The sequence below is a fragment of the Panicum hallii genome, chromosome 4 (assembly GCF_002211085.1).
Source record: "Panicum hallii strain FIL2 chromosome 4, PHallii_v3.1, whole genome shotgun sequence".
Classification (NCBI taxonomy): domain Eukaryota; kingdom Viridiplantae; phylum Streptophyta; class Magnoliopsida; order Poales; family Poaceae; genus Panicum; species Panicum hallii.
Window position 1 is genome coordinate 51,433,586 of NC_038045.1, and position 138,697 is coordinate 51,572,282.

The 138,697-nt window shown below is 49.6% G+C and overlaps 14 protein-coding genes and 3 long non-coding RNA genes across 22 annotated transcripts; 6 read left to right on the forward strand and 11 right to left on the reverse strand.

Moving 5' to 3' along the window:
- Positions 1-5,057: 5,057 nt before the first annotated feature.
- Positions 5,058-8,090, reverse strand: LOC112888740 (NAC domain-containing protein 43-like). The gene is made up of 3 exons (XM_025955053.1): positions 7,635-8,090; positions 7,166-7,476; positions 5,058-5,967 (listed from the first exon to the last, which is right to left on the reverse strand). Exons 1-3 carry the CDS (start codon positions 7,804-7,806, stop codon positions 5,242-5,244), a joined length of 1,209 nt encoding a protein of 402 aa, XP_025810838.1. The 5' UTR covers positions 7,807-8,090; the 3' UTR covers positions 5,058-5,241.
- A 29,634-nt stretch (positions 8,091-37,724) lies between these two features.
- Positions 37,725-39,562, reverse strand: LOC112888739 (protein GPR107). Its single transcript, XM_025955051.1, has one exon. It carries the CDS (start codon positions 39,408-39,410, stop codon positions 38,031-38,033), a length of 1,380 nt encoding a protein of 459 aa, XP_025810836.1. The 5' UTR covers positions 39,411-39,562; the 3' UTR covers positions 37,725-38,030.
- Positions 39,563-40,972: 1,410 nt separating this feature from the next.
- Positions 40,973-41,865, reverse strand: LOC112888743. The gene has a single exon (XM_025955056.1). It carries the CDS (start codon positions 41,719-41,721, stop codon positions 41,194-41,196), a length of 528 nt encoding a protein of 175 aa, XP_025810841.1. The 5' UTR covers positions 41,722-41,865; the 3' UTR covers positions 40,973-41,193.
- A 64-nt stretch (positions 41,866-41,929) lies between these two features.
- Positions 41,930-43,167, reverse strand: LOC112888741 (magnesium protoporphyrin IX methyltransferase, chloroplastic). Its single transcript, XM_025955054.1, has one exon. The coding sequence runs from the start codon at positions 43,082-43,084 to the stop codon at positions 42,095-42,097; it is 990 nt and encodes a 329-aa protein (XP_025810839.1). The 5' UTR covers positions 43,085-43,167; the 3' UTR covers positions 41,930-42,094.
- A 1,758-nt stretch (positions 43,168-44,925) lies between these two features.
- Positions 44,926-49,531, reverse strand: LOC112888738 (probable lysophospholipase BODYGUARD 3). The gene is made up of 3 exons (XM_025955050.1): positions 48,276-49,531; positions 47,762-47,967; positions 44,926-45,774 (listed from the first exon to the last, which is right to left on the reverse strand). The coding sequence occupies exons 1-3, from the start codon at positions 49,230-49,232 to the stop codon at positions 45,447-45,449; spliced, it is 1,491 nt and encodes a 496-aa protein (XP_025810835.1). The 5' UTR covers positions 49,233-49,531; the 3' UTR covers positions 44,926-45,446.
- Positions 49,532-57,992: 8,461 nt separating this feature from the next.
- Positions 57,993-60,130, reverse strand: LOC112888742. The gene is made up of 7 exons (XM_025955055.1): positions 59,944-60,130; positions 59,737-59,826; positions 59,494-59,648; positions 58,956-59,076; positions 58,741-58,860; positions 58,590-58,660; positions 57,993-58,513 (listed from the first exon to the last, which is right to left on the reverse strand). The coding sequence occupies exons 1-7, from the start codon at positions 60,055-60,057 to the stop codon at positions 58,273-58,275; spliced, it is 912 nt and encodes a 303-aa protein (XP_025810840.1). The 5' UTR covers positions 60,058-60,130; the 3' UTR covers positions 57,993-58,272.
- A 5,776-nt stretch (positions 60,131-65,906) lies between these two features.
- Positions 65,907-68,906, forward strand: LOC112888779 (arginine decarboxylase 1). Its single transcript, XM_025955104.1, has one exon. The coding sequence runs from the start codon at positions 66,537-66,539 to the stop codon at positions 68,631-68,633; it is 2,097 nt and encodes a 698-aa protein (XP_025810889.1). The 5' UTR covers positions 65,907-66,536; the 3' UTR covers positions 68,634-68,906.
- Positions 68,907-70,389: 1,483 nt separating this feature from the next.
- On the forward strand, positions 70,390-73,123 carry LOC112888782. Its single transcript, XR_003227927.1, has 4 exons — positions 70,390-70,527; positions 70,638-70,736; positions 70,820-70,959; positions 71,058-73,123. It is a non-coding gene; the product is annotated as an uncharacterized LOC112888782 (long non-coding RNA).
- Positions 73,124-81,375: 8,252 nt separating this feature from the next.
- LOC112890992 (indole-3-glycerol phosphate synthase, chloroplastic-like) lies at positions 81,376-85,708 on the forward strand. 2 transcript variants are annotated; one of them, XM_025957885.1, is made up of 10 exons: positions 81,376-81,714; positions 81,970-82,194; positions 82,814-82,990; positions 83,075-83,149; positions 83,233-83,277; positions 83,367-83,531; positions 83,959-84,037; positions 84,196-84,275; positions 84,970-85,038; positions 85,387-85,708. In XM_025957885.1, exons 1-10 carry the CDS (start codon positions 81,574-81,576, stop codon positions 85,468-85,470), a joined length of 1,140 nt encoding a protein of 379 aa, XP_025813670.1. In that variant the 5' UTR covers positions 81,376-81,573; the 3' UTR covers positions 85,471-85,708. The 2 variants fall into 2 exon arrangements, with proteins under 2 accessions (XP_025813670.1, XP_025813671.1); XM_025957886.1 differs by having other exon boundaries at positions 81,997-82,194.
- Positions 85,709-87,672: 1,964 nt separating this feature from the next.
- On the forward strand, positions 87,673-91,250 carry LOC112889907. Of its 3 annotated transcripts, none has more exons than XR_003228223.1 (5): positions 87,673-88,138; positions 88,226-88,799; positions 88,917-88,998; positions 89,250-90,730; positions 90,863-91,250. It is a non-coding gene; the product is annotated as an uncharacterized LOC112889907 (long non-coding RNA). The 3 variants fall into 3 exon arrangements; XR_003228224.1 differs by having other exon boundaries at positions 88,226-88,362; XR_003228222.1 differs by having other exon boundaries at positions 88,226-88,998.
- Positions 91,251-94,612: 3,362 nt separating this feature from the next.
- On the reverse strand, positions 94,613-95,189 carry LOC112888671. The gene is made up of 3 exons (XR_003227898.1): positions 94,928-95,189; positions 94,786-94,851; positions 94,613-94,677 (listed from the first exon to the last, which is right to left on the reverse strand). It is a non-coding gene; the product is annotated as an uncharacterized LOC112888671 (long non-coding RNA).
- A 5,535-nt stretch (positions 95,190-100,724) lies between these two features.
- LOC112890647 lies at positions 100,725-103,502 on the reverse strand. The gene is made up of 2 exons (XM_025957499.1): positions 101,346-103,502; positions 100,725-100,963 (listed from the first exon to the last, which is right to left on the reverse strand). The coding sequence occupies exons 1-2, from the start codon at positions 103,411-103,413 to the stop codon at positions 100,725-100,727; spliced, it is 2,307 nt and encodes a 768-aa protein (XP_025813284.1). The 5' UTR covers positions 103,414-103,502.
- Positions 103,503-104,829: 1,327 nt separating this feature from the next.
- LOC112890648 lies at positions 104,830-105,747 on the forward strand. The gene has a single exon (XM_025957501.1). It carries the CDS (start codon positions 104,830-104,832, stop codon positions 105,745-105,747), a length of 918 nt encoding a protein of 305 aa, XP_025813286.1.
- Positions 105,748-117,007: 11,260 nt separating this feature from the next.
- Positions 117,008-117,983, forward strand: LOC112889220 (peptidyl-prolyl cis-trans isomerase CYP18-1). The gene is made up of 3 exons (XM_025955736.1): positions 117,008-117,128; positions 117,221-117,457; positions 117,528-117,983. The coding sequence occupies exons 1-3, from the start codon at positions 117,126-117,128 to the stop codon at positions 117,768-117,770; spliced, it is 483 nt and encodes a 160-aa protein (XP_025811521.1). The 5' UTR covers positions 117,008-117,125; the 3' UTR covers positions 117,771-117,983.
- Positions 117,984-118,197: 214 nt separating this feature from the next.
- On the reverse strand, positions 118,198-123,130 carry LOC112889221 (barley B recombinant-like protein D). 3 transcript variants are annotated; one of them, XM_025955739.1, is made up of 3 exons: positions 123,112-123,130; positions 120,605-120,728; positions 118,198-119,518 (listed from the first exon to the last, which is right to left on the reverse strand). In XM_025955739.1, the coding sequence occupies exons 2-3, from the start codon at positions 120,671-120,673 to the stop codon at positions 118,601-118,603; spliced, it is 987 nt and encodes a 328-aa protein (XP_025811524.1). In that variant the 5' UTR covers positions 120,674-120,728; positions 123,112-123,130; the 3' UTR covers positions 118,198-118,600. The 3 variants fall into 3 exon arrangements, with proteins under 3 accessions (XP_025811524.1, XP_025811522.1, XP_025811523.1); XM_025955737.1 differs by lacking the exon at positions 123,112-123,130 and adding an exon at positions 122,463-122,745; XM_025955738.1 differs by lacking the exon at positions 123,112-123,130 and having other exon boundaries at positions 120,605-122,424.
- A 515-nt stretch (positions 123,131-123,645) lies between these two features.
- LOC112889222 (histone H1-like) lies at positions 123,646-124,893 on the reverse strand. The gene is made up of 2 exons (XM_025955740.1): positions 124,541-124,893; positions 123,646-124,430 (listed from the first exon to the last, which is right to left on the reverse strand). Exons 1-2 carry the CDS (start codon positions 124,814-124,816, stop codon positions 123,969-123,971), a joined length of 738 nt encoding a protein of 245 aa, XP_025811525.1. The 5' UTR covers positions 124,817-124,893; the 3' UTR covers positions 123,646-123,968.
- A 1,320-nt stretch (positions 124,894-126,213) lies between these two features.
- On the reverse strand, positions 126,214-127,095 carry LOC112889223 (histone H3.3). Its single transcript, XM_025955741.1, has 2 exons — positions 126,932-127,095; positions 126,214-126,813 (listed from the first exon to the last, which is right to left on the reverse strand). The coding sequence occupies exons 1-2, from the start codon at positions 127,001-127,003 to the stop codon at positions 126,475-126,477; spliced, it is 411 nt and encodes a 136-aa protein (XP_025811526.1). The 5' UTR covers positions 127,004-127,095; the 3' UTR covers positions 126,214-126,474.
- Positions 127,096-138,697: the final 11,602 nt, after the last annotated feature.

Consider the following 138,697-nt stretch of genomic DNA (forward strand, 5'->3'; position numbering starts at 1 on the left):
TGGTTGCATGGGAGACAGCTTGTCAACTGAAGAGACAGGGTGGACTCGGCATCAGGAACCTGGCGTTGCAAAACAAGTGTCTTCTCCTCAAGACGCTACACAAGCTCCACAACCCGGCGGGCTCGGCTTGGGCAAGCTGGGTCAGAACTCAGAAGCAACGTGAACATGGTGACCATGCATGGAGACATCGAGGGTGCCCACTGGTCTGACCTCGAGGAACTACTCCCCCTTTACAGGGCAGTGACTGAGCGAAATTGGCAATGGCCAGTCGACCAACTTCTGGGAGGACAAATGGCTACACCATGGGCGGATGAAAGATCGCTTCCCGCTACTCTACAGCCATGCTGTCAGTACCGAAGCATCAGTGAAGCATCAGTGGCAGATATCCTGGCCGACGGGGTGCGCGGGCACCTAGTGCCACGACTGACTACGGCAGCCCGGACGGAGCTGACGGAAGTCCAAGAAATTCTTCAGAGCGTCGTGCTGACAGAAGAAGACGACCGCCGCACCTGCCCCCTCTCAACCGATAGGCAGTCATTGCAATCTGGCCCAATATATCATTCAGCTGATGATACGCATTCTTGGAGACCCCCCTGTTGCTTTCTACAGTTTCGTGTGGGAGAACCGAGCTCCGCCGCGAATCCAAGGGCCTGTTTAGATCGCGTGTAAACGCAAAAACGTGTAAACGCAAAATGGCGGTTGTAAATGCAAAAAAGCCGTAAACGCAAAAAAACCGTAAACGCAAAATTTTCGAAGGAATCTTGCCAATTTGAAGTACTAAATGAAGTCTATTTACAAAACTTTTTGCATGGATGGGCTGTAAATCGCGAGACGAATCTAATAAGCCTACTTAATCCATATTTTGCAACAGTGATGCTACAGTAACCATCCGCTAATTATTGCTTAATCATGGATTAATTAGCATCATTAGATTCATCTCGCGATTTACAGTCCATCTGTGCAAAAAGTTTTGTAAATAGACTTCATTTAGTACTTCAAATTGTCAAGATTCCGTCGCAAAAAAATTTTACGTTTACAGGGTCCAAATGCCAAAAAAAATGCGCCGATCCGTTTAGATGCGTAAAGACAAAAACGCTGTAAACGCAAAAAAAATTTGCCTTTACACGTGAGGAACTAAACAGGCCCCAATTCTTCGGCTGGCTGCTGGTGCAAGAAAGGCTGCAATGCCGAGACAATCTTCACAAGAAAGGAGTCGTGGATGACCCGGTCTGTGAACTCTGTAAGATTGCTCCGGAAACCTGCACGCATCTACTGCTCGACTGCCCCTTCGCTCACCAAATTTGGACCCGTCTTGGATACATCACAGACAGATGCGCCGCGAGCAGGATCTGGGAACTGAGGCGTTCGCCGGCCGTGCCTGCAAAACACTCTGAATGCATGGTGCTACTGGTTTGTTGGCATATCTGCAAGCACAGGAACGAAGTTATTTTCCAGCAACTGCCTCCCTCAACTTCTCGTATGAGGGCGTGTTTAGATCGGCAGTGTGTAAACGCAAAAAAAAATTTTAAAGAAATCTTACCAATTTGAAGTACTAAATGAAGTCTATTTATAAAAATTTTTGCATGGATGGGTTGTAAATCGCGAGACGAATCTAATGATGCTAATTAATCCATGATTAAGCAATAATTAGCGGATGGTTACTGTAGCATCACTGTTGCAAAACATGGATTAAGTAGGCTCATTAGATTCGTCTCGCGATTTACAGTCCATCCATGCAAAAAGTTTTATAAATAAACTTCATTTAGTATTTCAAATTAGTAAGATTCCTTTAGCATCTTTGCGTTTACGGTTTTTTTGCGTTTTTACGCCGGGAACTAAACAGAGAACATGCGAACTTGTGGAAGTTCCGCCTGAAAATAGCTGATCGCCCCATCGCCGAGGCCTGGTGTCAAGCTCTGTGCTCAATGTAATACACCACTAGCACCCCCATGGAAAAAAATCATTCGGGTAAGTTTTTTGTTCAATGCTGAACTTGTAAGTTGTAAGCTTTGGCTCGAACATAGCCTTTATCAATGAATTCGGGTAGGGGATTCTCTCCCCTCCCGTTGACCGTCAAAAAAAATCATCTCAACCAATCGATGACACAGTATTTAGCATGCATTTTTGCTGTCCTTGACTGCAGCAGGGAGAAATAGGTAAAGCAGGCAAGCAAGCTTTCATCGTCCTTTCATCAATCATTGAGCTGCTGGACCTGACCAGAGTGTGTAATCGTCAGGAACACACTTGGTCCTGCTTGATTCCGCGAACAATAATGCAAGTACGTTTTTCACGTGAGATGGGTTATTTTAGAACATAATTCATTGTCATTTTTGGTAACTGAAACCGATCAACGCCCTCCCGTTATCTCGTCGCTTTCGAATCTATATAACGTGCTACATGGAACAAGGAACAGATCACCATGTATACTGTTGCGTAAACAAAAGGTTACGATGCTGTTTTTCGCTTATTCTTTGCTCTTTCTCATTTGGTCTTATCATGCTGTTACCTACAGTAAACTTGGCCCATTCTTGGACTTTTGTGCATTCATTCTTCTCCGCCGAAGGAGTGATTATGCTTATGCATGTGTTCTAACATGAAATTAGTAGCTACATGCATGTTTATCTGATGCGCTGCCCTCACAAAAGGTCTTGTCTAAACTTCAATCGCAACAAGCATGTCATGTGCAATGGTATTTGCCTCTTTGGTTCCTTGCGCAAACAATTTGCCTATTTGGCTATTTGCACAGCAATGGCCGGATTCTGAAGGTGCAGCAGTATTAGATACTGTAAGACAACATTAGTTGGTCATCAGTAGGGCTGCAAGTAGTGTCTATACAGCGCCACAACCTTTTGAAGCGATGCATGTATCTATTCATCAAAATGGGATAAGTCGATCAAGTGCCTTTCTTCATGGAAATCATCATGTTGTTAAGTCAGAATCATATAGACCACAAGAAATAGCTGGGTCTTAAATCAAGCAGCAGCGCCGACAGAGTTGCAGCATGCAAACTGAAGTTCAAGCAAGACTTTCCCATGGTTATATATATATATATATATATATATATATATATATATATATATATATATATATATATATATATATATATATATTATCTACAAGTATAGGGGGAAAAGGTCTACTTCTTATTCCCAGAAATTATTGAACTTTTTTTACTTTGTTTCATAATGTAACCAGTTTACTTATTCTTTTCTCCAAAAGACACGTGCACTACTATCAGAAGATTCGATATATATAACTTGTTTTTATTTAGAAGAGTTGGTATAATTCTAAAACTTAAGATGGCAATACATATATATAAATAAAGAAGATATTTGAAACCACCGGTAGTAAGTACTACCTTCGTTCCAAATTTTAATTTGTTTGATTTTTCTGACCACAAGTTTGACCACTCGTCTTATTCAAAAATTTGTGCAAACATAGTCAAATTTAAGTCAATCTTGAAGAACTTTTATTAATAAAGCAAGCCACAACAAAAGAAGTGATATTTTGCATAAATTTTTAAATAAGACAAGTGGTCAAACTTGAGGTTAAAAAAGTTAAATGAATTATAATTTGGAACGGAGGGAGTAACCAGTGTGTTCTCACGTTACATTTTTTTTTGGTAGGTACATGTCACTCTTTTATCTGCACTTTTGAATGAATACTCTAGCCAGTACATGCACGGCAAAGACTGGCGTTTGCTTTGCTCGTTAGGGTTCTCCATCCTCGGTGAAATTAATGGTCGTCACTGTCCCGTATCCATCCATCTACCGCCACCATGCATGGTCGCCGCCGCTGTCACCAAATTCTCCCATGCATGCACGCTGACATGACACCGTGCAGTAATTTTGTTTCGGACTGAAACACAAAACTTTTTTTTTTACTCCACAGGCCGGTCCATCTGTGCATGGGCGGTGCGTGGCACACGTGACAGGCCCTTATCAAATTTTAAAAATTCTCTCGATAGCTAGCTATCATGGAGCAGTAACAAATAAAAAGCTAGGGCAAAAAGGTGTGGAGAAGAAACAAAACCCCGGATCGCGCGAGATTTTAACGCCACGGATTGACGGCGACAAAAGGCGATAAAAGTAGTCGTCCATGTGGCAAACGACGCTGCTGTCGAAACAACATCTAGTATCTGCAACAATATTTCAACAAGCCTAAAGCAACGCTGCTTGGTGGTGCTCTTCCTTCGCATCGATCTCCTTTTTGCGCCGGCTCGCTCGCTCGCTCGCTCCAAAACTCTCTATAAAACAGCTGGAGGGGCCAAAGGAACCCGCCTTTTCCCAACTATTTTCCCCTTGTCATGACACACGAGAGACAACGATTTTCATCAAATTATTTTTTGCCAAGCACAGTACTAACCAAGACGCGCATATGCATACATACTCACCGCTATGAAAATACCTACGCAACCCTACGTACCTCTAGACCTTGAAATTAATAAAGCCTTACTGTCGACGAGCACGTCCCCTACCACTTAAAAGAATAATATGATAAATATTCTGAAAAATATGAGCACTCATGTCGAGTCATGGAATTGAACCCACATGAGCCTCATTATCGACAAGCATGATGCCGCCTACCACTTAAAAGATTAACATCGATTAAATCCTAAAGCAGAAAAATACGAGCATTCGGGTGGATAGGTTCCACAGTGTGGAACATTACCAGCTGCGCTCAGCTCCCTCCATCCAAATGATTAACACACTGGAAAAAGTATTCTTATTTTTGTAATTAAAAAAGATGACGACCACACAGTTATTATTAACGTAGTGCAACACGCCAACACACACGAGCTAGCACTAGAAAGGAAATGATGTCACACCTCACTGCACTAGAAAACATAAAGCAGTTTAATTATAATAGTAGAAATTAAGCTATAGGTACAAATGATAGATAATAGTACATGTGTTCTCCTAGCTCTACCACTCTGTCCTTTTGTTGATGTCTTTTAGTTTCTCCTTGGTTTTCTATGAGCTCACAGATCGATGATCACCACACCTCGATCGAGCTCGATCACTTGGAGACACGAGCAACATCATCAGCATCAGCTCTGTCTCCCTAGAAATTATTCATTCACGTACGTGTACAGTGTACTGTGTACACACGTGCGTGCGAGCGTGCGATACGGCGGCCATGCACGGGAGCACGCACGAGCTAGCACACGCGAGGAGATGGAGTTAGTGGCGCGGCAATGCATGGATAGAAGCTGTGTTGTGTCTGGGCTGTCGATAGCTACTACACGTTGTTCATCGTCAAGTCCGCGTGCAACGACGACGACACCGACCGCGCAAGGCTCCACAGGTCGCCGTCGCCGGCGACGGTCGCGTGCGCGGCGGAGGAGAAGGCCGCGGCGGCGGCGGTGCTGCTGGGATCATCGAAGAAGGCGGCCATGCTCTTGGAGGCGTCGGAGAGGCCGTTGAGCTCGTACGCGGCCAGCCGGTCCAGCGTGTCCCAGTCGGCGATCCCCGACGCGTCGGCGGCGCCGTACTCGCCAGGGCTCGGGAGCAGGCCGCCGCCGCCGGCGTGCTCGAGGGGCGGGAGCTTCATGAACTTCCCGTAGAGGCTGCTGCCGTGGCACGCCGCCGTAGTTGTTGCGGCCAGGTGGTGGTGGTGGTGGTGGTGATCCAGCAGCGCGGGCTTGGTGTCCTGGTGGTGCTTGTTGCTGCTGCAGGGCCTGCCGCCCATGTACTGGAGGATGTGGTCGAGCGCGTCGTCGCTGGCGGAGTGGTGGAGCATCTGCGCCTTGGCGTGGTCGCTGACCGTCACCGACGAGCAGTTGCTCGGGCTGCCCTCCATGGGCGCCGCCATCTTGGAGGCCGCCGCGTGGCCGCCTGTCGCCGAGGCGGCGCCGCCGCCGCCGCTGCTCTGGCCGTGGTGCAGGAGGTTCTTCTTCTTGAACACCCTGCAGATCACCCACCCCTCCTGCTCCTGCGTCGCTTGGTCTCCCGCCGCGCCGCGGATCTGCACGTTGGTTCATGAGCAAACATGTATGATATGAGACCAATAATTCTCATGACAAAAAAATGGTTAAGACAAATCAAGTGGTTACAAGTAGTATTAACTGTCTAGCTGCTAGATTAATCTAGTATGTCTGCCATGAAGGTGCATGCATGGTAAGTTTTCCTCATAGGGTTAAAGGTAAGTTCTTCCGAAGCATCCAAAGCTGGTCGGTCAGTGCAGCCCCATTTCTGCAAAAAGGGGAGCTGAGTGAGCTGCTCCCACTGGTACCAGACCACCTAAGCAGCTAGCCTAGAATCACATGCAAGATTATTGCCATGATCAGGGAGCCAGCTCAAAAGCTGCCCCTCACTCAGTTGACCTCCGGAAAAGGCTACGGATAGAACAGACTCGCTTGTCCTACGCCCGTGTCGACGCGTGCGTAAGTCCACCACCACTCTCCCGTACATCGATCCTCGCTAGTCGCCACTGGAGACCATGCATGAACCCATGTGTACTATGTTCATGTCTACCTACTCCGATCCCAAAGTCTCCTACACATGATTGGTACTCTGGTAGTAGCAGCTTGTACTTGTCCGTTTGTTAGAGCAGCTGCAGCCTGCAGCAGCTACAGCATTCCATTTCTGTGCCGTACGTGTCCCTGGTTGGGGTGGTACGGCGGCCGTGTTTGGTTGGCTCGCCGGCTGGCCGCATGGGGGTAGGGCGGCCGGGCCGGTGTCTGATCTTGCTGGTGGCGCGCGGAGATTGTGTGGCCGGCCGGCCCGCCTCGACCCCAAGGCGCCCGCGGCCAACCACCCCCAGGCCGAGGCCAGCCTAGCTTGGTAGCTGCTGGCTGCTGCAGCGAGAGAGCGCGAGGCGAGCTAATCGATCGAATGGCTGGGCGTTCCTTGAAGAGCACTGAACCTAGCTACCCACCACACAGCCTTGGTCGTCCCTGCTTGCTTTGATGACAGCGAGGGGGCGAAAGCGCCACTCCCTCCCACTCGCGAAACATGCCCCATTTCCAACAACCTATGAGCTAATAGGTCGCCAGCCATGGATGGATCGAGACAGAGACCTCCTCCCTCCTCCTAATCAAATGATTCATTCGGTCACCCACGACGCGTACGAGAAGAAGATGAGAGTCTTCGTCGTCGTCGTCACTTGAACAGTTGCATGCAGGTACGTGTGTACGTACGAGTATGTGTGTATTTGTACGTACAGCGGAGGAGGGCGGCTGCGAGGGGTAGTAGGGGTCGTCGCCGCCGGCGGCGGGGTGGGCGTCGTCGAGGCGGTACTCGTGCATGATCCAGTCGGACTTCTGGCCGTGCGGGGCGCGGCCCTTGTAGAAGACGAGCGTCTTGCGCATGCCGATGCGGCGGGCGGAGGTGTAGATGGCCTTGTCGCGGCCGGTGGCCTTCCAGAACCCGGCCGCCGTGGCGCGGTTCGTGCGCGTGCCCGTCGGGTACTTCTTGTCCTTGTGGCTGAAGAAGTACCAGTCGTTCTGGGGGCCCGACCCGATGCGGCACTTCTCTGCAAGTACACATGCGGCGGCGGCCATGACGGCCAGTCAGAGTCAGTCCGACCATAGCAGCAGCTAGCATTGCTGCTCATCATCTCACTGGGAGGAGGAGGAGGAGGAAGAAGAAGAAGAATGCTCGCTCGCTCGAACAACTGATGAACTAACGCACCTTGGATGTCCCATGGCTCGAGCTTGTTGAGGTCGACGTCGCGGATGACATCGAGGTCGATGCGCTCCGAGGCCACCTTCTTCTTGAGGTAGTAGGTGAGCAGCTCCTCCTCCGTGGGGTGGAACCGGAACCCCGGCGGCACCACGGACTGCCCGTTCACCGAGATGCTCATGATGATCACTAGTGCAAGTTAACTAGCTAAGCTGCTAGTGTGCGAGCTAGCTGCAACGGCCAATAATCTATCTAGCAGGAGCAAGGAGTAGTGTATAATCAGATGTATGACTCTTCAGATGTCGACCACCATTGAGAAGGATCGGATCGGAGAAGAAAGCAAGCAGCAGCTAGGCAAAGGGAATTGATCGAGGCCGGCCGGTGATGGGGTACAAGGAAGCGAGCTACAATGAAGGTGGTTATATATAGCTCCTGACACCGGCTAGTGGGATTAGTTTCGCCAGGCTAGGGAAGTGCCACCAACCATGAGAGAGAGGGCAGCCAAAGCTGTGCGTGGACCCCGGTCGCCGGGCGCCCGGGCCGGGGAGGAGAAGAAACGGGCCCTGGGAGGAGAGAGAGAGAGAGAGAGAGAGAGAGAGAGAGAGAGGGGTCGTCACCGCAACCGGCTGGCAGCAGGGAGCGGGGAAAGGCGAGCGGCCGCCATCGGCAGCCGCGACGCGCGACCTTAAAAATCTCCGGGAAAAGCACGGTCGGCCCGGCGTGCGGAACCGCCTTGGCGTCACGCCGGCTGGCCGGGGTAAAATCGGAGTGGCATGTCGGGCATGGCCAGCATAACCACCGCGGCAGCAACCACCGCTGCTGCGGAGCAACAACAACAATAACAGCAACGGCAACAGCAACGGAAAAGGATAGGTGATGCTAGCTGCTGTGAGCTCTTTTCTTTTCTTCTCCTCTTTTCCAGATGGCCTGTTCAGGATGATGTTTCAACTTTCAAGCCAGGTTGATTTTTTTTAGTAGTGACGAGTGATGAATAATGAAATATTAAAACGGGTTTTGGTTGCGCTCGTTGCTGTTGAAGAAGAAGAAGAAAAGGCTATAAGGTTATAATAAAGATATTTAAACTAGTTTTGGTTGCACTTGATGGACAGAAACATTGCGAGTACTAGGCTAGTATTGGAGAAGCCAGCAAGCAAAGCCAGTAGCTTTTTGACATGTTCAGGAAAACGATAAACAAATGACCTGACGAGCATGTTTTTTAAAACTTAATTTGTTGTTGTTGCAGTTCAGTTGTTGTGTTCAATACTTAATAATTTTTCTGTGCAAATTTGTCTCCCCTCTTCTTTCCCTGCAGATGAGCGAAGAGATAGAGCACAAGGGAGATGGATAGATGGGGACTGCAGCCAGCAATCAATACAGAGAAATAATTATCTTTGACAGTAATTGACCATGTTAGTCATCACATGAGAACAACAGCTGCTGACTTTTACTTTCAATTATTATCTAGTTAATAAACACCAATTAATGGTAATGAAAGAATCCTTGCACTGACTTTACATGCATAGTTTTTATTTGTAAAAAGTTGTTGGTTTATTGCTTTGTGGAAAATGGGAGTGAAGTACTACTTGTGATAATTGGAACACGTGTGCTAATTTAGGCTTCAATTAGCTAGAGAGCCTAGCTGTTTAATGATGGATTGAATCCTCATGGCAATGCTTCCATGCTGACCTATTATGTACGTCAAGATACATAATATATATCTCAAAACCAACACCAGCTAGTAATCTATATATAAAAAGATGGGTTGAGCAATTTTTTTGACAAATTGGTTTGGCTGCCCGTTCGTGCATTTATATTTCTTAGATATGACCAGTACTTTGATTGGTTTTCTTAAATGTTATGTCGTCATTGAAAGTGTCTTAAGGCAATTCCAACCCGCTGACTAGGATAATTTTTAGCATCAATCTCACTAAATGAGCTGCCACGTAGACAAACATGGCAAGAAATTTATGAAGAGAGAGAAGAAATGAGTTTCATCATTATGAAATTGGATATATATACCGTTTCCAAGACTATTAAATCTGTGAAACTAGCATTGGTACTAGAGGGTCTCATTTCATCCAACTTCATCCAATCCCATATATCACAATTAAAGGATATGGCTCGTCTATTAAATCGTGAAATGAAATTGTGAATTGTAGGACTTGTTTCATTCATCAACATAAATTTCTTTAATTAGACGACATATCACTCTTGGAAACCGTGAAGTGAAACTCCCCATTAGAAATAGCCTCTTGCAAGAAACTATGTCTACGCAAGAACCAAGAAAGGAAAAGGGGATAGAGTCATGAAAGGAGAGAGAAGATAGGATATTAGATGATAATTTATTTTGAAGAAATTATATATTGAGAATATAGTTTCTACATGCGGTGCCTACATGATATAGCAAGTATAGAAACTACATATAGCAAGTATAGAAATTATGTATTTGGATGCTGATTTCTCTTTTTTGTTTCTACCTGCACAAATTTTTGTTCAAGCTCAAATTTTATATGCACATAGATGATTGCGTCCCCAACAATCCATATTTTTGTTATAATTTTAGATGCACCGGTTTAGATGCTATCATATTTGGTAACACGATAACACCTAGAAGGTTGGAAACACAGGATAGGTTCTCGGATTGTTCTAATAGTCATGCTCAGACGATGTACGGTAGTAATACTCAATTTCTTGTATTATCGAAATGGATGCTTGTTGGAATTCCACTATAAAATTATTAGGCAAATTGTTATCCTACCAATGATGCCCTTTAAATTCTTATCTTGTAGGGTGCCCCATAGGATTTAGCGTTCATGGACAACTAACTAAAGGCTCCTTAATTATATATAGTCGCCAGGTAGAGCATTAACAATTACCTAAAAAACCATTAGGTAACTAGTTGTTCGTGTATGCGCAAATGATTGCTAGATAGATGTTGTAGGCGCCCTAATTTGATCATGTCACACTTGATGCATGCCTTGTTATATGATTATATCCTTCATTTTCCTTCCACAAAACCTGCTGGATTTAGGTTGGAAACTTCTCTACTTTGGAATTTTAAGCTTGGAACCTTTCTTTTTTTTAATGAGAAACACATGCTGGGTGGTTTGAAACTTTTATGCTAGTTAGTTTAGTGTCAAAGTTTTATATAAAGACTAACATGAGGAAGGCAGTACAGAAAATTAAAGATAATAAGGAGAGATAAGGGAGACCGGCGTGCGTGGCAGTGTTCCGGCCGTGTTCCCAGTCGTGAAACCTAGGTCAGGATATCGACCTCGATGTGTTGTTGAGTGCCGATCGAGCACACGGCCGCACCCATGCATGCGCGTACGTCTGCGGCATCGATCGATCCCCTAGCTACATGCTGACAAGCGACGGGAACGACCGATCCCCGCTGCTGGCACCACCCGACCGGGCGGGCCCGGCCGCCAGCAAGCGCGCGGTCGCCGTCCCGCGTCGGATCCCCCCACCGCGCCCGTGCACGCCGCCCCTCTTCTCCTCCTCCTCCGACGATCCCTCGGGCGGTCGCTTTCGCCTTTCGCGCGCCATATCCCGTCCGCCCGTCGCTTTCCGGCGAGATCGCGCGGATCAAACAGTTGCCCGCGCTCGCAAGTCGTCGCCGCTCGCAACCAGCTGGACCGGACGACGTCGTGCGCCCTCGCCCGCGTCGGCATGGCGGCACGATGGATCCCGACGAGGTTGTTGCTGCTAGCTAATAAGCTCGGCTGGCGGGCGGGCGGGCGGCTTCCGCGAGAAGCTCGGGGTCTCCGCTGTGCCGAGCGGGCGAGGTGATCTCTGATCTCATCCCCCGACGTGTTAGTTTGGAGGCGCGTCGATTTCGCGGCCGGCCTCGATCGGGGCTAGCTCGCCGCCGCTTGTCTGATCTGACCACACCGTCGATGGATCACGAAACCACATTACCCTGCCTGCTGCTGAGCGCTCGCCGTCCGAGCTCTCTCGCTCGATCGGTTTCTGTTTCGGGGATGCTCGCACCAACTTCTTCTGCATCACCGGTTCCAATAAGGAACGAGTCGCTCTGAGTCTGACCAATTGATGGCATCTTTATTTTTTTTGTTCCAGGCCAGAGAACGAGTAGCACCAGCAGCACAGTGTCGTGTCGTGGGGGCCCAGCAGGCAGGCAGCCAGCCAGCCAGCCAGCCCTAGCAGCTGCTAGGACGACACTGTACTACGCGGCTCTTGACGATCCGGTTGGGGTTGTACGGGCGATGGGTCGAGCTGTGTCGACCCGGCGATGTGGCCGGCCGCGGGCCTCACAAGCTGCAACGGGCCCTGCGCCACCGAGATCGATGGATGGATGGATCTCTGATGTGAATCTCGATCCAACGAACGCCTTGACCGGTTTCGCTGACACGGCCAATAAACAACACAACATTCAGTCTCGCGATCCGGAATCCCTGAAGGCGATGGGGAGCCAACGGCGAGATGGACGCGCACATTTAGTTTAATTACTTTCTCGTCCAAGTCCAAGTTGATAGATTTTACTTTGTTTATCTGGGACGTGTTGAGTGATCGTACGTGACTAGTAGTAGTTGCGTTTTTTTCACAGCTGGTAGCTGTCGATGAATCGAGCGAGTAAAAGCCTGGATGAGAGATGACAGACAGGTGGAGGTAACCGGCCGGGCGATTACGGGGTAGCTGGATAGGTTTTGCTAGGGTAGTTTAATATGATTCATCAGCCTGTGGAGGACCTGACGGGGCTTTTTTAATTTTCTTTTTCCCAGAAAGGTGAGGATTCGATGATTCGACCCATGATCGCCTCGGCTACCGGCCGGTGGATCCGATCGACGGGTTGACGCGGCCGGAAAGTTACGCTTTCCCCCAGTATTTTACTCGGCGGTTAGAGTTGCATCCGTCCATCCATTCATCGATCGCGTCTCTAGTCGGCACGTACAGTACGTAGACGGCGTCGCCATCCATGAACACGCCCACCACGCACTGGTAGCGCACCTAATACTCCGTTCAGTGCTGTGAATAAGCTAGGTTAAGAGCTCCTTTTCTGTATATAATCACAGTGCATACACAGACTCTGTTAATCGGGAAAACTCAATGACCCTCATAGGGCCATGGTGATCTATTTATATAGATATGATATTGTACAAAAATAGGAGTCCTAGCTCCAACCGTCAGGGACTTAGAGATAAACATGGGAGGCACAGCTCCCGTATCCTATGAATATCCCTAACCAACTGTAGGAGATAGAGTTTGTATCTAACACCCGCCCTCAATCTGGACGCCATTCAACCAAGTTCAGATTGCTTCGTAGAAATGTGAAGGCCGGAGCTGGGAGTGCTTTAGTCATGATATCTGCCAACTGGTCCTTGGAGGAAATAATTCGAACATCAAGCTGCTTCATGGCAATGCGTTCACGGACAAAGTGATAATCAACCTCCACATGCTTCATGCGCCGATGGAAGATAGGATTTGCAGTAAGATACGTGGCACCAATGTTGTCACACCAAAGACTTGGAGGTTTATGCAAAGAAATCCCAAGTTCACGAAGCAGCACTTGAATCCAGATGATCTCCGCGGTTGCATCATCAAGGGCTTTGTACTCCGCTTCTCTACTAGAACGTGAGACGGTAGCTTGTTTCCGAGCACTCCAGGCAATAAGATTACCACCAAAGAATATGGTATACCCTCCTGTGCTTAGCCGGTCATCCATATTACCAGCCCAGTCAGCGTCTGAAAAAGCACCGAGAAACATGGGGCCAGACTCGGTGAACCGAAGACCAAGATGTATAGTCTGCTGAAGGTAACGTAAAATTCGCTTAACCGCACTCCAATGGGCCGTAGTCGGAGCAGACATGTATTGGCACACCTTATTAACGGAGAAGGAAATATCATAGCGCGTCAACGACAAATACTGGAGAGCACCGACTATACTCCGATATTTGGTAGCATCATCTCGCGATAAACATTCACCTTCATTATGACCAAGCTTGTCAACCGGAAGCATGGGGTAGGAACACCACTCGCAGAGAGCATATTTGTGCGTTCCAAGAGGTCATGAATATACTTTGGCTGCATAAGAGTGAGGCCGTCAGAATCACGGCGTACCTCAATTTCCAAGAAGTAGCTCAGGGGCCCCAAATCTTTAACTGCAAATTCAGACCTTAGCTGTCCAAGCAACCGATCAGTGGCAGCAGTAGAGGAGCTGATGATTATGATGTCGTCAACATATATAAGAAAATAAATCTGAAGGCCAGCCTTATTGAAAAGGTAGAGCGAAATGTCAGCCTTAGATGCCAAGAACCCCAATTGGACCAATTTGGTGCTGAGACGAGCAAACCACGCTCTAGGGGCCTGCTTTAATCCGTAAAGCAATTTGTCAAGCTTGCAAATACGATCCGGATAAACAGAATCCTCAAAACCAGGAGGCTGCTTCATGTAGACCTCTTCATCAAGAAAGCCGTGCAAGAATGCGTTTTGGATATCAATTTGGCGGATCACCCATCCTCGTGAGACAGCCAGAGACAACAGAAGACGTATGGTAGTAGGCTTAACCACAGGACTGAACGTGGCATCATAATCAATGCCATACTGTTGTTTAAATCCCTTCGCAACCAGATGGGCCTTGTAACGATCAACAGAACCATCCGGCTTTTGCTTAATTTTGAAGACCCACTTACAGTCGATTATATTGAGGCTCGGTCGAGAAGGAACAAGATGCCACGTCTTATTTCTCAGCAGAGCATCAAATTCATCAGACATAGCTTGGCGCCATAAAGGATTTTGAAGTGCAATCTTGTGAGAAGTGGGTTCTTGAGGAGATGAACGTACCACTGAGTATGTTACTGTACCATCTTTCCGCTTCTTTGGTTGTCGTATATTGTGGCGCAGGCGAGTGCCATATGGATGAGCAGGCACTGTAACATCCGCCGTTGGCTTAGTACCAAGAGAGGCTGGTGCAAGAGCCGGGGTAGATGAAGCAACAGCGCGATCATTAGCCGTAGGAGGCACGGAGAGTGGTGGTGCCAAATCAAAGGACGCCACGTTTGACGCCGATCCTGACAGCCCCAAATCATCAGGCGGGAGCGTGGCACCGGAAGACACCAAGGCGGGCACAAAGGTGATCGGACCGGCCCCAGCAATGATTGGCACGGTAGGCAAGACAGATTCGCTCGGCAGGGTACCTGCAGATGGCTCCACGGAGTTCGAGGGAGATTGCACCTGAACTGCTGCACGCAGGGGGTTAGAAGACACAGGAGTACACATACGATCAAAGTTCAAATTAACATTGCTGTTGTCCAAATGCAAACTATGCAGAGATGATGCAGGATTTGTAGAATCTCGGTAAAAAGGGAAGACATGTTCATCAAAGACAACATCCCTAGATACATATACACGGCTAGAGGATTGATCAAGACACTTGTACCCTTTATGCAAGGAACTGTAGCCAAGAAAAACACACTCTATAGAGCGGAAAGCGAGTTTATTTTTGTTATAAGCTCGCAAATGAGGCCAACAAGCACAGCCGAACACACGTAGCAAGGAGTAATTGGGTTTAGTGTGAAAAAGACGCTCAAGAGGACTGGAATTATCAATGACCCTTGTAGGCATGCGATTTATAAGATATGTGGCATTAAGGAAAGCATCATCCCAAAACTTAAGAGGAACATGAGCATGGGCTAAGAGAGCAAGACCAGTCTCAACTATGTGGCGGTGCTTGCGTTTGGCAGATTCGTTCTGTTGATGTGTGTGTGGACAAGAAACATGATAAGTAATACTAAGGGTACTAAAGAAGGTATTGTGCATTTTTCTATATTCCCCTCCCCAATCAGATTGAACATGCTTTATAGTAGTATCAAGGAGACGCTCAACATGAGTTTTAAATTGCATAAAAATATGTGGTGCCTCAGATCGATCATGCATCAAATATATCCAGGAGAACTTAGAAAAGTCATCAATAAAACTGATATAATATTTGTATCCACCAACTGAAGTAGGCGCAGGGCCCCACACATCATAAAAAATAAGATCCAAAGGGGATGAAGAATGATGGACTGAAGAACTATATGGTAATTGATGACTTTTAGCAAGCTGACAAGCATCACAAATAGAGGGAGTCGGATCCCTAGAGCATGGAAGTTTATTCAAAACCAAAATAGATCTCACTACTTGAGGGGAGGGGTGTCCGAGCCAAGCATGCCATTGCGAGGAACTAATGGTACGAGTAGCAAGAGCACGCTTGAGGGGAGGAACATCCGTCGCCTTGATAGGATAAAGCCCCGATTCACATCGTCCTTCCAGCAGACTTCTCCTCGACTGGCGATCCTTAATAGAAAAATACCAAGGATGATATTCAAAAAACACATCATTATCTCTAGAAAATTTATGAACAGAAAGAAGATTCTTGGCAATTTGAGGAACAAGCAACACTTTACGTAATGCAAGAGGACGTGCAGCAGTATGAATTGAACAATGACCAGTATGTGTGACGCCCTGAAAATTCACTTAATAAAATCGTGCGCTAGAGTGATTCGTAAAAACGGTTCAACATCAAAACCCTAAACCGAACCGAAGTACTGATCCGTTCCGCATCGCCCACCCACGCGCGACCGTCCGCCGAGATTTACGCAGACGCGACTCCCCTCTTTTTCTTCCTCTCCTCGCGCGAATACCGCGCGCATGGCCGACCGGCCGCGACCGCTACCGCAATTAGCGCCGGCACTTCTCGTGTCGCGCACGAATCCCCGCACGCGCGTGGCCGCGGTCGCCGCCGCGGCCGGCGCCGACGCATCTCTCCCCTCTCTCTCTCCTTTCTTTTCCCCCTTCCATTTCTTTTCTCCCTTTTCTCTTTCTCTTTCTCCCTTTTTCTTTTCTTTTTCCTTTTTCTCCCTTTCTTTCCCTTCTCTCTTTTCCCTCTCCCTCTTCCCTTCCCGGTCTCCTCTGCCGCTCGCCCGCGCACCGCCCAGGCCGAGCGCCGCGCTGGCCCGGCCGTGCTGCCGCGTGCCCACCCCGCGTGCTCCGCGTGCCCGCGTACCGCGCTGACCGCCTCACCGCGCCACCCGTCGCCGCACGCCCGCCCGGGCCCGCGCCTCGCCGCGCCGCCCGCGCGCGCAAGGGCGCGTGCCGCGCCGCCCGTCGCTGGCGCCCTGCCCGACCGCGCGCACGCCGTCCCCTCCTGGCCGCTGTGGCCGCACAGCGCCCCGCCCTCGGTGCCCTCGCCGTTCGACGACGAACACAAGCCGCCGGGGCACCATTAATGGCGCCCCGTGCAGCCGCCGGCCGCCACCCTCCCCCGGGGGCCCCCTTCTCCGCCGCCCTCTCCCTATAAAACCCCCCACCACCGCGCAGCCGCCTCCCCACGGCCTCCACCGCCACCTGCAGCTCCTCCCCAAGCCCACAGAGCCGCCGCCACCATAGCCTCCCCTGCCGCCCGCCGCCCACCGTGGGGGCATCCCCTCGCTCCACCTCGGCCCGAGGTAAGGCCGGGGATGGGTTCCCCGCGCCCCCCTCCCGCTTTTCCCTCACTCCCGGGCCGCCGCCGTGCCCCGGCCGGCCGGGTCAGGCCACCGCCGGCGCCCCCTATCCATCCTCTGTTTCTGTCACGGGGGAGGAGAGGAGGAAGAAACCATTTTGCCCAAAACCCCCTGCTGTTTTCTGTTTTCCAAAGAAACCCCCCCTCTAAGAGTACCCTTATCCGTTCCCGTTTTACAAATGAAACCTCGTCTGTCTTGTATTCCAATTCAAACCCTCCAATGCATACATCTAGATATACTTGACAACCTTTTAGCATGCCTAGAATATTTTTAAGATTCGCAAATAGATCCCTACTCTTTCCCGATATTTACGAACAAGCCCTCGAACCCCCGTTTGAGCCCGGAAACCACCGTTAGCGCGTCATTTTATGTGCGAAACGACCTCCGATTGACCCGAAACTTTACCACACCCTTTCTAGTATAGTTTTAGCCATGCCATTAAGATACCACCTAGAGATACCACCCCTAACTCCGTAACTAAATTATTTCCGATTCAAGCCTATCGGTAAAAGCTTTTAATTCTTTCGCTTGATTGGGTGTCTGTTTGTTTGCGTCATAGGACACGGAGTGAACGACGAGGTTCCCGACCGCGACCAAGCAACTGAGGACCAGTACTGCGACCCCGAACCCGAAGGACAGTACGTCGATCAGGACTTCCCGCAAGGGTTTGACGATGGCAAGTTCAATTCCGCCCTTTGATGCATATTTCTGTCCTAGTTTTTATAAACACGACCCAATGGCCTGTTTTACAAAATTGCATTGTTTTGCGTGCTGGAAACCTGGTAGGATAGCCACCCTTGTTTGAAATAACCATACCTTGACTGCCTGATTTATAAAGAAAATGCGTATGTGTGGGAAGGGATAAAATGTGGTTTTGAAAAGCGAGTTAGATGAGATGGATGGCATTTCTGTGTGAATTGCCGTTGGTGTGCTCGTACCTGTGTGGTTGAGCGTGGATGGGAGATATCCATCTTGTCGCCCTTAAGGACCGAGTTGATGTGACATCTCACCTAGCTTCTCATAGTGCGAACCACTTGACTGTTGTATGGGCAACGGCTTGGCCTAACCCCACTAGTTAGTCTGATGGCCATCAGGAGAGCTGGGAGCAACGGGTGATCAAGGAGACGGGATAAGCTCTGTGTGACTTATGCCCCGGTTAAACCTCGGTGTTAGGTCGAATGACCCCTTGATAGATCCCGTGATGGCTAGTCAGGTCTAGCTACGGTGGGTAAGGGCTTCAATGGGATCTGCACCGGCACTAAGGTGTTCGTGCTGTGGTACCCCACCTGTGGGTAAAGTTGCACACCTCTGCAGAGTTAGAAATCTATTCGAATAGCCGTGCCCACGGTACTGGGCAAGTTACGGTGTGGTCACATAACTAGTGTTTCTCTCTGGGAAGGGTTGAACTGGTGTGAGTTGTTGGAAAAGTATCCGGCAATGGTGCTGAGTGCTACGACGGACGGGGAGTCCGGTAGCGGCTTGAAACTTGGATCCGTAAGGATCGGCATTGTGCGTTCTTAAGACATTTACAAACTTGTTTAGAAAAATGCTTTTAGAACAAACCCTTGCATTCAATAGTGTTTCCGCAAAAGAACCGTAACTGTATCCTTGGATTATCCTGTGCATTTAATTCTTTTATAACCCCCCCGTGGGTGTGATTGGACTTGCTGAGTACGTTTGTACTCACCCCGTTCTTACTCTACAGTGGAGGATCCCGACTACATCCCCGAGAACGACGAGTAGGGTTCCGTCCTGCACCCAGTCTTGCCTGTGGGTGAGGTCACCGTTGGAGCTCCGCATGGCGCAAGACTCTGATGATCCTTTGTTCGTAGCTAGTGTAGTTGTGTGGGTTCTGGTTGTAATCCTCGCGATAGTGGCGCTTCACTGCCCATTACCGCGTAGAGTTGTACGGTGATGTACCATCTGATGTAATAAAAGTGTTATCAGCCTCCTGGGACTGATAAAGTGACACTTTTAAGTCTTCCCTGATGGGGGGGGGGGGCGCTTCAGGTGGTATCAGAGCCGTAGACTGGCCGTAGGACGTGACCCTAGGAGCGAGACCCCTTTCAGACCCTAAGACTTGTTCTAGCTTAGATATCTTTTTGCACGCACACTTACCCCTGGCTTTTACCCTGTTCCAGATGGCTGACAACGGATGGGTCAACGGAGTCTGTTACGCAGAGCCTGGCCTTCCTAAGTTATTGTTGCTCAGCCTGGAACGCGTTGGGGTCATGGAAACACCGGAGTACGCCTACCGAGAATACATCTCCGGTGGCACCCTTCGGTGCGACACGATGATCTTTGTGGAAAGAAGCCCCCGCTACCCTGAGGTGGACCCTTGGTTCATCTCCACAAAGGGCTTCCGATTCCCCGACACCTACCGAAAGGCCGCCCGTAAAGCTCTACGCCGACTGCGCGTGCTCTATAGGCACCACCTCCAGCGGACCCCTATGGGATTTTTCCCACCCGCTGAAAGAAGTGGACGCACTTGGATTGCCCGGATGAGGGGACTTGGACGAGAAGAAGAAGATTTAGAAGATGCGGTCTCCCACCTATCCATCTACCTTACTGGCTTGGATGCACTTTGCCGCGAACAGTCGGCGCAACTGAAGAAGCTAATCCATGGGGTTGAAAAATTAACCCAGGAGCTGGAGGAACAACGGACAAGAGCCGCAAACGCCGAGTATTCCTTAGCCGCCCTCCAAGCCCAGATGCAAGAATACGAGAACCGCAACGGGATAGGTGGATGGATCGAAGAAGAAGAAGAAGAACCCATGGAGACCCATTGGGACAAGGGTACCCAGACCGAAAACGAGATGGATCGGTTCCTTCCGATAAAGAAGCGCTCTATCAGGACCGAGGAGGAATCCCCATGATAGGATTAGCACCCCTAGCAAAAACCCTACCACGTATCCATGAAAACTGTACCACCCTTGTTGTAATAATAAATATCATCTACTCGCTTTTGCACCTGTACCATGTTGTTTACCCTACCTCTGTTTCAGATGGCTGAGGAAGGATGGACCCAGGGCGATTGCCAAACTGCACCTGGATTCCCCAGCCTCTTGATCAACGCCCTGGAAGACCTTGGCGTTACGGAGCGCCCAAGGTACTACAGCCGAGAGTACGAGCACCATGGTACCCTCCGCTGCAGGGTGATCCTGGTCATCGCCAGGAGCAACCGCTACCCCGACATCCAGCCCTGGCGGGCGACCGCCACAGGGTTTAGGCACCAAGACACCTACCTCTTGGCCATCAGAAAAGCACTCCGTTACTTGTGCCGGATTTTTGAAGAACACCTCGCCCCTACACCAGCGAAGTTCTTCCCGCCGGCCATCAGAACCCCAGTCTGGGAAGCACGCATGAGGAACCTGGAGCGACGTCGCCACGAAGAAGGCCCCCTGTACCAAGTAGCGACTTACCTAGCCGCCCTGGACCAACTCTTTGACGAGCAAGCCAACCTTCTGAGGGAGCAGACTCACCGAGCCGAGCAAGCAGAGCTCGCGGTAAGGATACAACAGATCCGAGCCGCCCATGCCGAGGCGAGAGCCGCAGCCGCGGTCAGTAGCGAAGCTGTCGCCCAGGAAAGCCTTAGACAGGCCCGAGACCGGCGTATGCAAGATTGGACCCAAAGTGGAACACCAGTCCCGGCGATAGGGGAAGACCACGTCTTACTCGGGACGCCCGTCATAGGGTGGGGATCACTCTTCGGGAGCGCACGAGCCCCACCCGAGAACCCGGAAAGCTCTGCTGCCGCCGACGAAGGGGATGCTGCGATACAACCCCTGACCGATGGGAACCCAGAAGACGGCGAACGAGAACCTCTCACCCTATCCGCCCCGGAAGAAGACGCACCACGCAAGTAGAATGGTCGACGCCGTCCCAGTGATGCCCCGCCTTTCTGTTTAAGACGTGCCCTTTTGCAAGACCCTGGCCGAGTAGCACGAGACTTAGTCGTACCCCTAAAGTTGTACCCTCCCTGCTTAATAAAATAGTTGGTGCTTGTTGCTTGTGATGTCGTGTGCTGATGAGTTGTGTACTGCTTAATTATATAGATATCGGCAGAAGGTAGATTCTGCCCTATATATATATATACGAATTAAGCAACTTAAACATCACGTAACCGTAACCCCAATTTACCCAATCAACAGGTGACTCCCCGGAACATCGCGAGGGCCTCCCGTGGCCGGAACCCCGTAGCCGCTAGTGTCGGAGCACAACCCGTTGAACAAGATCTTCCCCAAGAAGAGCAAGAAGTAAGCCAGAACCGAAGGGGAAGTCAAGAAGGGGAACAACTACCGCCACCTCCACCCCTCGGAGACCTGGCGCAGATCATCCACAACCAAACTCTCATACTGGAAACCCTGGCGAATGCCCTCATTAACCGGCAGCCACGAGGGCAGAACATGAACGACAAGCTGACAGCCTTTCTAAGGACCAAGCCACCAACCTTCGCCGGATCTTGCAACCCGTTGGATGCTGACGACTGGTTGCGAGTAATTCAGAGGAAGCTCGAACCATTCGAATGCCAGGACCGGGATAAAGTCCTTCTGGCAGCCCACCAGCTCACCGGAACGGCATTATCCTGGTGGGAAAACTATTGTGCTGCAGCCGAAGATGCCTCCACCATCACCTGGGGAGAATTTGTAAGGGAGTTCCGCCGCTACCACATCCCTTCAGCCACTATGAAGCGCAAGGCGGATGAATTCCGCGCACTACAACAAGGGAATATGACGGTGGAAGAATACACCCACCGGTTCATAGAATTGGCCCGATATGCGCCGGAAGAGGTGAACGACGACGACAAAAAGCAAGACATGTTCAAGAAGGGGTTAAGCCCAGAGCTCCGGACCCTGCTTACTCCCCAGATCTATCCGGACTTCAACACCCTGATGAACAAGGCCATCCTCACAGAAAGGGCCAAGGCCGAAGAAAGAAAGGACAACAAACGCAAGTTCTTGGAAAGTAAGGCTCGCCAGCAAGACCGTTTCCAGAAGCCGAGGAATTCCAGCTATACTGCACCAGGAACTCAGGCCCCAATGCAGTATAGAACTCAGTCCCAGGTGACAGGATCACAGGCCCTGCCTAGGAGCCAGAATACCTCGAGGGCCCCACAAAGCAGTGTAAGTCAGACCACCACCGACAACAACAATGTCAGGGCCTGTTTCAACTGCCGTGAGACGGGGCACTTCATCGCCAATTGCCCCTACGCTAAGAATAAGCCGGCCACGTCGGCCTTCTCCAACACGGTGAATGGGCCCAGACCAGCCCTGACTGGTGCTAACCGAGTGCCCGTCCGCAACAACGACGGCAGCCAGCAGGGGAAGCAGCAGTCATTTGGACGAGCCCGCGTCAACCACATCGACGCGCAGGAGGCTCAAGAAGCCCAAGGCGTAGTGCTCGGTGAGTACCTAGTCAGCTCAGCTCTGGCGACAGTATTATTTGATTCCGGAGCATCACACTCGTTTATATCCTCGAGCTATGTGGAGAAACATAAAATACCTACAGTACTACTAAAGACGCCCCTATTGACCCGGACGCCTGGAGGCGACATCAATTGCCAATTAGGTTGTTCACGGGTAAGGATCAACTTAAGTGGGGTAGACTTTCTAGCAGATTTGGTAGTACTTAAGCCTGGGGGAATAGACGTGATCCTTGGGATGGATTGGTTAAGCCGACACAATGGTCTCATAGGCTGCACTGATAAAGTGGTACACCTAACCAACCACGAAGGAGTACAAGTGGTCTGCCGTACCCGGGATAGTAAATTTGACCCAATGGTATTTAGCATGGAAGCCAAGCCCTTAGAAGGAGTCCCGGTAGTAAACGAATACCCAGATGTATTTCCTGAAGAGCTTCCCGGTATGCCGCCGGACAGGGATATAGAATTCGTCATAGACCTTATCCCCGGAACCTCTCCGATAGCCAAGAGACCCTATAGGATGGCGGCCTCGGAATTGACAGAATTAAAGAAGCAACTAGAAGAACTGCAACGGATTGGTTTCATCAGACCAAGCTCGTCGCCTTGGGGAGCCCCAGTCCTGTTTGTCAAAAAGAAAGATGGGAGTATGAGGATGTGTGTGGATTATCGGGCACTGAATGAAGTTACCATTAAGAACAAGTACCCTCTTCCCAGGATTGATGACCTGTTCGATCAGCTAAAGGGAGCCAAGTACTTTTCCAAGATCGATCTAAGGTCAGGATACTTCCAGCTCAAGATTAGAGAAAGCGACATCCCTAAAACAGCTTTTGTCACCCGCTACGGGCAGTTTGAGTTCACCGTAATGTCCTTCGGACTAACCAATGCACCTGCTTACTTTATGAACCTCATGAACAAGGTGTTTATGGATGAGCTGGATAAGTTTGTCGTGGTCTTTATCGACGACATACTTATCTACTCTAGGAGTATTCAGGAACACGAGCAACATCTGCGGGTAGTGTTGGAAAAGCTGAGGGTACATAGGTTATATGCCAAGTTCAGCAAGTGCGACTTCTGGCTGGAGAAAGTAGCTTTTCTTGGTCACATTCTGACTGCGGAAGGCGTAGCAGTGGACCCAGAGAAGGTCGAAGCCGTTTCCAATTGGCAGCAACCAACTAACGTTAGTGAAATCAGGAGCTTCCTTGGTTTAGCCGGGTACTATCGGAGATTTATCGAGGGATTCTCTAAGATAGCCCGACCCATGACGGAACTTCTCAAGAAGGAGAAAAAGTTCGCTTGGACAGAATCCTGTGAAAAGAGTTTTCAAGAATTGAAGCGAAGACTGACAACCGCCCCAGTGCTGACCCTACCGGACATTCATCGGGACTTTGTCATTTATTGTGACGCGTCCCGACAAGGTTTAGGGTGCGTACTGATGCAAGACGGGAAAGTCGTTGCATATGCCTCCCGCCAACTCAGGACTCATGAGCAGAACTATCCGACCCACGATTTGGAACTAGCAGCCGTAGTGCATGCCCTTAAGATTTGGAGACACTACCTAATTGGAAATAAGTGTGAGGTTTACACCGACCACAAGAGTTTGAAGTATATATTCACCCAACCGGATTTAAACCTAAGGCAAAGAAGATGGTTGGAGCTGGTCAAGGATTACGACTTGGAAATTCAGTATCACCCCGGGAAAGCCAACGTTGTAGCTGATGCCTTGAGTCGAAAGTCCCACGGGCCCAAGGACGACCATCTGCGAGAGGAAATGGCACGATTAAATGTGCACATTATACCCCGAGGTTCCAGCCACGTGCTAAACGTCCAATCAACATTAGAGGATAAGATTAGAGAAGCCCAAAGCTCGGATCAAGAGTTAATAAAAATTCGCAAACAAACTGGGGAAAACAAAGCACCGGGTTTCAGAGTGGACGATAAGAGGACAATATGGTACGAGGATAGAATTTGTGTACCCCAGAACGGAGGTCTCCGGCAATTGATCATGGACGAAGCCCATAACTCGGCCTACTCCATCCACCCAGGATCCACTAAAATGTATATGGACATAAGACAAAAATATTGGTGGAATGGAATGAAAGCGGATATTGCGCGATTTGTGGCGCAGTGTGATACTTGCCAAAGGATCAAGGCCGAACATCAAAAGCCGGCAGGATTATTGCAACCCCTACCCATTCCAGTTTGGAAATGGGATGAGATAGGCATGGACTTTGTAGTGGGACTGCCCAGAACACAGAAAGGACACGATTCCATATGGGTAATTGTGGATCGACTCACTAAATCGGCACATTTCGTACCCGTAAGGACCACTTATGGCGGAGAAAAGCTGGCAAAACTTTACGTGGAAAATATAGTGAAGCTACATGGAGTGCCCAGCAGAATCGTCTCGGATAGAGGGACCCAATTTACATCTAGGTTTTGGAAAAGCCTACATAAAGCCATGGGCACTAAGTTAGATTTTAGCTCCGCATACCACCCACAGACGGATGGTCAAACCGAAAGGGTAAATCAGATCATGGAAGATATGCTGAGAGCATGTGTACTAACCTATGGGAATGATTGGGAACAGAGTCTGCCCTACGCGGAATTCTCGTACAATAATAGTTACCAAGCCAGCCTGGGTATGTCACCATTCGAAGCCCTCTACGGAAGAAAGTGCAAAACTCCCTTAATGTGGTCGGAAGTTGGAGAACGTGCCCTAGAAGGACCCGACTTCATAAAAGAAGCAGAAGAAAAAGTAGCGGAGATCCGCAAGAAACTGAAAGCAGCCCAGTCCCGACAAAAGAGCTATGCAGACAGGAAGAGGCGGGAGCTAAGCTTCAATCCGGGGGATTTTGTTTATCTCAAAGTCTCACCCATCCGAGGAACGCGAAGGTTTCAAGTACAAGGAAAATTGGCCCCCCGATACATTGGACCATATCAAGTTCTAAAGAAAGTCGGAGCCGTGGCGTACCGACTAGAGTTACCAGAAGAAATGTCAGATATACACCCAGTGTTCCATGTCTCGCAATTAAGAAGGTGTCTGAGAGTACCCGAGGGGGAACATGTGCTGGTGGAAACAATAGACCTGCAGCCGGATTTGCGATATCAGGAAGTGCCGGTCAAGATTCTAGACACTGTCACTAAGAGGACCAGAAACTCTGAGGTGCGGATATGCAGGGTTCAATGGAGCAGACACGGAATAGAAGAAGCAACCTGGGAACGCGAGGAAGCGCTAAAGAAGGAGTTTCCCCATCTATTTAGGAGCCAGCCGAATCTCGAGGACGAGATTCATTTAAGTGGGGTAGGTTTGTGACGCCCTGAAAATTCACTTAATAAAATCGTGCGCTAGAGTGATTCGTAAAAACGGTTCAACATCAAAACCCTAAACCGAACCGAAGTACTGATCCGTTCCGCATCGCCCACCCACGCGCGACCGTCCGCCGAGATTTACGCAGACGCGACTCCCCTCTTTTTCTTCCTCTCCTCGCGCGAATACCGCGCGCATGGCCGACCGGCCGCGACCGCTACCGCAATTAGCGCCGGCACTTCTCGTGTCGCGCACGAATCCCCGCACGCGCGTGGCCGCGGTCGCCGCCGCGGCCGGCGCCGACGCATCTCTCCCCTCTCTCTCTCCTTTCTTTTCCCCCTTCCATTTCTTTTCTCCCTTTTCTCTTTCTCTTTCTCCCTTTTTCTTTTCTTTTTCCTTTTTCTCCCTTTCTTTCCCTTCTCTCTTTTCCCTCTCCCTCTTCCCTTCCCGGTCTCCTCTGCCGCTCGCCCGCGCACCGCCCAGGCCGAGCGCCGCGCTGGCCCGGCCGTGCTGCCGCGTGCCCACCCCGCGTGCTCCGCGTGCCCGCGTACCGCGCTGACCGCCTCACCGCGCCACCCGTCGCCGCACGCCCGCCCGGGCCCGCGCCTCGCCGCGCCGCCCGCGCGCGCAAGGGCGCGTGCCGCGCCGCCCGTCGCTGGCGCCCTGCCCGACCGCGCGCACGCCGTCCCCTCCTGGCCGCTGTGGCCGCACAGCGCCCCGCCCTCGGTGCCCTCGCCGTTCGACGACGAACACAAGCCGCCGGGGCACCATTAATGGCGCCCCGTGCAGCCGCCGGCCGCCACCCTCCCCCGGGGGCCCCCTTCTCCGCCGCCCTCTCCCTATAAAACCCCCCACCACCGCGCAGCCGCCTCCCCACGGCCTCCACCGCCACCTGCAGCTCCTCCCCAAGCCCACAGAGCCGCCGCCACCATAGCCTCCCCTGCCGCCCGCCGCCCACCGTGGGGGCATCCCCTCGCTCCACCTCGGCCCGAGGTAAGGCCGGGGATGGGTTCCCCGCGCCCCCCTCCCGCTTTTCCCTCACTCCCGGGCCGCCGCCGTGCCCCGGCCGGCCGGGTCAGGCCACCGCCGGCGCCCCCTATCCATCCTCTGTTTCTGTCACGGGGGAGGAGAGGAGGAAGAAACCATTTTGCCCAAAACCCCCTGCTGTTTTCTGTTTTCCAAAGAAACCCCCCCTCTAAGAGTACCCTTATCCGTTCCCGTTTTACAAATGAAACCTCGTCTGTCTTGTATTCCAATTCAAACCCTCCAATGCATACATCTAGATATACTTGACAACCTTTTAGCATGCCTAGAATATTTTTAAGATTCGCAAATAGATCCCTACTCTTTCCCGATATTTACGAACAAGCCCTCGAACCCCCGTTTGAGCCCGGAAACCACCGTTAGCGCGTCATTTTATGTGCGAAACGACCTCCGATTGACCCGAAACTTTACCACACCCTTTCTAGTATAGTTTTAGCCATGCCATTAAGATACCACCTAGAGATACCACCCCTAACTCCGTAACTAAATTATTTCCGATTCAAGCCTATCGGTAAAAGCTTTTAATTCTTTCGCTTGATTGGGTGTCTGTTTGTTTGCGTCATAGGACACGGAGTGAACGACGAGGTTCCCGACCGCGACCAAGCAACTGAGGACCAGTACTGCGACCCCGAACCCGAAGGACAGTACGTCGATCAGGACTTCCCGCAAGGGTTTGACGATGGCAAGTTCAATTCCGCCCTTTGATGCATATTTCTGTCCTAGTTTTTATAAACACGACCCAATGGCCTGTTTTACAAAATTGCATTGTTTTGCGTGCTGGAAACCTGGTAGGATAGCCACCCTTGTTTGAAATAACCATACCTTGACTGCCTGATTTATAAAGAAAATGCGTATGTGTGGGAAGGGATAAAATGTGGTTTTGAAAAGCGAGTTAGATGAGATGGATGGCATTTCTGTGTGAATTGCCGTTGGTGTGCTCGTACCTGTGTGGTTGAGCGTGGATGGGAGATATCCATCTTGTCGCCCTTAAGGACCGAGTTGATGTGACATCTCACCTAGCTTCTCATAGTGCGAACCACTTGACTGTTGTATGGGCAACGGCTTGGCCTAACCCCACTAGTTAGTCTGATGGCCATCAGGAGAGCTGGGAGCAACGGGTGATCAAGGAGACGGGATAAGCTCTGTGTGACTTATGCCCCGGTTAAACCTCGGTGTTAGGTCGAATGACCCCTTGATAGATCCCGTGATGGCTAGTCAGGTCTAGCTACGGTGGGTAAGGGCTTCAATGGGATCTGCACCGGCACTAAGGTGTTCGTGCTGTGGTACCCCACCTGTGGGTAAAGTTGCACACCTCTGCAGAGTTAGAAATCTATTCGAATAGCCGTGCCCACGGTACTGGGCAAGTTACGGTGTGGTCACATAACTAGTGTTTCTCTCTGGGAAGGGTTGAACTGGTGTGAGTTGTTGGAAAAGTATCCGGCAATGGTGCTGAGTGCTACGACGGACGGGGAGTCCGGTAGCGGCTTGAAACTTGGATCCGTAAGGATCGGCATTGTGCGTTCTTAAGACATTTACAAACTTGTTTAGAAAAATGCTTTTAGAACAAACCCTTGCATTCAATAGTGTTTCCGCAAAAGAACCGTAACTGTATCCTTGGATTATCCTGTGCATTTAATTCTTTTATAACCCCCCCGTGGGTGTGATTGGACTTGCTGAGTACGTTTGTACTCACCCCGTTCTTACTCTACAGTGGAGGATCCCGACTACATCCCCGAGAACGACGAGTAGGGTTCCGTCCTGCACCCAGTCTTGCCTGTGGGTGAGGTCACCGTTGGAGCTCCGCATGGCGCAAGACTCTGATGATCCTTTGTTCGTAGCTAGTGTAGTTGTGTGGGTTCTGGTTGTAATCCTCGCGATAGTGGCGCTTCACTGCCCATTACCGCGTAGAGTTGTACGGTGATGTACCATCTGATGTAATAAAAGTGTTATCAGCCTCCTGGGACTGATAAAGTGACACTTTTAAGTCTTCCCTGATGGGGGGGTGGCGCTTCAGTATGTTTAATAAGCAAACCTTTGCCATTACCAACTTGGACTTGATCATTGCCGTGATAACGTTCACGGACAGCCAGACGGTCGAGGTCACTGGTGATGTGGTCGGTGGCGCCGGTGTCGGTGTACCAATCGCTGTCGACCTTTGAGGATGTAGATGCAAAGGCAGCTGAGGGAGGATCCTCGTTGTAGGCTTCATCCATCCGTACCAGCAGCGTATCGCAGTATGACCCACCTTGCCATAGATCTGGTAGATGGGTTTTGACGACGGAGTGCTGCGACGATAAGAATTGGCACGAGGCGGAGCACCACCACGTCCACAATTTTGATTGGATCCACGTCCTCGATTCTGGTTGTTGCTGCGCCCGCGATTCTGATTATTGTTGCCACGCCCCGCATAGTTTGCAGAAGAACCAACAATCAACTGAAGAGCCGCCTGATGTTTTAATTGCCGGGCTTCAAAAGCGACGAGGTGCGCATATGCATCATCCAGCGTGACAGATGTCATGGTTGTCATCGCGGTGACATATGGATCATATTCAGAGGGCAACCCTGCAAGAAGATATGACAGAACTTCATCATCACGTAGGGCAGCATCTGCAGCTGCCATCTCGGACGCCAGGTTCTTGATCTTTCCAAAGTAATCTGCCGCCGAGAGGTCGCGCTTCTACGCGGTGGCGAGTTCAACTCGTAGTTGAACAGTGCGAGCACGAGTAGATGAAGAGAACTTCTTCTGGAGGGAGTCCCAGACCTCCCTTGACGTCGTTGCGTCGATAACGTCTCGCAGGATCTCCTCAGACATGGAGGAGAGAAGGCCGCTAAGAAGCTGCTGATCGGCGAGGTACCACGCCGTGTATGCTGGGTTGAGGACGAGCTGCGCCCCGTCTGTCGTTGACGCCGGAATCATCTGGGCAGGAGCCACCGTAGAGCCATCAAGGTACCCGAAGAGATTGGAACTCCGGAGGTACGGAAGCAGTTGTGCTCGTTAGAGAAGGTAATTGGCCTTCGTAAGCTTGATGGTCACGGCGTGGTGGAGAGGGAGGGCAGCCATGACAGGCACAGGGGCGTTGATAGAGGTTGTGGTGAGAGGGGAGGAGGAGGTCAATTCACTCATGGATCGATTAAAGCCTTAGCTATGATACCATGTTGATCGGGAAAACTCAATGACCCTCATAGGGCCATGGTGATCTATTTATATAGATATGACATCGTACAAGAATAGGAGTCTTAGCTCCAACCGTCAGGGATTTAGAGATAAACAAGGAGGCACAGCTCCCGTATCCTATGAATATCCCTAACCAACTATAGGAGATAGAGTTTGTATCTAACATACTCAAACAACGGAATACGAGTAGACAGATAGTGGCAGGTGAGCCCCGCTAACATAGGGCTCCCAGCTACGAGCTCTACACTGACGATGCAAGGGCGAAGAGCTCAGGGAAGAAGAAGAAGCAGCAGCAGCAGCTAGAGTTTGAGGGAAGGCATGACATGGTTGGTTGGATCTCTACTCAGTGGGTACAAAATTCAGGTGCTAGCTACGAACCTGTAGCTGTATGATTATATTCCTGCCAATGTACATTAATAAGAATGAAAAAACATTTGGACACACACACAGGGAACCCAATTTGGAACCTCTTAATTTAATTTGCCGGCTGATCCTACCACAACATGTTCCAAAAAAAATAAAAAAAATCTAATCTGCAGGATTTCCGATCGACGACGAACGCTGCCACATAGATCGAGTAGCAAGTTTTTTGTTTTTTTCTTTAAGGAGTAGCAAGTTGCTAGCACAAGAGCCGTGGACGTGTCCCGTCACGTCGGAAGAGGAAATAAAGCGCCCCAAACAAAAAATCAAAGGATTTGGTGTGAAACCGTCTGCGAATAGGCCGGAGATTATGTACAGCAGACACGCAGTCGGTTGATGGGGATCTCCGGTTACCGACGGTAGGCCCCGCCGCCCCCGGCCCGCTAGCTGGATCCCAGACGCGAACGCGGCATCCGAAAGCAGCGGCGGAGCGCGGCCAGGATGGCACGTCGTCGGCCGATGGATGGACACGGCCGGCTGCTGCTGTGGAGCCAGGTAGCTCAGCTAGTAGCCTGCTGCTGGGTCCTGCTGCGGATTCTCGGCAGCTGTGTGGGCGCGGTGCTAGCGACCAAACATGAGCTTTTTCGCCGTCACGGTATGTCTGTCCCGGCCCCGGGGAATATATATTTCGCCATCCGCGACACCCGGCGCGCCGCCGCACGAGCCAGCGGCGCTCGCCGGCCGGCCGGTTCACGTGACCGGCCCGACACCAAGCGCATGCCAGCCACGGCGCGCGCGCGTCGCCGCCCGTGGCGAACGACGACCCTCGGCCGCCGAGTTCTTTTCACCCTGGTTAAAACTCTAGTGCCGTGGCGGTCTGGCTGACGCCTGTGAATCGCGGTGGCATGGCAGCTCGTGATGCCGTGGTTAGCTTAGTGCGCCCACCGTTAAAACTGACTTGTCAGTTGGCACACACATGAACCATGGTCCCTTCTTTTTTTTTTTCTTTTGCAGAGAGACGGAGTTGCGTTGGGTTGGGTTGGATTAGTGGAGGAGGACTAGCTTCTTCTAGACCGCAATTATGCCGGGTATTAGCGCGCTAATCCCCCGCCTTTCCGGGCGCGCAATGATTGCCGCGTCCGTCGCCCTCGTCGCCGGCCGGGGCCGCGGGTCGCCGCCCGAGCTCGACGCAGCAACGGCGACGGCACGGCCGGCCGGTGACCTCGCGATCGGCGGAACACGTGGCGGCTGACACGCGCTAGTGCCCGTAGCTAGCTAGCTACACATGTGGGGCTCGGGGCTCCCCTCCGTTACACGCTCCGTGGGTGGAGGCATTTCCGTGTCACGGCCTGCTTTCCGACGGCGCCACGCGAATTCCGTTACTCCAGCGAGACACCCCGGCACAGTAGCAGTAACCCCCTTCTTTTTTCTTTCTCCGGTGAGTGATCGAGCTGGCTGGTGTCAGTGAGCGAGTGTCAGTGAGTGAGGTGTGATCATGGTGGCGAGGGTGCGTGGGTTTCCATCGTGACAGGGGTGAAAGGGGAGAGGGGCGGCGAGGTGCGCGGCTACATCTGGCGGCCGTGTCGGGCCATGTGTCACCTTCCTCTTCTTGCGCCGAGGAATTTCCAGCTCGGTGGGGTTCGGAATTAACGTAGGGAATAATCTGACACCAACGTTAGTGATCATCCAGGTGAGGGTCAGCCACTGCACTGTCCAATGCAAGCAAGTGACGGACGGATAGGCGACGACCACACCTCCTTGCTGCAGCCTCTGCGAGCGTACGTGTCCAAAGGCGTACGACACAAGTCGGCAACGGCAACGTACGTCGCCGATCATGTTCTTCTTTTTGAGCTGTAAGCAATTCCTTTTCTTCCTGTGTGCTTGTTTTGGGTTTCTTTTTGCTCACTGGATCGGTCGAGCTTCTGGAAAACCGGGAGTAGTAGTGGGGGGATATCGAGAGCTGAGTCTGACTTTGCACGAGCTAACACTAGCATGCTGTAATGGACTGGAAAAGGGACGTGTGGTAGCATTAGCCAGTGTCTTGTACTCGTGATATGGTTACTGACGCTTGCTTCATTCCCAATTAAACTGCGCTACCATGCTGGAGCAGGCCGACCTTTCTTTGTAGGCTCCGCTCACAAAGATGCATGTACTTTGCTGTAGTGATTAGTTTAGGACTAGTACATTGTAGAGAGAGAGAGAGAGAGAGAGAGAAAGAGCAGTGGTGATTTGCCTTTTTTTTTCGTTTTCACAAAGATCTACTGGGCTCACTCACTTACTGATCCTGTTCTTCTCCGGTCTTCAGGAGCATCATGCTGCATTGCCATGGGCCTCGGACACCCTTGATTCACTCTGTCCCTCCAAAGCCGTGGGGAACTGCTTTTACATGGACATCAAGATCTCATCTACTCCGTCAGATATCAGATATGATCAGCAAGTCCGATGCTTTAGCAAATTAGGTAGCTGAAAAGTGACTGCACAGGTACTCCAGAACTGTGGCGGTTTTTCAGTACGTGCACGGGCTCCCATAATTGGACCTCCCTTTAGATTACCTCACTGCTCACCCTGTGTGGGGCAGTTCATTTGAGTAGCAGCAGCAGTATAGTATGAGATCAATAGTACTTTCAGCAATGAACAACTGGCCCTCAAGACAGATCCAGTGTCCCCTCAAAACAGTTCCATCTTCCATGGTCATGATGATTACCCTGCATTTCGCCTCTTGTACTTTGCCATGCATTTTGACTGCCAATTTTAATTCAGGTGCCACTTTTCTCCACCAAAAGCACTGCCACAAAAGCACACATGAGCAGCAACATTAAACAAACCCAAGCGAGTTTAATTAGTTAATTAGCATAATCTTTCCGAGTTATGACAAAGTTTTGGCATCAGGATGGCATCATGCGTCGGTGTGGCCTACACGACCGATCATGCGCGCTAACGGCCCAACTCGTGCATGGCGCACCGGGGGGAGAAAAGGAGCTCGGATTCTCGACATGCAATCATCACGGCGGCGAGCACCCGGCGCTCGCTCCCTGCATGCGTCGGCGCCGCTGCCGTTGCCTCCATGGCGCAGTTGCCCCGGAGCTCGGGCGTCTCGCTTCCTTCCTTTCTTTTTTTCTTGTGTGCCCATGCATACCAGCTCGTAGTACTACCTCCTCTGCTAGGTAGTAGGTCGTGGACGCGAGCATTAGCGAGCGAGATCTCGCATTACATTCCTGGAATGATTGATGATCCATGCTTCAGTTTATTCGCTGATGTGCTTCAACCCTTTTTTGGTTCTCATTCATGCCCAAAGTGAAAAGGGGAGGGCCAAAGGAACCTTATTCCCTGCCCTGCTTCTTCAAACCAGCACCTAACGATGACAGTGCGAAATGTCTCCAGTTCAGAAGGTCACATAAATGAATTTCATAGTAAACATTTTGATTTCCAGATGATCCATGGGAAATAAAAAAAAATAGTTCTGCTTGCTGATCAATAAATACCTTCGTGGCTTTGTCTGAATACAAAGAAGCAAAGATCAACAGCCTCAACCTTCACTCCTCGATCCTGCCTAACCATATCCATGTGCCTTTCCTTTCCAACCCCATCTCACCAAACGGTGTCCACCATACCGAATACTCCATGCTACATGGTCATGGATTCATGGGCCATCACAACAGTGTCCATCCGCTATTCATCGTCAGTGGTCGTCCCAGATCTAGGCAATGCCTGAACTTGAAGCTTCAGGGGGCAACCTGGTATCTCCAGCACACGTGCAAGCTGCTGTTACTAGTTACAGTTCATGGCATAGGAATTGCACTATAAAACCTGTTCTTATCGGCTTAAGCTCCTTCCTTCCTGACTACAATCCATGCGGAAGTCCAGGAGCTCCACAACCATCTGGCTTGGCAGAGCAGCAAAGACAAAGGCACACCGCACAGGGAGACTGATCTGCAGCAATCCAGCATGCCACCTTGATAACAAAACTGGCTTGCTTTTCTGAATGCTGAAGTGACTCAGACACTTGCATGCTAATCTACAGGTGCTGCAGCTGACAGCAGCCGAGGATTCAGGATATCGGATTCCAGGGCACTGTAGCCCACTTTACAAGAATGTAGCTACAGGGACATAACATGAAGCGTCGCCTTTTCCTTTCTTCCCATGAAGCGGACAGCTCCCACTGCATGGCTTCTCCAGTTCGCCTTTGGCATGTGTAGTCGCTCACTACCGAGCATGACACCCAGAGCAGGCGAAGTGGTGGCTTCCATCAGCAGAAGCCTACGTGCAGGCTCTCAAGATCATCCAACTTGCAGCCCAGGGCTCAGACCAACTCCCACTCCCAGTGCAGACGCACTATCACAACGCATAGGATGGGGAAACAGGCAGGCATGCCTGAGCAACAAGTGCAGATGAAGCTAGCACCATCTAGGAATCGGATTGCGACTCGTCACCGGAGCCATTCATGGACGAAGATGCATGAAATCCTGCCCTGCCCAAGCAGCAGCACAACAGGAAAAAGGTAAAGGAGTAACCCAGACAAGGATTACCATTTGTCCATGCAACACATATATGGCCAAGCCAACAGGTAGGGACTAGACTAGAGTGTGCCCGTATAGAACCAACCACATGGCACTAACAAACTTCTATTTTATTTTAGCAACATGGTTCTCCACGAGAGGGAAGCATGCAAATTTTCAACACCAAATAAACTCAAAGGCACTAACCGGAAGGGGGGAGTGAGTGACATCCCTGGAGATTTGATGTCAACACACCGAAAGGAAATCATTTACTAGGCAAACTATGACAGAGGCTGTCCTTTTAGCATGCATAGCTCCATCCACTTGCAAAGTTGCTCCACCTTGTTAGTGATCAAACCTCAGTGCTTCCACCGTTATGACCTGTTTACACGCCATAACGAACTTTTATTATAATCAAAGATACAGTAAGTTTGTGCCAACAAGCATGATAGAGACACTCTTACTTTTCCCATTAGAAACCGATGTAAATACTTTATTACCACGATAACCATAGTAATAAAGCACCAAGTTTCATTATAAACTAACCACAGATTACTTACCCGATGAATTCACCATGAGATCAAACTTTACTGCAAGCACAAAGGCTTGCATGCAGCCTTGCAGCTCCATATTAATTGCCTGAGACTAAAATCAGCATCCTTTCAAACCATAATAACACTGTCACTCCCTAAACTCGAGGCGTTACTATGATATACGGAGTTGGTTGTGGGTCATTTGAAATTAAAATATTACCTTACAATCGTGCTATAGAATATGAACTGAAGAACTATTAAGTTGACCTAGATGACTCTTGACTTCTCTTATTCCCATGTCTACTTTTGTAGATCCAAAGCTATATGGCTAGCATTAAGATTCAAGAACCAACCAAATAAACATATATTTTATCATTTCACAGCTACACATGTGTATTTCGGTCTTACCATCATCTCAGCAACTAGTCTTAGCAATACAAAACCGAAACATATGCACAAAAAAAAACAAGCTACAAGCCTACAAATTTACAACTGAATTCTGTTGTTCAAAATAACCAAGAACACTGGCCTGGAATATATCGTAATATCTTATCAATCAGGCTTCAGTATGAGTTTAATATCAGATCTGACATTAAGCTGCCAAGACCAAGACTGGGCCAGGCCTATGGCAGTACCATTGGCATCAAGTCCTAGGCCCATTTAATCTGTGCAGAGAAAGGAATGAACTGACTGACCATCTGCCCCTAGTTAAATACTGAATCCAGCGTCACCACTGGGAAATGAAAAACCACACAAATCTAATAGTAACCACCAAGTTTCATTTCCACAAAACTCCATCACGAAATTAATATTTAAGGGCGAAATTTCAAAGTTGATCTTACAGCTACATAATAAAGTCGACAAATTTATGTGCAGATAACACTGGGCCCAAACGTACATTATATGAGTCTTACAATTGGTACTGTGCCATTCTCATTCATCAATAAAATCCTATCCTAAAGAGAAGACCAAATCAGGAAGATGTTCAAAGGTTCTCAGTGTACATGAATTCTCAAGCTGGCAGCTGGCAGAATTTTCACTGCATATTTGATGATGAAAAGAGCTACCATGTATAATCATGTCGACTAAGATGACCTAGCTGAAACAAGGCAGAATATCCATCTAATAACAATCTACCATTGTCAAGTAAAACACCTGCTTTTCTTTCTCCCGGAAGAAGTACTACAGTTCTAACTCCATTTTGAAAACACATCGAGCAAAGCAGTTCAAACATTAATGTAACTTGGCCTCTTTCTTCTAATATGCAAAACTTGAACAGATTCAAACTACAAAGTAAGAGTAGTGACTTGTAATCTCAGACCTTGTAACAGAGGCAACCTGTGAAATGATAGGGTATGAAAGGGGCCTCAGTGCCAAAAATTCCCACTGCTACTACACACAAGGCCACTAAAAGGAGTAGGGGGAACTGCATGGTGATAAGGTCAAGAACAGAAAGACTAAGGTTTTGATTTGAACATTCAATGCCCATTAGATGTAACATAATATGAGGTACTTCGGTATGAAGCGCAGATTAACTTCAATGATAGCAATAGCCCGTAAAGAAAAGTAAGGAACAATAGAAAACATGGTAGTGTCAACCATATTCAATTACCATAAGTGTTTTGACTAGGGTAGGCTAAAGAAAAAGCTGGGACAATAGAACTTGTATAGAAAAATTGGAAGGTCCCAAAATCCTAACCAAGTTAAATTTCAGAACTTCTAATTCGATGTGCCCTCAAACAGTCCTAGATGGCAATGGAAATGCCAAATTACATAAACTGCTGAAAGGGGCAAATTTTGAGAGGAGTAAAGCGTAGTAGCATATTCTGCTTAAATTACGCATCATCACGATTATAAACACCTAAGGAGTGTTTCTATGTGAAACCTTCATTTTCCATAAAAGCATATGCGACAATAAGGGGGGCAAAAAAAGGCATACACATGAGACAAGTAACTAGGTGACATGACACTAAGGGCCTCTTTGGACAGGGCAATCAGGATCCAAATCCTTGGGAACCTTAAAACTTTGTAGAGCAATCCCCTTGTTCCAAACAGGTCCTAATGCAAACTACACAGCTAAAAAGCATCTGCAGCTCCCTGTAGTGTTTTTGTGGCAACACAATCTTTATTTTCCAACTAAACAAAGGAAAGATAACACTTAATACTCAAGTCAACAGGTTTTCTGCCTCTAAAAATGAAAGGGGTCCTAAAGCACAGGAGCAAAATGGAAGTATACAAGTAATCTTGAACAAGTCAGAGTACAGTCAGTATCAATTGGTCAATTTCATTCACTATGTGAGCAAAGTAAACATCTAGAATTAAAACAGCTCATCCCAATGATTATGGATAAAAATTAAGGCAAAGGCAAGCTGCATCGCTTAACACACACACACACACACACAGGGTTGTCAATACCCAATTACAGTAAGACAAAATGTAACCAACTCGAAGGAAAAAACAAAAGGATATGAACTATGGTACCAGTCTATGCCATTTTTCCTGTGGTGGCCCATCATACAACACCAATATCACCACTGGCATGGAGGGATGCCAATTGCTAAACCCTTATAGCTCGAATTCATCATCCAGCTTGAGTGCCTCAGCTGCAGCTTCTTCTTCCTCATCATCAATCGCGAAGTATGGGTTATGCACCTCAGGCCGGAACTTGTACCCAGTGAACACGTAGAACGCGAGCGTTGCAAGCTCGGCAGCCACGACGCTGGTCCACAGATACCGGTATGAGGTGATGGTCTGTAGCGCATACACCACGACACGCGTGAAGTAAATGTAGCAAATGACGACCACGTAGTACTGGCGGAAGAGAGTCAGCTTCATGAGGTTCACGGCCGCCTTCCCATCCGAGCGAGCAGCCTCCCGGAGGTTCTTAATGGACCACACAATCGGGAAGAGCACGGCACAGCAGCAGACCACATCAACCAGCAAGAAGATTTGCTTCCAGGTGACCCAGTCCCGAGCATAGGGTCCAGATTCGTCGATCACCACCTGCGCAATGTTGGCCACCACTTGCAGGGGGATGACCACCATGAGCACCTTCTTCTCCTTGTCGGCCAGGTATGGCTTGAGGAAGGACCAGCCAGTGCCGATAAGCACTATGAGGGTGAAGAGCGAGATCCCCTTGAGGAAGCTGAAGATGTAGAAGAGCACGTCCCACCCGTGGGCGGTGCCGGTGCGCTCGATGCACGACTTGTCCTCGGCCTCGGCGAGGAGGTTGAGCGCCTTGAGCACGAGCACGGCAAGCATGAAGTAGTGGATCCGGAAGACCGCGGCGCGCTTGCGCAGCAGGATGGCGACCCAGGCGGCGGCGAGGCCCGCGTAGGCGAGACAGAAGAGGAAGTAGATGGATGGGAGCGAGGACGCCCCCGCGGAGAGGTACTGGCGATCCCCGGTGGCTGGGTCGACGTTGTACATGGCGGAGCGGACGTCCATGTCGACCTTGAGCCCCCCGCCGAGGCAGTTGGCGAAGACGAGCGTGTACTGTCCCGGCTCGGAGACGCGGAAGGCGGTGGAGAAGGAAGAGGAGCGCGCGACCTCGACCCCCGCGGGGTTGGATGGCGGGCGGAGGCGGTCGAAGGAGAAGGCGAGCTTGACGAGGTCGGACTGGAGCGCGCAGGTGACGTCGAGGTCCTGGAGCTGGCGGAGGACGTGGACCCAGGCGTCGAGCGTGGAGAGGAAGAAGCCGAGCTGGGAGAGGTCGAGCTCGGCGGAGGCCGGCGGGTCGAAGGCGATGCCGGAGACGTTGAGCTCGAGCACGCCCGAGTGGGAGAAGCCGAACTCGTCCAGCGGGATGATGCTCCGCGGGTCGGACCGGATCAGGGTCTCCCGGATCTCGGCCGCCGCGGGGGGAACCAGCGCCGCGGCGGCGAGCAGGAGGGCGAGGAGGGCCCCCGGGAGCGCCGCGGCGCGCGGCGGCGGCGGGGCGGCCATTGGGCGGGCGGCGCGATCTGGGGGCGGAGGGCGCGGCGGCGGTGGTGCGGTGGCCCGTGGCCGGTGGTGGGATTTGGGATTTGGAGTGGTGGGCGAGCGGCACGTTGGGAGAGGGGGTTGAGGGGATGGCGTGGTGGGTCGGTAAAGGCAACCGCGCTGCTCAGTTGACAACTTGCAAAGATCAGTAGAATTTTCAAGTGAAATTCGCCCAAATTATCGAGACAAGGGACAAGATTGCACGCTGGTTTCTTCGAGACTAGATTTTTGCACATAGGTTTCTTAGAGACAAGGTTTTCTCATTGGCGACGTTGAAAAAAAAAATCAGACCTTGGGGATGGTTCATGTAAAAATTCAGCAATTTTCAAACGTGACATAGGACATACTAGTAGTTCTTCCCTTTTCTTGGTGATGATGTTGGTTGACGTTTCGGTGTCGGTGTTGGCACGGCGTGCTTTGAGATCGGTGATCTGCAGGGCTCTAAAGAAAGATCAAGAGGTTTGTTGGGAGTGATGCTTCTGTCGCCGTCTCCAAGCAGGCTGATTAGTCTACACGGCTGGTGGCTGGCAAGTTGATTGTTTAAGCTTAAGCTTGATGACCTCTAGCCACCTTCCCGACTCCGAGATCTAGCCTTGTTGTCAAATGGTGACAACTCTGCAATTGTCCCTGCCACTTTACCGAGCAAGAAAAGCTCCTGTCATGCTAGCCTTGTCGTGAGGAATCTGGAACGATCCTTCGAGAAATGTTGCTAGATGCATGACAGAATCTGCCGTCAGGGTCAGTGAAAATGTAAGATGGCTCTAGTTCTCACTCTGTTTAGTTCCTTCCGTAAAAACGCAAAAAACCTGTAAACGCAAAGATGCTAAAAAAATCTTGCTAATTTGAAGTACTAAATGAAGTCTATTTACAAAACTTTTTGCATGGATGGGCTGTAAATCGCGAGACGAATCTAATGAGCCTACTTAATCCATATTTTGCAACAGTGATGCTACAGTAACCATCCGCTAATTATTGCTTAATCATAGATTAATTAGCATCATTAGATTCGTCTCGTGATTTACAACCCATCCATGCAAAAAGTTTTATAAATAGATTTCATTTAGTACTTCAAATTGGTAAGATTCCTTTGAAAAAAATATTTTTGCGTTTTTCGTGCTGATCTAAACAGGCCCCTATTAAAGGCAGGAGCGCTGCCGGATCATATAAGATAATAAGGAGGCTGTCAGAGTCTGTGACTGCGACACATAGGATATGTTTGTAATGCATATACGAGTGCTGGAAGTTCAGACCTCGTAGTAGCACAATTTGTGTCTGAAACACATGGAAAATCTTAGCGCGAACACATGCACAGATTGGCAGGGAATGAAATGCGCAGTGCGCAATCGCATCCTGCGCGAACTGTCAGATGATGACTTTGGCTTCTTAGGCCCCGTTTAGATGCATTGCAAATGTTATAATTTTTACACTCTCTCTCCATCACATCAATTTTGGGACACATGCATGGAGCAGTAAATGTATGTAAAAGAATAACTAATTGCACAGTTTAATTGTACATCACGAGACGAATCTTTTAAGCCTAGTTAGACCATAATTAGATAAAATTTGTTAAATACAAACGAAAACGCTACAGTAGCAAAAAGTTCCAAATGTTATACAAACTTGCGATCTAAACGAGACCTGTTGCATCCTGAATCGAGATTAGCAGTGTGCGTGGCAGAGGAGAGATGACAAAGCACAAAGCAGAGCAGTCCCTGCTCAGCTCAGCTTGTAACAGTCACAAGCGGGCCTACTGGTGGTGGTGGTACTTGTCGGCGAGCTGCTGGACCCTGAGCTCCAGCTCCCGGATCCTCGCCGCCCACTCGGGCCTTATCACCACCGGCCTCACCTCCCGGACCTCCACGTCGCCTCCCTCCGGCTTCTCCTTGGCCCGCCGCCGCGCCACCGGCTTCTTGTCGTTCTTCCTCCTGGCCGCCTCCTTCGCCGCCGCGGCCCTCTGCATAGCGCGCAGCACGTCGGACCCCCGCAGCTGGCCCCCCGCGGGCGCCGGTGCCGGCGAGGCGGTCCGTCCGGCCGCTGCCTCCTCCCGCTCCGGCTCCTCGTCGTCGTCCTGCTCTTGCCCGAAGAAGCCGTCGTCGGCGTCGGCATCGGAGCCGCTGCCACCGCCGTCATCGTCCCATGAGCGGTCGCGGCGGGGGCCTCTGGTCCAGCGCCGCGGCTTGGCTGACACCGCGGTGCGCGCCGGCGCGCGGCGGCACGGGATTGTGGCGTGCGGCTGGGGGTGGAGGGGGACGAAGCAACGTGCGGCGGGGAACATTGGATGGGTCGTGGGGGGATGGATGGACGGACACTTCTTGGGGGATTGGATGGCCCAAAGGCTCAAAGTAAGGCGCGCTAGGCCCAGCCCAAGAGATGATTATAAGGGGCAGCGGGGAACACACACACTCCCAAGTTCCGCGGTTTCTCCCAAGAACACCAAAATCCATTTCAATGGCGATGACAGAGAAACGATATCGCCTTTGCAATTTGTGAACGAAGGTTCCTTTCAGAGCACAACTCTTCTTCAATCTGCAGTAATCTACAAGCTCGACAGCAAAATTTGAATTGCTAGTACAAACAGAAACAGCCACTGCGGTGTCGTCTCGATTCTCTATCCACAGTTTGCGTCAGGGAAACACGCACGCCTGCGGCTACGACGAGGAGCCGGCGGGCACGGCCTCAAAGAGCTTGGCGAAGTAGAACTGCGTGGAGATGAAGCCCCGGTTGGCGACGCGCCACCCGGCCTCGCGGAGCGCGTCCTCGATGTCGCGCTCGGCGTGCAGGTACGCGCGCGTGGCCTTTGACGGGCCCGGGAACAGCTCGCCGACGCGCTTGAGCAGGTCGAAGTAGAGCGTCCTGGGCGCGAAGCTGATGAGCAGCCGCTTCCCGGCGAGCGAGGCCAGGTGCCGGATCATGGCACGCGCCTCCTCCCGCGGATAGTGGATGAGCACGTCCAGGCACACCACCACGTCGTACCGCCCCTCGAGGCTCTCCAGGTCGCGCACCTCGAACCGCGGCATTCGAAACGGGGACCCCGCCGGCTGCGCCGCCAGCGCCGCCTGCGCCTGCCGCTGCGCCTCCGACACCATGGCCGCGGAGATGTCGGAGGCCAGCACGTCCGCGCCCTCCGCCGCCAGCGGGATGGACAGCGACCCCGTCCCGCACCCGGCGTCGCATACCGTGGCGCCCGCCAGCTGCAGCGGCGAGTCGCGGAGCATGGCCAGCGCCTTGGCCACTGTCTGCGCGTGGCCCTCCCGGATGTCCAGCTGCACGCGGTTCACGCCCTCCGTCGCCGACCCGTAGATCTTGCGCCACCGCTCGAAGCCCGTCGAGTTGAAGTAGGCGCGGACGGCCTCCTTGTCCCCGCCGCCCGCGGCCTCGGCCTGCGCGCGCCGCCGGCGCTCCGGGTCGGAGAGAGACACCGCCGCCGCCAGCGCCGCGGCCGCGGCCGCGGCCGCGGGCAAGGACAGCGGCGGGAGGTCCGCGGCTGTCGGCAGCGCCGCGGCGGCGGTGCTGGGAGCCTTGCGCTGGGGGCGGAGGAGCACGTGGGGCTGCGGGCGGTGGTGCAGGAGCGCGGGACGCGGCGGCGGCAGCGAGTGCAGGCGGGAGAGCGGCGCGGTGGAGACGCCGGCGCGCGCCATGGCCGGAGGGAGCGAGCAGTGCGGGGGATTCGGCTAGCTACGAGTGGTTCGCGGGTGATGGATGGTGTTGGGATTTGGGGGATAGGGTTTTTGCGGATCGCCCCTCGTGTGTGCCGATATTTTCTGCGAGAACTTGTGGTTGAGGAGGCCTTTGGTATTGGAGATTAGCGTAGGGATGTAAGAGGTAATAAATTACGCTTACTGTGTTTTTTTCTTTTCGTTCGAAGTGGGCCTGATTTTGCTTGTTTCCGGTACACCGGGTTAAAAGAAGGAAAAAGTTCTTTTTACCATTCTTTCATGTTTCGTCCCTATATAATAAAATCATGCATCTGAATTTCTCGAACTTGTGATACCAAATACATGATCTTCCTGACTAATTTCTCTTGGTGGTTTTTCTTATTTTCTTTTATATTTATTTTAATTGAATCTTTGAAAAATCATAAAAGATCATAAAATGGAAAATATAATTTTTTGACTCCACACGAGTAGATCTATGCAGTAAACATATGATACGATATAATTTAGTAAAATATTTTTTTACTTTTAGATATATACTTTTATATAATTAATTTATAGCTACAGTTTCCGTGATCCAATTATGTCAATATTTTTATGGTGGTCTAATTATTATATGTTTGATCTTTAGTAAAAATTTTATGCTCATTGGATCATGTATGCTTGAGCAACTAAATTCTAGATCCAATAAAAATAAACTTTTTACTGTAGCTCAAACATATAATGATTAGTCCACCGTAAAATTTCACCATGACCATAAAAATTATAGCCATGAATTAACTACAAAAAAAATACATAAAAGTATAATATTTTTTTACTAAATTATATTATATCATATGTTCACTGCATATATCTACTCATGTGAAGTTCAACAAAATTGATTTTTTCTATTTTATAATTTTTTGATTTACTATAATTTTTTAAAGATTCAGCCAAAATAAATTAAAAAAAAGAAAAACAACTAAGAGAAATCAGTTAGGGAGATCTCATGTCCGGTTTCGTGAGTCCGAGGAGTATAGACGAACAATTTTGATGTCAAGGCAGGAAATTCGGACCAAATTCAAACAGCGAGGTAAAATCCCTAAAAGCAATGCGTCACGATGGTAGTAGCCCAGCACAGCCCGTAAGATTCTCTCTGGACTTGATACAATTGGCTTGGGCTTGAAAAGGGCCCAAATGAACCTTTCAGATGTGCCCATGACTGAGCTCAATTTAGGACGCTGAGATCTTCATACAAGAACATGGGCTATCCTCACAAGAATAGGAGCGGTAGCAGAGCGCATTGGGCTGTAAACGGCCTATTTCTATGTTCATCGGACTGGAACTACTACTGCAAGCGCGGCATGTAGCCTAATGCTTACAAGAGCACCTAAGATCCGATGAAAATGAGTTTTTTATGATTTAATAGTATTGTGTTTTCAGTGGTGGGTGATATTCCTATCACAGCGAGGCGATTTATCAGCTCAGTCTTCAAAGATGCTCGTAGGATAGAGTTTATATACGTACGTTTATAGGGGTGAGTGTGCGTGTACTGTGAGTGTATGAGTTGTACCGTGTAATCGGGAAAAAAAACTACTACTGCAACTATCCTTCCAGTTTCGTGCTGAATTTTCTGAACAGGATGCCGACATCTGGTAGCACAGGGCAGAGGCAGTGCCGACGCATAACCACCCACAAAGAAATCAAGGCGACAGAGGCAGAGAGAGGCTTAGCTAGCTGCCGCATCGGCGAGTCCTTTCGCCGCCATCAAGGGCCGATATACGCGACGCGAATGGGGAATCAATCGACGAAATCGCGGCCGTCCGTCCGTTCCGGAAACCAACTTGTGCAGCTTAATCAATTCCATTATATATATGCTGTTACAGATTGATGGTGATTGAGTCGGTGACAAGCTAGCTGCTGATGAGCGCCAACCAACTCGTTGGTCCAATCAGACAATCAATACAGGCAGGCTCCGTCGTATTAATCCAGCAGGAGCAGGGCACTTTCTTTATACTTACCAGATAAGAAGAAGAAGAAAAAGAAAAGAGAGGAGAATACAGCTATGTATCTTGAACTTGAAGAAGAAGAAGAAGAAGAAGAAGAAAAACTCTTGCAAATGATTGATGGCAGGATACTACAATACAATTGCTCGCTCATCCTGATATGATGATATAGTACATGTTTTTTTTTCCTTTCTTTCTTTCCCTTGCTGCGTTGCAGTCTGCAGGGATTGAAGCATCGACGTTATTGCATCTTCTTTACGGGCCAGTAATTCTGAATTCTGATCTTGATCGATCGTCTCCACCTCTGTGCACTGTTGTCGGACGATCACCAGTATACCACCAGCTGCTGCAGCTAGCTGGAGCTAGTCGGCGGCGGCGCTCCTCCAGATGGCCTCGAGCTCGGCGGCGAAGAGCTCCTCCTGCCCCACGATGATGGTGATGTGGTCCTTGCGGTCGTAGACGGTGATGCGGGCGCGGGGCACGCGGGCGCCCACGGCCAGCGCGCACTCCACGGGGAGCAGCTCGTCGTCGCGCCCGTGGAAGACGGCCACCTTGCAGGAGAGCTGCGACGAGAGCACGTCCAGGTACGCGTCCATCCGGGCCGCGCTGCCGCAGATGATGTTGTGCAGGGTGTGCCACGCCGCGTTGTGGGTGTGGCACATGAACGCCTCGATCAGGAACGTCCGGACCCTGCACCACCACCCACCATGACCAACCCGCGTTAGCTAGGATCACCAGTTCACCACTGCGGGTGTGCGGGCCACGGCGGCGGCCATGACTCATAACTGAACTTGCCACTGCCATGGCGGCGTTGCCGCCGCTCTGGACGCAGCCTGGAGTGGGCCCTGCGTGTGCTTATACTCGCACGACGGCACAATCTCATGCCGGCAGGAAAGTTAAACAAAAAAAACAAATCTTGCAGCTCCGAACCAACTTAGGGTGTGTTCGTTTCCTACCGTCTAAACTTTAGACCCGTCACGTCAAAAAGAATCTTGTCATTTAGAAGTATTAAATAAAGTCTAATTACAAAACTTTTTGCACAGATAGGTGCTAATTCGCGAGACAAATTTAATGAGCCTAATTAATCCATAATTTGCCATATTGATGCTACAGTAATCATCCGCTAATCATGGTTTAATATACCTCATTAGATTCGTCTCGCGAATTAGCCCTGGGATTCTGCAATTAGTTTTATAATTAAACTTTATTTAATACTTTTAAATGATAAGATTCTCTTTGATGTGGTAGGTCTAAACTTTAGAACCTTACAAAAGAATACACCGTTAACTACCGGATCTCACAGTGGATGCATAGGCAACATGGATGGACACGGACCCGCACACTTGCACTGCCGGACTGCCCTACCCTGCAGGGAACCACCACCTGCTCGCAGCGCTAGCCATCTCTGTCTGGTGTCTACTCACTGAACCTGCTTTGCGAACAGAACAGAGCAGTGTTCACTGGCCGTCCGGACAAGCAGTCGCTGACAGACCCGTAGGTTTGTTCCCGGGGCCCCAGTGGGTGAGCCCATCATCATCGGGACTGCTAAGCAGCGAGCAGTGGCCGCACTGGCGCCACTCCGCGGTCACGCCGGATCTATGCCCCAAACGGCAGCCCGACCCCAGCGCCGGTGCCCGGGGAAGCCCTGTCATCCCCCCCGCGGATCACACGCCCGGGCGCGTGCACCCGCCCACCGCTTCGGGCCCCCGGGGTTTCCTGAGCTTGCCGTGTGTGGCCTGGTCGCCGTCGCGGCGTCGCCGAATGATTGCGGGCCGTGATGGGGGGAGGGTTAAGGCAGGGGGGCCGTGCCGTGTGGCGCCGCCGATTTAGGCAGGCAGGGGTCGCCGTCGCCGCGCGCGCTGGGCTGTCTGCCGCTGGTCTCCGCCTGCTCAGGCCACGGGCGCGGCGGAGGACATGATATAGACTGATAGTGATACGATTTAAGCACCCCCAGGTTAGTGGGCTTAAAGTAGCACGATCCTAGTCCGCGTGTTCCTAGGAAGAGGACGGACGGTGGATGTGGACGGTGAGGTCACGGGGGAGCCGCCGCCGGGGAACGGCATTTTCCGGCCGGGCGCCACCGTTTTAATGGAGGCGACATCGATCGATCGGGAATAGTCATCCTCCAACCGAATTTTGTCGCCGTCTCTCTTGCTGCTGCAGTGCTGCGTGTTCCTTCTCGCCGCCGTCACCAGGAAAGGACGCTCGCTCACTGTATCACTGTACTGATCTAGCTAGTCGGGCTCACTCTAAGACTCGGATCAAATTAAGGGAGGAATTCAAGGGAGGGGAAGGCGTGCGGAGCCCGGGTACAGCAAGAACAGGTACCGACAGGACTCGTACTAGTGTAGACTACGCAACGGGCAGCTGCGGCCACGCCTACCTTGTTAGCTCCAATTTAATGCGGCCAACGTGTTTCTTTTGGATTAAAAATTGTTTCTTTTTTTCACCTAATTAAGAACTCGTCTGTGAACAGGGGATTTAGCTAGCAGTTTGGGTTCCGTTCATGTCCTACGCGGCGGCGTGGGGCCTGTCGTGTGCGAGCCGGCGGCCGCGGCGAGAGCAGAGGGGCAGGGGGCGGCGCTGGGTTAGTCCACTGGGGCAGGCGAGAGCAGCCAAGCCAAGCAAGCACAGGTGCAGAGCAGCAGTTAGTTACTGGGAAGAGAGGAGAGAGCACCTGTTCCTGGTGAGGATCCTGAAGAGTCGGTCCCAGACGCGGTGGTGCCGGCAGATGGTGAGGCAGATGGTGCGGCTCACGTGCTCGTACCAGCACGCCATGGACGCCCCGAACGCGATCGGCGGCCACACCCGCCGCGGCGCCACCCGCCGCATCACGTACTGCGTCGCCGCGCCGGCCTCCGACTCCGGCACCGGGAAGTAGGGCTGCAGCCAGAAACAACTCACCCATCATCGTCAGATTCAGACATGCATGGTTGTTACAGTTGATGGCGTCATTGTCATCCACGACGGCCAGCGGACTCTCGAGCTCGGAGCTTAATGCGGCCGCGGATGCAGTTGGTGCGTGCGTGTCGTTGACTCACGGTCACATGCATGCAGCTCGCATCTCTGATGTGTCAGTGTCCTACTACTAGCTGTATCTTTCAGCCAGGTCAAGTGGCAGCAGCAGCAACCAAGTACAGACGAGAGCTATGGTGATCGGCGGCGAGCAAGCAAGGCAGGCAAGCACGTACCGGCGCGAGGAGGGTGAGGGACTTGACGGCGGCGGGGTACTTGACGGCGAGGGCGAGGGCGAGGACGGAGCCGAGGGAGTGGGCGACGACGTGGAAGGAGCCGAGGCGGTAGCGCTGGAGCACGGAGCGCTCGATCATCTCCACGTGCTCCCGCAGCGTGTACAGCGACTCCGCCGGCTTGGGGCTGCGCCCGAACCCGAGGAGGTCCACCGCGAACATCCGGTACCGCCCGCGCGCCGCCGCACTGAACGCCGGGAACACCGTCTCCGTCCAGAACACCGACGACGAGATGAACCCGTGGATGAACACCACGTCCTCGGCTGCTTCGCCCGGCACCGGCGCGGGCGGCGCCTGGACGTGGACGTAGAGGTGCGTCGCGGAGCGCGGGGCGGCGCTCCAGGCGTGGCAGACCTTGCAGTCGCAGTCGGACCAGCACGGCGCCTGGCGCGGCGGGCTCGGGCGCGGCGGGCGGTCGATCTTGCCGCGGATCATCTCGGCGATGGCGGGGCTGACGGTGAGCGCGGGCGGCGCGGGGCCGGCCTTCTTGGTGGCGTCGGCCAGCAGCGAGGGGCGCACGTACAGCGTGTCGGACACGTCCTCCAGCTGAATCTTGGCCGACGACGCCGACAGCCGCACCACCTTGGGCCCTGGCGGCGCGAGGACCCGCGGGCCGGCGGCGCCGTCCCCGCGCGCCGCCGCCGCGCAGTAGCACGCCTTCCACTCCGCCTCCACGGCGTAGTCCACCAGCTTGTACACCAGGCACAGCACCACGTCCAGCACGTCCAGCGCCGAGAACACCACGAAGCTCACCGCGCAGTTGAGCGCGCCCCCCGCCGCCGCCGCCAGCGCCGCCCACTCCCCCTTCCTCTTCCTCTTCCCAGCACCAACACCGCCGCCACCTCCCCCCATGTCCGCCGCCGCCGCCTTCTCTTGCCACACGCAGGTGGCAATGTGCATTGCTCCCCGATCGACCTCGGCGGCCGGCGGCAAAGCACAACCGACGGCGGGCGACCGCGCGCGCTCAGGCTCAGGAAACTCAGCTAGCTAGCTAGCCGCCCTGCGTACAGCTAGCAAGCTAGTAGCTGAGGCGCAGGGGTGGCTGCCTTTTTGTAAGAGCGAGCGAGCGGGTGGCGGAGGCGTCCGCGAGGGTTTAACTCGGGGGAAGAAGAAAGGCGCGCATTTAAGCGCGGTTGGAGGCGGGCGGGTGGTTCGGTTTGGTTTCTTGCGCCAATTCCTCTTCTTCCCTTTTGGCTTTGGGGGGGCGTCGTCTGCTCCGGGCAACGGGTTGGGTTGGGTTAAATAGGAGGAGAGGGTTTGGGTTGGGGATTTCGGCTCAGATAATTGCCACCGCCACCCGGCTGCCGCAGCTGAAAGCTATGCGCGTCACCCAGCGGCATTAGTGGCGGCTTTCCTGACCAGGTTAACGGTTCACCGTGCTTTTTGACATGATGGCCTCATCCATGTCGGCGTGAGGGCTGAGGAGGGTTAAGCGTTGGTAGATTTCGCCAGCATCGTTTGGGAGTTCTTGTGAGTGGTAAATATGCATTATCGAGCATGTAGGAAGTTCTTGTGTGGTCAATATGTATTTATGCCGGATAAGTGGAAACTCGGTTATTTATGCATTATCCATAGATTTAGAAAGTATATGTACATATACATTGTGATACACTTTCAAGTTGTCGGCTCGATTTTCATCATAATCCATGTTAGCCGGTTGACGTGGTCAGTATCATCACCGAGAGACTTCAAACCTTGATAGAATTAGAAAAAAATTGAACTTAATTTTAATTCGGTCTTTCAACTTTTCCCGGAGTGTACACTTCAACACCTTCTAGCAGTCAAGGAAATGAATCAATGATCTTATTACTTATTAGGGTGCCATAGCAATTAAACTTTTTGCAATAAAACCATGGCAGGTGAGCCGAGCATGAAAGAGTGCGGTCATGTAACATCCGCTGGCAAACGGCACCCTGCTCCAGTGGCTTGTGCTGATCAACTTTCACTTCGGATTACCAACTGCTATAGCAATTAGTATAAAACTCAGATCAAAATAATACATGCCGTTGAGGTTTTACAAATAGTACACGTACTCCACTTCACAGTCCCTAGCTAGTAGCTGTCCCTGTCCAGTGGAAGAAGAAACCAAAAGAAAAAAAAGGAGTAGAAGTTTGGGCACATGCATGCCAAAAGGGTATGGTCAGCTACACGGAAACGCATGCTCGCTCCTTACCGCACTCTGCCTGCAGGCAGCTGCTGTTTACTGCGCTCTCCTTGTTTTTCATGTGCAGATGCAAGCGGCGCCCCCTTTTCATCTGCAGATCAGTGGAGTTCATGTGACCAATGCAGGTAGACTGAACTGCCGGGCGAGGCCAGGGTCACCGTTGACATTTTGGGAACCTTTCTTTTTTTCAGGAATGGATGGATGGATGAGGATCTGGCCGCAGCACCTAACCGGAGACGAAGAAGTGAAGTTACTGCCGCGGCATCAGGGTGAGCGGTTGGTGGCCGTTGAGCCGCCGCCTGCGCGCGGGGGCAGAGGCTGAGACCGGAGAGTGAGCTCCTGATGCAGCTGCAGGCTCGGGGCACTTGCAGCAGATGGCAGGTGGACCTGGTCTTCCCCTTTCGCATCGACCAGGTTGACCTGGCGGTCTCGGCCATTGTCGTCGCCGTCGTCGGCCGGCCGTAGCATGGCCTCCCGAACCAACACCGCGTCGCCATGGCAACTTGAATCGGCGTGGCGTGCAGCCTGCTCGCACTGTCGCGCCGCCGCCGCGCCTCACAGGCAATGCAGGCGGGCCCTACTCTGGAAGAAGAAGAACAGGGTAGACAGCGGAGGACCAACCGTGTTGATTTGATGGTGGTGGCACGAGGTAATGGTAGCACTGTGCAGGTCATGCGATCATTGTTCGGTGGCGGGCGGTCGACGAGGTCGATGAGGTGCAGTGGCTGACGAGGAGCCGCCGGCCGGAGACGGTTAACGAGTTACTCCCCCAAGTCCTACCACGAGCTAGCAGCCACCAGGGACGACGACGACGACGGGGAAGATGACGACACAGCACAAAGAGAACAGTGAGAATTGAATGAGAGGAAGGGACCTCGTAGCCACGTAAACGTATAGCCGATGCCACAGGTAACGGCTCGATGAGCGTCAGTTCCCAACGTTCAGGCGCCGAGCGGAGTGGTGACTTGCTTGATCGGGTGGCAGTGTCCTAACGGAACAGAAGTGGCCGCCAGAATTGCGCCTGATTTGGGAGCCGCGACCCCGTTCCGATCTGGGCACTGCCATCGTTGTGACTACTCGCGATCGTTCCATAATTCCATTTAAGGGCGCCGCGCCCGGCGGCGATCGAGTGGCATCCGGCGCACGCAGCCGCCGGCGGGGACCTAATTCCGCCGGGTTGGGGACGCCGCCCGGGGTTGATCGAGAGCACGGAGAACCGGTGGTTGGCCGTGGAAGAAGAAATCGCCACGGCAAACCAACGGCTACGTACGGGGCCTCGGCTAGTCGCTGTCGGTTAGGTCGATCGATCTCATGGAATTGGCATCAGACAACGCCATGGCCTACTGCTGCTGATTGATGAATCCTCGAGCTTGTACTCTCGCCCTGTTCACCGTTCTGACACGGCCGTGTCCATGTCCATGCCTATACTCCGGAGTATTGGTTGCCTGCTGCCTTTATGCTCGATGCGGCCACGGCCACCTGTTCGCCGATAAAAGTTGGTACGCCACATGCGGTTCAGGGATGGGGCTGATTTTGAGGCCTCAGCTGCTGCAGGCAGGCAGGAAGTGACTTGATAGAAAATGTTCCCTGTGTGCTACTAGAAAGAATTCCAGATGGCAGATGTACAGGAAAGAAAGAACGAACTCTGATATCTTCAATGACAGCCGTTCTGCTGCAACTGCACATGGAGCATATCCACTGCCCAGAACGAAGATAAAACTACTGACAGAAACATTGCTGAAATCTTCTCATTCAGGAATCTGGAAGCAGCATGCACGGCGGTGAACACCTATAGCTCGACAGCAACTCACTGAGCTGGGCCGACGCCATCCATTTTCAGCTAGCATAGCATGGGGCAGCCGACTGATCGAGTGCTACCAGGAACGTTGATGGTCCACAGAGACCGACTTGATTGCCAAACCATTTCTGGATCCGTACGTATATGTGGATAGAAGAAGAGAGCGTGCGTGGTCGGCCGGAACCGGATGATCAGGAACAGTTCGCAACAATCAATCGATGAAAGCGGATTACGACGCGGTTATCCTAAAGCTACAGCGATACTGAAGAGGAGATTCTGAAGATGGGAGGTAGATCGGCGTCGTTGACACGGCATGGGCGTGTGGAGAAGCTCAGCTCGTCGTCCCTGCTGACACCCATGAGCGGATTAATAGCATGAGCATGGCTGCAAGGTACTCTTCATCTCTTCGTCAGACTTAATCGGCTGCATTGATCCGGTGCTTCCCGCTGCAACGAGCAGTGCAGTCTGATCGATCCATGCCTTGAATTCAAACGTCATGTAGTACCATGCATGGGCATGTGGGTATACGTTGCGACTGCTGAAAGGTGTCGTCTTGTGAGATAGATCCCCACTTTGCAATTGCATAACTGCATACTGTTAGGGCACTGTTAGGGATGATGTGTATGTTCATTAGACCACTGGGAATAGTACGAGAAATATGATCAGGATTGCTGGTGTGAGACAGAGCACAAAATGGTGGAAGAACATCATCATGTCCGGTGGCTAGCAGGGCTTCAACCAAAATTGAGCCAGCAGCAGAGGCATCTGGTGAACTTGTTGGTGAATGCAAAAGGAGCACAGCACTATTCATGTGCACTTTTCTTCTCATTGTCCTGTTTTTCCCCCCACTTCAATTCATTGTGGGCATTGATTATGGGGGTGGCCCTGTGTGCTTCACCAACTAAAAATGTTCAGAAAAAACTAGTTTCTTAAACAGGGAAAAAATGCTTTTATTTACTAACTATACAGTAGTAGTGGTAGTACCTTGTGATGGAAGATCGTCTGACTTTCCGCTGCAAGCAAGTAAAGGAGAAATGCCATCTTTGAATTGTTTCCGTGCTGATACTCTAGGCCATTTATTGGCGGCACTGTTTACTTGGGGTGCTCATCAGCTCACTGATGCTGACACCTCCTTGCAACTATGTTCATCAAGAGCAGCCAGATCAGGTAGACCTTGCGTTCAGATTAATCTCGAAATATTCTGGAAAATTAAAGGGCGAGGAGTCTAAACCGGAAACCGATCATCAACCATGTAGCAGGAGCAGCAGCAGTAGCATGTTCTAACGGGTTCTTGTTCATTGGTGGCAGCATTTAATTTGGGTCACCGGGTATTGTTGATCACCAGCATGATCGTATCTTTTCAGCAAAGCATCCAGGCCTCTGTCTATTGTAAGCACGCCATCGTTAGCTGTCCGATTATACAATCAGTAAAGTTATTATAAATGTTCATCAGGTCGATCTCTTCCAAAAAAAAAACTCTATGTGCATCGATCAGGCTAGCTGAATGAAGAGCTGCACTGTGTTATATCTGCATCCATTACTTGGATACATGTATTGATGCCATGATGTGTAGAGCCAGACAAAATGAGGTTGTTAGATGCATTGGCATGCCCCTGCTGCTGCAGGACTCTGCCAAACCGAAGAGCGGAGCAGCATGCCTGAATACGATCACGGTTTGCAGGAGCAGAGAATTCCTACCAGAATCAAAATCCTACAAGCTAGAACGAATGCTACTAGGGCAAACTTGCAGTGATCTCCTGTATGCTACTGTTCACCGGCGGCGAGGTTGCTCAGCTCTGCAACCTGCCACATTGTCGGCAACACTACACCCCTATAAGCACTGCATGCACCTTCCTATCTTTTCCCTCAAAATTCTATGCTTTCTTGCAGAGCAGTGATTCGGTTGCCGAGATCAGGGGCAACGAGAGGCTAGTGTTCGGTTGAGGTAGCCGGGCTTGGGCGAGCGTGGTGGAATGGCGGTAGGGCACAGGGACAGAGGGTTAGCCGAGGAGTAGAGACTAGAGACAACAGAGGCAGGCTAGCGCGCGACGATGCCGGCAAGAGCACCGAAAGCAAGGCCTGATGTGCTGCGTAACCACCCGTGTCTCCGGGGACGATTGACCACTAGCTTTCAACCCTCTTCCGTGTCTCTCTTCTCTCATTGCCCATGCTTAACACCTTCCCTCCCATTAAAGAGGCTGAAATTGCAGATGAACTTTGAGCTCTGATGAGAGAGACAATTGCATTGCATGCATCAGAGTTTTTTTTATATATATATGTGCAAATAATATAGTATACAAATATGAGAAAGCGATGGCCTCCTGGGGCCCACCATGCCGCCCAATGGCCAGGCCCCTGGGACTTTTATTTCCTCTGCGCCGAAAAGGAGCTTGGTCGTGGTCGGTCATCCACCGGTTGGCTTGCATTGGCTTTGGCCTTTGTGGCTTTTGTGTAGTTGTCTGGTCCACGGCAGTACGGCACACGGCGACTCGTCGCATGCGCACGGCAAGTTCGTTCCTCACGAACAAGAAGCCGTCGTCGTCGTCGTCCTTGGTGTACCGAGTACCGACGGCGACGTCGTCTCGCCGACGAGGGTCCGGCGCGGTGGCGCGAGGGCACTGGCTGCCGGCCGGGGCCGGCGAATTGAAGCGCCATTAGTGCCGGCTGCCGTGGTGCGCGCACTGCTACTACTACGGCTACTTGATGGCATGATATGTGAGTCAGGGCTGCATCTGTAGGTGCCAAGTACAATTATTGGCAAGCGTGGCCGGCCGGTACGTGTTGCTACTCATGGATCATAGCGACGGCGTCTACGCTAATACCACCATGCATTATGCTCCGATCCGGCCAACTGATCGATCCCCCACGATTAAGCGCATCAATGCCTCACCAAAAAATTGTGGTTAGGTTCGAATCTTAGGTTCCATACGGCTAATCACTCTTGTCGTAGTAGGTGGTATGCCTCTCGATAATTAGACTAACTATGCAGTGACTCTGCAAGTGTAGGTGGTGTAATGAGGTTGAGGTCACGAGTCTAAAGGAATGGGCTAGCTAGTGAGGCCACGAGCCTACGAATTGCACGACCTATCGTGCGTGTCACGTCCCTCGCTCTCGGATGGATGGATCAATTTCGTATGGGGTGTGGTTAGGGTTTGGAGATTGCTCCCATTTTTGCATCGTCCTGCTCCTAGCAAGGTACTGCTTGCATTGGGGCGCCATGCACCTTGCACTTGTGCTACTGTAGCAGTTCAATGTCCTCCAAGTGTGGTGGTTGATGGAGATGACTGTTCCGTTCTGTTCTGCTACTGTTTGGATTGAGTACCATGCTGAACTGCTCGTGGTTAATCACTCTTCCCGTTTGGAATTACAGTTTTTTTTGACACTGAGGGTTAATGCCATTAGATTTGCGATGAAGAAAGTCCCTTAAAAAAGATGTGAAGAAAATTAAAACGAGGGAGCAGGTGGAACTGTTAGAAGCGTGCACTGTCTAGGGAAGGCAGGCGCGCCGCTGTGGCTAGCTTGTTGGTTGGCACCTAGAAAATTGGCGGCAAAGTAACATGGAATAGCTAGTTCCGACAAGACGTCCAGCTGAATCGACATGACAGTATACAGCCGGCACGTCGAATGAGCAACGAGGCCATCTATCGATCGATCGTCGGCGATGGGCCCTCGCCGGCCGGGCAGGCGAGGCGCCGAGCTGTTCCGTTCCGCCGGTCGACGCGACGCCATTGGAGGATCGATCGGAGGCTAGCTGCTGCGATCGAGCGCGATGATTGCGCTCGCACGGGCCGGCCATTAATGGCACCCGAAGAGGTTGGAGCCTGCCTGCCTGCCTGCCGCTGCTCTTGACCCTCGATTCCTCCATCTGAAAGAGAGCAAGAGAGGAGGCTTCGTCTTCAGCTGGGGAAAGGGGAAGTACGCCGGACACCTGCTGCTAGCTGCTACACACGCCCGCAGGCAGGGTACACGCAGTGGCATGTGTGCCTGCCTGCCCGCCCTGCCCGGCACGTCCGCCTGGCGTGCCAACACATGGCGTGGGCCCCCCGTACAGCGAGAGAGAGAGAGAGATTCAGGACATGAACATTGCATTCAATTAGGCAGCTTTTATTTAAACGCGCCACTAATCTGGGCAAACTCGCCTGGGCTGGGATCTCCTGAAATGGAGTGCCGAACAGCGAGCAGGTGAGCGAGGACGGAGTATGCGAGAGCACGGGCACCTACCTAACTGTGGTCACCGGTGATAGAGAGAGGGCCTCGGGCCAGGATCACCGGAACACAAGATGGCACTGCACCTGGCGTTCTCCACGCCCATGATGTGGACCCTGGACCGGTACACTTTACTTGCCTGAAAAGTGCCTAGCTTGCCCATGGCCATTCGCTCATTCGCCCACGAATAAGCGACCCAGCATAATGCTCATTCGCTCGACAGAGTTGGGGGCTTTCCTAATATGCGCCTCAAGGGTGGGTGGGATACCTTGTGGCATCAGATGCCATTTCGCGGTCACAGGAATGGACAAAGGCCATCAGGTACATCCAACTCCTTAATAATCTAAAAGAAAAGGTCCATCCAACTCAATGCTCAAACAGGAACATGCGTCTCAGCGCAGCCCTCCGAAAGATTCATCGACTCTGGGGTTGGGTCACTCAACTGGGACAGCCGTTTCACAAGAAAGCACAAGGGCATATACCCTCTGGTGCTTTTAACAAAACTTACAGATCCAATCAGCTCTTACCTCGGGCAGCTACTGGCAATCTTCTAGTACCAAGTGCGAGCTGTCCCATGGCAGGAAGAATAGAGGCCAGGAGAAGGTTTTCTTTCTTTACCTTGCAAGCATTGAGAGTGGCAAGCTGAAAAAGCCAAGGAGATTGATTGGCGCAGACCGCAATCGGACTTCCACTCTCAGAAGGTACTTCTGGCATTGATAAATTCGGTTTGCTGCAGCTGCCACTCCTCCTTTGTTGCCAAGTTAAGGTAATAAGGACTACCAGATGCATATTTCCTCTAACAAGCTACAAGAAACAGGATTCCAACAGAAAGGAGCGGTCGTTCTCCATGGACCTTTTACCCGTTAATAAAGATTGTTCAGTGATACAAGCAAGCCATGCTGCCGGCTTTTGCTTTGCGGTTTCAGGCAACACGAATCTCATTTGTCATTGTTCTCATGGTTAACAACTTCTAGTCCACACGTTTTGCATGGTTAAGTGCATGTTGTTTGAGTGGTAGTTACCATGTACAAGCAAGTAGCATACCATATGAGCGGCAAAACAAGCGCAGGCTTGCTCTAAAAAACAAATGCAGGCAGCAATGGCAAAGGGAACCAGGATGGTAGTTGGTGCACAGTTCTAGCACGGATTAAAATTGATCTGCAGGACACTCAAAGGCTGCCTGGCTTTTGTAGTACAGAGCTAGATTAATTGAGGGCCCATTGATGCCAATCGGAGGTTACGACAAGACAGAGACAAGAGCAGAACTCCTTCCACTAAAGTAGGGGCTTACTTTGGAAAATATGGCATGCCGTAACAGAAGCATTTACTTTCATAGGTGCATCACCAGTGGTTCAGGCCCATATTGATATCACTAGTCTTGCTGATCCAAGTATTTATGGGCCGAATCTGTTTCAGACGCAAAATAAGAATACCATTCTAACCATCACTGATTGCTGAAGATTTTGTTCCATTTTGTTAAAAAGCTTCAGGATAAAAGGATATCTGTGGGAACCAAAAAACAGAAACTTTTGGTTCACATGATTACGGACAACATGATGCCTGTCTGATTGCAACAGGATTCACATGACTAGTAACAGGATGCATGCCTGTCTGACAGTAGCAAGTTCAGAAACTAAGACCTGACACCTGAGTTCAGTTTCACATAGCTACTCAAACTAGGTGTGTCTCAAACAAGAGCTGAAGTTAGTAATTAAGGCGACGATAAACTAGCCCTACTGGATGATACAGATCAATAACACACTCTACAAATGCTAGGCATCATTATCATCTTCTTCTGGCTTCACGAAGAATTCTATATGAGCGATTCGGCTTGTCTGTTCAGTTCCTCCACCAATATTACGGAAGTATGGCATACCTGGCCTGGCAAGTGAAACCAGGTGCTGGATTTTCAGCATCCCTCCCCTCCCAATTGTGACCTTAGTCCTACGATTCTCCTTCATGACACTACTGGGGATATTCGAGGTAGTTGCTCGAAGAAATTTGTATTTATACCTTGAAGAAAACAGTACGGTCTGCAAATTAGAACAAAACAGCATACCATCTGAGCCTCTAGAAACAAGAAATTTACCTGTATGACACTTCACGGTCACATTGGAACACGATTAGAAGGTCGGTGTTTGCATAATAGGGGAACTCAACCTGCCAAATGGCGAAAGTGACACTGAGTTATAAGCACAATTGGAAGCTAAGTGAATAATACAGACCAACTTGTAGCAAACCTGCAAGTCGCCATGACCTTCACCTTTGAATACAACTGTTGGAGGGTCTGGTTGCATTCGAATCTGAATGCTGGAACCTGGCCACTCAAGGTCATCAAGCGCTTCTTTCAGGACAGCAGACTGCAATTTCAGGTAGTTAATCATATATTCCTGGTGAACTAAAACAAACAGTTGGTGCGTACTGCGAACAAATAAATAGGGATGCATTGAGCTACCTTAACAGTAAAGGTGACTGGAGTATTTCCCTCATGCTCAAAATTGTAATCCCAGGAGATTGTATCTGGAATTCTGGTTCTGATTTCTGCATACAGACATGCATCTTGGGAGTCCACTGATCTGCATTATCATTACAAAAGTCCCTCAAATGAGAAAAACTCCAAATGTACTAATCTGCTTAAGTTACATTAATCTCTGCAGCAAATAAAACATCTTAAAATAAACAGAGTAGTTCAAATTTGTGTTGACGACAAGATGGCCAAAAACTGAAAATCTGAGTCATTCATCTCGTCATAGAGCAAGTTACACACGGATAACTTTCAGCAGTTTGTCTGAACAAACAAGCCAGCTTTTTAAATTACTTCACTGGCATGGAGAACCAGCTATTCAGTTATCCTAAAAATTTCCAAGACTAATGTTCCATGTGATCAGTTCTGGAATCCAAACAGGCTCAATGGGACTAGGTCGGGCCACGCGCGCAACAACTTTGGTCAGGTATACGAGCACAACATCAGCAGCAGAGGGCATAATACGTACTTGAGGAGAAGCTGCATGTCGGGGCCAGGGTACCGGATCTCGACTGCTGACGCATGCCCCGGAGTCGAGAAGATGTTGAGGCAGTCGACGAAGAGCCCCAAGCTGAGCCCGAACCGCTCACGCCCCTCCCCCGCATACTCGTACTCCACGAACAGCTGGGGCAAAAAAATCTCCAAACAAGTCAGACCCCGAAGCGCGCCTAGTCATAAACGCAAACACCTGACGCGTCGTAATGCGGCTCACCTCGCGCTTGAGGAAGACCTTGGCCTGGAGGCAACCGCTCTCCTCGACGGTGAGCACGATCCCGTGCGCCGACAGCTCCATCACCGCGTCCTGCGTTTAGGGGGGACGGGGGGATCTGGGTTTAGGGCTCGGGACGGATGGGAGGCTGGGACGGGGAGCGGAACAGGCGGGAAGGGGGGAAGCGAAGCGACCGATCGACGGGCGGACCTGGTGTCGCTTCCAGCGGACGGAGGAGAGCGCGTCGACCATGCCGTGGACGCAGTCGATCTGGCATACGAGGTCCGGCGCGTCATCGTCGCGACCGGACATGGACGAGCTCATCCCCGGCGCCCGCCCGGAGTTGCGCCGTCCCGATGTGCTTTCGCGCGGCTTGGCGCCTGCCCTCCCGCTCGGTTCTCGTTTTCCCGCGCGAACGAAGTGAAAGGTCCCGGGCCCCTGGCTTCTTGTTGGGCCCAAACACACGCACGCCTGCCTGACGACGGTTGTTGGGCCGACGATCTTCCTTTATCCCGCCCCCGTCGCCGTTCTGGATGGCAGCCACGCCCACTGCACGCACGCCGGTGAACGGCGCGCGTCGTCGGCAGCCAGGAGCTAGCCCAGGACAGCACGTCGTTGTCCGCGCCGCTCGCTGCCACCTGCTGGCCTGCTTCGTGGCCAGCGTAGGCGGCGTGTGTGCTGACTCTGGCTGGCTCCGTGGCTCCAACAACCGCGACACGGCCTCCTCTTCGTCCCTCACGCACGTACCGTTGCAGGCAGACCGCTCAGCGCTCCGCCGTTGGCGGCGCGCGCGCCACCTGTCGCGGGACCGGAGCTGACACGTACGCACCTCTCGCTCGCTGCCCTGCGCGTTCTCCGACCGTGAAATCTACGCCCATCGAGACGGGCGTGAGTCCATGATCCGACGCGTCCAGATTTACGAGTGGCGTGTATCGTTCGAAATAGATACGTATGCCATGTGCTCTAGCGATCTACGCATGCCCGGTCCATGCCATGCCATGGCATGAGGCATGAGGCTGAGACCATGATGCAGGGCTCCGATGATCCGGCACCAGCACGCATGGACATTTGCTCTTTCCCAACGGATTCATTCCGGCGACGTCACTGACCTTTTACAGAATTCATGCGCGATGATCCTTCGACCGGTATCTTTAATTAGGTCCATAAAGAATCCCAGGATAAGCCTAGGGTTGGTTGCCCCACGTCCTGTGTTATGCACGCTGCATCACACCAGCTAGCATCTTTGGTTCAATTCCTCGGCCGGTCACTTCGGATCGCCTCTTTTTTCAGAGCTTTCTGAACCAACATGGGGGTCTATCCGTCGAGTTCGGTATATGCAGGGAAAAGAAAAAGGATTCAGTTCGTTGATTGGAATTAGGTATCGACTGTCTATCAAGTAGGTCACTGGATATTCTTTTCCGCGTTCTCTATCTCTATCTCTATCTCTATCTCTACTATCTCTACTTCTCTACTATTATTAAAGCAAGCAATGATTCCTTGGTAAACGAATGTTGAGATAAGGATCCGAAACTGTTTAGAATTAGCGTTTGGCAAGTAAAGTAGAAAAAGACTGGAGTCCTCAATCAACACATATTATATTAGGGCGCTGCTAGCGCCCGCAAGTCCGAGGACGGGCGCTAGTATCGGACACCACAATCGTACAGAAAAACTCCCACCGCAACATAAGACTATACTTCATGCAACATCATCCTACTCTTACTTGGTTGGTGACTTATCTCGATAACCCGATGAGGATCACATAAAGCTCCATTTATTAACCAAGCCCGCATGAAAAATTGCAAGAACTATGTTCCTGGATTAAAATCAAAGTTTCCCCTAAGATCCCCATCTTGATGCCACATAAAATATTTTGTCTTAAAACAATGCAACAGCATTGAAAACAATGACTGCAACATGGAAAAAGTAACCGGAACATAAAAAACCTGAAAAGTGCAATGAAGCGAATACATATAAAGAGATGCAACATATTTTCTCAGGTGCAACACCGGTACAATTCTCAGATGTAACACTGGTAGAATCTTGCTGCAACAACTAAAATCGACCCTTGAAAGAGATACGTTGAGCATCTAGAAACACATCATCCCAAAAAAACAGTTTGCCAACAATTATTACAAATATTAAGAAAATAAGAGTGTAACAAACCGTTGCCGATCTACAACATCAATAAAAATTGCAAGATTAAGAAACTTGCGACCTCTACAATCACCTACTGAAACATCCGGAATAACCAATTTCAACATTCCTAACTCGTGAGAAATTTTGACATTCCTTTGGATAGAGGTCCTCAATTGCTATGCATCCAGACGAGGGAGAGAAGGCCGCCAGTGGCGCAACCTTCTCTCCCTTGGCGGTGGCGACGAGGGAGAGAAGGTTGGAAGTTGGTAGACCTCGCCGCGCCGTCCGTTATGAAGCTCCCAGGCGCTACCCCACAGTGGGTTGCCTGCCCCATGAGGCTCTACCGCCGGAGACTGCTCGAGATAGTGGGGATGAGAAGAGGTCGAGATGAGGATTGGGAATGGCGGGGTAGTTCGAACTGGCCACGAGGTGAGGGTGAGAGGAGTTCAAGATGGAAATGCCTGAGCTCGCCGCGCCATTTGTTTGGTACTCTGGTGTGAGTGAGAGGAGCTGAAAGAAGAGGTGCAAGAGGCGGTGTTACTGAAGGCGGAGGAATGTGTGGATAAGAATGAATCAGGAGGGACGGAGCCACCGAGGGAGCATGTGAGGCCTAGCGTCCGATATATTTACGGGGCTCGGACGCTCGGGTCAGAGCATTCCCAATTATATTATTATAAAATATATATGATGTACAATATATATAATTTTATATGCTAATCAATAAAATATAGTTTTCCGTAGCAACGCACCGGCATATTCGCTAGTGAGTCACCTCCAAAAGATGGCACATCGCCCAGTTGAGATGGCAAAAAGGACGAAACTATAATTCGGTCTACCTCCATAAGCAGCAGGCACCCAATGCAAGCCTCCATAATCTATCAGCGAGCCGCCGGGCTAGATGCTTCTCCCGTCTGGATTAGTTTAGTAGGTATAGTTCGTCTGTAACCGCGACCGGATTTAATTAGGTCTTCGTGCTCATAAGTGGCCATGTGGTAGTACCCTTTTTTTCGATGATCTTCCTGGAAAATTACAACAGAGCTTCATATGCCTTTTTTTTTAAAAAAGAAATGCTTCATATGCGTACGTGAAGACAATCTGATGAAATGGCAGTAACTTTCGTACTACGTGTGGCAGTAATTTTCTTGTGTGCCTTGTGTCGTCATCGTTCTCGATCTACTTGTCTTTACAATTTAAAAACCCTGGAGCTCGCAACCATCTTCGCTTGCGTCGGGGTCAGACAGCAACCTGACACCCTTCCTTACCGGCGTTCCGCGGAGATTCAGGTCCAGCACCAACGTTAACGGAACACCTCGCACCAGAGAAAGGAAAAAGAAAGAGAGCTAGCACTGGCCCCCACTGGCTTGCCTTGCCGCCGTCCTAGCTAGCACTGTTGCGGGGTTGGAGGCACGCGGGGCGGGGCGCTCCTGGCCATCTCCCTCCCTGGCCTGGTGCCATTGCAACGTGCGATCCGGCCGCTGCCGGCGCCGGGCGCGACGAATCACCAGTCACTGGAACGAATCTATTCGCGTCGCGTGTCCCGTCGAGGACTCGATCATCAGTCATCAGAGATCCACCAGAGATTCAGAGCCCATGATTCCTGTAACGGCCACAACGGACGGCCCCCTGTCCCCTACGGTGGCGACGGCCGCGGCTAGCTACTGGCCAGCCTCCGCCCCGTAGCCCTGCGCCGCCTGCCGCTGCCGGCCACGACGGCCGGCTTTTCTCTGCGCGCGCGTGGTTCATGCTCGAGGTCGAGGAGCGCGTGGGCACATGATGGCTACTGCTGGAGGCGACGGACGGTGAGGTCCAGGCGTCCAGCCCTCGGGTGTCCTGCGGCCATGTTCCATCTTGTTTCTATGCTGCGCGGCGCGGTATACGGTGGGTGTGGCTGTGTGCTCATGTGCGACGGCATGGACGTGAATCACGCCTGTGTGATGCCGCGGGGCGGAAACGATGTGATGTGAGGACACGGGCCGTGTCTCTGTCCGTCCGTCTTCTCCGTCGCTCCCATCATGTCCGCCCTTGCGCCTGCGCAACGGCGCGCTGGTCGTGTCCGGACCACTGATATCGTTGTACGCGAAGCATGTTCTTTTTTTCCTGCACGTTTCGAATGAGAGAGAGCATGACATGGCGAAATGCCGCGGCCGTTTTCTTTGACGTTACCCGCAGCACGAGATTTGGACTCTACCTGTACCCCACAACCTTTATGGCATGCATGGCGCTGCCACTGCTCTGCTGGCATCTACTTAACGTCGAGAAATCGCGTGGGGACTCGAGGGACTTTGGAGACCCCGGGCGGGCGGGCCGGCCTGCCTGCCGCGCTGCCGGGCCCCCCGCGCCGTCCCCCGGGCGGCATCTTCCTGCCCCGGGTTGCGGCCTCCCCCGGCCTCGCCAAGGAGGCAGAGGTGTCTGGCTCCATGCTCCCCCACCTGTCCATTCCCTAGCTTTACCGAAGAGTCTTCGTCCGCCGGTCGAAATGCAGCTTTCGCTAGGCCGCGCGCGCTACCACGAACCATACATACATAGGACGGATTCCTGAACACGCACGCCACGCGGGCACGGGCCGGGCGGAGTAAAATCTCGATATTTCCGGACGCCTCGCCGCGCTTTCAAAAGGGGAAAATGTTTCTGATGCGTGAGGTCAGGGCCGACGCATCGGCGTCTCCTTTTATTTGATGGATTCGAGGGACGAGGACGAGAGGGAGGTGCAGCCACGCGGCTACCCGACGCGGATCCCGTGTGGACTCCAGTGACGCCCATACAGGCCTCCTTTTCCAGACGCGAGCCGACGACGCCATCGCTTCGGAAAGCCAGCCAGCCAGCCTAGGTCTGCCTGCGGCAACTACTGGCGGACGAGCCTGCTGTCGCAGTGGTTTCTCCTTCGGGGCCCTTTTGTTTTCCCGTCAAGACAACCGGCCCCACCGCTCCTCTCCTTTTTCCTCATGCGCTGCGGACCGTAGGCGATTGCATGCGGATGGCACGTTCCTTACCTCCTCCTCCTAGCGCCACAGCGCTCATGCGGTGCCCGCGCGTCATCGTTTCATTTTGGCCAGCTATATTTTCGCACGGCACGGCGCCTGTGGATTCCTAGAACACGGGAAACATTTTCTGTGGTTGGCTTGAGTTTTCCCTTTTTCTTTTTGCGAAAGAGTCCCATTCCAGGAAGAAGAGAGTGGATGGGGTAGGACGGTAGGTATTTTTGGCATGTCGAGCAACACCACTAAAGTTCATGAATAAGGTATTTCAACGTGTATTGATGATATTACACTAGCGACAAAAGTAAGGACCGATAATGTTACCGAATGGATATATGGACGATGATGTGCTTGTCGAGCAAATTATTACTAGAAATGTAACTGCAAATTGGTTGGGAGTAATTAATGCGGCTTTCTTTTCCTTTCACTTCCGAATTGAGCTATACGTAGCTCGAGCTAGTGCCGGAGAAATATTTCGACCACTTTTAGTCGTACCACCTATTTACACAGGAGCAAGATTGCCATCCGCCCACCAACCAAAATTACCACAGCTCGATCTGCGGGCTGTGGCCGCCGCAGCGAATCCCAGATGCGCACGAGTAAACCGCATACAAAACCCCGCACAAGTCCGATCTCGCTGGGTCCCCTCCCCTCCCCCCGCCGCCGGATGGCCGATCGGACGGACGACCGGGGCGCAACCGAACGAGGGAGGGATCAAAGAACGTGACCCCGCCATCCAACAACCGCCGCTGAGGAGCGGACCGAGCCCAACCACCCTCCCCCAGTCAAGCCAGCCAGCCAGCCAGCCACGAGGCTTCCTCCCCTTGAACCCTCGTCCGCTCACGGCCACTGACGCCCGGGCCCCGCGCGGCCGGGGTCAAACCTCGCCGCGGCGCACCTACCCCAGTGGTAGTAGCAGAGAGAGGCGGAGAGACGCGAGGTCTCGCACGCCTCCGCTCCGGCAAAAGTGAGCGGGGGGCCGCGCGGCGCAGGGGGAGGGTGGGCCCACGGGAGGCGCGGCCCGCTATAAAAGGGCCCTCCGCGCCAGGCCGTAACCCTCGCCTCGGTCACGACGCGCCCATTCCGCATCTCGCCCTCCCGGACTCCGATTGGCCGCCGCCCCGCCCGCCGCGACACCGCGCGCGCCCTCGCCGCCGCGCGCACCTCGCCGTCCCCCCCATCCTCGCCGCCTTCTGACCGCCGGCGTGGGGTGCCCGGGCTCCACCACCGGCGACGCCACCCTCCCCGCCGCGCGCGCACCCACCGCCTGCTCCGTTTGCGGGGGTAGCCGGGGCTCCGGCCTCGGCGGCTTGCAAAGCCCCCTTCCTCACAACAGGATCCAAAATCCCGTCCTAGAGTTCTTCTACCTCCCGTTCCAGAACTTCCTCTTTTGGCATCCCCGACAATCGATCTCGATCCCCTTCGATTTCGATTGTTTTCTTCTTTGATTTCATTTTCCTTCACTTTTACCTCTTTTCTTCTATTATCGGTAGCTGATCGATCGATCGACCTCATCACCCTTCACCCAGTTCCAGTTCCATACCCTTTAGTTCATCCGATTCTGTTCATTCGCAGCTAACACCACCCCCACCCACACAGCAATTTTACAGCATATAAAACCAACCAAAATCCCACCAAAAAAAAGGCTATTTTTTTCCCCCTGTGGACTCTCCGGTTGTTTGATTTGACGAGATGCCTGCGCTCGCCGTCGACGCCGCGACACCTGTGGCGCACGCCTTCGCGTCCTGCGACGCGGCGCGCTTCCCGGCCCCGCTCATGGCGGGGCCCGCCGCCGACAAGCCCGAGGCGGCCGCGTGGTCGGCCGACCTCTCCGCGGCGCTCTACAACGTGGACGGCTGGGGCGCCCCCTACTTCTTCGTCAACGACGACGGCGACGTCGCCGTGCGCCCGCACGGCGCCGCCACGCTGCCCGGCCAGGAGATCGACCTGGCCAAGGTCGTCGCCAAGGCCGCGGGACCGCGCGAAGCCGGCGGCCTCGGCCTGCCGATGCCCCTGCTCGTGCGCTTCCCCGACGTGCTGCGCCACCGCGTCGAGACCCTCAACGCCGCCTTCGACTACGCCGTCCGCTCCACCGGCTACGGCTCAAGGTACCAGGGCGTGTACCCGGTCAAGTGCAACCAGGACAGGTACGTCGTCGAGGACATTGTCGAGTTCGGCGAGCCATTCCGCTTCGGCCTCGAGGCAGGCTCCAAGCCGGAGCTGCTGCTCGCCATGAGCTGCCTTGTCGCGCGCGGCAACCCCGACGCCCTGCTCGTCTGCAACGGCTACAAGGACGACGGCTACGTCTCCCTCGCGCTCATGGCGCGCACCATGGGCCTCAACACCGTCATCGTGCTCGAGCAGGAGGAGGAGCTCGACATTGTCGTCGAGGCCAGCCGCCGCCTCGGCGTGCGCCCCGTCGTCGGCATGCGCGCCAAGCTGCGCACCAAGCACGCCGGCCACTTCGGCTCCACGTCCGGGGAGAAGGGCAAGTTCGGCCTCAACACCTCCCAGATACTGTCCGTGGTCACCAAGCTCAAGGCCATGGGTATGGTCGACTGCCTCCAGCTCCTGCACTTCCACATTGGCTCCCAGATCCCCACCACCGCTCTGCTCTCCGACGGCGTGGGCGAGGCCGCGCAGATCTACTGCGAGCTCGCCCGCCTCGGCGCCGACATGCGCGTCATTGATGTTGGCGGCGGCCTCGGCATCGACTACGACGGGACCCACTCGGCGCAGACCGACATGTCCGTGGCCTACAGCTTGGAGGAGTACGCGGTGGCCGTGGTGGCCGCCGTCGGCCGCGTCTGTGACCGCAAGGGGGTGCCGCACCCCATCGTCTGCAGCGAGAGCGGCCGCGCGCTGGTGTCGCACCACTCTGTCCTGGTGTTCGAGGCCTTCTCGGCTACGGCGCCCGGACAGCTTGACGCAGCCACGGCCTACCTGCTCGATGAGCTCACCGATGACTGCCGCGCCGACTACCGCAACGTCATGGCCGCCGCCGTGCGCGGCGACTACGACACCTGCGGCCTCTACGCCGACCAGCTGAAGCGGCGCTCCGCCGAGCAGTTCAAGGAGGGGGTTCTGGGCCTGGAGCACCTCGCAGCGGTCGACGCCTTCTGCGAGATCGTCGCCCGTGGCATGGGCGCCCCCGAGCCGCCGCGCACCTACCACATCAACCTGTCCGTGTTCACCTCCCTGCCGGACATGTGGGCCATCGGGCAGCAGTTCCCCATCATCCCGATCCAGCGCCTGCAGGAGCGCCCGGCCGTCGACGGCGTCCTCTCCGACCTCACCTGCGACAGCGACGGCAAGGTCTGCGAGTTCATCGGCGGGAGGCACAGCCTGCCGCTGCACGAGCTCCCCACCCACGCCACCCGCGGCTACTACCTGGGCATGTTCCTGGGGGGCGCCTACCAGGAGGCCCTTGGCGGGCTGCACAACCTCTTCGGCGGGCCGAGCGTGGTGCGCGTGTCGCAGAGCGACGGGCCCCACTGCTTCGCGGTGACGCGCGCGGCGGCGGGTCCCTCGTGCGCCGACGTGCTCCGCGCGATGCAGCACGAGCCCGAGGTGATGTTCGAGGTGCTGAAGCAGAGGACCGACGACGCCACGGCCGCGTCGCTCGCCAGGGCGTTCGGCGCAATGCCGTACCTGGCGTTCGACCCCGAGGCCGCGGTGATGTCCAGCGGGGAGAGCAACGGCATGAGCAGCGACTCGGAGGGGTCGGCCGCCGGCGCCGCCGAGGAAGATGATGATGAGTGGGAGTTCATGCGCGGGCTCGCCGTCTGACGATGAAGCAGCAGCAGCAGCAGAAGCTCCCGTGTTCCCCCCCGTCCCTGGTGAATCAAGTCGCCAGCAAGTTTGTCAGTCGCCGGCCGGCGTTGGTAACCTAACCCTCCGCCCGGTGTTGTATCGTGTCATGGTCGTAGTAGTCGGGTGTCTCGTCGTCGCCGGAGTTCTTGGCGCCACTTTTTTTATTCCGAATGCGTCAGTTGTCCACTGTTCGCCTTTTTTCTTGGGAAATAAGAAGGAACTCTTGAGTTTCCCCGCAACTCTTGTCTAGTTTCATTTTTTTTTCCGAGTATTGAGCTGTGTCAATGGGATAGATGTCCATTGTTGTTTGTTTCTTCTTCAGACCGGAAGGACAATAATTCAGAAAAAAAGGTTCTCAAAATCTTGTCTGTTGCTTGCTGTGATTCTTCCTCCTCCCTTTCTTTCGCTTTGAAAATGTTATCAGCAATCTACTGGAAACCTCGAGCGGTGGGTGGTTCCATTTGTCCCTGAGCTTTCCTGACTCCTGAGAGGCGAAAAAGAAAGGTGCTTTCCAAGATTCTGCTCGGGCACCAGCAAGACAAACCCAAAGCCAAGACGGGCACGGCGGCGACGAGGACGGTCTTCGAGCCCATCGCGGCATCATCCGCATCACCGGAGACGTGCTAGTAGCCGGGAAAGGAACGGCTAGTCGGCGGCCTCGTCACCGCCTCCGTCCCCGTCGGCGGCTCGGCTGCTTCGCCGCCCCCACCGAGCATCTTCTTTCGTTGCTTTCTCCGGCGTCCGTCCGCGCAGGTGCCGCGGCGGTGATCGTTGGAATCTCCGGATAAACCCCCCAAGATATTCGGACGCCACGCGGTGGGCGGCGTCGGATTTCAACGCAGCTCTGGGGTGTGTGGGGTGGCGCCGCTACCTGCTGCGGCGTCGCTGCTCTGCTCTACTCCCGTTACATGTCAGCCTCACCATGGTAGGTGGGGCGAAGTTGCTGGGTTCTGTTTGTGTCGTACTAGCATCTGCTCATTAATTTCTGGGCGACCTGTTGGTTTGTTCTCGAGCGCGACTGGGATCCCGCCATCCCGGGGTAGGTGACGGCGCGCGGCTCGGGTGGCGCCGCCCGTCGGGTGCCGGTTAAACTATGACCGGTCGCGTGTCGCCGCCGGCGACGGCGCGGCGTTTGGGGACTCCGGCCGGACACCTGTTGCATCTGCCGCAGGACTGGGAAGAAGCTTGCATTTCAAGCAGAATCTGGAACACGATTTGGCTCGGCACATTGTGCTACCGTTGCGGCGTTGTGGCCACAAGGGTTGCTGTCATCTGAATCTTTTTTTTTTCTACATGCCAGATGATCCGGTTCGCTCAAGAAATTTATCCATCTCGTATTATCGTAGATAAGATGAACAAGTGTAAGATGATCCTCATGCACCGCCCAGATTCGAACTCCTATTGGCCTTGAACGATTCTTGAACGCCACAGCATCTGATGGCGTGCTCCACTGGAAACTCGGGAATCTCAACGCCACCTGCGCGCCATCCCGGCCGCTCGTTTCCCGATCAGGTTTGGCCGGAGCCGTTGAGGAGCATGTGGTGTGTTCCCAACCAAGAAGGATCACCCTCGCCCAGATCTAGCTCCAAGAAGATGGTTGGCACAGGCGTGGTCGCGAGAGAGGATAGGGGCCAGGCGAGGCGACCTCTCTGCCTTTTGGTGGCCATCCATCTCCCTCCTCCATGATTCCGGCTGCCCATTTGCGCCGCGAGTGAGATTCCAGATCCAACACCTGCCGACCCTGTCCAGGCAAAGCACAAAACATGTCAAGCTCCCAGCCAAGAAACCCAAACCCTCCCCTGCAACTTGCTCTCTGCGTGAGCTAGTGGCTCGGTGCCGAACTGCAATGAACTCCAACTGCACTGCACAGGTGTTGTGCTCGTATTCGATGCGCCTTTCAGCATCCATCTTGGGTAAAGCCTGAATGACTTGGGGGGCACGGCTGACCATCTGAAGAACCTTCTCTGCTCTTCTCGACAGTTATACTGGTGTCCACCGGCTGTTAGATCTCCGGCTCATCGTGTCGCTGTAATGCTTGCGCTGTTGGGGTCATATATTCGATTCCGCTCATTGGAGATTGTATGTATCTGTCGACCACTACCTCATTTACTTTGACGCTGCACCGATGACGCTGATCGAATAAGTTTACACTTTCTGCGCAGGTCCATAATTCAGAAGTGTCATCACGAACGCTGTCTCATCTTTTATTTTGAAATAAAAGGCAGGAGCGCTGCCTGATCATATAAGGAGGAGGAGAAAACTGGTTCTTACAACAAACGCTATCTCATTTACTTTGCCTGAGGTAATGCAAAGAGTATGAGAAGAGAAAAAATAAAGCTAGGTGATGCTGAAGTTTATTTATAAAACACATATAATCCCTTTTTTGCTTTGAATTAATAGGTATCACGAGATTTCGTTTGAATTACTGTGGTAGTTTACCTTCTCACGAGCTGCAATCATGAGGAGATATAATGCAATGGCAGTTCCTTCTTGTGCGTGTGCATCTCCAACAGAAGAAAGGGTCAGAAAAAGGCACTGATGGGACTTGGTTAAAAGTGCACACAGGAGGAGGATCAGAGGGAAGCAGCGGTTCAGTTCAAAAGAACTCGAGACAAATACGCAATCTATGTATGATATTTCCCCTCTCTTTTAGCAATCAGTGGCAACAGCATCCTATGCTGGGAGCTATACCTTTCCTGCTTAGGTGAATAATCTGCTGGTTCTTTTCTTCACGGAGACGAACTCTTCTTCCAGTTGTTTCTTGGGACATCTGAATTCTTGGGAACATTTCTATGATAGGCATGCCCGTAAAAGGAATGGTTCGTGCAATTGTGCTTGCTGCCATCAAATTGCAGACTTTCACTACCTATGGTGCATGGTCAGTATTTCCTCAAATGCTGCATGGTCAGAATCTCCTCAGATGTTGCAAGGTCAGAATTTTTGCAAACGTTGCATGGTCAGAAGCAGCTCAACATGATGCGGATTGCAGGTCATTCAGGCCTATGTCAAGTTTCATCAGATAGAAAAGTCTCTCCTTATAATGTTATAATGCGAAAGTCTCTCCTTATAATGTTATAATGCGCAGAGCTCCTGAGCGTTCTCCAAAAAACGGTGAACAGATAAAATTGTAATAGGGCTGAACTTTAGAACAAGAACAGATCAGCTCTCTGGTCTAAGCCTAGGACGCAGGGACAAGGTCAAAGGGAAACAAGGATGTCCATAGCTAAAGTCCAAATGCGACATCAAATCATCAAGAATGCCATGGACTGAGACTGGTCAAACCCAACCTTTTCAAGTCATGCTCATACCGGCAGCTGCAACAGTTTTTTTTTTCGCATACCAAATGCAGAGTAACCATTGGCAGCTGCAGGTGCACCTCATCACAATTTCTAACTAGTTTGTGAACTCATCAGGCAGGAACTGTAACCTGGATACAAATGCCTGTCGCTCTGGAATCTGGATACAAATCTCAGACACCAAGCTGCAGGACCCGTTGGTTTCAGCTCCTTGCCAGACAAATCAAAATTGTCCTACTTTTGTTTGATCCGAACTTTCAAACTGCATTATCCGGTCGTCGAAAAAGTTCAGCATCCGGTCCAATTCGACAAACGGAGATGACTCAAAACTCAACCTGGGCTAGAAACATCAGCACGTTTCCGGACAGAGGACATGGCGAAACGGTTGGTGAATGGTGAACAGTTTTTGCTGATGCGACTTCAGAAATGTTTGGTAGCACTTGAAAACGGCACAAGCATGTTTGAACCCGGACACTGCTACCAGTCACCCGATCATCAGCAGTTGTTGATCGAGGCGCCGTGGACCGGCGACTTTGGGGCACCATTCGTCGAGAAGAGCGGCGAGTTTTCAGTCCCTGAGACGCTCATATGCGACATCGCAGCAGCAGCATGTCCGCTTGACTGCATGCCTTGGACTCGATCTCCTAAGACGGCTGAGATTGCGTTTGACCGTTTCTGATTGGCCGGCTTCCTAATCCGAGACCTTTCGACGCTAATTTTGCACGAGTTTGTGAGGGAAACAGTTGGACTAGTGAAGCTTCGCAGGTTGTATCTTGTGCGCTAGAAAGTTGGAAGTTCGCAACGGCACGTGTGTAGCTGTTTACTACTAGATGGTTGGTAGCAGTGTTGAATTCAGGATAGCAAAATGATGGGCTGATGAAGACTGGCGAGTCTGTCTGACTGTTAAGCCATGTACCCAGCCAATTGCAGCTGAATGGTTCATACTGAAGTGACATATTTTCAGAGCAGAAACGTGACATGTTTAGAAGAAGGATATAGGATTACAAAACACGTCAGCATCTTGTTGTTCTAGTACAAAGCGTGGTCATGTGAATGTTCACTTGGAATAAAAGAATCTGCATTGCAGAAATTCAGTCAGGCCTTAATTTTTAGTGAACTGGGTGCAGCATTCAGATCGTTTGAAATGTGCTGTTAATGCATTCATTACTGTGTCGTCAACGATGCTATAAAATACTCAACACTGCATTATCCTATGTTCCTATATGCTCTCTAGGAGTAGGTAAGATTATTAGCGTGGATTAAGATCGATAAGGTCAGCAGCCATATCTTTTTTCAGAACTTGCCTACCAACTGCTGGAGCGAGCAAATGGAAATCGGGTAGGTTTCGCCGTCTGAATTCTGTCCATGGAATTATGGGATGACGAAGATAAGAGGAAGCAGTATAAACTGGAAACTGGAAACTGTAACGTGTGAACTCACATGCACATCGACTGACCAGGATTTTGGGAGCCGGAAATGAAACTGAGTTCGACTCTGACGTCTTCGAATGAACAGGACGCGACCTGCATTTGACTAATAACTTTGAGTCTTCTTATCTGCATCTGCATCGTGTTTGGAAAAAAAAATCAGATCCTTTGCATGTTCCGTGAGTCTAGTCTGTACTACTGTGTTTTGGAAATTTGAAGTCTTGGTGAAAAAAAAAGGTGAGCCGGCATGAAAAGTTCGCTGTAGATATTGAGTTAAATTTCTGTCTAGTTCTTTGTAAAAAAGATCCATTTTTTTTATCACAAGTGGAACTTTTTTTGCCGATAGAAAAAATAAAGAAAACAAACTGTAACGTACGGCCTCCATCCATCCACGGACGCGGCCACTTGATCGCAAGTTGCTTTCCAGCAGGAAGGAAGAGGAGCTGTGCCTACGACTCCCCCGTCACGGTCGAGAATTCCTGGCCTCTACTTCTGATCTTCTGACGGCGTGTTCCTATCATCATCTGACGAGACCTATCATCTTCTTGAGCTCGCTGCCTTTTTTCATGTCTGAAACTGTCGCTGAATTGTGTGTGTAAACTAGGCAGGAGTTGTTGAAGCGTTCCATGCCATGAAATCGGAGAGGATAACGAATGAAATCGGAGACTGAAGACTGCCCGGCTGGAGACTGATTGAATGAATGAAATCGGAGAGGATAATGTAATCTGGTCAGCTGTTGTTGTTCCGCCCGGTCTCGTCTGCATCTAATAGTAAATGGATCTGTCGATTTTGGTTGACGGTACTGGATCTAATATGACATCCACGGGTTGAAAACCAAGTCCAACGCAAGTGGGTGAAAAAGAATAGTTTGACTCGTGGTTTTTCCGCGGGAATTCTTCAGAGGTTGGTGACTGGCAACAGTGACATCATGGCGACTGAAAAAGGAGACCAGCCGAGTATGCTGTAGGTCGAGGCTGATGGTTGATGAACGGGCAAAAAGAACGCGAGGTACACAGTACTGTCTCAGCGTGCGTCTACACTTGACACTTTTTTTTTTTGAAGAAAGCATTCGAGCTCAATGGCTAGCCTTGGCCTCCCTGACAGCGCACCTCCAGTCTCTTACAGGGGATATTATCAACTTTGGAAGCCATGCGGAGTAGGAACCAGTGATCGATCGATCGCGCTGTGTCGTCGGAAGTTGGAGGCTGGGGTGACATAGCTTGCTAAGGCTGTCAGAAAGATGAAAGATCAACGGCATTCAACAACACACACACACATGCCGGGCAAGGCCGCGGCTTGGTTTCTCAGGCACAGCAGTTGATGCTCGTGGCGCGGTCATAATTGTTTCCTTGATATCTTGTCTTGTTATGAGCTGATCAATTTGACTGTAGATGGTGATTCCCCCTGCGTCGTTGATGCTCTTTCGTTCTCTCTGGGAGCTCGGTAATGCCAGTGCAGACGTTGCGATGACCTTGCAGCCTGATCGCTCACTGTTCTAGAGTGTACAATTCTGGAGCCTGAAGCTTACGTGAGCTGAAGCAGGCTCTGATGTGGATCCGAAAGGACCTGCGCCGTGCGCAACCTCCATGGCTGCAGAGGAACAGGGGCACAGCGACACGCCGTGTGAGCTCCAGCTCGAGTTCGAGCGGCGCAAGGGAAAGTCGCTGGACGTGAGCGAGGAGGCGGTTGAGCCCTACGTGGTACGCGCTGTAGGAGATCCGCAAGGAGCGGCGGATGCGGTAGGCCGTCGATCGGTGGCGGGACGAGCTCGCCGGCGGCAATGGTGGAGGAGAAAATTAAAAGGCTCGCGACGTGGTCGACTCGTTGGAGGTTGCAGACCGATATCTCAGCCGCAAAATATGGATCTAACGGCCGCGAATAGCCTATCTTAGCCTGGACTCTGGTCAACTGATTTTGCGAAATACCCCCTTAAATAGGTCGCGATTATTAATCGCGATCTGAATATTTATACAAAACCCCCTAATTTGGATCGCGACTACTAATCGCGATCCGAATACTTATATAAAACCCCTTAAATATTTGCAAATAAACCCCTGTTGTGCGTCTGCTATCCCTCCCCGTCCGGCGACAGCGATGCTCGCCCCGTCCTCGCCGATGGAATCCCGCGCCTCCTCCTCCGCCGCGCATGGTATTCCATGCCACCGCTGCGAGTGTTCATCGTGGAGGCCAACCGCCAATCGCCGCCTACTGCAACTCAGAGAAGAGGACGAGATGGTCGATGAAGTCGAGCAGGAAAGGTACGGCGGACGGCTCAATTGCCGCGAATGGGGGTGACTGGGAGCACCGCCCGTCGACCGCGTCGAAGTCCGTTGTCGGAGGAGGGGGAGAAGGTACCAGATCCGCGGCCAGGTCGGGCCCGTTGCCGGCTGGGTGGGAGGATAGGTCAGACTGTCAGAGGTTGCGGATTCGTCCACGGTTTTGCCGTTCGCCGGCGAGCGGAGATCGTGCCCGCCGTTGAATGTGATCCGGCAAAAGTTTTGGGTACTACCAGTATGCAAATGTGATTCAATTTAGCGCTGGGCTCGTGCCATGATTCCAGAGACGGAGGCAAATTCCACGGCAACAGCTTGCCACCAGCATTGGGGATGGGAGTCCACTGATTGGAAGGGAAGAGGAGCCATGGCCCATGGGCATTGATGCTGGAATGGATTGCTTACTCAACAGTTAAAAATACAGGCACAGTTTGGCACAATCCTGATCGATGGTTTGTTTGCTATGAACAATATGTCAGATAACTTGTCCTGAAACAATTTAGCTTGGCAGCTTGCTAGATACTGTTATCCCTCTGTATCATGTGAAACATAATTTGTCTGAAATTGGCGTCTTGAAAATAATTTTAGTGTTGAGCAGTGTTCACATTGTTCAGCAAATGTGGAAGAACAATATGCTGCCAAAAATGCATTGGGAGAGTTATGCACTTTTCTGATACAGTTGCTGGTTAGAGGTGGTAACGGATCACGGTCCTGTACTCTCCTCACAATTCAACTTAGGCCTTATATATTTTTAGTTTAAAATTGAATAAGATTAGGGTCATTATCTAGGTTAAAATTTAAGGTCTTTACCACCCCTAAATATGGTACATCTGGAGCATTTCACTGATAGTTTTCACTACTTGAAAGGTACTAAACAGAACAACTACTTAAAAACTCTTGTTCTTTGTTCTGAGGAGGTATACATCCTCAATGTGTCTCATAGTGCAAGAGCTAGCTTTAGCATACATATGTGATATGTGTTGAGTATCAGGAAATTTGAAGGGCGATAACCTGTTTAAGTTTTAAACTTCTTGCACGTATATTTCATGATTTGGATTAAGGGCAACCGGCGTTTATTCGTCTATAATTTGAATTGATGGATCTCTACTGTCCAGGGTCCAGCTATGCTATGAACTTGACATATTTCATAAGCAGTTTCTTAAGCTCATTATTCAGAACTTCTAGCATATGTAAAGATTGAGCCAACAAGGGAGAGCATGAAGATTGAACATGACAAAAAGCTTTCTACTTGCTGAGCGTAGAGTAATTCCTGGCCTCCATTTCTGATCTTCCGGATCAAAGCCATGCAATGCAACACCTCGACAGCGTGTTCCTGTCATCATCTGACGAGATCTGCGTGTCCTTGGACTGCAGCCGCGATGGCTACGTCTTGTGCTCGCATACGTTTTCCTTTTTTCATGTCTGAAACTGCTGCTGAATTGTGCCATTGTTTGTGTGTGTGATTGGGTAGTACATGTTGAAGCATTTCATGCCATACCTACTCTCTTTTCTTCTGCCCGGCTGAAGACTGAATGAAATCGAAGAGGATAATGTAATCTGGTCAGCTATCGTTGTTCGCTTGGTCTTGTGTCTGCATCTAAAATTGAATGGATCTGTCAGTCTTGTGCTCTTCGCAGAGCTTTGCTGATGGAGCTGGTGAGATCTTGGTTGACGCTGCTAGCTCTTGTATGATCCCCACGGGTTGAAAACCTCATCCAACGCAAGCGGGTGAAAAACAATAGTTTTGACTCGTAGTTTTTCTGCGGGGGATTCTTCCGAGGTGGTTACTGGCAACAGTGATGTCTTGGCGATCTGAAAAGGAGGCGACGGTAGAGGCTGATGGTGGATGAACGGGCAAAATGAACAGAGTACTGCCTCCTCTGTGTACGTCTACACTGCAGTCTGCAGAGAATGTGAGGATCATCTACGACTGAAGAAGAAGAGGCAGCAAAAGTAATCAAAAAAAAAAAGAGAAAAGACAGCGGAAGAAGCCATGGGTTCTGTGGGCCAGCCCATGTGGAGAGCAGGCGCGGATTGGGTTCGGCCCAGGCAACGACGCCTATACTGTGGTGGGCTGAGAAGCTTTTGGAAGATGGGCCCCCAATTGTCCGCTGGGCTTCCAAAATTTATTATGCCGAAGTTGAGTTTGGCAAATGGGCCCCCAATAGTACGCTGAAGAAAGCAGAGAGAAGGTCAGGAACTCCGCTGAGGCTGAGGGGCGGCCATTCAGGCATTCAGCAGACTTACTGCCAGTTGCAATCCTTCATTCGAGCTCAATGGCTACCCTTTGGCCTTTCTGACAGCGCACCTCTAGTCTTGCAGAGGGGATGCCATCAGCCCATCAGCTTCGAAAGCCATGCAGAGAAGAACCCCGTGATCGGAAGTTAGAGGCTGGGATGACATAGCTTGCTAAGGCCGTCGCAAAGGTCAATGGCATTGGTCTCGGCTGGTGCTAAACACCTGGCCGTTCTAGTTGATAGACCATCTAGCGAGTAATCTCTGTAAGTTTTTATTCTTTGTTGTGGGGCTGTTCCGATGCCCCAGCCTGATCCGATTTCTTATCGGTTCAGGTAAAACTTTGGTGCCTCTGGCGCCTGTAACTGCTGCTCCTTCTTATTAATTAACGCCGGGAATCTGGCCTTAAGAAAAAAAAAGATCAATTGGCATTGAACAACATACACACACTGTTCCTGGCAAAGCCGTGGCTTGGTTTCTCAGGGTCAGCTGATGAAGCTCGTGTTGCAGCCAGACTGTTTTCTTGATGTCGTGTCTTGTTATGTTTTATGACCTGATCAATTTAACTGAAAGATGGTGATTCCCCGTGCGCCGTTGATGCTCTTTCGCTCTCTCTGGGAGGTAATGCAATGTGCAGACATTGTGATGACATTGCAGCCTGATTGCCCACTGTTCTAGAGTGTGAAATTCAGAAGCCTGATGAAGCTCACCTGAGGTGAAACAGACTCTGATGTATCGAAGAGGACCTGTGCCGTGCGCAACCGCCATGGCGCCATGGCTGGAGAGGAACCGCCTCAGGGGCATTGGTGGATGGTGCCCTCTAGTGGGATGGCGCCGCTCTGCCCCTTGCTCTGCTTGGCCGCTAACCTACGCGACGGTACAGGACACCTTGGCCGCCGGGGACAGCGTCTCCTACGATCCCTGTGGCCTGTGCTCGAGGACGTTCAGCAGCAGCAGGGGCACAACGACGTGCCATGGGATCAGCTCGAGTTCGAGCGGCGCAAGGAGAAGTCGCTGGATGTCGAGCAGCGGTTAGTGCTGCAGGAGATCAACAAGGAACGCCGGATGTGGTAAGCCGTCGAGCGGTGGCGGGACGAGCTCGCCGGCGACAACGGTGAAGGAGAAAAAGATCGCAACGTGGTCGACTCGTCGGAGGTTGTTGACCGATATCTCAACCGCAAAATATGGATTAACGGCCACGAATAGCCCATCTCAACCTAGACCCCGGTTTTGCAAAATACCCCTCAAAAATATCGAGATTATAAATCGCGATCCAATTATTTGAAACCCCCCTAATTCGCAACCGCGATCCGAATATTTACACAAAACCCCCTAAATCTGACCCAAATTTGCAAATAAACCCCTATGGTTCGTCTGCGATCCCTCCCCGTCCGGCGACGGCGACGCTCGCCCCGTCCTCGCGGATGGCATCCCACGCCTCCTCCTCCGCCGCGCCTCGTACTCCATGCCACCGCTGCGAGTGGTTATCGTGGAGGACAACCGCCAACCGCCGCCGCCGCCACCGCCAACTCAGAGAAGGGGACGAGATGGTCGAAGAAGCGGAGCAGGAAAGGTACGGCGGACGGTTCAACTGCCGCGAGTGGGGGTGACGGGGAGAACCTCGCGTCGACCGCGTCGGAATCCATTGTTGGAGGAGGGGGAGAGGGTACCAGATCCGCGGCCAGGTTGGGCCCGTTGCCGCCTGGGTGGTGGGAGGAGAGGTCGGAGGTTGCGGACTCGTCCACGGATTTGCCGGTTGCCGGCGAGCGGAGATCGTGCCCGCCGTTGAATGTGATTGGAAGTCCACTGATGACGAGCCATGTGCATTGATGCGACCATGCTGGAATGGTTTTTGCGTTGGGCGAAGAAGAAGTTCTCTCTCTACCAGGTGATCCTCGTGTCGATATTGGTGGTGATTGCTTACTCACTAGCTAAAAATACAGGCACTGTTTGGCACAATCTGGATCGATGGTTTTGTCTAGCTGTGAACGATATGTCAGATATCTCGGTCCTTACTCCTTACCTGTCCTGAAACTGTTCAGCTTGGCAGCCACTTGCTATTTTGCTAACTACAGATAATAGTAGCAGGTAATATCTGACCGTAGACAGGATCGATGGGATGCACATCTGGTGCTAGTGTCTGACTAATGGTGTGAGCTGCAATTGCTCAGAGCATCACGCCAAGCATATTTCATAAGCAGTTTCTTGAGCCCATAATTCGGAACTTCTAGCATATGGATCATGAAGATTGAGCCTGACAAAAAGCTTCCTACTCTGCTGAACGTAGAGTAATTAGCGATTAGAGTGCCAAAAGGGTCTATTTTCGATGTATGTAAACCTGCTGAGAAGTAGTTACCCGTTCTTTCGAATATTTTTTCACCGAGTGAAAAGATATCAAAGCAAAGCTTGTGCAGGGTGATGTCAGTGTCCAGTTTGGCACTGATTTATTGAGTGATGCCATCACTGTCGTTGCAGAATTTTCAGAAATGAAGAAACAAAAGTAAAAAAGTCACCCATATTCATGCTGGTGATATGCAAAGTTAGTTCATTGTCTCTTTTACTGCCCCTGCAAGAAATACGCACGTCATCAATTGATTCCTGGTGATATACTAAGTTTGTAGTAATGATATGGTTTTCTCAATGTCGATGAATTCAACCAAGCGCCATACTTAGTTTGGGGCTTATAATAGCTTAGCTAGAATACATGGTACAGAAAGAGTTACCACTGTGGTCAGTGTCATTTTCATTGGGTAAAATCCTGAACAATTTGCACACTTTAGACTAAAGCATGACTATCTCACTAGTTTCCTGCATGTGCTCTTCTAGTTCTAGATCACCGGCAGCAGTGTAGTTTATGACGGCCTGACTGCGTGTGCTCTTCTAGTTCTAGATCACCTGCAGCAGTGTAGTCTATGACGGCCTGACTTTGGTGATTATCTCTATAAAGCCTAACTATAATCATCTGCCAATGATAAATATTCAGTATTTCCTGACCGTAAAAATAATCCAGTATTTCCTGTAAGGTTATGCAGTAGATAATCGTTACAGAAAATTTCCCTGCTTCAGTAGAATCTATCATGCATCTGTTGTACTGATTGTTTGGGAACTTGAATTGTTTTGTTTTATTGGGAATTGATAACTTGGATTGTAGATGATGGTTCTGTCCAGGATTTTTTTTTTTCTATTGCTCTTTCAGGGAATCTCGTGTACACTAATTTTAAATCAGGTTTGAAAGCATAACTGCAAGTGAGCAACCGTAGTGCGCAGTGCATTCTGTACCTTTTGTTTTTTTTGTTTTTGTTTTTGAGAGGATGCACTCTACTTCTTGTTCTGGCCAGTAAAGTCTGAATGAACTCTGAACTGAAGCAGCGCTGGTTTTCCATATGGGTCCATTTACATACTGTACATGCGGCCCAAGCCCACTAACCATCGCTAGCATCATCTCTCACGCACGCGAGGTGGCGACTGGCCATGGCCCATGGCGAGCCACTTCCGATCCCCCCCTCCGTCGATCCCGCTCTCGCACGTGCGCCTCCTCCTCCCTCCTCCCCTTCCGAACCAGGACAGGACAGCAGATCCCACCAACCTCGCCATCTTCCTCACAGTATTTGTAGCCGGCTAGCCGCGCCGTCGCCCACTACTCCCCGATCCCACCACCAACCCCCACCACTTCGTGGTCCACGTGATGGAGTCCGCCCTCGTCTCGCGATCCGTCGGGTCCTCCTTCGCCGCCGGCGCCGCTGCCCCCAGGGGTTGTTTGCCCCGGCCCTCGCGCGTCGCCACCCTCTCCCGCGCCCGCGCCCGCCCGCTCCGCGCCGGCCCCAAGGTACGTCCTGCTGCTGCTGTCTGAGGGTTGGTTTGGTCCCGTTTCGTGGTGGTTTCATGTGTTATTGGTACCAAACTGTGTGCCTTTCCCCATTTCCTAAGCACCGTTTTTTGTTCGTTTCTCGCCGTGTTTGCGTTTGGGCACGTACCGATTTGTTTATCTGTTAGTAATAAAATCTTGCGCATATGGTTAATAAGCTTATCTTTTTTTAGGTGTGTTCCTCGTGTTTGTGACAAATTTTCGTGGCTTACTCAGGACTCAATTCTTGAGGTGCTGGCACAGGACGATATGCTGAACGCGGCGGAGCTGGTCCAGTGGGAGAACGGCAAGTCGGTCAACAGCATTGCAGCTAGCCAGGGGATCCGCATCCGCAGGCACTGCCGCCCCACTGCCTCCTTGAAGGAGATAGAGGAGGAGCTGGGGGCACCTCACAACGTCCTAGAGAAGATCATCTGGGACAAGGAGATTGAAGTGGCTGAGGTATGCGGCTGTAACTTGCTGATAATAAATACATGTATTAGGCAAATCAAGTGACTGCGCACAACCATCCGCTCACTCAAATGGTCAACTGACGTGGGAGCTGTTCAATATGCTGGATGCTGGGATCATTGCAGCCTAGAAATTTAGATGCTTCATAGTTTTTTCATCATACATCTGAATCTTAATTTTCTGCATCGATATTAGTTGTCCTATATCCACACAACATATTTGATAAGATGGCTCTTAAAGTCCCAGTTACTATCCTCGCACCATTTCTTCTAATGTCAAGGGCTATTATGTAATTCAACTCAAAGGTGCTTGATGCTATGCATGTACTGTTTCTTCCAGTGTCAAGTGATTCGTTTGTGTATAACTCTCACTGTCACTAAACGTAGGTCTGCTCACATTCTGCAATCTAGACCTTTGACCATTTCTTTAGAAAAATTGTACCACCAGTAAATTAAAAATATGCACTATTAAAGTATATTTCATTAAAAATTTGATAAAGCTGTTTTCATATGCTCGACCTACGTACTCTTACATATGCAGCAATCACTATTTCATAAGCTTGCCACATGGTTCTACATGATGGTTAACAGATGGTACTGGTCTTGTGCAGGGGCTTGCGAAGAAGCCTCTGAAGGAGGTGATGGAGGCTGCAGCGAAGGCCCCTCCTTCAAGAGACTTCTATGGCGCTTTAGAAGCTGCCTATAAGCGTAATGGGGTGCCTGCACTGATTGCTGAGGTCAAGAAAGCATCCCCGAGCAGGGGTGTGCTCAGGGAGAACTTTAATCCTGTATGTTCTGGGCTTGATTGCTGTCAAATCTCGAGTCAATTTCAATGTCCAGTTATGTCACTAACATATAATTTTCAATTGCAGGTTGAAATTGCTAAATCTTATGAGAAGAATGGGGCTGCATGTTTGAGCATCTTGACTGATGAGAAGTACTTTCAGGTATTATTTTCAATTTATTTTGTGTTTGTGGGGATCATAGAAGCTGTCTCTAAGGGATTCACTCAATTTTCTTCATTGTACAGGGGAGCTTTGAGAATCTTGAGAAAGTGCGCGCCTCAGGAGTGAAGGTACCAATACATTTAATTCTTCTTTAAATCTGAGGATGATTGAGTTACCAGTTGTTCTCAAGATGAGCATATTTCTGTTGTGAATACAGTGCCCTCTTCTCTGCAAAGAATTTGTCATCGATAAGTGGCAAATCTATAACGCTCGATCAAAGGGCGCAGATGCAGTCTTGCTAATTGCTGCTGTGCTACCTGATCTCGACATAAAGTACTTTCTTCGGATATGCAAAGAGTTGGGAATGACAGCTCTTATTGAGGTTTGATATATTCTGCAACTTGTTTTGCCGTACCAGCCCATTAATTAGAAACTGGCTTCAATCATTTCAAAATTTAACATTATCCTTTTTAGTGGAAAGTCATAGTTTACTTTGCATGATAGAACAATAGTTGGTTTTTTATGCTTCTACGTCGACTTGCCGTATAGTGTGTCTTTCAAAATACTCAACAATTAATTTGTCAAAAATTTACTGCAATTTTCTCATTTACCTTCATAAGGAAATATTGTGGAACTCCTTGCAATTCCCTGCTGCATTGTTTGCTGCACTTATACAAAGTTTCAGTTTTCATGTATTAGTTGTTAAGTTTGAAGTGTATGTCCGAGCAGAAAACATTAGTGTGGTAAACTCAAATAATCTGTAATATTCCAAGCTTAATTTCAATACTCTGGTGGGTTTTATAATTTAGGTTCATGATGAAAGAGAGATGGAGCGTGTGCTGAATATAAATGGAGTTAAGCTTATCGGCATCAATAATCGCAGCCTTGGTATGATGTTCTTCTGGTGCTTGATTTTTCATTTTCTCATCTTAAGTTTAACCATTTTTAGTCCAAATGGTACTAACGCTTTTCATTTGTGTTTTCTTTAAACCATTTTACTGATTATGTTTATATTTTTCTTCTCTTGAAAATTATTTACATTGCAGAGACATTTGTTGTTGATACCGCAAACACCAAGATGTTGCTCGAGAAGCATGGGGATAGCATCAGGGAGAAGGGAATTTTGGTAATATCTATGATCTTGGGTGCATATTTGATTTATTAAAATACTTTCATCAGTTCGTATTTACTTATGGCGTACTATGCTCCCTCCTGGGGATGCAGAGACATATTTTTAGTAGTCCTATACAGAAGTGGGGAGTGTTTCTTTCAATTTAAAGTAATTGTGGTGTTCTTTATGTATCCCTAATAAATATCTATTTTTTTTTACTTTGTATATCTTATGAATAGAATGAGTGCTCAGAAATAATGGTTCTTGGGCAACCGAGGCATATTAAATGCCTTCTTGTTCTACATGCATGTTAAAATATTCAATATTATTGTTTGAGGGAGGGACTTCTTGGATAGAAAACTTGATTAGTTGCAAGAGTGTAGCTTATTCAGAAATGTGAAGGCACTAAAATGCCCTATTTTCCAATGTGTTGAACATATTTCCTGCCATCACCGTCTTAACATACATGAAAATAAGTTTCTTAACAACAAAAGAGAAACAGAATAGATGATGAAACTGAAACCGGCACAATTGATCTTAAGTAACTATGTTAACTTATGTTCAGTATTTATGTTGTAGTGATATTGTGTATTGATAGATAGGCATTTTTCTAGCTTGCTCTTGATTTCTTTATTTGTAGAGTAAGGCTATTAGGTTTTATAATGTCAACCTTGCTAATTGTTTCCCTATTCCTTTTTTACTTTTTCAGGTTGTCGGTGAATCTGGGCTGTTTACCCCGGATGATGTTGCTTATGTGCAGAATGCTGGTGTTTCTGCTGTAAGTTCCGCTGATTCCCTGTGAATTTAGAGACTGCCTACATGATTTTATAAGGACAACTTTTGAAACACAAATAGTTAATATGACTCCATCTTATGTTTTCGTTTCTGTATTGCTCACACATTTGTCAGTTTACCTTCAAGTCACTTTAGTTCTTTCTCCATAATTTTTTTAGATCATTGAAATACGACTCAACGTTGAGAAACTCGCCTATGCTATAAATGCATAAGTATATCATAATGAATTTAATGAAAGGCTGATGTGCCTTGCTGGTGATATTTTCTCAGTTTACAAGTTCCCTACCGTGCTTGAACTGAACTAATTGAAGCACGCCTGGTGTTGCTCTAGGTTTTGGTTGGAGAATCCCTGGTGAAGCAAGAGGACCCTGGACGAGCCATCGCTGGGCTGTTTGGGAAAGAACTGGTGCATTGAAAGGACAAAGATAGTCTCCGTAGCTGTTAGCCATAGCCTGCTTTGAAATAATAACATGTGAGCATTAGTTGTATTAATAAATTCGTGTGTCGCCATATGCAAAATAAAAATAATGTTCACTTGTAAGTTTCATATGATGTTATGTTTTCTGGGACGAGAGAGAAAATTTTGGTGATTTCTTAGTATGGAAAACCAAATGAGAAAAATGAAATTGGATATTGATACTTTTGTATGTCAAGGAAACCCTTAGTATCACTACGCTTTTTTTTTTCAATCAGACAAATCAGTGAATGTTACGGGTACAAGAGCATTTCTAACAGATTATATCGATAGCCGATCCAACACTACTAAAAAAACTGTCAATTTTTTTTTTGCGGTCAACTGCTTGCCTATCACTCTGGAACTTGCATACAAAAAACTCAAGACAGCAAAAGCTGCAGGGACCAATGCGTTTCAGGCTTTCAGCCCCTTGCCAGAGAAATCAAAATTCTCCTCCTGTTTCGATCCAAACTTCCCAACTGCGCTGATATCCTGTTGTTGAGGAACTGAGACGACGGCTCCAACTCAACCTGGCTTAGAAAGATCAGAGGACATGGCGAAACGGTCGGTGAGCTTCCCTGGACACTGCTGCAAGTCACCCGATCATCAGCAGCTGTTGTCTGTTGCGGCGCCGTGGATCAGCAGCAGCAGCAGCAGCATGTCTCGATCTTTTCGACAGCTAATTTTACACGATCTGTGGGAAACGTTTGGAGCAGTCAGCTTGGCACGTTGCATCTCGTTACGCTTGGAAATTTTGCAACGGCACGTGTGTAGATGTTTACTAGAGTAGATGGTTGTTGGTAGCAGTGTTCAATTCAGGGTGGTAAAACGATGGCTGATGAAGACCGGTCCAGCCAATTTCAGCTGAATGATTCCTACCAAAGCAGAAACGTGACGTGTTCAGAAGAAGGATGCTCCCTTGGCCCTGTTGTGCAATTGCAACATGTGATCGTGTGAAATCAATCTTCCCTTGGAAATTCAGTCATCAGGCTTACAAAAATGACGTCTTTTCATGTCTGAAACTGCTGCTGCTGAATTGTTCTTTGCAACTTGGTAGGAGTAGAAGAATCTGATGGGCGTCTTCATCTGAATTGTTTCTCTCGGTCTCGTCTTCATCTAAACAAAAGTCGGAGCATCAATGGTGAGTTGGTGAGATTTTGGTTGACGCTACCACCTCTGATATGAGATGCTGACGGGTGAGAAGCAACGTGTTTTTTCTGTGTGAGATTTTCAACGGACGCGAGGTACCGGCGCCGCCGCGTTCGACGTGTTCTCAGACGATGACGCTGCCTGCTCTCGGAATCTCTCGGAATAAGGAAGCTCGGAGAAATCCGTTGGGCCGAGGCCGGATTCCGTGGGCCGGCCCATGTGGATGGACAGCAGCCGCGGATTGGGTTCGGCGGTCACAGGCTCTGTGGCCTTCTGTAATGACTAATGACTTCCATCCAGCTCATGGGCTGTCTGTCCTAGGCAATCATGGTTCTCAGATGTGAGATGGAAATGGCAAATCAGGAAATCAGATGCAGCCAGAGTGTTAAGTTGCTTGATGTCTTGCCCTGTTTTGTGAAGCGCAATGTGCAGACGTCGCTAATTTGATGTCGACCATGCAACTCTGATTGGCCACTGTCCTAGAGTGCAAGATTCTGAAGACTGAAGCTCACCGGCCTCTGATGTGGATCAGAGTGGACGGCCGCCGGGCTGTGGAGGAGCCGCTGAGGCCTTGGCGGGTGGTTCGCAGTGGGATAGCGCGGCTGCCGAGCGCCCCTTGCCGGCGTTTGGAACGAACGGCAAGAACCCCTGCTCGGGACAAAGCGAGAGCTGGTCGATGGCCGTTCAACTAGAGTAGAAACGGCGTTCCGGGACACCTTGGCCCCGTAGGTGGCCGCCGGGGGCAGCGTAGGACGGCAGCGGTGTCCACCAGGAGCAGGGCACAGCGACATGCCGCTGGAGCTCCAGCGCGAGTTCGAGCGGCGCAAGAGGCGGCGGGTGTTCTCTTCGTGGTGCGCGCCGTTGGAGATCCACAAGGTCGTCGGGCGGTGGCGGGACGAGCTCGCCGGCGGCAACGGTGGAGGAGTTTGGAGCCTGTTGACCAAGATCTTAACCGCAAATATGGATCTAACGGCAATGAAGAGCCTATTTCAGCGTGGACCCGTATTTTACAAAATACCCCCTAAAATGGATCGCGACTACTAATCGCGATCCGATGTTTTACATAATACCCCCTAATTTGGGTGGCGATTATGCAAATTAGCCCCTTCTTTGAGGAGGTTCCCTCTCCCCGTCCGGCGACGCCCCCGCACCTCCTCCTCCGCGAATGGGCATGGTGGAGGCGAACCCCCGCCCGCCGCCACCACCATCTGAAAGAAGAGGCGAGATACCTAAGCTACAGAGGAACTAACTGCGGCGAGTGAGAGTGACGGGGAGCGTTGCGCGTCCATCACATCGGGTTCCATTGTCGGAGGAGGCCGGGGAGATGGTGGCAGATCGGAGTACGGGTCCGCGGCCAGATGTCCCGCCCATTGCAGATTTGGAGGGAGGAGAGGTCGGCGGTCGGGGACTCGTCCAGGATTTTGCCGACGGCCGGGGAGGGGGATCGTGCTGCCGGCCATCGAAGCGCACAACATTCTGCGTACGATTTGATTCAGGGCCTGTGAAATTATCTGTCCTTGAAAATTTCATAACCACTTACCTGCTTGATTCGATTTCTTCTTTCCAGAGATGGTGGCGAATTCACGGGAACAGCCTGCCATCAGCATTCGAGATAGAAGTCCATCGATTGCGAGGGAACAGGAGACACCACCGAAGCTGGAGCGGTTTTTGCCTTGGGAAAAAAGAAGAAGCTATCTCCACCAGGTGATTAAGGCAATCATGATCTCGTGTTGGTAGGTAACAGTGTTGATTTCTTACTAAATAGCTAAAAATAGAGGTCCAATTCGGCACAATGTTAATCGATAGTTTGTTTGCTAGGAACAATTTGTCAGATATCTCAGTCATTACTTGTCCTGAAACTATTCATCTTGGCAGCACCTTGCTAATGATCCTTCTGAATCCAACTGCATTAACGTGATGATAGCAGCAGATAATATATGACAGTACACAGTATCATGGAGTTACGGAAGCTTAATGGGCTGTCATGTTCGAGTCATCTAGCTAGTGTCCATCCTTGTTGGGCATGGAAGAAATGGAATGCATATCTGGTGCTAGAAATGCGCTTGATTTATATCTCCTTAATGGATAAAAGGGTATGGTGTTGTGTTGACAAGGCAATAATCACAGGGTTAACAGTCAAGGTGAAGCTGTCTAACACTTTTGTTGAGTAGATAGCTCTGTCTCCTGTTCTTCCTACTATTATACAAATGAACCTCACCAAAGATAATAACTACAGATTGTTTTTCCTCTTGTATCAGTGCTCACGTTATTCCTTTGCTTTCCTAATATGGAACGTCTGTACTCTGGAGTATTTGATCGGTTGTTTTCACTACTTGAAAGGTACTAAACTCTTGTTCTTTTTAAGTGACAAAGTCTAGATCCTCAGTGTTCTGAATATTGTTTCATATTAAAAAGGGTTCTGAATAGTGAGCAGTATATGCCATTTTTTAAAAAGAAAACGACTAGGAGTATGCATATGTATTGAGTATCAGGAAATTTGAAGGACGATAAACTGTTTATTGATAGTTTGTTTGCTATGAACAGTTTGTCATAACTCAGTCATTGCTTGTCCTGAAACTATTCATCTTCAGTTTCTCTCCGCAGGTCTGGCATGACATCTTCAGCGAATATGTCCTGCAATACCACCCACCGCCAGCAAATTCGAAGCAGCAAACTGGTAGATTCAACTCCTAAGAGCTTGAGCAAAAGCCAACGAAAAAGTTTTGATTCCTTATTTGTGCTGGTGGTGTGGCACTTGTGGAAGGAACGCAACTCTAGTGTGTTCAACAATGCCAGTTCACCCCACGACAGAGGCAAGATTTGGAGTGGTTCATGACCATCAACACCGTCCACCACGGCATCACCCTGGCAAGATTTCGCCTTCTGAGTTGCAAATGGAGTGGTTCCTGACCATGGCGATATTCTGCAGTGTTCCATTCGACGGCACCTCGGGCAGCATCTCCCCCACCTTCCACCTCCGTCGGTGACAAATAATTTATCAGGCTCCAAAACCGTATCCTTATACTTCTGTCAGTGCATGTTTTTAGAGGAAAGAAGGGGACGAAGAAATACCAGAGCTCAACGAGGAGATCAAATTGAAGTAGTGGAGGAGGCGCATGGTAGCTTTTACGGGTTGCCATTTCAATCTGCTTCTTTTATGTATTTCAAATGCCACTCCCATATCAGTCTTGGTGTGATTGAATTTCAGTGGTGGAGTTTCAAGTTTGAACATTGGGTGATGCCATTTGTGTCGCTGTTGTTCCAGAATTCTCAGAAACGGAGGAAAAATGGAGAAAGGAACCAATCATACTGTTCATGATGGTGATATAATGAGTTAACTCATGGTCTCTTTTACTGCATTTGCAAGAAATATGCACGGCACCAATTAACAAAATGTCCTAGGGGTATATACTAAGTTTGCAGTAATGATATAGTTTCAGCAATGCTGATGAGTTCTACGAAGCGCGCTACTTACTTTGGGGCTTCATTCAAATTGTACATTGGCTTGGCTAGAATCCATGGTACAGATTCACCACTGTGGTCAGTGTTGCTGGAGAAAAATCTGAACAATCTGCACATTTTAGACTAAATCATGCCTGTCTCACTAACTTCCTGCATGTTCACTTCTAGCTCAGGTTACCGGCAGCAGTAGGTTGGTGATTATCAAGTATCAAGCGTGTCTGCAAATGATAGGTATTCAGTATTCCGTGACCGTAAAATGTTCAGTATTTCCCGTGCCATTTTACTTCAACTTAAAAAAGTTTATACAATAGAAATGTGTTTCTTTAAGACGGACAACCACATTCCAATAGAAAACAGTAATATGCTTCTGTAGAATATATCATGCATCTGTTATACTGATTGTTTGCGAACTTCAGTTGTTTTATTGGGAATTGAAAAGTCAGATTGCAGATGATGATTCTGCCCAGGGCTGTTGGTTCTGCCCAGGGATCTTTCAGGGAGGCGCAAAGAAGTAGATTGTGGTGATCTTGCAGTCTAATTTTGATTCAAGTTCGGAAGGCATCACTGCAACTGACCAACCGTGCACTCTGTACTGTTTGTATTGATTCTGGTCGGTAAATTTTGATTGAAGTCTGAACTCTGAACTCAAGCAGCGCTAATTTCGAGCTCTTGGTGTGTTTTGTGATGTGCATCCGGCCATCCCCTGCGCACTGGCCATTGTCGTCAATGCTCGCCATTGAAGACATCCAGGCCAACATCCTTGACGACATGGCCGTCTGCCTCAAGTTCAGGAGCTCAGGCGCATCAAGAAAGCCGGCCAATCGGTTTATCCAATCTTATAATAGAACACAAAGCTACGGGCGACAGAGAATGGCGAACGCAAAAACGCCGTGCTGGAAGGCGGTGGCGGACCTCGGGAGGCTTCCGTCGTCCCCAGCAAGCTTCCCGCCGGTCTCCTCGCCGCCTCCCGCTGCTGTCCATGGGGGAAGCCGGTGGAGACCTGGAGAATCTCTATGCTGTGCGGGTAACCCGGTAGGAACAGGGACGGCGGGTGGAAGCCGCCACCGGGGCTGTAGAGGGAGCAGGGGAGGTCGGGGACAAAAGAGTTGGCAAATGGGTCCTCGATTTGGAACGCGATTAGGATGCTTTTTGAAAATAATGGTAGGTTATATTTTCATAAAACCTCCTGAATTGGATCGCGATTATTAATCGCTATCCGATTTAGCGTGTTTTTCTTTAGAAACATTTGGAAAGGATATTTACACAAATCAGCTCCCATGGCCATGGCCTCTCCTTCCAGATCGCGACGGCCGTCGTCGGCAACGGCCGCCGACATGACCTCGCCAGAGACCCCAGTGCGAGGCTGGTGGTGGAAACGGATCGGCCCGCACGCAGGTCTTGTGGTGCGCGCGTGAGCTGAACCACGGTGAGGTCCGTCTTGCGCGCAGCCACGAGGAGCGGCAAGTCGCTGAGAGGCGGTGGAATGAGGCCGCTGACGACCGACGGTGAGGCAGCGATGGAGAAGAACTCGAGCGTGCAGAGACCAGTGTTCCATGTCGATGGGATTCAGTCATCCAGAATGGTATGGTTCAACAAGTTGACGGTCTCATAAGCAATTTTTTGGTTGCGTCAACAACTGCTCCTCATCTGAAGCCCATGATCTTGGGGCCACTGCCTCAGCTTGCCCCTCTGTACCTGCTTCTGCAACGAGCTGTAGAAAGCGTTGGACGACCAACTTCCAGATGCTGTGCTTTCAAAGGCTACCACCACCGGGAGGTCATGTCGTTTTCCCTAATCATGCAGAGAAAATGACAGATCATGAAGTGAGCACACTACTACTAATTAACTAGTACCTTTTGGTTCACGTTCTTTTCATCCAGAAGAAAAAGATGCCCGAACACACCAGAAATTGCTAGTATGCAGTTTTTAAATTGGGTTATTTCTTCATCTCTGTTCATGTTCCTTCAATTGCCTGTTGGTATAAATAGGCTCTAGTAAGTTTTATGCATCCCTGTAATCCCCTCCCCTGTTATATAACAAAGTAGCATTTTAAAGAGGAAACTTATAAGCCATTTTAATCTGATGAAACAGAGGGGACAAAGTGCACACTCCATTTGTGTCCTAGCACTATATCTTTTTTTCTACACATTGCTATTCTATAGTTTCCAAATAACAAATTTCTTGACTGGAAATATACAGATGACAGTGGTGTTTGCCCAGCTCACTCTCGATCACGCACAGGAACTCACACTGCTAGCACTTGCACGTTGTTTGGCTCTGGATGAGAAACACAATCACACACAGAGATTGGCGCACTGCACACCAGTGCCTTTCTTCCTGCACCCACTCTGAGCTGATTACATGGCCAGCTATTTAAACATGCACGCACGCAAGCTAGCTAGTGGCCTTTCGGCTCACACGGTCTACATGTCTTGCGTAAGAACCGGGCAACCCACAAGCTAATCACCACTACATGTCGCTAACTAACCCAAGCATGCAGATCACCACTCCTCATGCCAAGGCTCCTCCACTTGACTCGGCACTCTCCAAGCCAAAGTGCACTCCTGCATGCAAGCACCTACATGCAGATCACAGCCTGCACGAATGCAACTAATTCACGCTACGGTATTTTTGCAATAGTTCATAATGCTATCACAAGTAAATTCATAGACCAGAATTGATGATGATAGGCCTTGACACAATGACACACATAGTCACACGCAGGAAGAAATGATATTTAGCCATGATAAAATAAATTGAATTAAATAACTATGATTCATGCGTATTAAACATCTTTGATGGATCAAAGCAAGTACCTAGGGTGACAACCTTGGTAATAGTAGTAGGGCATGCACGTACCATGCTTCATGTATTTATATTTATATGGTATTTGAGAGTTGAGCATAGGCATACAATGACACGGACATGTCACCAATTACATAAGCAGGTGGTCAACTATTGTTTACCTCAGTGTCGCACAAACACATGCAGATCGATCAGAGTTGATCAGCATGTAGTACAGGCGACACATGCATGCAGGTAAACAACAACTTATTCATAAATATAGTAGTAAAAGAGTACATATATGTTGCTAAGCAACACACACAATATATATTTTTGCGTGTGCGGGCATGCATATATGCTTGCTTGTCCCATGCTTAATTAGTATGACACACACTCGATAGGGAGGGAGCTGGTGACACTCGTCTTGAAGCACACACACAGTTTGAGGCCGGTGTGCGGGACAAGGGAGATGATGTCCCCAACTACTGGAACCAAACGAGGCTCGACGAAGGTAATGGCCCCTCGACCGGCACTTCGAAGGAAATTTGTTAAGTCGAGGTAGCTTTTGAAGCCAGGAGGGCATGAACCTTGGGACGGCGCTGGAGCTGGTGCCTGGGCCTGGGCACAAGCCACGAGCATGAGGGTCATGGTGAGGAACACGAGCACAGGTGACGCTACGGACTTGGTGGAGGCCATTGCGAGCTAGGCGCGCAGCTACTTGTGCGGATGTGTTCTTCACTGTGTGCGCCTTCAAGAGTATCAATCACATCACGTATTTATAGGCTGAAGCCATCACGCTTTCAGTGGCCTTAGTGGGTGGCGTGCTCCTCAGCCAGATTTTAAATTTTCCAGAGAGGATGGTGTAAAAGTCATGGTCCCGTATTCATCTATCATTAAGTAGGAATAATTATGAGTACATTGCCCATATCAGGCATCAAATTCCACCAATCAAGTTTGACACTTGTTGACTTTGCAATCTCTGATTTGCAGGTACTTCGTTGAAATAGTGCATGTCCATTTCACAGTACTAGCTCAACTTGCACGTGCCTATACTCAACTTGGCGTGCCTATACATGTATAGGGCCCCGTTTAGATCGCTTCCAAATTCCAAATTTTTACACTCTCTCTCCATCACATCAATTTTGGGACACATGCATGGAGCAGTAAATGTATGTAAAAAAATAACTAATTACACAGTTTAATTGTACATCACGAGATGAATCTTTTAAGCCTAGTTAGTCCATAATTAGATAAAATTTGTCAAATACAAACGAAAGTGCTACAGTAGCAAAAAGTTCCAACTGTTATACAAACTTGCAATCTAAACAAGGCCTAGGCTACAAAATAACCAAGGTCTATGTACTAGGACTGCCCTTTAAGTCGGCTATTGTACTATATATGAGTTTTCCGGTGCAAATTAAAGTCAGCATGCAGGCACGTTGCTTATTCCTTCTCTGGCATACAGTGCCATGCAGCTTAATTTCTAGGTGGGTGTATGGTAACATCACTAGGGATTTTTGTACCAATGAAAGATTCAAATTCGTCCTGCTTAGTATTGCTAACAGAGGGCACCATCTTTTGAAGAGGTGCTTCTAGATTTGACAAGCTAAGCTGGATGTTAAAAAATCCATTCCTTCATCAGAGCTTTTGGCCTTTTGGATAAGATCTTCAAACTTGTTGCGCGCATTTGAAACTTTTTTCCTCGGTCCCACCTCAACAGGATCAGCAGGGACATCTTCTAGTAGGTTACCTTCATCGTCAAATATTACAGTCCTACAAAAAAAGAAAATTACAACAAGACCAACGTAGATCATGTAACAGCTATAAAGTTGCATATACAAGATGCGCAGAATTGAGCAGTGGAGGAAAAAGAGGCTGTACCTTTTACACCTTTTCTCCTATCTTTTCATGATATAATACTCTGGTAACTCGATCAGTTTTTCAGATCTAAGAACTTGCATGATATGTCGGCACGGAATGCCATGAGACTCAAATAATTTACACGTGCACCTTCCAATCATACCTGACTCGTTGAAATGAACCAATCGCTCCTTTTTAGATGTGCTTCCAATGGTCACAAGTTTTATCTCATCACGTTCTATTATTTCTTGGATAAAACAATAGTCTCTAGAGGCTACTATTTGTTTCTGAAATTTATCAAAAATTTCATGTGTATATATCATACTACACTGCTTCTCCATGGCCCATGGGGTCATCAATTTAGGAGTAGTATGTAGGCTTTTGTGGTCCTGTTTCAACTCTTCTTGACGTTGGTACTCCAAAGCTGTGTCAAACCTTAGCCAAAATTCAACAAATGACAATTTTCGATGAATGAATCGATTGAAAAATGAGTTTGCACTCTCTGAGCGAGATGTGGTCCTAAGAATCCCAGCAAGAGGTATGTTTATAAAGTATACTGGAATCCATGATTCACGAATGAGAAATCTGGTGCCAAACCATTTGTTACCTACAAGCTGAAACTCAACAATCATAGAATTCCACCGTGACTCAAATTCTTCTATAGTTTCGGAGTCCCATACACACGTATGCAGTTTATTCCAAAAATCTTCATCCGCCCTTAAAGATGGACTGATATTTTCATGCACCTTTTCCATAATATGCCACATACAAAGTCTATGAGTTGTTTCCGACAAAATCTGACCAATAGCAGCCTTCATAATTGCACATTCATCAATTACGATTAAATGAGGTGCTCGTCCACCCATAGCTTCAAGAAAGGTCTTAAATAACCATACATATGAATCAATCTTTTCATTAGCCAAGAACGCTGCACCTAGGAAAACACACTGCATGTGATGATTGAATCCAGTAAATGGTACAAATTTCATGTTATATTGGTTAGTAGTATATGTTGCATCAACAGAAATCGCGTCACCAAAAACACTATAATTTTTCCTGCTTGTTGCATCAACCCAAAAGACGCGCATTAGCCTTCCCTGCTCATCTACCTCAAAGTTATAGAAAAAGGCAGAATTGACTTCCTTCTTTCGCTCAAGTTGTGATACAAACATCTGAGCATCTGCATCTTTGATTTTAGTTCTAAGGTCTCGGTAATAGTTTTGCAAGTCCCTTAGTGTACAACCAACATTCTGAAACCCTCCATCACTAACATGAAGAAATCTATATGCAAGAGATGTACCAATGCTAGCTTTATGGCAATTGAACAAAGTACCTTTTACCCTGTCGGTAACACGCCGGTTGGAACGGAGCAAATGACGATGATTCGGTGACACAAGACCATGGTTGTGCTGCTCAACCATTGAGGCTATCTTGTATTTCTTATCACGACCACGAGTTACATAAATATGGGCCTGGCAACCACACCTTGTTTCCATCACATTATGTGTCTTCCTCTTTTTTCCCTTCAACCCTGATTGATCATCATCTTTTTTATCATTGTTTTTTCTGTAACCTTCCCTTGAACAATAAAAATATTTTGTTAGTATTTCCTTATCCTCCTTCCTGTGTTGTCCAATACGAACTGAGAACCCTGCATGATCATGTGCATAATCTTTATAAAATTTCTCCACATCAGCAAGGGTGTCGAATGTCATCCCCACAGCAGGCTTTAAACTTGCCTCAACCTCAGGAATAAATGACGAACGCTGCAATGTTCAAATACGTGAATATCACAAAAAGTTCAGCTGCCTGAAAAATGTGAAACTCAAATGTGTTGCGTACTTACAATAAGATGAGAAGATGATCTTCGTGTTGGGGTTACTAAAAAATTTACAGCTGTTGATGGCTCGATATTAGTGTTATCCGATGACTGTGCAAGGGCAATGCCATCAGCGTGCTCCATGGACGGTGCAAGGGCAGCACCTGTGTTGTCATCTGTAGATGGCACAAGCTTGTTTGAATAAAGTATGGTATCCTCTGGGATGTTTGTAGCATGAGCAGCAATAGTATATGGTGACTTATCGATCATAAAGGATGTGGGAGGCATACCAGATGCAAGATGGCCTTCTTCCGCCATTGCGATTGCGCGAGGGCAGGTCCTTCCTCCATTGCCATGGCATCCTGCGTGAGGGCAGGTCCTTCCTCCATGTAGCCTTCCGTCACCAAGGAGTCGCGAAGCCTGACGTCCGTCATCGTCTCCGGGCGATCGCCGCCAATCGCCGCAACTGGCCGTATTAGATCGGCCTGCACGCTAATCGCGTGGGGGGGGGGGGGGGGGTGCAACGGCGTGCGGCAAAACCACGGCAGGGAATCAATCCGGGCCGTGAACCGGTCCTGCTAAAGTTCGGGGGCAGCAAAATTCGCTCGGGGTCGGGGCCAGGCAGACCCGTGAACCGGACCGGTCTGCGGGAGAGACAAAATTCGCTCGGGGTCGGGGCCAGGCAGACCCGTGAACCGGACCGGTCTGCGGGAGAGAGAAAGATTGTGAATGTAATTATTTTTTGCTTTGCGGGCGTTAGATTGCAAAATGTCAAAGGAGCCTAATCGAGACGCTCGTTCCAGAATCAACGGTTGCTGACGTTAGTTTGCACAGTTGCAAGGAAGAGGCTGCTTGCACGTGATATGACGCCTTTCTAAAAAGACATGCATTAGCTCTGGCTTATATTGATGCACGCATCTCAGATTACAATTCACTTACAAAATATGAAACTCTTGGAGCAAGCATCACCGTATTTGAGATACTGCAAGAGGTAGTATAAAGTCTTTACTCTCAGCCTATGGGTGGGCTAGCACCCGTTTGTAGTATTTGCTAAAAACTTTGTTCTAATGCAAAATCTAGGTTAAAAAGGGATCATTTGTGAGATGTGCAAAAGAGGAGAATATGGCAGAGCAAGCTTTTTGCGTGCAAATTTTCATTTTTAAGATCACACATTATGATATTTTATTAGCCCAAATGTTTTTGCGGTGGTCATGTTATGTTACATCACACTCTACATCAAATGGTTCTTTTCGAGAAACATGTTATTTTATTTCACACGAGTAGAAATAGAGGGAAACATGGGGCATTATATTAGGAAAGAGTATATTTTCTGAATGTTGACATGCAGGCTATCAAGTAGGTAGATGAGATCTAGAATGATTGAATGAAATTTCCAGCAAGTCTGTGGTCTCTTGTCTCGTCGATAATTCTTTGGCTGCGTCATCATCTGATTCTTATCTACCTTCTGCAACGAGCTGAAGAAAGCACCAAACCAACTTCCAGATGCTGTGCTTCCAGAGGCTTCCTAGATGTCACCTACAATAATCAGGCAAAGGAAATGAAAGATCAAGAAGTGAACAGACTATTCAAAGGAGCTAGAAGAGGTTGAGACAAGGCATCCAACCCTGCATTCCTACGCAATTGCTAGCCTCGGCCTTCCCAGCAGCGGCCTTGCAGTTGCAGCGAATGCCATGCGGAGAAGAAATGTGAGATAACCTCATAAGGAGGTGGAGGTTGAGACGACAAAGCATCCCAAGGCTGTCGAGTCGGGGTCGCAAGATCAATGTCATCGTGCGAGTTGCGACATGCATACGAGCCTGTCAGGAATGTTCAGAGCCGTCGCTGATTTCTCAAGAACAGTCGTTGAAGCTCTTGATGTGAACAGAGAGGGCTAGGGACAGTGACAAAATTTATACAGCTAGTGAGAATGTTCCCTTGATGTTTTGTACTTTTTGTCATGATGAACAGTTTTACCTAAGATTGCCTGGTGTTGTTCTGCCGTCTGTCTGGGATTGGTGAGGAACAACTATGTATTTTGCAGGCATTGAGGTGATCTTGCGCTCTAATTGTGAACCAAGCTTGGTAGACATCATTGCAACTGCAACTGCAACGTGTACTCTGTTCTGTTCCGTAGAATTACGAAGCATCAATTCTGAACCTGAAGGCGGCGCGCTCTGCGCTATGCATCGCATGCGCTGCTCCTCGCGGCAGCAGAGGTTCAGCGCGTCATCCATGCTCGCCATTGAGGAGCATCCAATCCCCCATGCCTCCAGACGCTCGATCCCACCAGCAAAGCCAACCAATCATGTAACGGACGGAACACGGGCCGCCGCCGATAGAGAATAGCATGCTGCGCTGTGGCGGCGGCGGCGGACCTCGGGGGCGGGTGTCCTCGCCGCCTCCCGCTTCTGTCCTTGGGAGAAGCCATTGAAGACCGAAGCGTAACGGGTTCGCCGTTCTGAACAGGGCCGGGGGCGGGCCGGTAGCAGCCGGGGCGTCGGGCAAGGAGGAAGGGGGGGTGGCATCGGGCGAGGGGGTCGCCGAAAATATTTTTTCAAATGGGTCCTTAAGTTGCATCGCAATTAATAATCGTGATCCAATACAGGGTGTTTTCTATAAATATTGAATGATATTTTACACAAAATCCTCTAATTCGGGTCGCGGGTCGCGATTAGTAACCGCGATCCCAGCCGGGGTGGTTTATATAAATATTGGATGGCAGATTTACATTAAACCCCCTTGTCAGCGTCCGCTCTCTTCCCTGTTCTCTTCCACGACGGCCATGGCCTCCCCTTCCCGTCCATCGCTGCCGCCAGCGGCGATATGAAATTCTCCGGAGGCTGGAGGCTGGCGGTGGAAGCGGGTGGACCGATCCGCACGCGGGTCTCGAATTCTGCGCGCGTGTTGCATCGCACGAGGACTCAGCCTCCAATTCCCAAACGCCCTCTGCTTCTTCCGCGTCCCCGGGATCTCGGTTTCCGAGCCGGGAACGAGTCGGCAAGCTCCGGACGCTCGCCCATTAAACGCCGCCCACGGCTGATACGATCCTCCGAGCTAAACCAGGCGCATCAAATCGGCTCCCCCATGGCGGCGTCGGCGGGGAGGCTCGTGCCCATGATGGCCTTCTGCGAGGCGCCGTTCGACGGCACCCTGGACGGCACCTCGGCCCCGTCCTCTCCGGCCGGGGGCAGCGCCGCCGCCTCCACCGCCTCTGGCGGCGACGCGGCGACGAGACGACGCGCGCTGCTGGTGGAAGTCGCGAAGCAGTTGCCACCGACGCCGCAGCGGCGGGAACACGCGCAGAGGGGTGGGGCGGTCGATGGCATGGCCATCTTCGAGGCCATCGCGTTGCAGTGGTCATAGAAGATTTCTCTGTTTTAGCCCGTCGAAGCTTATGGCAATGGCAATGGCAGCCATTGCTCTTCTTTAATTGCCTTTTACTTATCTTTTCAAGCTCTCTCTCTCTTTTTGAGAGGGCAAGCTCTTTTGAGAATTTTGGCGCGATACCGATCACACCTGAACCCTTGCAAACAACTGTTACGGATTGTATAATTGTATTATATCCCGAGTTACCAAGCAAGAATCGAGGTCGTCAGATCGAAAAGCTCATTGGATAGGAGAGGAAATTCAGTGACAAGTCAGAGAGCAGAGGAACGAGAACGAGAGAGGTTAGGGACATGATCACAGCGCATGGTGGATTCCTTTCCTTCATTTTTTCCCCCTTTTTTCCTTGGTTCTCGCTTTAAACTCCATGGGCTGGGTCCAACTCACACAACATTTGGCACAATGACAAACCCCAGTACTCGGCGCCAGACTTGTTCTAACTACGCCCTCTTCCCCGAGTCCTCCTGCCTTTCTTCGTCAGCCAGTGCCCCAACTTAATCACTGTCAGCCAGTACAGAAAAATCTCACCAGCCTCACTAGATTGCAGATTTTCGCTCATCCAGAAACGAAAATTCCAGTAGGCGGAAACAACGCGGACAGCGGGACAAAACCCATCAAATGCTCCTTCACAGTAACATACAAGCAAAAAATGGCATCCACTAAACTTTAGTTGGATTCTCATGATGTCATCCATAGGAGGTGTTCCGTGTCTGTTCTTTGACCTTGAAATTTGATGTGTGTTGACAGAGGTTCAACTCTAGCTATCAGCTACAGTTTCTAAACGTCCACCAAAACTCTGGAAATCAGGTATTAGTGTATCAGCTGTAGTAAAATAAGGTATTTGTGGGACTGCTGTATTCCAACCAAGGTCTTGTTCCGGTTTGACGTGTATTGAGAGGGATTGGCTGGGAATTGAACCATATTCCGTTCCATTCCATGCCAGTTCCTGCCAAGCATTGCACAACCGGGACAACGAATTGGCGAATGCCCCTTCGGCTGAGAAACCACACAAAAGCAAATCAGACACTAACTCCACTTTATTACACAAAACATAGCACACTGCTAGCTTACAACACGACCATGTGAAAAACAAGATTCACCCTGTACCCAAATTGACTTCAAATGTAATGGACGGACGTTCATGAGAAGCCACATAACAGTAAATCAGACAGCAACTCTGCTTTATTCATACACAAACAGCACACTGCTAACATACAAACGCAGTCATGTGAAAACAAGATTCACCCTGTACTTTACCCAAATTAACTTCGAATATGACGAGCGAAAACATTCATAATAAATCAATTACTCGGGCGGAAGATGAAGAATGTTTTGATTGCTCAAACAGGAGAATCATGTGCAGGGGCACCATTGTTACCTCCTCCCACACCGTCGGTCGTCGAGGGGCGCTCCAGAATGCCGGCGTGTGTGAGCAGTGCCCAGAGATGGGTCATGAACTCCCCTCCGGCGGCGAGCTTCTCGGCGTGGATCTCAACATTGCTTGACGGCGCGAGGAAGAGGATGAACTCGGCCCAGAAGTCGGCCAGCACCTTCCACCTCCGTGCCTCCGGAACCACGCCCCTGAGCTCTCTCCCGAGCCTGCCCCCCAGCTCTAGGATTGTGCAGCTGCTGTCGCTTGCGAGGGCCATCATCGTCAGCTTCTCACACCTGCTGCTCACAGTGTCACACCCGGTGAGGCTTTTCCGAGCTTCCATGACCACGGCGTCGAAGATGCGCTGGGTGTCGTAGCCATGGCCGGGCAGCATGTCCGGAACAAAAGCTACGAGGTAGGCGCAGTAGTCCGACAGCGTCTTGGCGACACGGTGGTCGCCGGTTCGGGGAACCGGGTGCCCATCCATGGCGATGGTCGTCCCGATGTGCCATACGAGAATGTTGTGGATGTTTGTGGGCAGGGTGCAGGCCCATGAGAACTGGCTTAGCAGCTGATTTCTGGCCAGAGCCGACTGCCCATCATGTAGCTGCCCATTGCTCTCTTTGAACCCAGAAAGGACGCGGTCGATGATTTCACGTGTCAGCATGGTCTTTCTCCCAGCCTTCTGTCCCTCTCTTGTTTTGTCTACCAGACCCAGTGACAAGAGCGGCAGCACATTCCACGAGTGGTAGTCGAAGTCCAGTAGCAGGGAGTATTGCCCAAATGCTCTCTGCCACAAAATCCTCGCTTCATCATCTCTAATATGAGACATCGCTGTCGCCCACGTGGGTTGTTTGTACCTATGGAGCTCGTCCACTACGTCCCACCTCCTGTCCATGGTGGGAGGTAAAAAGGACAATACTAAAACAATGATAAGCAGCACAATGGTTACCCAGTGAGTAACATCGGTTCCATGAACTCTCTGTTCCAAATTACTACGATGGTAGTGCCGGCTAAATGCTCCAGAGATACTATTCCAAACAGTAACAATTACTACAACATTGACAAGTGTCAAGAACCAGTACACAGGATTCTTGGTGTCGTATCTTGTGTAGAGGAAATCATATAGGAATGCCAACTCCTTCTCTATAACTACAAAAGCACGGACATAGTTACCTTCTTCAGAGATGAGCCCATAAAGCACGAAATCTAATGTCTTGGCGCGGCCAGCTTCCCCGATCCGGTATCCACACAACCTGCGCTTCAACAATTTAAACAACGAAAAGGAGAGCGCAACATCCTTTATTGTTTCCACAGCTCCCGTGGTGAGAACGTCCTGACTCTCGATCCATCGCCACACCGAATCAATGGTGGTCCCAGGCCCCTGTGTAAATCCAAGTCTATATTCAGGTGCGGTGGGAAGCAAGGAAGCTACTTCTTCTTCACCGTGGAATATGTACCTGTAACCTTCCATGGTTTTAGGATTCGGAGCGACGTCCGGAGGTATTTGCTCATGCTCGATCATCATGTAATCAGCAACCACTTTCGACTGCTTCAGCAAACCTCCTTTTTTGCTCGCGTTGCTCAAAACCCCGGACTTTCTGTATGTCAAAATGACGCTCTGAATCCAGAATATCCAGATGGTTGCACTGTAGCATGTGTTGTGGCCTTTGCTATTCACAATCAGCCAAAGCACGAGGACGATCTGCAGCACGTGCTGCACAAGCACCCTCTTCCTCTGCTCAATGTCATGGATGCTGTAAACCGAGAGGGAATCGGCACTCACTTGGATGAGGAGGAGGATGCTGCCCCACAGGACGAACGTCTGGTCACGGAAGGGACCGTCCTGCAGCAGTCCGATGGCGTAGGGGCCAAGCACGGTGAAGAGCGTGTACACCGCCCACACGAAGAAGCGGAAGAACCCATGGCTATGCCGCCGTCGCCGTGAGCCAAGCAACTCGACGAGGATCCAGACGAAGGCGCTGAAGAGGACGAGGACTTCCACGCGCACCAGCCGGCCCTGGGTGCTGCTCCAGCTCTGGGCAAAGGTTGTCGTGGAGTTCCTGATCCCCATGGGCTTCTCCAGTGTGTGGCTTCTCCAAACTAGTCCAGGCTAGAGGTAGAGGGAGAAGGGGCAAGCCAGGTTAACCTGAACACAAGTACTCCCCCCTCCATTTAAAATCATTATGCATGTTTCGTTTCATTAGGACAGGACTTTGACCGGTATTTACTCTAATGTATCATTTATGTGATACAAAATCATAATAACAAGTGGGTAATTTTCAAATAAGATTAATTATGTACTATACGAAAATCATGCATTCATAAAGAAACTGTTGGCCAATGGTTTGCCCTAATAAGAAAACTGTCCGCAGCAAAACATTCAAAAGGTGAACACCCAGGTGAGAAGATGGATCCCTGCATGCAATAGTGCGGTCCTTAAATGTTGTGTCCTTCCTTCACGCTGGCTCTACCAAACCCACCAATTTGCGCTGGCTTGGTGGCAGCACCATCAATATGCACAAGCTCAGGTCACTACCAAGCTTGAGACCGACTCCAACCGTTCGCGGCTGCGGATAGGCATTCGCCCGGGGCGCGGAGCGTGGGGCCCGCCTTTTGGGAAAGAAGAACCGCGGCCTCCTTCTAGCGGCTTGCGGAACGGCCGTCGCATCCCCGCCCACTCCGCCGCCGGCCGTTGGTTCCCGCGTGACCCTTGAAGGCGACGAGGGGTTCCGGTGGACGAAGGCGTCGCGCCGGCACGCACAGCCCCTAGCCGGAATCAAAATCCCGCCGGCGCTGCAGCACTCCCAACGGCGCCCTCGAGTCGTCGTCCCCAAATCGGTCCGACAGCTCCTTCCCGACGGCGCTCTCCCTCCCCCCCCCCCCCCCCACCCCCAAAATCGTTCCTTCTCTGCTCCAGCTCCACCACGGAGGTATTCATCGATGCTCCCCAAAAATCGTTCCTCCTCAAAAAAACGTCATCTTTTCACCATTTATCTGCTGCAACTTTCGTGTACAGTACCTTCGACTAGGGTTTGTGACCAATGTGGCGCCGACGATTGAAGCGTGTCAAGAGTATGCGTGACCACCGATATGCTGAGGATGAGTTGATTGCTATGACAGTCACGACGTACTTGGTTGAGGAGGAAAAAGAGCCGCACTGTGGTTCGGTATTTGGTCGTAGGGTCATACCAAGAGATCGTCACAGTGCGTATCTACGATTGATGAATGATTACTTTGTCGACAACCCCGTGTATCCAGAGTATTACTTCCGGCGCAGGTGCATTATTTGATGCTTCATGTCCAGTTGTTCCTTGTGTACACCATATGGTTGTGCTCATTGCTCCTAGATGGTTGCAGGTTTAGAATGCGTAGAGACATATTTACAGACATCTGTCGCGATGTAGAGGCAGCAAATGAATACTTCAAGCTTGGCTATGATGCCACGAAACAGCCAGGGTTCCACCCAATATAGAAAGTGACGGCTGCGATGAGGGTGCTAGCATATGGTGGTGCGGCTGATTCACTTGACGAGTACATTCGTAAGGGTGAGAGCACGGTCATTGAAACTGTCAATCACTTCACGCGCACTATTGTTTCACTTTATGCAGATGAGTACCTTAGGGAACCCACAGCCAATGATATTTCTCGGTTACTTAGTATTGCTGAAGAAAGGGGGTTCCCGGGAATGCTAGGGAGCATCGATTGCATGCACTGGGAATGGGAAAAATGCCCCACAGCATGGCATGGTCAGTACAGGGGCCACTTCAAAAAACCTACCATTATCTTGGAGGCAGTGGCAAGTTATGATCTTTGGATTTGGCACGCCTTTTTTGGGATGCCCGGATCTTGCAATGATATAAATGTGTTTAATCGATCTCATGTGTTTGACTCCATTTCTAGTGGTTACGGTCCTGAAGTTGATTTCAAGGTGAATGGCAAAGATTATCATATGGGATACTACCTCACTGATGGAATTTATCCTCCTTGGGCCACCTTTATAAGTGGTGTTCCTTCTCCAGTCAACATGCAGCAGCAGCATTTCACACTAGCCCAAGCAGCTTATAGGAAAGATGTTGAAATGATGTTTGGAAAACTACAAGGAAAGTACCATATAGTCAAAGGGCCTGCTAGGGTATGGTGTCCGGAGGATATGAGATATATTATGTTGTGTGTTGTAATCTTGCATAATATGGGCATCAAGTATGAGCGTGGACCAGGGTTGGCAATACAAGAGTATGAAGGTTCTACCGAACCTAGGCTCTCAAACACCCGAAATGTTCCTGAGATATCTGCTTTGATTGAGAACCACAGACGCATCAGGTCTCAGGCTGCCAATGCACAGTTGAAGGAAGACTTGATCGAGCACCTATGGATTCATGACGGCCATCGAAGAGTCCAGCAGTAATTAGTATGTAGGCAAGAACTATGAGAAACCTTTAGCATGTAGGCAAGAACTATGAGAAACCTTTAGCATGTAGGCAAGAACTATGAGAAAGCTTCTTTTGGATCTCACAATGGCCGCATTATGTTAAGTTGTAATGCTTATTTTAGTGAATGTTAAGCTGTAATGCTTCTTTTAGGTGAATGTAAGCTGTAATATAATTAGGGCTCTGTTTATTTTAGTGAATGTTAAACTGTAATGCTTACTCATGGTTGAATATGTTGTCTATTGTCCAAGTCAAATGTTTATGTTGTCTGATTCTGGGAGCAATTTTTGGTTTCATATTCAGAGAGTAACTCTTTGGTGTATTGCTGTTGTCCACTTGAGTCATCTTCATCTTGAATTGTAATGCCATTATTAACATCATATAAGAAATATGCCAATCTTAAACTATAAAAACTGAATTGTCGTTGTAAACCATAGCATTGAAAGGAAAGCATGGTCTTACCCAATTCGCTTTAATAGATTTCAGTGAAAGTAACTGGAATAAATGGAACCAGCTGTTGTTTTTTGGACTGAAATTAGGGCTCGGCATGTACCTTTTTTCAGTCCAATTTTCAGTCCAATTTTCAGTTCAATTTCAGTCCAATTTTCAGTCCAATTTCAGTCCAAAAATCTGTACAAAAAACTGTGCAAACACTATGGGATAGCTGCAGTCCAATTTTACAGCACACTAATAACAGGCAACAACAGCTGAGACGAATCTCATTTTTCAGTGATTGTTCAGATATTACACTAATAATACAACAGAACTTGTTCAAATACAGCCCACACAAATATTACAAGAAAGATGGTTCAGCACACACTAATAATACAACAAAGCTTGTTCAAATATTGCAAGATTGTGGAGCACACACTAAGATTGTGCAGCACACAATAATACAGCCCAAGTACAGGGCTGACCAGCTCAAACACTCCGAAGCTCACTTTTCACCAGATGGCTGACCAGCTTGTAGTCTTCTGGCAGCAATCTCTTTTTGCTCGATGATATAATAGTCACGCACCCATGATGGAAATTTATCCAAGTCAGCCATCATGACTTTATCCACACGTTCTTTTTCTTGAAGTGCCAACATTTTCTCTTGAATAGAGACCTGCTTTGTCAACAACTCCTTCTGAAAATTCATGGAGTCCTTCTGAAAATTAATGGACTCCTCTTGTAGTCTCAGCTTCCTCTCGTATCTCTCTACCATTTCCTTTGACTCATCCTTGATATGTTTCTCTTGCTTTTCTTCATACTTAGCCCTGTCACTATGGATCTTTTGCAGCACCTCAAGACACCCAGTAGAGCTAGCAGATGAGTTTGCACTCCTTAACCTCTTTGCACTATCCCTGCCCATTGGTCTAACTAAATTCTGGGCATTGATCTGAGGAGTATCTGTTGCCGGCGCCATTGGGCTCACAGGTTCAGCAGAGGGCTCCGGCCTTGTTTTATTATGTTGCTTCTTCTCTGCAACAAACTCATGCCATTTCTGCTGGTGCCTCAATATGAACCAGCAATGAATGAACTTGAAAGAGTGACCAAGAACACCATTATACAACTGCAGCGCATCTTTTATCTACATTAACATTTAACAAGTTCATTAGGACATATACAATAACATTTGTAAACATACACAATAAAAGCCAGTGAAGGTACAAAGAAAGTACCTTATCATCCTCATTTTTGCCGCTTTGGTTCTTCCTTTCAATCTCTGCATAAAACCCAGTGAACTTGCAAGTATCTTTGGATATTTCACCCCATCTGTGTTGGAGGGAGGAAATGGTCCTTTGGCCATACATGCCACGATTCTCGTTGTAGTAGTCACAAATTCTCTCCCAATAAGTTTTGCTGGGCTGATTCACAGAGACAACGGGATCTTTTGACACATTCAGGTAAGCTGAACAGATAACCTCATCTTCCTTAGGAGTATAGCTCGAGGACCAAATGGTTGTGCTTTTTGAAACCTGTCCCTGCTTTGCTTTTTTGGGTTGTTTGCCAGTGCTTGGTGACTTAGTGGTGTCGTTGTTTGAAACCTGAAAAAAAAAATGGATGTAAGACGGCCACCGAAACCAGTCTAGAAAGGCAACCGAGATAAATTACCTGTACATCACAATGAGGAGTTGCCTCGTCCTGCCCCTCTGTCATTTGGCAACCAAGCAAATCAGTATATGGGGTGCAACTAGCCACACCAAAGCCATGTTGGCTACCATCATCAAGTTCATTCTACACGTTCTCCATATCGCTGTGATATCATTAACATAAACAGGCATCAAGAGGGATTCACAAAGACAACACGAATGGCACACGAACAACCCCCAAACTTGTCATGAAACATGCTACGCCAACAAGATTAATCCAGACCCAAAATCAACAAGCATACGAAACTACTCCATAACTTGTCATGAAACTAACTAAATAATGACAGGGAATAGAAAATGGTGCCGGAACAATACGAGCAGTCTTGCAGTTTGTACTACTATTTCACCACCACCAACAACAAGCATACGAGCACAAGGATAGCACGAATGGCACACGAGATGTACCGCGATGCATCGGCAATAGAGGTGGAGCCAAGATGAGATCGAGTGGGGCGAGTCGAGGAGCACCTACTGTAGATGGTGCCGGAGCAGTGGAAGATCCAGTGTTGGGGGGTGAAGAAGACCTCGTGCGCCGCCGACTCTTGCAGCTGCTTCTCCGTCCGCCCGAGAAGAGGTGGGGTGGTCCGTCCGCGCCGGATCTCCGTCCGCGCCAGTGGTGGTGGTGGCGGTGCTCCGTCCGCCCGAGAACAGCAGATCTGGCGGTGGTGGTCCGATGCGACCTAGGCGCCGGCAAGGAACGGCGCAGCAGAAGCACGCCTCCGTCCGCCCAAGATGCACCAGAGAGGGAGAAGGGGAGGACGGGAGTGACAGTTGGGATGGGAGGCGGTGGGGGGGGGTGTCGCGCGGATCTGCGGGACGGGAGGGAGGTACCCCGTTTTTCCGAGACGCGATGGACAATCCGCTAGGCGCGTGAACAGTGCGCCCAGCGTCCCATTTACCGCGGTGGGGACGGGATGGGAAGTCCGCTCTGTTAGGTTTGAGAGATCGGCTAAGTGTTAGCCAGCTCGGTAATTAGCTAAACAGGATAGCAATTTAGGACTAATCGAGAGTGTAACAGAGAGAGAAAGGGAGATGGATTAGAGGTGCCATACCCCCGGTTGATGAGCCGGCATCGCCATTGTTTGCCATGGCGATGAAGAATCCGAGCCGTAGTCGAAGACGAGGGTGGAAGGGCCGGCGGTGATGTCGAGCAGAGGCAACGGCGTGTGATGCAGAGGCGGCGGCGCTTGGTGCAGATGCGGCGGCGCTTCCCGTCGCTTCAGCGCCCCCTTAGATCGGATCGGCTAGGGTTTTTGGTGGGCTATAGGCACGGCGGCGAACCTCGTGTTGCGTGCCCCGGCCCCCACCTCTCCTTTTATTTTGGCGCTGCGCAACGGGGGCCCACACGCCATTGACTTGGCTGTGCGCCCCCGATCAGGGCGCGTAACGGACTCCGGATCGGTCGTTGGACCGATTCGGGGTTGAGATCAAGTTAACATTCTCCCCTTTGATCTCTACTAACGTACTCACTTCTTACGTCCGATTTCATTCAGATTAGTACATTGAGCATGCCTCGTCTCAACAGTTATTACTGTTGGATTAACAGCCACAACACACCTTTCCGTTTGAAACAGAACCCTACTTTTGGGCCCTTACTGTCCAGGAATCATAGGCTTTCCCGTAAACCCATGCCGGCTAAGTGTTCTCTGAACACATTGGGTGGTAAACCTTTTGTGAGCGGATCCGCTAACATCTTCTTTGTGCTCAAATACTCAAGACTGATTGTACGATCCTGGATTTGCTCTTTAATGACATAAAACTTTATGTCAATGTGTTTGGCAGCTCCACTTGACTTGTTGTTGTGAGCGTAAAATACCGCAGGCTCATTGTCGCAGTACATCTTTAGTGGTTTTTCTATGCTGTCAACCACTCTTAATCCGGGTATAAATTTCTTTAGCCATTTAACCTGCCCCGATGCCTCGTAACAAGCTATAAATTCTGCATACATCGTAGATGATGCAGTGACTGTTTGTTTGGAACTTTTCCACGATATAGCTCCACCTGCGAAAGTAAACACATAGCCTGACGTGGATTTTCTGTCATCCTTATCTCCCGCAAAGTCTGAGTCTGAATAACCCTCTATCACTAGAGATTCAGATCTCCTGTATGTTAGCATGAGGTCTTTCGTTCCTTACACATAACGCAAGGCTTTCTTAACCATTTTCCAGTGTTCTATCCCTGGATTACTCTGGAATCTACCAAGTATCCCGGTGACAAAAGCTAAGTCAGGGCGCGTACATACTTGAGCATACTGTAGGCTTCCGACAGCTGAAGCATATGGTACCTCTTTCATCTGATCGATTTCATACTGGTTTCTGGGACACTAAAATTTCCCATAACTATCGCCCTTGACTATAGGAGCAGGTGTTGACTTACTCGCATGTATACCGTACTTCTTTAGTACCTTTTCTAGGTATGCTTTCTGCGATAATTCTAAAACCCCCTTACTTCTTTCTTGGTGAATCTCAATACCTAAAACGAATGAGACTTCACCTAAATCTTTCATATCGAACTTTGAGGACAAGAATTTCTTTGTCTCCAATAGCAGATCAATAACACTACTAGCAAGCAGAATATCATCCACATACAGAATAAGGAAAACAAATTTTCCATTCTTAAACTTTGCATAAATACATTTATCCTCCTCATTTTCTCTGAAACCAAACTTTCTTACGGTTTCATCGAATTTCAAATACCACTGTCTAGAGGCTTGCTTTAATCCATAAATGGATTTCTTTAGACGACATCCCATCTTTTCTTTTCCCTCCACGACAAAACCTTTTGGCTGTGCCATGTAAACATTCTCATAAAGGTCCCCGTTGAGGAACGCCGTCTTTACATCCTTCTGATGTAACTCTAAATTATAATATGCCACTAGCGCCATTATAATTCTGAAGGAATCCTTGCATGAAACAGGAGAAAATGTTTCATTATAATCTATCCCTTCTCTTTGCGTGTAACCTTTCGCCACAGGTCGCGCTTTATATCTTTCTATATTCCCTTTGGAGTCACATTTAGTCTTGTAGACCCATTTACAGCCTACTGTTTTGGCTCCTTTAGGAATTTCTTCTAGATCCCAAACATCGTTGGTACTCATCGATTTTATTTCATCTTTCATGGCTTCCAACCATTCAGATGAATGAACGCTTCTCATAGCTTCTTCAAATGAAGTTGGGTCACCCTCCATCTGAATTTCCTCGCTATTATAGACTTCATAATCGCTCGAAATAGCGGGCTTTCTTGTTCTTTGAGACCTTCTCGGTGCCTTAGCTATCGGCACCTCTTCTACCTGGGGGCTGCTGTTGCTCCCCTTCATGTGCAGCTATCGGTTCTGTCGGATCCTGAAGGACAAGTTCCTGATTCTGACTCGTCGCCGTAGCTGGAGAACTAACAACAGGTGCTGACACCGTTGGTGAAGCAGCAACAGGCAACACGAAAAAAGGATCTTGGATCATCGGAGTAGGTACGAAAACCCGCTTTTCCTCAAGATCAATCTTTCGAGCTACCGTGCTACCCCTCATCATCTGATCCTCCAAAAAGACAGCGTGTCTCGTTTCTACGAACTTTGTATATCCATTAGGACAGTAGAAATGATAACCCTTCAACTTTTCTGGATAGCCAATAAAATGGCAACTTACTGTCTTAGGGTCTAACTTTCCAATACTTGGATTAAATACTTTCGCCTCAGCTGGTCAGCCCCATACATGTAAATAGTTTAGTGTGGGTTTTCTCCCTATCCATAACTCATACGGTGTTTTAAGCACCGACTTACTCGGTACGCGATTAAGAATATGAATAGCGGTTTTTAACGCCTCCATCCATAAATTAATCGGTAACGTGGAGTAGCTTAGCATACTTCTCACCATATCCATTAAGGTACGGTTACGTCTTTCAGCGACTCCATTTTGCTGAGGCTCATCCGGTGTAGAGTACTAAGCCACTATTCCATTTTCCTGTAGAAACATTGCAAAGGGTCCAGGAATTTGGCCATACGGGGTGTGTCGACCGTAGTACTCACCTCCACGGTCAGATCTTACTACTTTTATCTTAAGATTTTGCTGATTTTCTACTTCAGCCTTAAAAATTTTGAATTTATCTAATGCTTCTGATCTTTCTTTAATTGGATAAATATAGCCATAACGCGAATAATCATCTGTAAACGTTATGAACGAATCATAACCGTCTACAGACTTTATGGGAAATGGACCACAGATATCTGTGTGCACTATCTCCAAAACCCCTGAACTGCGTTTGGCTCCTTTCTTTATTTTCTTAACGTACTTTCCTTTAACGCAATCGATGCAATGTTCTTCATCTGAAAATTCTAACGGATGGAGAATATTTTCTTTAATTAATCTCTCAATTCTCACCCTCGAAATATGGCCTAAACGACAGTGCCATAATTTCGCTGAATTTTCGTTATCGCATTGTTTACGCTTATTGCTTCGTCGTTAGCCGTATGTTCAATACTTGTAGTATTGATAACAGAATTCACAGTCTCATGCATAGGCAACATGTAAAGTTTGTCTTGTCGGATGGCAAGACCAACGCACTGACTATTAAACATAATCTCACATTGTTCTTTGCCAAAATGGCAATCATAACCATCATCTGCCAAACATGATACTGAAATTAAATTTCTAGACAAAGAGGGTACATAAAGAACATTATGTAACTGGAGTCTAAAGCCGTTCTCTCATTCTATCGTGAGTTGATAAACTGCTTCAACGTCGGCTCTAACTCCATTGGCGACTTTCAGCCATCTATCCCCTCTTTGCAGCATCGTCCTTGTACTTATACCCTGCAAGGAATTAGCAATATGAACAGTTGCACCTGAGTCAATCCACCAAGTAGATTTAGAATACTTACGTACAGGGTCTCATCTATAAATGTGATAATATCCTCACCTTTCTTAATTAAATGCTTTAGAAAATCTGGGCAGTCTTTCTTGTAGTGTCCTGTCTTGTGACACAACATGCATTGATCTTTTTCAATGTGCGGTTGATCTTTCTTTGCACCCTTGCCAGGGTGAGTCGAAGAAGAAGAAGAAGTGGATCCCGTTTGAACTGAGGTTTCCCTTGTGGCCTCGTGTATTTATCAGAAGAGTTGTTTCTTTTATTGCGCCTAACATAGTTGAGCGTGTCACCATGCGAGGCTTTAAGTCTTTCCTCTTCTTGCACACACATCACGATGAGCTTCTCTAGATCCCATGTCTCTGGGCTGATGTTGTAGTTAACAACAAAAGTCTCAAACTCTTTTGGCAGGAAAGCCAGAACCAAATGGACAACGAAAGCATGAGGAAGCTCCATGTCCATAGGTTTGAGCTTAGATGTCATGTTGCTCATCTTCAGTATGTGCTCTCTCACACCACCGCCAGTGTACTTGTCATTTACTAACCTCTGAATCAGAGTTTGTGCATAAACTTTTGAAGAGCCAACAAATTGACTCTCAACTTTCTTCAAGTACTCAACTGCGGTGGCGCAATCTGGGATTGCTCCCCTGATACTGTCTATAATGGAACTCTTGATGACCATCAAGCACTTTCTGTTGGAAGAGTTCCATTTTGCTCTCTCTAGATCATACTTCATTTGAACATTTGCATGTTCACTTTGGCGAGCTTGCCAAGCGGCAAAACTCTCATCCGCTTCCCTCACCAGTTCCCCGGGACTGACGGGACACGGTGAGGTGATAGCTAAGTCAATATCTGAGAGTGCGAGAGCCACTTCTAGCTTCTGAGCCCATATCCCGTAGTTGGAACCATCCAACGGCGGTATAGCATTAATAAAAGTCATTGCATTAGATCCTGAAATTTAAATCAAGAAAAGTGAGAACTGCTTTATAAAACAATAATTGCATGTCTCAATTTAACGTTGGTCAAGATTAAGACATACAAGTAACTAGCTGCATTAATTCTAAAACACCGTTGGGCAGAATTAGAACAAAAGCATGAAAAACTTACTGAAAAATTATAATACTGCTATTATCAACGTTGGTCAGAAAATAACTATTATAACGGAAGAAAGCATAAATCTGACTCCTTTAAATTATAATGTCTCGTTGGTTCTAAAATAATTAAAGGATATAACTTAATTAAATTTGCAGCGGAAAAATTAAACTGTGCTTACTTTCAGAAATATTCTAACTTACTATCTCTCTATAGAATTTATCACGTTAGTGAAAATTAAAACAGAGATTAAACCATACATGAAATGTCGAAAATTATTTCTGAGAAAATACTAAAAAACTTACTGTTCTTCTGGCCCAAAACAGCCCAAAATAGCCCAAAATGGCCCAGCTCAACGCGGCAACCGCGCGCGCGGGGCGCTGACCCGCGCACCAGGCCGCAACCTGGGCCTGGGCCGGGAAAGCGGTGCCCCGCCTGGGCCGGAAGCGTCCCGCACGCCCGCGGAACGACCGCGACCGTCCGATCGTAATCGACGGTCGCGCGTCGATTCCGGCGGGTCAAAACCCCCGGGCGAGCGCGTCGCTCGGAAAACCCTAGCCCAGTCACCTTCGCTCCCCTCAGCCGCTCCTTCTTCCTCCTCGCGACGGCAGCCGAGGCGATGGCGCCGCCGCGGGCCTCCTCGCCGGCGAGCGCGCTCGCCTGGACGTGAGCGCGCCACCGTCGAGTGGGCTCGAGGTGGCTAGTTAGCCCGCGCATCACGGCACGGTGGAGATCCGCGAGCTCGACGAGCTCCACGAGCTCGGATGGCGCGGCCCATCGTCGACGGTGGTCCGCCGGAGCTGCTGAGCAACAGCATGGCTTTCCCATGGAGCATGTGGCTCCCGGTGACGAGGTAAGACTCGTTTCTTGCTCGGTTAGGGTTAGAGTTAGGATTAGGGTTAGGGTTAGCACGGGGCACTCTCTGTTCTTTTCACCCCGAAAGGGTTTCAATCTCTCTGTTCTTGCCTTCTTTCGAGTTGATTTGAAATCCCCTCCTTCTAATTTCTGTGTAGGGTACTTACCCGAGCCTAACTACACTTAGTTAGGCTTACTGATACCATTGTTAGGTTTGAGATATCGGCTAAGTGTTAGCCAGCTCGGTAATTAGCTAAACAGGATAGCAATTTAGGACTAATCGAGAGTGTAACAGAGAGAGAAAGGGAGATGGATTAGAGGTGCCATACCCCCGGTTGATGAGCCGGCATCGCCATTGTTTGCCATGGCGATGAAGAATCCAAGCCGTAGTCGAAGAAGAGGGTGGAAGGGCCGGCGGTGATGTCGAGCAGAGGCGACGGCGTGTGATGCAGAGGCGGCGGCGCTTGGTGCAGATGCGGCGGCGCTTCCCGTCGCTTCAGCGCCCCCTTAGATCGGATCGGCTAAGGTTTTTGGTGGGCTATAGGCACGGCGGCGAACCTCGTGTTGCGTGCCCCGACCCCCACCTCTCCTTTTATTTTGACGCTGTGCGATGGGGGCCCACACGCCATTGACTTGGTTGTGCGCCCCCGATCAGGGCGCGTAACGGACTCCGGATCGGTCGTTGGACCGATCCGGGGTTGAGATCAAGTTAACACGCTCGAGTCGGTCTGAGAGGAAGGACATCGGCTATTTATGCTTGGCAAGCGGAGCGGTCTGCGGCTGCCCGCCGAGCGGTCTACAGCGCGCATATGCTTACTGGCTGTTGATTGGTGCCTGCATGCTGTAAGCATACCTTTTTTCTTTGCTTAAAAACAACTTTATCCTTGTTATACATATCGATTGACAACTGAAACAACACAGTAAATAAAATAATATTAACATCTTATATTTCTGAGCTGCTGCTAAATCTATAATGCTCAACAATACTAAGGGGGACGTACTTGTCATGCTTCATTTCCCTCTCTGTCTTAAGAGAAAGTTACAAGACAACCAGCAGAATGTCACCAATATAATTTGATAAACCAGTACAAAAGAGCAATTACTCAGAAAAATATGGCAGGCAATTCAGGACCAGTCTCGACAACCTACGGGGTTTCTGTGGATCCTTCAAGTCACCACATACATCAACATATCTGCACCTCCCAAGCTGTGGCATATAGCACAAAGCTTGTAAGGTTGATCTTCTGCGCTATCTTCTATCTCCTGTCCTCATAAAGGCCGACTTGTCCCAAGTTCTGAAGTTTTAATCTTTTGAATTTTCTTAATTATTGCAGGCATACCTTTTGGTCCATGATCGTTAACAGAATACTTCCAATATCTGGCAAAGCTTCAGGAATGATGAACATGCACAATTAACAAAATAACTATTCATAGGATAGATTGATTTCCTGATTGTGACAAAACCAGATAGGCACAGAAGGCCTACTTAGTACATACTCCTACTTGTTACTTTTATCTGTATGGTCTCTTCAGACCAAGCCTCCGAGATTTCCAAGAAAAACATCATAACCTGCATTCAGAAGAAGAAAAAAAATATTTCTTCTTGATATGCATATAACCGTTTTGCCTCTAAATCTGATATGTCAACAATTTTCATATACATACACAGATGGATTAATTTTATCTCTGTACTCACCGGTGCATAATAGCAAAAGGCTCTGAGCCAGAGCAACAGCAGTAGGACAGCATCACCTGGTGAAGCCGCTTCTACAGTTCTACTTGAGCCATCGACAACCTCGTCCCCTTGCCTCTTGCTGATCATGGTCATATTTATCTGGCCTCGCGCATACCAGCTTCTTCCTTATCTCATGCCCTAGACTGTAGGGGGTTGAAAAAAACTTGCCAAACATGCAGCGAGCATTTTGTCGAACATGTTGCGAGCATCAGCGATGGTGCCTCATTCAGAAAGCGACAAGGGGGAGCTCGTGATACGGCGTCAGCCTCGAGCATAGGCCAGCGCGGAGGGATCGAAACGAAGCGCCAGGTCCTGCTTGTTCGCCACCCCGCTTCGTTTCCTCCGGTGCCGCGCCGCCTCACGCGGCCCTGCGTTGTGGGCGTACGCGCGAGGCGGCATGCGGGGACGTGCAGGGGAAGCGGTTGCGGCTGACAGGGCCGGCGGGTTGTGAAATCTGTGCCGACGGGGCGCGCTTCATTTTCCAGAGAGCTCCCTTTTTTTTAACAAAAAGAAATGATTTCCAGAGAGCTCTTGACCGTGGCCCAACGCGATAGGGCCCAACAAGCCCACGCAGCCTTCTTCTTCGTCTACACCTTCCCCGCTCGGCCCGCGCAGCACAAGACACCACACGCGGACCACACCCGTCGTCTGCCTCGCCGCCTCCCCTCTCCCCCCCACGCCGGAGCCATGGTGAGCCTCTCCCCCCTTCCTTCCCTCGCTCTCCTTGGCTCGATTTCTCTCCCTGACTGACCGAATCGACGGGCGGATGGCTTTGCTTGCAGTCAGTGACGCTGCACACGAACCTGGGCGACATCAAGTGCGAGGTGTTCTGCGACCAGGTGCCCCGCACGGCGGAGAACTTCCTGGCCCTCTGCGCCAGCGGCTACTACGACGGCACCGTCTTCCACCGCAACATCAAGGGCTTCATGATCCAGGGCGGCGACCCCACCGGCACCGGCAAGGGCGGCACCTCCATCTGGGGCACCAAGTTCGCCGACGAGTTCAGGGAGTCCCTCAAGGTACCACTGATCTGATTGATGATCTCTCTTCTCCACCGCCGCCCACTGACTGTGCTGGATTGGTGGGCAGCACAACGCGAGGGGGATCATGTCGATGGCCAACAGCGGGCCCAACACCAACGGCAGCCAGTTCTTCATCACCTACGCCAAGCAGCCGCACCTCAACGGCCACTACACCGTCTTCGCCAAGGTCATCCACGGCTTCGAGGTCCTCGACCTCATGGAGAAGGCGCAGACCGGCCCAGGGGACAGGCCGCTCGCAGAGATCAGGCTCAACCGCGTCACCATCCACGCAAACCCACTCGCCGGATGATCCATCACCAGGACCCGTGGTTGCAGCTTGAATCTTCTGCTACTGCGAGCACATCGTATCGCAATGGTGGATGTAACGGATTTGCGAAGCAATTTCTTGCCCACCCTGAATTGTGAATTGTAATTTCACAGGACGAATCAGCAAAATCTGTAGCGCCTAATGCTGATAATGTTATGACCTGTAGGGTTCTCCCCTGACATGATTATTGGTTTCCGTTTATGTTTGCATTGGCTAGACTCCTCAAAATTTGCTCTCGCGTTCTGCTGTCAGAGGAAATCGAATGGAGCCATGGCCTGAATGTTATGGCAAGACATAAGTTACGGCCATACGGTCTGGATTTCTCGCAGACCGTTTTACTACCACTAAACATTTCTGAAAAAACAGAAAAAAAGAGCAATCATAAACGACGCCTTGCATTCACGACAGATTAGATCCATCACCAAATGGCCAAGATGATTTAGATCCCTCACCAAATGGCGTGAAGGTAGAATGTGCCATGATACTGAAGCTAATTATAGTCGACCTTCCACAACTACTAGTTGAATCCAGATATCACAGCTATACAATGATCTCACGGTGAATACCTGGGAACTACAATTACACTTGCATTCTCGTGGGCTGCAGCATTTCAGCGCCACGAGCACAATTAACAGTTCAGAAAGGGGAGAACCTACAGCCCTGTGAACACAAAAGTCTACCCACACCCGCGAGAGACCAATGACATTACAAAATATGGCACCAGTAAGGCTGCTCTAGGGATGCAGGAGAAGCAACGTTCGCACCATCTCCCTTTCCAGCTTGAATGGCAGATACAACAATGAGCGCCGGTGCTACCGGATGGTGATATACCGGTTTGTGCCATGCTTGGCCCAGTGGTCCTTGAGGTCCACTGGTGTCGAGAGATCGTGGCCTTCAGCTGCCAGCCGGCTGAGAAGCTTTGTGAACGCGCTGCCGCTCATCTTCCTTCCCCCCATGCGGGCGTGGCGCCTGTTGGGCATCACGGGAAGCGGGTACATGGACATGCTCATGGTGCAGCAGGATGACTGCCACCCGCCATTTCCCCACTTGTAGCATTGGCGAAGCTCCCCTGTGCACGAGCAGGCGGGTGCGGGCATGGTTGACTCATCGAATGGGACCTGGTTCAGGCCAAGATCTTGGTCCTTCCACTCGTTCTTCATCACAGAAGCACGAGTTGAATCTGCACCTCCACCGGACATCCCCCCATTCTTCCAGCCACAGGCTGCTTTCTTGGTTTTACGGAGCACACCTGATGGCCTCTTCAATGGAGAAGCCTGTGAATTATTCTTTCTTGGCTTCTTCCCCTTCCCAATACTTCCTGGAGCTGTTGTGATAGGGTATGCTTCTGATATGTGCATTTCTCTGGCATGGTCATATGGAGAATCGGCCAGCTGCAATGGTGATGATTGTACATGAGATAGCTGGTCATGGTGGTGGATGTTCTTTGTACCATTGAGAGGAGGTCCTTGGTGAAATCCATTTCCATTATTCATATTGAACCCATTTGTACGGGCAAGTTCCAGTGCCGCAAGAGCATTGTCTCTTTCTACGATTGCAGCATTCCGTTCAGCCATTGCAGCATCCCGCTGAGCAAACGCCATGTCTCGCTCAGCTATAGCAGCTTTCTTCTCAGCGAGAGCATGGTCCCTTTCTCGGATGGCACTGTCCTTCTCATTCATCAGTGCCAGGAGATTCATACTATGATGGTCTTTTAGCTGAGGCAGCATCCACTGAAACACAGAACATGCACCGTAAGTCCATTGCCTTAGGAAAAAGCATGCTTGCAATAGAAAACAGTAGCTACCAGTTTGTCATATGTAAATTATAATCGATGCTGGAAAAGATACATGGAAGTTTCATACTGCACAGTTAGTCCTATTAATTGCTACAAAGCTACTATGGCATAACCAAAGAAGCTTATTGCATCAGCATCCGGAGTTATACCATTTAGGTATTTAGATAGGATAAATTGAACAGGAAACTAAAACATTATGCAGCATTGCTTGTTCTAGGATAGCAAATGCGAAATCAAGTTTCGAAATTCCTCATTTGAATATATTAGGCAAACAATAAAAGAACACCTGGGGAAACTAGCCAAAAGCAATGAACTACGATATATCACTGAGAGAATGAAGTTAGACGAGGTCTAATCTAGATAAAGACTGCGAAAATGCATGACTAGCGCTCGAGATTTCAAGAGTTCTCTCATTGTGCATCCACAATAGTTTGTTCTAAAATGAGGAACAGCATATGCATCACAGGTTTTAACATCATATCCTCGATACAATATAGCAGTTAGCAGATATTAACAGTAAATAAGCAGTGGAGTTGTTTGAATATGTTGGCCCAGAAATAACCACCTTTACTCATAAGAATTGAAAATCTGGCTACCTATCCAGAAAGAGCGATAAATCAAACAAAAAATTATAACAAGCTTCCCCGTGAAGAAATTAACTGGTCGGACATGACCATTTTGACTAAATTATTATGTTGAAGGTGTTTTGTTCTTTGACTTGTTAACATTTGCCATTACATTTGTAAAGATGGATCCCTAATAGCTGGTACCAGCCTTTATCTTTCTCTGTTTTACTAATCAGACTTTCAGCTTCCTATTAAGGTGGACGGTTTGCTTTTGGTGCAGAAACGGCATGATTACATTTTTTTTACTTGTCTATAGATATGTTCAGACCATACATCCTTAAAACAGCTGAAGCAGATGTCTTATGGCACATTTAGTCAGTGTATTTCATACGACCAAGGAACGTGTATAGATATGAAAAGCTGCATACAAATTCTAGAAGATGAATTATACCAACCTGAGTATGAACTGCTTTAAATTGGTCAGGCCTTTGCCTGCCATTTTCTCTATGCCCAAGGTTGTCCATTATCACATCTGCTTGCAGCCAGCGAAACAGGGCAGCACTGAGATCAGTAGATCACCTGCAGAATAAAGGAACAAAATCAGTGAAACGGCAAACAATACAGGAAACTGTTTTCCAAAGAGATTATATTTTAGCAAGCTTATAGTTCTAGAGAGATCTGGAATAACAGAGGCAGAGAGGAATTGCAAAAAGGTTTCACTATTGAATGGAGGACTAAGTACGGCCTGTTTGGCAGGGCTTATTTTGGCTTCGGCTTCACCTGTTTCACACAAATCGAGATACTGTAGTGTGAAACCGTTTTGTAAGCCCGTGCTAAATTGAACTAGAAGCCAGGTGAAGCCACTCTTTTTCACTTCACCAGCTTCGGCTTCACTAGTGAAGCCGTTTTGGGAGAAGCCCTCCCAAACGGCCCCAACATGTTATCTCAACAGCAGCAAGTTCAATAAAGAATATGTATGAGAACAGAAGGCCACAGTAAATTTGGGGAAAAAGGACAAACGAGACGCTACGTGCATGGATCCAGGCCCAGTTTTCACCAGGGTATAGTTTTGGGTAAGATAAGATTATCATGTTAATTATTGAGTTATGGATCCAAAGTATTAGAAGAGGGTAGTTATGGATGGACTACAGATACAGAGCTCTATTAATTGATTGTCACATAAATTTCGCATAAAAAATATGCTAGTACCGAACATCAGTTGTATACATCTTGTGGCGGGAGGCATGAACAAAGGCAGGTAGTGTATACTCCCTACAACAGCAAAATAAAGTGCAATCTCTACAAGGGTTCATTCGAAAACAGTCACCAGGAATTCTGATGGCCAAGAACATCGCGTGCCATATCTCAAATAAGCAAGCAGCAAACAGGAGAACCAAAATGTGCACCGCCGGCCCCAAAAGGCATTGGAGTTTCTTACAAACGCTATTTTGCAACTGGTTTTATGAAGTAACCATAAATGCGATTAATGCAGGAAGCAGTCAGATTGGCGAGTGTACACATAAAATAACATTAGGTCGACCAAACACCTGTCAATGAAGAGATTAACTCCTGAACAGCGGCTAAGGAAGTATTACTGGCATGACTCTTGAGTCTAAACTTCACAGGCCTAAAGCACAGAAAACTCTCGAGCTTTGCGCACAATCTCTGGTTGCTTTTAACAGTTTACTGGTTGTTCAGCGCAGGGCATGCCAACAGTTCACAGGTGGTTCAGATAGCCAAGCCACTAATCAGTCAATACTTATACTGTACTGACAAAACACGTTAGGGATTAAAAGCCCAGCGTGGCACAGGGAGCAGTGGCAGAAGTAACTAGCAGAGCACCAAGTTCTCATCCTACCAACTCTAAAGGCAGCAGGGCACACGTAGTCCCAATGCACGGGGACGGAATCACACCACCAAACGATCACATCCACCACAAACGGCCACTCACTTAACCGTCCAAAAACCTCACATGCACCGTTCACAGCTCGACGAGGAACTCAAACTAGCCCCCCATCCCCGCGGGTCTAATCGGGCCAGGAACTCACAATAGGCACGGCAAAAGACAAACCGAGAAACACAAATCAGAGGCACTAAACCCTAGATCACCCAATCCGACTTCCGACCGCCAGCAGCAGCGCCGCCCAGAACCCGCGCGGGTTCGGCGGGAGGGAGAACCGCCTAACCTCCGCCTCCCTCATCCAATGCGGCCCTTCCCCTCGCGCGAAACCGCGCGGGAAAAAAAATTGGGGGGAAATCGAAAATCGCCTCCCGGTTGCTGAACCAATAGAGAGATGGGAGCGGTTGCCGTACACTATCAGCAGCTGGGAGACGCTCTAGAGGCTTCCATCGGAGGAGGACGGGCACGCGCGGCCGCCCTGCCGCCCGTGGGCTGCAGCCGCCGGCGAGCGAGCAGCAGCTGGGGGGGGGGGGGAGGGGGAGGGAGCGGCAGCGGGCCGGAGGCGAGGAGCGGTGGGGGAGGGGGCGCTCCGAGGCAGCTGGTGCGGCTGCTAGTACCACCACTGACCCTCTTTCTCCGTCTCTCTGCTCTCTCTCTCTCTCTCTCTCTTGATTTCTCTCTCGTTCTCTCTCTTCCTCTTCCCCTCCCTCTCCCGTTTTTTTGATTTTTTTTGGCCGGTAGGGGTTGGGGGAGCAAGCGAGCGTTGCGGAGGGAGCGGGGGCCCACGGGTCAGAGGGCGACGGCGTCGTACGGGCGCGTGCGGATGGACGGATGGGGAGGGGATGGCACGCAGCTTTCCTCGCACAGTCCCTCTCTATTGCAGTGCAGGATTTTTGGAGGCTCGCGTCGTGTGTGCCTCTGCAGCAAGGGGCCCACCAGGCACAGACGCAGCGTTACGGGACGGGAAGTCGAGGTCCGATCCGTTCCAGCTCCATGGCGCAAGATTTTGTACGCCGTGTGCCGTCCTGATGACTCCATGGTTACTAGCTGAACGGAACGTACCAGGCTAGAGGATGGCTGTCGAGATACGACGCTGACCCAAACGGAGCGGAAGCCGTGGTGCCAACGTTGGGTGTACAGAACGGTCGAGCTCGAGCGTTTCCACCACCAAATCTCATCTCATGGATACGTACGTCATCCTCGGGCGGCCGCTGCTCCTCCGGTCGCCGCTGCTCCAAGCCACCGTCCATCCTCATCCACTCGCCGGGGCAACCAAGGTGTGCCAGCGCGGCGGCCTCGCTGTCCCTGGCGGACGCGTGCGCACCCGACACGTCCCCGCGCCCAAAGAACTGACACGTCTTCCAAGAAGCGTGGCCCCGTCAGTTTCCAAGAACTGGGCAGAGGGCTGCTGCTGCTGCTCTGCCACTGCGCACAGGTTTCCAGGAGCCCCCCGATCGAGCCCCTCCTCATGACCCCGGGCCACGAATCACTGCGCGTCTGTCCTCCCAAGCATCAGATCGAAAACCTTTCGTGTTGGTTGTACTGTGATTTCTGATCAGATCAACTGAGCAACATAGGAAAGGCTACAGCAGCAGCGATTGAACTCGAAAGATGATCATCAGTTAAGAAAGCCCTCGTCACATACTCCTACTCACTAGCACAGCACTCCACTGACACGGGTTCTTCTTCTTCCAAGCATCAGCAGAAGCTACAAGCGCGCGCTTATTTGCCACCACACACCCCCCCACTGGGTTCCGGTATTTACAACACGCGGCGGAGCAGAGCGCTCGCCGCTCCGCCTGATCGAGCAGGTGGACACGACCACCACTACTGCTTAACTACTACTACTACTACTAGCTGTACACGGCGGCGCGCCTACAGGGACCAAAACGACAAGGAGCGCTGGCGGCGGCGGGTGATCAGGCGCTGGCCTTGTTGGCGGCGGCCTTCTTGGCGACGGCGGCGCGGACGGACCTGGTCGTCTGCTGCTGCTTCGCCTTCGGCATCGGCTGCGCCGGCGCCGGGGCCGCCTTCCTCGCCCGCTTCGCGCGCGCCTTCCTCGCCTCCGCGGGGGCGGCCGGCTTCTTCTTCTTGGCGGGCGCGGCGGGGGCCGGCGCCCTCTTGCGCTTTGCCGCTGCCACCGGCGCCGCCTTCGCCTTCGCGGCGGAGGCGACCTTCTTCTCCTCGGCCTCGGCGAGCCTGAAGGAGGCCTTGACCTTGACGAGGCGGCCCTTGGCGGCGAAGTTGCGCAGCTGCACGGCCAGCACCTTGCGGTAGTTGGCCGGGAGCACGTCCCGGTGCTTCTCCCCCATGTGCTTGGCGATCGCGTACGGGCTAGCCCCCGCCTTGCCGTCCTGCGACAGGATCGCCGCCTTGATCATCTGATCCCACAGCAAACGATTTATTTTTCACCATCAGCGGCTCGTGATCATCAAAACCAATCCGTATATCAATCATGCCGGAAAACAAGAAACAGAGGATCTTGGCTCACCTCGAAGTAGGGCGGGTGGTGCGGCCCGGCGGACTTGGGCTTCCTGCTCCGCGGCTTCCTCGCCTTCTTCCCCTCCTCTGCCTTCTTCGCCTCCCCCTCCTCGGCCTTCTTCTCCTCCCCTTCCTCTGCCTTCTTCCCCTCCCCCTCCGCAGGTTTCGGCGCCTCCTCCACCTTCTCCGGCGTCTCCACAGCGGCCGCCTCCTTCACCTCGTCCACCTTCTCCGGCGCCGGCGCCCCGGCAACGGCCGGTGCAACTTCCTCAATCGCTGTCGCCATGGGAAACAAAGATCGCTCCACTCTCTTTCAGTGTGCTCGTGATGCAAGCGGATTTTTCAGTGGCGTGACGAGCCGCTGATTCGCGGCGCGCGATTTATAACGGCCGACGGCGCGCTCCGATTGGTCGGATGCCGCCGCACGCGGATCGGGATCCTCGGACGACGCATCCGGAGCGTACGCGTGGCCGGGCGATGCGGCCTGCTGGCCCCCGGGATGCTTCTGGACTTTTCACGCCAGGAGGCCTTTGTGAGGACCGAGTGATGTGTGTTTTCGCGTGTTTTTGGGCGGATGGTTTGGAGGGCGAATTGGATGTGGAATTTTGGAGTTTGATTGGGGGTTTTTGAATTGGAGTGGAATTGGGAGTGAGAGGGGTGTTGGGGATTTTGAATTCGGAGGAATGGTTTAGTTTCGAGGGAGAATTTTGAAGGTTTGTGTGATGGTGGGCCTTTTGTGTTTGTGTTGGGAGGCTCCAGGTTTGATCGGTTTGAGGATTGGTTACAGCCTGAGACCAGCACGTCATCTACAGCATCTTATGCCTGAGAGTTTACTTCAATAAACTTCACATTTGTTCATTTTTGTATCATGTGCCGACCACTATGCTCGAATAATAAAACCGCGAGCTGAGAACGCAACTTTAGAGAAGAACTGAAAATAGACAAGTCGAAATAGCTTTGTAGTACTATTTCCCCCCTACCGAGCACCACGAAACAGCAATCCGTGACATTACTCAGCATGATACCCCAACTATTTTATTTATCGGAGACAAAAGAAAAGGAAAAAAGTGGGTCCAGCAAGTCAAAGCAGACTTTTTTAGAAAGTCAAAGCGAAATGACCAGGGTCAAGACTCGAGCGTGAATATTGGGCTGGGCTCCGTTTCCCAGGCCAGCTGTTGGATGGGCCTAATTCGATTGCCAGGCCTCATCCAGACAGTGCCACGAAACCGTAGCCCAAAACAATTCAGCGGCAACGATTACCGTTCGGATTAGAAAACCGCCCCCAAAAGGCACCACAAGCGTGTCGCACGTGTTGCCCTTTTCCCACCGCCCTCCCAATTCAGACTTGCCACCTACTCAAATTCAGCAGCAAATTACCCTCACGTGTAGAGAAAGAAAAAAAACCCACAGTCCAAATACGCCTGAAACGACACCACGCACTTGTCCAAAGCAACGAGTTCGCTACCGCCCTCCGTGACACGTCGAAGTAGACCCGTGAATAACGCCACGTCGCAACAGCGAACCAACACCGCCGCCTAGTTTGAACAAAAACGCGTCCAGCGCACGACCTCCAGATTCCAACAGCCCACCACCACACCGTAAAGAAATCGTCCACAACACGAAGCCACGGCGAAATTATCTCGAGGGAGAAATTAACAAAAAACTCACTTGACACAGAGCGAGGGTTAAGAACAATGTGACTTTACTTCTAGTAACAGCACGAATCTAGTCTTTAACAAGCTCGCTTCATCGCGAAGCAAAAGCCAAAATAGCAGCGGAGCACAAAATAACTTGTAAACCTGTTTTTACACTAACCAAACCGAGACCGACGACTAGTACAGCTAATCCAGATCCGCTAGGAGCGGCGGAGGAAGATCAACAAGCCGATTCCACCTTGACCTCCTCCCTCTCCCCTACTGCCACGGCGGCGGCGGCGGGGGCTGCTTACGCGCGCTCGCCGCGGATACGGCGGGCGAGCTGGATGTCCTTGGGCATGATGGTGACGCGCTTGGCATGGATGGCGCAGAGGTTGGTGTCCTCGAAGAGCCCGACGAGGTAGGCCTCGGCGGCCTCCTGGAGCGCGAGCACGGCGTGGCTCTGGAACCGGAGGTCCGTCTTGAAGTCCTGCGCGATCTCGCGGACCAGGCGCTGGAAGGGGAGCTTGCGGATCAGGAGCTCCGTGCTCTTCTGGTACTTGCGGATCTCGCGGAGGGCGACCGTCCCGGGCCTGTAGCGGTGGGGCTTCTTCACGCCGCCGGTCGTCGGCGCCGACTTCCTAGCCGCCTGCACAGCAAATCACGAACGCGTCTCAGCATCGGTCGCCTCAAACAACCGCCGAATCTCGGCGAGAGCATAGCAGATCGGAACGGAAGAACACAAGGACGAGGGAGGGGGAACGAACCTTGGTGGCGAGCTGCTTGCGGGGGGCCTTCCCTCCGGTGGACTTGCGGGCGGTCTGCTTCGTACGGGCCATCTCCTCCTCTTCTCGGCGACTTGCTCCTCTCGGCTGATTTGGTGGCTGGTGGAACTCGAAGGCGGCCAGCAGGCGGCGGGTGCAGAGAGGCGAATAGTGGGTGGAAGGTAGGGAGCGGGGCGGATTTATATAGGACGGGGAGAGGGGAGCGGGGGCGTGGGCGGCCGCAGACGCGTGGACCGAGGCGGTTTCGTGTGACCGTTGGGAAAGCCGATTCGGGATGCGCGGGGGGATCCGACGGCGCGGGTTGGACGGGAGAAAGCACAGGATCCGTGGGAGGTGGGGCGGAGGCGCTGATTGGTGGAGGGGGAGGGGAGGCACGGATCGGTGACGTGGCGATGGGGCTGGGCCAGGATTGGCAGCGACCGGCGGCGGCGTGGGCTTGCGAGCTCTGTGTGGAACGGAACGGAACGCCGCGCAATTGGGAGTCCGGTTTTGGACTGCGACCCGACCGAAGAAGAGGAGAGTCGGAAACTGCCGTTGTGTTCTGGGCCTCGTTCAGCGCACTCGAGTTTCTTACAACGGCGCACTGTCCTTTTGGGTTAGTTTTGCGGAATTCAAATTACAAAATAGGAAATTTTCAAAAAAAATACAAAATAGGAGAAATATGGATATCGTTTGAGTCATGCTGTCACTCTACTGCCATACCTCTTTGTTTTTAGGTTCAAAAAACCTGTTCAGAAAAATTGTAGAATTTTCAAACAGGTGTGTGCAGGTCCGTATGTTCGGTTAACCAAAAACCTTTTAATCAAATATTCGTAACTAAACTAGCCTGCACTACTCCCCTCTCTTTGTTATGGTTATGTCAGGAAGAGGATGGGAAGGATCTGCACAATCTAGATGTTTTTTGCTTTGATTCCCATGATCTCATATGTGCACATTTGAGGTGTGCTACTGTGATCGTCAAGGGTGGCTGTTTGGAAGCATCCTTGAAAATCACTTCTTCGCTTGATAATCTAATCTGGCACATCAAGAATTTCCTTGTGCATAGAGGAACTAAAATTCGCTTTCTTGCACGACCAAGGTTGGAACGCTTTTGTTCCTCTCCTTGCTCTTAAGCTCCGGTCCAAGATAGTAGGTTCCTCCCTTCTTGACCGTCTCTTCATGTCTTCCCATTGCCAAGTCGTAATCTCCTACACTGATTGAGCTGTGGGGTGACAAGCAATGGCCGGATGAGAGCTTTGCTGCGGATCTCACAGTCCCAGAATAACTGCAAGCATGATTGACTAGTAATAAGATGAAAACCAACATATACGATATATTCCACCCAGCTTCCTCTAGCGAAGGAACTCGAGTATCACATGTCTCGTTGTTGCTTCTACTGGTTAGCTAGCTGGTGCTCAGTTTCAAGATAATCAGTTGTGATTGTGCCTTGTTAGCACCGCTTAGTAAACTTGAAAGATCAATAACCAGTAAACAGGGAAGACTGAGGACTTTGATCGCTCGATGCTCTTGGGGTCTTGGTTAAGCATTCGTGTACTCGTCTTTTGTCACACCCCTCAAGCTTTCATTAATAAATGGCCTTATAAACAATTAGATTATCAATGGTTGCGCATGGTTACACATACTCCATCCATCCCAAATTACAATTGGCTTTTTTAGATACATAGTTTTTGCTATGTATCTATACAAAGTATCAGATGCGGGCTCAGAATTGGAAGACTGGGTATTCAAAAATTCAGAATCTACAAAAACTTAACTGTTTCAACACTATTTTTTGATAATAATGTTCTTAAATACCATTAACTTGTAAAAATATAAAAATAATGGGTATTCAATGAATACCCTTGAATACCCCCTGGATCCGCTCCTGGATAGTGTACATCTAGATGCATAGTAAAATATTAGAAAGGTGCGCAGATTTGCCGCGCAAGTTCTGTATCTCGTGTCGTAGTATTGTAGTTGACATAGGATTTAGTTCATGAATAGAGCAGTAATTATTGTATGTAGGTAAATGTACAATTTTTGAAGCAACATAGATAAAAGAAATTCGTCATTTTGTTATTTTCGTATAGGTGTAATGGTGTGCAACCCGTTGGTGCACTTGGTATATATTTTGGTCACCCTATTGTTGTGACGCTATTATTTAAGTAATATATTATTTTAGGTATCGAAATGGAACTAAGCCTTTTTTGCTATATTTATTATTATGAAAGAAAGGGTAAAATACCATCACGTCTATTTAGGTGGTGCGATATTATATTTTTAGCAAAATAAGATCTTGTGTTGCTGTGGTACCTTATTTATGAAAGGAGTGTCAATATTAGAAATGACATATTGATATAGGGTTCGTACGTTTTTTCTCCAATTGTGGTGGGTTAGTTGTATAAAATTTGAATGTTCTTTTTCAAGAATAACGTGTTATGAGGTGGAGCATGGATTGATTTTATGGGAAAATGAGGTTCCTTTTGTGAAATTGTGAACAAAAATGGGTTGTGGATTAATTTCATGGGGAAAAGGGGTCTATTTTGTAAGTTGACGAAGAGAAGTGTTGGTCTTTGGGTTCATTTCATGAAAATTTGAGGTTTCTTTTGTGAAGTAACCGAATATGGACTACAAGTTAATTTTAGAAAACTCTAGGGGGGTTCTGCAAAAAAACTTAGAGGGAGTGAAGCTCGAGGGGTTTTGTGAAACAATTGCAGACTTCTCTGGACTGTGGGTTGATTTTTAATAAATAGAAGGACTTTTTTACAAACAACCTAAGGTTCCCACTATCTTAACCGTCCGCCCACCTGATCCGAACCACTAGGCTAGTCTAGATTATACAGTTTGCAACCAAGTTTCCATAGTGTTTACTAGCTCGGATTTAGCCCTATGGAAGAGCAAGGACATTTCTAAAATGAACCTTCTCTTGCAGCTTTTCACCATGGTATCAATGTCCTTGAAGACCCAGTCATTCCTGGTCGTCCAAATTCTCCGAAGACACATGGAGTTTTTCTTTGATCAGTCTGAAGATGCCCAGAAGAGGCCACCCCTCTTCGTTGTTCTACTCCTTTTGAGGGGATCTGGCCTCCAACTTTCCGATGCCACCTATTCCCAAACACCTATCTGGTTCACAAGAGCAATCCTTTCTTTGGTTGTTCTAAATAAGCAGAAAAGAACTTCAGAAGGGGAAGTCACAAGAACCATACGTACATTTCACAGTAGAGTACCCTCTTTTTTTTAATCATTTGTGCTTCATCCGTATATGTTTTGACTCGCATTATGTGTTTTCTAGCACATAATATGGTGGTCTGGTGGAGACTGGAGACCAAACAACTAGATTGAAAGGTATAATTAGAAAAGCTAACGGGAGAAATGGTGCGTACAACTGTATACAGGTGTTGTGGTTTTGCAAAGTTTCAGGAACGCACTTTTAAGCAGAATGGCTGCATTGCTTCGCTTGGAGTGAAGAAGTGGTGCACACCGTACAGGGGCGGATCTGCCATGTTATCAGCCGTGGGCGCTTACAAAAATTCAAAAAGCTAGCTACTATCCTTAAATTTTGATCATATTTGCTTGAAAATCAAACATATTTTCTATTCCTACGAAGTGCCGCACCCCCCTCAATTTCTCTCTAGCTCCGCCCCTGACATCGTAGGTGTCTAAGCTTGTGTACTGAGTGTTGGGGTCTTCCAACTAGAGAGACGTAGATTGTTGAGGTCCTTAAACATCGTGCACGTTTTAAACTTGAGAACTGTACATTTAAGTTCGCAGGTGACAAGCTAGCTTAGCTTAATCAATAGCATTATGTCGGTGCCTCAGCATCATCCTCCACGGCCAGTGGTGCGCTGACAGGGTCATGCTGTGGAAGCCCTCCTTGTGATGACTCCATGCGCGGAGAGCCGGAGACTGGCATGGCAGGTGCTGCAATTACATCAAGGCAAGTTGAGGGATCCCAGTTGCCAGTTATCCTTTGATTTCACTGCCCTTCACATTTATTTGTTGCAGAATCTGATCGATATTGCTGTTGTTGTGATGTGTGTTCTTTAAACATACATTCATGTCCAACTGTTCCTCAGGCCTCTACTGTAATGTATCTCTAAAAATAAGGATTGGGTTATTGGTGTAATCAGTCACATGGCTACCCATGGCTGCGACTAGTTCTAAACTGATCTAAAACTTATGTCGGAATGCAAAAATTTGCATGAGATTATGTCCGCCTTGCAGGTAGTGTTTCTACTAGCACACGTCACGGTTGCTGGCTACTGTTCTGTGCCACCAGTCGATTCCCAGCTCCCTTTTGCGGCATGTTCCAGACTGGCTAGAGAACCACACGCACAACTCTGCACGAGGTAGCTGCAGCTCGTTGAACTGAATCTTGAATCTAGATTTAGTTTGGTAAAATAGATATTTGGTCCTCAACTTTGATTTGAGGATTAACTTCATCCTTTAACTTTTAGATTGGTCAATATAGTCACTCAACTTTTATTTTTATCAAACTCATCCTTATACTGTTATTATACTCCATATAACATGAGATTTACACAAAAAGTTTATTTTGCCCTTGGCTCCTTCCCCTTCTAAATTCCGCAATAATTTATTCCTACTAAAACGAATATTTAGCCAATGCAAGTGAATCAGTTTAGTGGCATTTATGCATTTAGGAGCTAAACATCACAAATGCTTAATTTGGAACATAAACTTTTATTTACGAATGAATTGTATTGTATTGCTGACACATGGAGAGTAAAATTAAAGCTATTTGTTGTGTAACTGCGTACCACCATATAAAATATTGCGAAAAATACAAGCAGTGGAAATTGAGGAGGGGAAGAAGAAGCCAAGGATAAAAAGGACATTTTGCATTTATCTCATATTATTATGGAAGCATAATAGAGTACAAGAACGAGTTTGACCCTAAAATGAAAGTTACATGATGGTTCTAAAGAAAAGGTTGGTCCTAAGGAGAAAGTTGAGGAACGAAAATGCCTATATTACCATTTAATTTTCTCGATGCCTCTCATTCACATGACGTAGCACGCATACGTCTATGCACCGATTCACTATGCCTCAAGGAGAATCAAAGAGAGGTATTGGACTAACAATTGCCGTATATAAAAGGAGAAACTGCTTGACAACAGATTTCATGTTTTTTCACCCATGCATGATTGATCTGCTGTGTCCTCACAATGCGTCATGTGGTGACTGAAGGAAGCTAGTGAGATGGATTGTGGTACCCAATTAAGGGTGTGTATAAATAGAAATGCTGAAGGAGGAGAGTGTGTACGTACCGTACACACATGATTGATGGAAAGTTGGTGAGCAACATAATAGCGATAGTGCTACGATTATTGTATGATTTAATTGGTTGGAGTGGGTATAAAGTCTGACGAGTGGTTTGCACAGACGCAGACGATCATATAAAGAAGAAAGAAAGAAAAAGATTATCCAATTGAGGTCACATTTGAATAATGGCTAAAATAGGAGGCTAAAGTTTTGCTCTAGGTGTGTTAATAGTCTAAATATGGACTAATCATAGACTATCTTAGTAATTAGTCTATGTTTAGTACTCTTATTTAACATCCAAATAAGAGGGTTAAGGTTTAGTCCTGGGATCTAGACGGATTGAAGTGTAATTTGCCTAGTAGATATAAGAGTAAATTTTTCCATGGACGAAATGATAAAGAAGAAACCTAATGCACATGTACAAAAACCTCCTTTAGGAAAACTATTGGTCAAAATATAGATGGATTACTTGCATTTAAGTTCCAGAAAAATTGAACGGTCGTAGCAGAAGATATAAAAAAAATGATGTACCTTTGTTACACATGATTTACTCACAAGTAACAATCGCATATTGTAGTAGGCGAGGAAACGATTCCTGCTGCTGATGAAGAGGTATGCTCCGATTTCCTGACACCGCTCATTCTTAAGCAAGACTGATGCATCGAGTACCCATCTTTTGGAAAGAAAAATGAACACAAAGAGAGGAGAGTATCCAGAAATAAACATGCACATATCCAGCAGGAAAGAGGAGAAGAGGAAAACAGAGCATGCATATGATAAATAGTTGGATGGTGTAATTTATTTATAATTCATCTGTTGCTTCCTTTTCCTGCGTTTTTTTTTCTATTTTTAGTGAGCTCAGTCTCCATATGGCCAATCTCGAAAATGGGCTTTTTAAAAAATACAAAAAGAAAATGGGCCATTAGAGCTGTTGACCAAAGGAGACTGTTTAGCCCACAGCTCCAAAGATTGACTTTTTGACTCACCCGTCCCCAACTCGCCGTCGAAATCTCGCCATGACTCCATGAGCTCCACCTCGCGTCGCCCTCGGCGATCGCCGCCGCGGCTGTGCTCTGCGCCTCCGTGGTGTGGCTGGCCAAAGAGATGTTCAAGGATTATTTATGTATCTGCCACTTTTCTCAAGTCGTTATTCCCGACTTGCAGTTCAAAATCAAACAATTTTGCCCTTCCCCTTATACTGCTCATCTGCCTCGAGACCAGCTGAGTTCTTTAACTGCTATGTGGTTGGACGCACAAGCTGAGTTGACGATTACTACGAATACACAAGCAGTGCTGTTTGATATGCCCATCGCATTGTTTCGTGCGCGTTGAAGCTTCAGTGCCCTGACTTGCTTAGGCTTTATGCATTTCCCAACACTTGATGTAGCTGCCACTTATTTCCAAACACCTACCTGGTTCGCAAGATTTTTTCTTTCTTCTAATGCAGAAAATAACTCTAGGAAGGGAGGTCACCAGAATATGTACGCAGTTGACAGCAGAGTACTTATGTTTTCCCCATATCCTTTGCCCTTTATTGTCATGTTTTTGATGCTTCACATCGTCTGTTTTCTAGCTCATTATATATAGTAGTCACCAAGAGCTAGATTGGAGGGTATAAATACAAAGGAAAGCTGAAGAGAGAATGGTGCCTAGAACTATATAGGGGTTGTGCTTTTGCCAACCCTTTCTCAGTCAGGATGGCTAGCACAGAATTTTTTACTGGTTTCGGAAGCTCTGGTTTCAATCAAAGCAACTCCTTGCTTGCACTTGGCTAGAGCCAGGTAAAGGTGCACAAGGGAATCAAACATGGGCTAGCTACATTCTGGGCATAAGGAATATACAAACAGGGTAGCTTCATTTTTTGCTTGGAGTGAAGTGCACCGTAGGTGCCTAAGATTGTGTACAAGTGTTGTGGGTCTTCGAACCTGAAATGTGCACATTAAGTCCTTAAACTTGAGAACCGTACATTAATATAAGTTTGTAGGTGACAAGCTAGCATAATATAAACAGCTAGCTGTTTGGCTACAAAAATAGTCAGGTACCCAGGTCAATCTGTGGATAGCTGACGTTTTTGTTGGAAAAAATCAATTAGCATTCTTCTGATCTTACTCCGGCCATGAGTAACCATGCCTGCGTGCATCGCTCAACATCCTCCGATCCATCACCGGTGGTTTGCTGGCAGGGTCAAGCCACAGAAGCTCTCCCTCCATGTGATCTTTCCGTGTGCTCCTCGATCATCTTCAGACGATCAGACTTCAGACTGGCACAGCAGACCATCAATTGCATCAAGGCTACTTGATGTGTCCTAGCTAGTGGCCGGTTATCCTTTAATTTCATTATCCTTTGCATTTAGTCGTTACAGATCTCGATATTAATTGCTGCTATTGTAATGTAGTATGTTCTTTAAGCATAGCAACATACATTCATGTTCAACTGTTCCTCAAGCCACCTAAGGGTTTGCTTGGCACCAGCTTGTTGGTTTGTTGGTAACATCATGCAGTTGCATGACTCCACGGCCAATTGTGATCTTAAATTATGTCAGAACGCATGAGTCATGACTGTAAGGGATCACATTTTTTTCTGCTTATGTAATTTTGCATGAGCTTGTCTGCAGGCTTGCAGTTCGAACAGATGATTGAATTAAGATTTTCCAGTACGATGTGTGTGACTAGCTCCAGACGACATAGAACATTGAACGAAGGTTGTACTATGTATTCGATTGATATCAGTTGTATGTATGATCCTGTAGAGTTTTATGAGTTGTTATACGAGTAAACAATGTTGCAATAAAAAAAATAAAAAACTAGTGCCAATTCAACTCTCTGGGATGTCCTCATTGCAGTCTTTTCTGCCAATGTAGGCGTACCAAGGGCAGAACTCGAGGGAGGAGGATTATCGAGGGGGACATCACATCACATCACAACAATGCAAATATAGGAGAGTCCCTTTCAGTGCCTTGCATACCCTTCAAACTTCAGCCCTAAGACCATCTCCAGCGGTGTCCCCTATCCCACACTTTATCCTAAAATATAGAAGTTTAGCCACTGTTCATTACTCCAGCAGGTCTCCCATAGCTCCTCCCAAAATCCGAGGTCCTCCCAACGTTGCCCAAACCTACGGGTTTCCCAGATTCTCCCATCCAATCTCCCATCTGAAGTAGCCAACCACGAAGTGCCACGCGGCAGTGGGCCCCGCTGGCCGAGCGTGCGTCGAGGTCGGGTGCGGCGGAGGTCGTCGGGGTGGCGGCCGAGCTCGAGCTCGAGGTCGGGGGCGGCGGAGCTCGTCGGGGTGGCGGCCGAGCTCGAGCTCGAGGTCGGGGGCGGCGGAGGTCGTCGGGGTGGCGGCCGAGCTCAAGCTCGAGGTCGGGGGCGGCGGAGCTCGGCGGGGTGGCGGCTCGAGCTCGTCGTGGTGGCGCCAGGGCTCGCCGGGGCGGCGGCGCTCGTCAGGCGGCGCTCGTCGGGACGGCTTGGGGTGGCGTGGATGGATAGGGATCGGATTTACGAGCCACTGCTGGAAATTATGTTGTGGATGGGGGAGAGATAAGGTGGGGCCCACGCCCTTTTGCCCCAATATGGGTGATTTGAAGGGCAACGTTGCTCGAGATGGCCTAACTCTACGGAGTTTCGTGCACATTGTACGTAAAGGTAAAGGCGCCCGTGGAGTGGAGCTTTCTTAGAGCAGGTACAATAAGGTCTAGTCAGCTGGCTATAAGCTTTATTTTATTATATTTATGCTGAGGTGGAGGAGAGAAGAGAGAAGAGAGAGAAGGAGCTGGCTGTAGGATAGTAGCCAGCTCATAACTGGCTATAGCACAAATTCCCAGACTGAGGTGAGAGAATGAGAGTATGCAAGTGGGTCTAATATTAATTACACAACACTCTTTTAGCCAACATAATAGCCAATCTATTATATTTGTTGACTATAATATTAACTTTAGATGACATAGCAAACTCTTGTAGTCGGCAGCGGGCTAAACTATTGTTGTTGCTCTTATTAGAAGAGGCTGTAGCTTGTTGATCTGCAAACCTAAGAAACTAGCTAAGCTCGCACAAGTTCGGAGGCAGTAGCTTGATGATCTGCAAACCTAAGAAGCTAGCCTAGCCAAGGTCAAGTAGGTTCCCATGACATTTCCGGCGGCAGATTGCTCAGAATGATTGCAAAAGGCCGGGCATTTTTCGCAGCTGAAGTACACGAGGCCCCTACACCTCCTCCGTCGTCAGTGCTTTGCTTTGTCTTGTTGGCCAACGCTCCTGCCCTCTGGAAGCTTTGTTATGCAGCGCTTCAGCTGAAGCGTAAGCATCCCTTGGCTGGGGTTTTCCCGGGGACGCCTATTCCTAAAAGACTAGAAAGGTTTGCGGCCTTGCGGCGCAATGCCTGTATTTTGTCCAAGTATTATAGTTAGTACAGACTTTATTGTATACATAGAGTAATAATAATTGTATGTAGGCAGATGTACACTTTTTTAAGCAACGTAAGTAATATAAATCCCGACTTTGTTATTTTTGCATAGGTATCCTGTTGTTACGAAGGTATTATTCAAGTAAGACATTATTTTGATATTGAAATGGAACTAATATATTTTTTGGCCATATTTATTGTGGAGAAAGAAGGGGTAAAACTATTTATTAAGGAGGGAGGAGTATAAGTAGATAGAAGTTTAATGTAATGGTGAAATGAGAAGAATTCAACCTCAAATAATGAGATTTAGAAAACCACAGATGTGATGGTATTTTTTTTAATGAAGTAGGGTTAATATTAAAATATGTGCGTTATTGTAGAGCTAGCATGAAAAGGAGTAGAAGAACGATGGTACGATATTTTTTTAGCAAAATATAATCTTAGGTTGTTGTGGTACTTTCTTTATGAAAGTACATTGCTGTAGAGCTCGTACAAAGAGACGTAGACAAATGGTGGTACGATTTTTTTTCTTACAAAAATAGAGTCTTAGTTTGCTATGGGTTGGTTCTATAAAATACAAAGTTTTTTCCAAGAATAACGTGTCATGAGGTGGGGCATTGATTGATTTTATATGAAAATGAGTTTTTTTTTACAAAATAGGGAAGAAAAACGGACTGTGGAGTAAATAATTAAATAGGGTCCATTTTCTAAATTAAGGAAGGAAAGGATGGAAGGCGGCTTCATTTTATAGAATTTGTGGTTTCTTTTGTAAATAACTAAAGATAGACTGCAGATTGGTTTCAGCAAAATCTGAGGGGTTTTTTTAAAAAGACCTAAGAGATGCCCTGGACTGCGGGTTGATTTAAGTGAAAGTCGAGGGATTTTGTAACAAAAAATGATATTAACTTCTTTGGACTGCAGGTTGATTCAGTTAAATATAAGGGCCTTTATGCAAAATTACCAGTCCTCGATCTACGCTGTTGTTGTCGATCAAAACCCGCCGGCGAGCAGTGACAGGCAACACGAGGAGCCGGGAGGCTTCCGGGACGGCTGGTGGGCCCCGGTCCCTCGGTCAACGGCCCAGTGATCCGGCGCGCGCCCTGGCTGGAAGTCGCTAGGCGTGCCACCTGATCCTACACCCGATCAGGAAGGTGTGACGTGTCAAACTCCTGCGTACACAGACACGTATAAAGATTAGTCCGAGCCGTGATCGGCTCATCACCTCCTCCCCGGTATCGGCTATAGAGAGCCGATTGCATCAATACCGGATCGAATCTTTGGAACATGCAACACACGAACATATATATTTAAATAAGACTTGCTTCATAAATATCAATCTAATCCAACCCACGACAACTAAGCCCTTATTGTACGATCGGAACATCCTACACGTGATTGAGCCTAACAAATATACGAAAGCATCGGGATAAATGATCTAAACAGAGATTAAAGAAACAACTGAAAAGCCGATTCCTGAAGCAACCTCTATTCAAGCGATAAGCCGATACAGAGCATACTGCCGGAACATTCAACTCGCTTATAAGGCCTAATCATGCACATATTGAGCTAAGCCTCTAAATAAATAGAAACTAGCCATAACAGATCGGATCTACTGATAAACACGAAACAAGATATAACCATCACATCCGTGAACGAACACGACGATCAAGCATACGAGAGCAACGAACAAAGCATGATTAAGATGCAAAAAGAATAACATTACTCTATGCGTGCTGGGATAACTAATGCTACTCGCCATCTACAAGGCTTCAGAACGAGCAACATATAACAAACGAGCAAGGATAATGCTACCCCGATCACGCAGAACGTGACCGGGGTCGCATGGCACTTACCCGATGGAAAACCCTAGAACAAGGGAGGCGATACGCCGAGAGTTGTTGATGAACGATTCTGTCTTTCTTGTTTATTCATGATACATATTTATAGTCCATAGACTTATCCTCTTTAACTAACCCTAACCTAACACGACACGAATCTTAACTGCTTTATTCCTAATTCACACGGCCTTACTGGCCTCAATCATCCGCACAGGGCCCGATTCGCAAGCTTGTCGTGACTGCCTTCTAA

What these genes read in the sequence shown, in the direction of transcription:
- LOC112888740 (XM_025955053.1), bottom strand. Translation starts at nt 7,806, where the DNA reads ATGAGCATCTCGGTGAACGGGCAGTCCGTGGTGCCGCCGGGGTTCCGG. An exon ending in CGAGCCATGGGACATCCAAG is followed by an intron (nt 7,477 to 7,634) that starts GTGCGTTAGTTC and finishes GTGTACTTGCAG; the next exon opens with AGAAGTGCCGCATCGGGTCG. An exon ending in CGCAGCCGCCCTCCTCCGCT is followed by an intron (nt 5,968 to 7,165) that starts GTACGTACAAAT and finishes ACCAACGTGCAG; the next exon opens with ATCCGCGGCGCGGCGGGAGA.
- LOC112888739 (XM_025955051.1), bottom strand. Translation starts at nt 39,410, where the DNA reads ATGGCCGCCCCGCCGCCGCCGCGCGCCGCGGCGCTCCCGGGGGCCCTC.
- LOC112888743 (XM_025955056.1), bottom strand. Translation starts at nt 41,721, where the DNA reads ATGTTCCCCGCCGCACGTTGCTTCGTCCCCCTCCACCCCCAGCCGCAC.
- LOC112888741 (XM_025955054.1), bottom strand. Translation starts at nt 43,084, where the DNA reads ATGGCGCGCGCCGGCGTCTCCACCGCGCCGCTCTCCCGCCTGCACTCG.
- LOC112888738 (XM_025955050.1), bottom strand. Translation starts at nt 49,232, where the DNA reads ATGCACATTGCCACCTGCGTGTGGCAAGAGAAGGCGGCGGCGGCGGAC. An exon ending in CCCTCACCCTCCTCGCGCCG is followed by an intron (nt 47,968 to 48,275) that starts GTACGTGCTTGC and finishes TTCTGGCTGCAG; the next exon opens with CCCTACTTCCCGGTGCCGGA. An exon ending in AGGATCCTCACCAGGAACAG is followed by an intron (nt 45,775 to 47,761) that starts GTGCTCTCTCCT and finishes GTGGTGGTGCAG; the next exon opens with GGTCCGGACGTTCCTGATCG.
- LOC112888742 (XM_025955055.1), bottom strand. Translation starts at nt 60,057, where the DNA reads ATGAGCTCGTCCATGTCCGGTCGCGACGATGACGCGCCGGACCTCGTA. An exon ending in GACATGCAGCTTCTCCTCAA is followed by an intron (nt 59,077 to 59,493) that starts GTACGTATTATG and finishes ATGATAATGCAG; the next exon opens with ATCAGTGGACTCCCAAGATG. An exon ending in AAGGTCATGGCGACTTGCAG is followed by an intron (nt 58,661 to 58,740) that starts GTTTGCTACAAG and finishes GCCATTTGGCAG; the next exon opens with GTTGAGTTCCCCTATTATGC.
- LOC112888779 (XM_025955104.1), top strand. Translation starts at nt 66,537, where the DNA reads ATGCCTGCGCTCGCCGTCGACGCCGCGACACCTGTGGCGCACGCCTTC.
- LOC112890992 (XM_025957885.1), top strand. Translation starts at nt 81,574, where the DNA reads ATGGAGTCCGCCCTCGTCTCGCGATCCGTCGGGTCCTCCTTCGCCGCC. An exon ending in GAATGACAGCTCTTATTGAG is followed by an intron (nt 83,532 to 83,958) that starts GTTTGATATATT and finishes TTTATAATTTAG; the next exon opens with GTTCATGATGAAAGAGAGAT. An exon ending in AGAATGCTGGTGTTTCTGCT is followed by an intron (nt 85,039 to 85,386) that starts GTAAGTTCCGCT and finishes GTGTTGCTCTAG; the next exon opens with GTTTTGGTTGGAGAATCCCT.
- LOC112890647 (XM_025957499.1), bottom strand. Translation starts at nt 103,413, where the DNA reads ATGGGGATCAGGAACTCCACGACAACCTTTGCCCAGAGCTGGAGCAGC. An exon ending in GACCGACGGTGTGGGAGGAG is followed by an intron (nt 100,964 to 101,345) that starts GTAACAATGGTG and finishes GTGGTTTCTCAG; the next exon opens with CCGAAGGGGCATTCGCCAAT.
- LOC112890648 (XM_025957501.1), top strand. Translation starts at nt 104,830, where the DNA reads ATGAGGGTGCTAGCATATGGTGGTGCGGCTGATTCACTTGACGAGTAC.
- LOC112889220 (XM_025955736.1), top strand. An exon ending in AGTTCAGGGAGTCCCTCAAG is followed by an intron (nt 117,458 to 117,527) that starts GTACCACTGATC and finishes ATTGGTGGGCAG; the next exon opens with CACAACGCGAGGGGGATCAT.
- LOC112889221 (XM_025955739.1), bottom strand. Translation starts at nt 120,673, where the DNA reads ATGGACAACCTTGGGCATAGAGAAAATGGCAGGCAAAGGCCTGACCAA. An exon ending in TTAAAGCAGTTCATACTCAG is followed by an intron (nt 119,519 to 120,604) that starts GTTGGTATAATT and finishes TCTGTGTTTCAG; the next exon opens with TGGATGCTGCCTCAGCTAAA.
- LOC112889222 (XM_025955740.1), bottom strand. Translation starts at nt 124,816, where the DNA reads ATGGCGACAGCGATTGAGGAAGTTGCACCGGCCGTTGCCGGGGCGCCG. An exon ending in ACCACCCGCCCTACTTCGAG is followed by an intron (nt 124,431 to 124,540) that starts GTGAGCCAAGAT and finishes CTGTGGGATCAG; the next exon opens with ATGATCAAGGCGGCGATCCT.
- LOC112889223 (XM_025955741.1), bottom strand. Translation starts at nt 127,003, where the DNA reads ATGGCCCGTACGAAGCAGACCGCCCGCAAGTCCACCGGAGGGAAGGCC. An exon ending in GCAAGCAGCTCGCCACCAAG is followed by an intron (nt 126,814 to 126,931) that starts GTTCGTTCCCCC and finishes TTTGCTGTGCAG; the next exon opens with GCGGCTAGGAAGTCGGCGCC.